The 144179-nt window shown below is 34.4% G+C and overlaps 1 protein-coding gene across 3 annotated transcripts; it reads left to right on the plus strand.

Annotated features, from left to right (window-relative positions):
• The first annotated feature begins 25094 nt into the window (after positions 1–25094).
• On the plus strand, positions 25095–118173 carry LOC129225842 (uncharacterized). 3 transcript variants are annotated; one of them, XM_054860361.1, is made up of 10 exons: positions 25095–25541; positions 51639–52270; positions 64079–64341; positions 65428–65542; positions 69897–69970; positions 73889–73953; positions 79903–80148; positions 81678–81819; positions 99867–99934; positions 118041–118173. In XM_054860361.1, exons 1-10 carry the CDS (start codon positions 25336–25338, stop codon positions 118156–118158), a joined length of 1929 nt encoding a protein of 642 aa, XP_054716336.1. In that variant the 5' UTR covers positions 25095–25335; the 3' UTR covers positions 118159–118173. The 3 variants fall into 3 exon arrangements, with proteins under 3 accessions (XP_054716336.1, XP_054716338.1, XP_054716339.1); XM_054860363.1 differs by having other exon boundaries at positions 64220–64341; XM_054860364.1 differs by lacking the exon at positions 25095–25541 and adding an exon at positions 46818–47103.
• The last annotated feature ends 26006 nt before the right edge of the window (positions 118174–144179 follow it).

Raw genomic sequence — 144179 nt, forward strand, 5'->3', positions numbered from 1 at the left:
AATCATTTCCTGTTAGCAGTCCTCGAAAGCGTTAGAACTTTCTTTTGGTTTTTTTATTTAACTGTTGAAAAACTTTATGTGCAGTTTCTTTTGTTACTCTTGATTAACGTTTATGAAACGATTTTGTTTTTCCGTAATTGTAATATCCCTGAATATTTTTGGCTCATCATTTAAATAATCCATAAGTACAGCTATGCTTCATTTTCGGAATACGTCAAGTTTTAGTAAATGTATAATTTCTCACATGTTTTAAATAATTACTCGTTTTTAAATTATAACGTATTTGTGACAGATCTTTGATACAAGTGAAGGGGTAGATATTTATTGTTTTATTAATTTTTAACATTACTTTTTGTAAAAAAAAAAAAAAACCATCAGAACCCTGAATTTTTTCACATGTTTTTTAACGACCCCAGAGTTATTATTCATATTATTTTTTTTTATGATTCTTTAAGAAAACGATAAAGATTTCACCGGTCCGCAAAGTTTTTCATTTGCTTTTACCGCGCCCGTGGGTCAAAAGAGGTTGAGAAACACTGAGTTAGAGCACGATCAGATGAATTAACGCTATGAGCACTTCTTAACTATGTTGAAAACTCTGAAATATGATCAAATGCTGTAATTACATGTTTTAATCATTTCCAATACCGAGTTCAATGTGAAAAATGTCCAAAACGTAGAATATCATAAATCAAAACAAAACTAAAAAAAAAAAGGTACACAACTGTATTTAAAAACGCACACAATACGGGGAAGGGGGGAGGAGGATCTATAGTAAGGGTGCCATTTCTCTCTCCGAAGGATCCTTTTTTTCACTCCGGCTGTCTAGTTTTTAAAAGGTGCCTGTTTTTCACCCTAGTTAGAGGTGCGATTTCGGCTCCGTATTGGGTGCCGCTGGTGAACAAGCGTTTCTCCCCTGAAAGGTGCCGAATGCATCCTGTAGTTTTAACAGTGTATATATATATTAGAGACGTACCGAGTAGCACTTTGGCCGAGTACCGAGTACTCGGCCTTTTACTACTCGGCCGAGTACCGAGTTACCGAGTAACTCGGCCTTTCACTACTCGGCCGAGTTTCCTAGTACTAATTATGTTGAAAGAAGGACCACCGACACACACCGATGAATTTTGAACTTATTGAAATAGTAGTATAGACCTCCTTGTCCATATAATAGTATTTAAACTAAATTCCTGCTGAAATTTAACTACAAAATTTTGCAAAAATAATATTTTTTAAACTAAAAATGAATAAATAAAAAGTATGACTTATCAAGTTGGAATTAAAACAAATTATACAAATTTATTCATTATAGGTCTAGTTCGCTAAACATAAATAATTTTTAAAAGCAAAAAAACAAATGTGCTGGAACACTGCAGACACGTTTTTCTGTGTTACAGGGATCGTCTTTTCAGTGCATAACATGTGAACTAAAGAATGTAAAGGCATACGACAAAAAATTCGACTTTTGCTGGTTGCCTTTAAATCAACGAGCTCACATTTTGTTCATTGAAAAAGAAATTCCTCGTAACGCCAAAACACGTGTCTGCAGTGATCCTGCACTGTGCTTCTAACGTTGTTTTATTTCCTTTTATTTTTAAAGCTAAGGTATTTTTATATATCTTATAACTAATTTTAGTTTGTGGCAAAAATTCCATATTTGCACAATTTTTAACAAAAAAGTTTTATTAACTTTCGAGACATTCGAGCCAAGATTTACTCCATTGAAGTATTTCAAACTTCATTATTCTCAAAATTTAAATTTGAATTGTAAATGGTTGAAGAAAATTATATATGCTTGAGCTTTTTTGTAAATTTTAATACATTCAATTTTTTGCAACTACTCGGTATTGGCCGAGTATCTGATCAAAATTTGGCCGAGTACCGAGTACTCGGCATATTGGCCGAGTAGGCCGAGTACCGAGTAGTTACCGAGTACTCGGTACGTCTCTAATATATATATATATATATATATATATATATATATATATATATATATATATATATATATATATATATATATATATATATATATATATATATATATATATATATATATATATATATATATATATATATATATATATTAAAATGGAACTTTGATTTTGTATTAGGGAATCTTCTGTGGCCCGCTTTTTGAGTCAGTTTTTCGAATTTTTGAAAGAAGGTCAATCCATTAATAATGCCGTAAAAATTCAGTTGCCCAATTTTTGAAGAAAAAACTTAGCTTTAAGGGTGTGTCACCCACCAAACCTGCCCCCCCCCCGCACCTCTTTTGGTACCCCTCCCACCCCACCCCCATTTTTTGGGGACACCAGCCACCTATGCAAATAGGATTGTTTTGGTGTTTTATAATAATAAATAATAATTAGCAGTTAGAAATAATTACCATGGTCTATAATGAAGTCTGTTTAAATATCAATTTAACGACAAATAGTTATGTGATAGTCTCCTTGATATAAAAACCTGGGCTCCCTCTCAAACAGAACCTTGGCTACGCCACTGCAAACTATTGACAAAAAACTAAGGGTTGCACGAAAAATGTGAGCAATTAAAAGGGTTCCACTGATTAAAGAAATTAAGAAACGCTGGCCTAGTCAATAAAGGTCAAAAATGACCAAATGTCGGAACAAATTAGGGACAAGCTGAATTTTTGTCAGCCGTTAGCACTTAGGACAGGGAGTATTTTCCCAAAAGTCTCCGACTCTCCTCCTTGAGCTTTCCACCCCCTAGCCCCCCGTAAGTATAAATTAGAGATTTTTAAACAAACGCCTTTATCTCCGTTAAATATTATTAAAATCTTTTAAACTAAACATATTTTTAATCGTTATAACATGGCAAATGAGAAATTACCGCTAAATGTTCTATAAAATTAATACTTTTTTTGTAATTTGAGCAGTTACGTCATTTTTCATCATTTTTTGTTTTTAATGATGTAATCTTGGGGACTTCTCGCGTCTTATATTCATTATTTGAAAAAATATATTCATCGTAGTTTTTAGAGCAGTTTCTAAGCTTTTCAAAGATATATAAAGATATAGAATTATACAGTCAACTTTACGCATAGAACGCAAGCACCATGTTTCTAACGCACTAGAAGCTTTCTTCTTAACCAGTCAATCAAAGATTTCTGTCGCAAGAAGTAAGGGGCATTCTGACTTTTTGTTCGTAATTAGTACTAATAAGAGCAGTAGTATCTCAAAACTACCCCTCCCCTCCCTCCTCCCCCAAGTTGGTTTTTCATGCGTTTCTGATTACGAGCATATCTTAGTCACTGTTCACTCGAAATGCATCACACTGTTAAAAAAACCCTGAAAATTCAGGTAGTTTTCTGACTGATTTTAACAGAATATTTCCATAATGCTTCAAAATGTATTTTTTCCTTACAAAAACGTAAACATCCCGACGAAAACGGAATTTTTCCATTTCTAGGGTTGCCGCTGTGCTGTACTTTGCTCCGATTAGTCTTCAAGTCATGATAAACATCACTTATTGATAGTGCTTATTAATCGCACTGTTACATTTTGCTAATTAAAAGCATATTTAGAATAACAACTCAGATGCTGTAGACAAAATAGATAGCTTGCTATTTCATGTCTGGAGAGTAATATACTCGTATGTCGAAATTGTTTATACGCCTTTGAGCTTTGTAGGTTTGGAGAAATGTTCGCGCCATTTTTAGACTGGCAGATGTGTTTTGATCGCCCTGGTGATTTGATGCGTGGTTTTACTGAGTCAGTATTAGAATATTTTTTTGGTTTTAATATTTTGCTCAATACTTCGAACAATTCTATTCGTTAGTCATATTGTGTGCTCTAGCAGTGAGAATAGTTTAAGGATCTCGTGTTATCAATTTAAAATAAAGCCTATTGGATTAGCTGTATCCAGATGCATTTAGCACCACTGGTCATATGTAAGTGTTGTTGAATATCTTTGTACATGTTAATACAAATGTATTTTCCTTCTTAATACGCATTTGATAGAATTCCGATGATAGTTTATTTAGAATTTATACAACTATTACAGAGTTATTTTTTATTGCTCTTACGCATTCTTGAAAGTTAATACACTAAATGCCATTTCGTATCTATACCGGAGATTATCGTGGTGTGCGAGCAAGATAGGAAAAGTCACTCATTTTATTTTTTTTTTTTTTTTTTGGGGGGGGGGGGGGGATTCGCTTCACAGTTTGGAATACTGAAAGTACCTATTTTAAATCTCTAAATTAAGGTGTATTGTTGATCTTTAATATATACAATGAAAGTTTTGGCTACAATAAGTACTTAATTTAATTTATTAAGATCTTATCCAACAACTTATTTGAGATTATTGCAAGTTTCTTGGAAAAACAGTTCGGGTAAAACGAACTGATTGATATATGCTTAAGTAATAATGATTATGTACTAAAAATCTACGTTGCGATTCCAATGAGTGAAAAATTTGGATATCATTGGGGGGGGGGGGGGGGGGGATGTAGCATCTGAACCAAAAATTCTTCACGTGCATGTCAATGATTCTGTTTTTAAACACAATAGATATGCGGTACTCTCTATCAGGTATATTATTATATGATAACGTCAATCTGCTTTTAATAGCATTTCATTTGACATATTCTGCAAATAAAAATATCATATTTTTCATGTATGTTTTTCCATGCCACCCCAGACAATGTACGACGAAGGGAATATCGAACAGTATCAGCAGGGATAATTGGTGTCCTATTCAAATCCATCAATTTTTCTGCTAGTACTATTTGATTAATTTGACTCACCTGAAGTTGATATAAAAAGTTTTGGTCAGCAAATGGATGCTTGGTATGTTAGGTAAGTTCTCTTCCAGATGTTAATTTAAAAAATCTTTGAGTAACAAATGCAAATAAAAAAAAGTCATAATTTTAGAATAGTTAACTATATCTGTATTATATATCATTTTAAAGAACTAAATTTTTAATGAAACGAAAAGTCAATACTTGACATATCTTTTTAAATATTTTTTGAAAATAAAATCTTTTTACATAAATATACGGGAAAGTGAGAAATGGAAAAAATATCGCAATGAAAAAATAAGGAACGTAAATTCTGTTAAAACACAGAAAGATCGTAAATGAACGGAAAAATAAGAAATGGAATTTTCGTTCAGTCACGAGAAATTTATAAACGGAAAACTACAACTACGGAGAAATAAGAAATGGAACTTCTGTTAAATCACGGAAAGTCATTGAACGGAAACGTAATATTTACGGCAACTTTGCTGCCGGTACTTTCTCCGTTATTTTCAGGAATTTTTTTTAACAGTGCAATATTAAATTATTTAATTCCTAAAAATTTATTCTTTTCAACCTGAATTTTTCAACAAAAATAGTATTCGCTCAATGAATCGTTAAATTACGAAAGAGATTTTGTTGAAAATGTGTATATTTGTTTTAGAAAATACCGCCTACATTTTTGATAATATCTCAAAATAGTTGAAAAAAGTAGTAAAACATATTTAAAATTTTTAAACGCTACATAATACTTGTATGTATCAATTTTTTTTTTCGTGCCTCCTAACACCCCCTCCCCCCCCCCCCCCCCCCCGTTGCACTTAAACGTTCGTTTTGAAAGCATTTCTAATAATGACCATGTTTCAGTCACTTTTAATTTTGAACTCATTAACTTTGCATCATTTTATTCTTGAAAATCTGTTCTTTAAAACTAATATATTTAGGACATTGTAGAACACATATTTATTTTAAAGGAAAATCTACTGTTTTGAAAACAATTCAACAGAAGTAGAAGCACTGTTTTTAACCTGTGTAACGGTGATTTTACACATCACTCTTTGAAAGTATCCACGAACTCTAACAGATACGAACTAGAGAATGTGCGATCGTCACTGTGATACTATCATCACAAAACTAGCACTCACCTCCAATTTGTTTAATTAATTTTTTTCCATTTTTTTCATCAACGAAATTCGAAGCAATAAAATTCTTTAAAGCAATAAAAATAGGTAATTTATAGAGTAGTATTACTCATTCATCATAAATTAATTCCTCATCATAGTCCATAATTGATGCGATGTGACAAGAAATGTCCGCTGCAGTTCTCGCGCATCGCTGCGGAACGTAAACCTACCCAGGGCCAATGAGAGACCGTGTCTGTGGTGTCAGCCTAGTCGGAAACTGTGGGGATCCGACCTTTGGGAGGGCTCAACTCGGAATCGGATTAGTTTTTATTTCAAGTTTTATGGAGGGAGGCAGGGAGGTACCCGTCTTGGCTCTCGGCGACCCTGAATCCACCCTCCTATATATAGTACAATGTTTGCCACCATCAGCTTTACATGATCACGACACCAAATCTAATAGTTCATTTGGTGCAAAAGTTTTTACAGAAGTTCAATGGCAGAAGATTTTTTTTTTCCTTTCTGTTTTCGCTAAATTGACTGCAACTTCTATCCACTCAGTTGTTGGTAAATTGTTCCTAAGTCGGTTCTGGACTTGCAGGTAAACTAGTAGTACATGTTGTTGGCATGCCCCGCTGTTGGAGGTAACTTTGATGGATCAAAATTTGATTGCAAGGTTTACTTTTTGGGTAGGCTCATTAACTTATAGTAACGAGCTTCATGCAAGTCCATACCTGCTCATTCCAAAAAGTCCAAGAGTAAAATATTTTCTTCAATTAACAGTTGATCTTTTGAAATATTTTCTAACCAAAATGTTGATGCTTGCCGTTGAGTTTCCGTTGAAGATTTTATCATTTCAATGGCTTCTATCTTTCCCAAACCATAAAAGCATGATGTTGTGTTTCATCCAGTAATTGCAGGAGCTGTGAAGAGACTTCTGATTTCCCTATATTGCTGGATTAAAATGCCAATGTTGTAGCAGACTTCGTTCATCGCCACCTATAATCTAATTAAAAAAATACGTTACTTTCTTTTCTAGAGTAAGAGAGTCACAAATAAAGACAACAATAAGACTTTCGACTCAGAGACAACTTTCGAGCATTCTTGAAACTTCTGAACAGTAAATTTTCCTATATGTACACCAGCATCATCTTCCGCTGTCAATTCTGGTATTCTTCTTTTGCCTATTGTTTGCAGCAGCCCTTTTTTTTTTCTCGTGTCTTCTAAAAAAAAAAAAAAAAAAAATACCTTTCATGTCGTGCATACTGTGATGTCCTCAAAATGCAAAACACGTGAATTTTTCTTTGGGGCTCTTCTACTTAACTCTTTGTTTTTAGTAGTTGTATCCTTCAAAGATTACAGTAACGTTTTATCCATAATTATAAACAATATAGTTGCAATAGGTATTCACAACTGCTATGTAAGTGATGCTATGTGGCTACATACATAATGGATTAAAGATCCTACGTTAAGCACAAAAGCTAAATAATATAATGTAGAACGTCAAAATAAATTATGATCAAGGCAAGCGTGAATTTGACAATTTTATCGATATTCCTGCAAAAAAGTATTTTTGACAGTGTCAGCAACACTCTTAATTATCAATAAAAAAAAGACCAGTTCTCATATTCCCCTGTATGAATCTTAAGTTTTAAACAAGCAAAGTTTCTAATGAAAATTAGTCGCATTTAAGTGGACATTGCACTGCATTCTGAACTCCCCAAAAGGTATAACCAAAGATTTGTTCTAACCAAAAGATTAAAACATGTGTAACTACTTTTCTTCAACTGTTTTGAGATAGTATCAAAAATTTTGGCCTTGTTTTCTAAAACCGATAGAAAATACACATTTGAAATAAAAACTGTTTCATAATTTGACAATTTATTTCACTAACTTGAGGAGGAGGGGCTGGTTGGGGGACCAAAAGGGGAGGGGGACTTTTGAGATAATACTCCTCTCATTTGGTACTAATTACGAACAAAAATACAGCCTGCTTCTAACTTCTTCGCGCGTTCTATGCGTAAATTTGACTGTATAATTCTATATATGTTTATATCTTTCGAAAACTTTATAGCTGCTCCAAAAACTACGCTGCATGTTTTTTTTCCCTTCAAATTATAAATATCAAACGTGAAAAGCATCCAATACTACATCTTTAACGAGCTGATGTGTGCATCACATGACTTCCTTTTACTCCAATTTAATGTCATTTCCCCATTATTCGCTATTTTAATGTGATTCAATATTTATTCTCTAAATATCACCAACAATGGCCAAATTGAAACCAAAAAAAAAAAAAACTCCGCCAAATTTGTCGCCAAGTTGGCGACAAAACTTGGCGACCAAAAGACTGGCGATATATCGCCAAGTGTCCGACAAATTATAACGCCACTTGAGTTTACATCGAAATTAACAATGATTTCCCCCCAAAAAGGTGCAAAAGACCCCCTTAGGAACATCCGAAAGCAACCAAAAGGGGAGGTGCACAACTAGACCCCACTACGAGTCTATGTACCAAATTTCAACTTTCTAGGACATACCATTTTTGAGTTATGCGAGATACATACGCACATACGCACATACGCACATACACACATACGCACATACATACAGACGTCACGAGAAAAGTCGTTGTAATTACCTCGGTGATGGTCAAAATGGATATTTCGCGTGTCTATACATTCTTAGGCACTTTTCCGCATGTGGTCGAATCGAAAAAAAAACTCAACATTCATTTGGGGGTGAGCAAAATGGAAATTAAGGGCGATTTTTGAGTGAAAATTTTTTCGCGAATACAATACTTCCTTTTTTGTAAAAGGAAGTAAAAAAGAAAAATGACGTAATTGCTCAAATTATAAAAAAAGTGTTAATTTTATAAAACATTTAAAGGTTATTTCTTATTTATCATGTTATAAGTTTTCAAAATATGTTAAGTTTAAGAAATTCGAATACTATTTAACGGAGAAATATAGGCGTTTGTTTAAAAACCTATAATTTTATACTTAAAAGGGGCTAGGGGGGAAATATCAAGGGGGAGAAGTGGGGACTTTTGGGAAAATATACTCCCTTCCCTAGGTGCTAACATCTGTCAAGAAATCAGCATGTCCCTAATTTCTTCCGACAAAAACCTCTGATTGACTGGTGTAAGAAAGAAAGATTCTAGTGCGTTAGCAAGTTGGTGCTTGCCATCTTGTCGCGCGTTCTATGCGTAAAGTTGACTGTACAATTCTATATATTTATATACTTTGGAAAGCTTAGAAGCTGCTCTAAAAACTGCGCTGCATATTTTTTTTATTATTATTTTTTAATAATGAATATTAGAGGGGAGAAGTCTTCAAGTTTACATCATTAAAAACGAAAAATGATGAAAAATGACGTAATTGCTCAGATTACAAAAAACAGTATCCATTGTATAAAAATTTTAAAGGTAATTTCTCGTTTTCCATGTTATAGCGATTAAAAATATGTTAAGTTTAAAAGATTTGAATAGTATTTAACGGAGATATAGCCGTTTGTTTAAAAACCTGTAATTTTATACTTAAGGGGTTCTAGGGGAAAGCTCAAGGGGGAGAGGCGGGGACTTTTGGGAAAATACTACCCTCTATGGGTACTAATAACTGCCAAAAATTCAGCTTGTCCCTAATTTGTTCCGACATATAAGGGAGACTGGGGTTAGTATGCGAAAGGGTAAGTGTGTGAATGTTAAATAATTTTCTCGTTTTTGGTTTGACAGCTCTGAGTGAGCTGTCACGTGACCACGTATAGATGCCTCGCTACTGTTAGTGTATTTTCAGTGAACTCTGCCAAACCAAACGTGTTGCACGAGAGAAAGTTGTTTTTTCGCAGTGCTAAGTAAATTTTTTCATTCTTAGTTATTTTCTTATAAAACATATAATTGTAGAATAATTTACCAAAACTTATTAATATTAAATAGACCATGCGTGTATGCAATAAATGACGTCTTATTCGGATTATTTTATGAAACCATTTTTAAACCAGTGTAACTTGATTTCAATACCGCGAGTTGGGGCAGAGATAGTAAGACGAACTTTTTTCGGGGTAGGTGTGCGAATTCGCATACTTGCCCCCAAGTTAAGTTTTTAGAGTCAAAACATTAAAAATTGACATTTAAATTCTGCAAATTGTCAATTTAATGAAATAATTGCATTAGTTACATTATTCCCGAGCTTATCATTTCTTATAGACATGCGTATATAATTGCCAAAGTACGTGCTCTTCTTTCCGGAAATGAGAAAATACAAGAGAAAAAACAACGACGGGAAAACCGCACCAGATATAATGCTGCATGTATGGTACATTACCCAGTGGGTAGATGACAGCTGAAATGTTTCCAGATTTCTTAAAGGATTTTGCTAAAAACATTAGATGTTACCAGAAAAACCTCTGGTTCTCTTACTAGACATTTACGACTCCCACGTCAACAGAAGGGCTTGATTTTTGTAAAGAAACTACTACACTACTAAAAATAATAATAATAACACCACTCTCTTTCCCACAACATTATAGCCATAAGTTACTGCCTCTTAATAATAGTCTACATGGCCCACCCATTGAAAAATTATGTTAATTACGCCTGTAATTCTTGGAAGGTGAATAATCCGGGAAAGCCAATGACGATTTACGACGTACTAACGATGGTAACAGTTGCTTTTCCACAAGAAGCAAGCCCCATTAATATTATGAATGGTTTTAAAAGTACTGGTGTGTTTCCCTGCAATTCAATCATTTTTCAGGACTGTGACTTCATGCCAAGTTATATCACTGATCGGTCCTTCGTCTAAGAGTGAATCTGTTTGTCCCAGCAGGCAATCATGTTGGAAGAAAGTAATAAAACTGGGTGTACCTGTCCTACAGCAAATTCAGTTGTTACTTCATTCAATAATTCAGATTTACAGATTCTTCTAAACCCACACACGTCTCTGAGCGTTACTCCAGATCACATACGACCTTATCCTAAAGCTGGAGAAGGTCAGATAAAAAAAAAAGGATGGAAACGAAAGAGGTATACAGCAATACTCTTTAATGCTCCAGTCAAAAAGGCTGTTCAGGAAGAAATAATCTTAGCAGAAAAACGCAAATCATCACCAAAAGTCCCCAAAACATACAAGAAATCACTGAATCCAAGAAAAAGGGAATGTAACCCCAAAAGAAACATTAAAAAGAAGAACGGAGGCAAATAAAAGAGTTCATTTCAAATAATGTTTGCATTTTTCAGCATTTACTTCTAAAATCAGTTGGACCTTTTATAAGGTGTAACGTACCAAATTTTAAAGCAATTACAATACTAATTTCGCTTTATTTCATTCATTGGTAAGTTTTACTTGCTTATTTAAAGCATCATTGAGGCTGTATGTGAAATTTTCTGTGTCTATTAATGAGTTTTTCTCAATTCGCTAACTTACCCCATACAGCTCGCCAACTTACCCCGTGACGGAGCAAGTGTGAGAACTCTGTGAAGGTTCACAAAAAATTGTGCAAAAAATAGACAAAACATAGTACTGTCAAAACAAAAATACGACTTTATTGATGATGCCATACAGATTATCCAAGCAATAAAAGAAAATTTTTCTATACTTTATCTACAACCTTTAAAAAAATAAATTTTAAAAAGTTCGCCAACTATCCCCGGTCTCCAATACCCTTTATTGACTGGGGTAAGATCCGGACAGAAAGACTTTCAGCTTTATTATTAGTAAAGAAGATAAAGAGAAAAGAGAGATAAAACTTTAATTTTGTGAATATGAAGAGGGGTTTCTTTCTACTTAAAGAATAACTAAAATATTTTGATGTAATAAATTCTTTTATTTGACAAACTAGCCGCCTGCGGCGACCAGCTGGTTCGCCTTCTTACGCCATTCGACTTTTATGCAAGCAGCCACCTACGGCGACTGTTTGGCTAACTTTACCTTTTTACTTAGCATTTGCCGCCTTCGGCGGCTGTTTAAATAAATTTGGCAGCAGTATCAATCAATCCTTCTCTATCTTTTTTTTGTGCCATTCACATTTTTATGCCAAGATTGCCCGCCTTCGACGGCTATCTACCTTTACGATCCACCTCTATTTATTTTAACCTCCCCGCCCATTTCATAATAAAAACAAAAATCACTCAAAAAACCGCTTTTTTTTATTTAAGTTGAGCAAAAAAAAGTTATCTCCAAAATTCCCCGTAGTGTGCAAAAAGTAGCGTTTGACAAAGAAAAGAAAATCTCGCTGTTTTTATTGAATTAAATGCGCACAACCATGAAATATTTCGTTTTATAGATACAGCAAAACGTCCAGCTTGGGGGTGGGGGGGGGGGGATGGAAAAAGAAATAAATGAAATCCCTAAATAAAAAAAGGAAAGAAAAAAAGCAAGCACTGCCGGAAAAACACGTGGTCATGACGTCATAAAATGTAGAAGTAAGCTATATAGTAAAAAAAAAAAAAAAAAGATTAACATTTTTTGCGATTAAGAACCTTTTTTCGACCGATGCGTGGAAAAACATGATGTGTTCAGCTTAAAAAAATTGTAAAAAAAAACTATTGCTTATTCTTAAGAACTTTTTTCTTTTGAAGAGGGCGAAATGTTTTTACTATTACCAACGTAAATTTTAGAAATGAGGCTTTGATACTTCTCGCAGGATGATATTAGAAAAAAATATAACCCGGGAAAAACTGCAAATTAAAGGTTTTTATAAAAATTCGTAAAAAATACAAAAATTGCTCTGTCTTCAAATTTTTTTCATTCATCATATTTAAAATTAAACTTCCTACACTACAGTACAAAAAATATTTGTGTGGTGCGATTGGTTCGGGTTCTGTGAGGTAAAAAGTACTAAAAAGTGCAAAAAAACACATAAAACATTAAATAACTTTTTTTCTAATTAAAATATCAAAAATCGAAGCGCGAGGTGCACATCTTCGGCAAAAACAGCGTCTGTATACCAAATTTCATCTTTCTAGGCCTTGCCGTTTTCCCGGGAAGCGCGCCACACACAAACATCTTATTTTATTATATGTATAGATAACTAAAATACTAATGATCTTTAAGCCCGATGATTAGTTTCTTAGTAAAATAACTGAAATATCGTTTAGGTCTTGACTGATTAAGTTTTCAATTAGATCTCTGCTTTTCTGCTGATGTGCAATAAGATTAATTTTTAAAAAATCTGTAACACTTCACCTAAGGAGTGAGCATTTGTTCATTCACTTCAAGTAACACTTATTAAAGCAAAAAACACCATCAAATCTGCATATTTGGTTTCAATATCAATGAGTCTTCTTACATTCATTGGTGTTGGGTTGAAGCTCCCTATCTCCCAGGGACACTTGACCCATTTGCAGGCGTGATGAATGTATTTTTTTTTTCTTTCCATTTCTTCTTAGAATTATGCTGTTATTTTTAGCCATAAAAACGTCCAATTTGGCAAATTATTTATGTATATTTTTATTTCGTTTTAACTATTCTACAAAAAAAGAGGATATTAAAAAAAACACCAAAAATTAGGTCGTCTCTTTAGTTTCCCTATTTAAAAAAGAAAAAAAAAACGGGGGGTGGGGGAGAAAAATCATGATTTTTTGTTTTAAGATTTTGGAAAGTGTTATTACTACATAAAATCCTCTAAAAACGAAAATGGGAGGGGGTTATAGCCCAAACACCTTTCTTAGGTACACTGAATAATGAGATATATTTTCATCTCTATAACAACTGTTATAGTTTTATTTCTCTGATTTAATAACGTAGCTATCAGGCCCGTCATTTCGAAATTTTACAGGGAGGCGGAAGGCAAAGGGTGCGTTCTTAATGCATTTTATAGGAATAAGATATCAAAATGTGTGCGAAAGTATATAATTTCATTATGTTTCTGATATTCAGGGGTCTCAACTGCCCCCCCCCCGATCACCCAAAAGACAGACCTGCTGGTTGTTACATGGGGGCTGTTTGTTCCGCAGTGCAGGGTTGCCAATCACCTTTAGGGCAAGGGCGCACACCCCCAAATAAATCGTGGTGACCCCCCAAAAGAAAGAGCCCCCCCCCTGGGAGAAAATACCCCTGAAAGCACCCCTCCTAAAAATTTCAATCGCGTAGTCTGCGCCATGACGCCCCTCCCCCTTCCTAGATGGGCACCTCTGCTGTTCCTGGTGTCATCGGACCGTGCGGGGGTAATATTCGGACACGATGTCCCAAAAGAGAAAGTCTCAAAGAATAGCTGAAAAACGAATTTTTCTATCACTTTTGTCTTAGCTATTGCCAGCTGAGCGATGTCCCCCCCCCCCCCCACAGAAAGATTTCGCGCGTGTTTTAACAGTCAAAATAATTAGAAATTCGGAGTTTTGAAGAAGAAATGGAAATGGGGCGCTTTCGGATCCATGGCTCTCACTTTCTGAATGAAATAAAATAAAAAGACCGGGGAAAAAAAAGAATTAGCAAGCTACCTTAATATTTTGCGCTAGCGGTGCTTTTCATGCGCAAGCAACATGCTTTTCGAAGTGATGGTGCTTGAGATGTTTAAGAGTCATTTTTTTTAAAGTTGGACAAAGTGAATGGGGGCCTGATAGTTGACATCTTCAATTTTCCCGAATTTTCAGGATACTTTACTAGTATGGTGATAAGAAAAAGTGAAGCTTCTCTCCTCTCTAATTTGACTAGTTGGCCCTCAAGTGGAGGTTAAAGTTTGGGGTCGTGAGAAAAAAGAGCTAAATATATGATTGCTTTGCTTCAAAAGCAATGAGTATGAACCAATCCAATTCTTTTAAATAAAGATAATACTTGATACTATGAACTAAAAGAGAATGTTTAAGCTTCTGTACATGCAAAATAGAGTAACATTGGGCAAATGCACCACATACTAAACTATAAACAATAAACAAGAGCTCAAACCTAATTGGTTTTGGATTGTTAATAATAGTGTAGAAGTGATCAATTTACTGAATATGCTTAATATAAATTATTTGGAAACATTTGATTTTGAAAACCTCTTCACCAATATCCCACTCATTGAACTTTTTTCCTCTGTTTCAGAACTTTTTAATTTGGTCAAGGATTCCCTTGATTTTAATGAATTGTTTTTTCTTAGTCTTTTTAAATTTTGTATTTTGAATAATTTTTTCAAAAATGGTAATTCATGTTTTTTACAAATTAATGGCATTGCAATGGGAGCTAATTTTAGCTCTACATTAGCCAACCTTTTTCTTTTATATTATGAGAGAAAATATTTAATTGACAATCCTTCTTCTGCACCTCTTTGTTGCAGGTACATCAATGACCTATTGTGTATAAATTTTCCGAATTTTTTTGAACTTAGCAAAACTATTTATCATTGTTCATTAACGATAAAAAGACCAGTTTTAATCAAAATAACTTCAATTTCCTGGATATTAACATACAAATTGATTCAAATTGTTACACTACAATCTATGATAAAAGGCGCAAATTTAATTTCACAGTTAACAGCTTGCAAGATTTTTCCTCCTGCTTAAGTAAAAAGGTTTTTATTGGCATCATTGTTTCGCAAGCTATCAGAATCAGAGCATTTTTTAAGGAATTTTTACTAGGCGACACAAGTTCATCATAAGAGTAAAAATTATTGAGAAGGTTACAGCCTTTTTCTCAACAAATGTATGCATAATCGTCGCCTCAAAGTGGTATTTCTGTAAGTACTGTTTGTTCTGTGGCGGCTGTATAGATCTTCTGATTTAAAAGGAAGCCGATATGAACCAAACCTTAAGAATAATATTAACTCCGAAGTAAAGGGGGGTCCGAGGGTTTCTCCCTCGGAAATTTTTCGAAATTTTTAGTCTTGAAAACGCATTTTAGACGATCTTTGGTAATGTTAGGATTGAAGAGGTTCGGTGTCACTCACCTGTCTATTTTTCGAACTTCTAGCTCGGAGAATGCAGTTTTAGACGATCTTTTTGATGATGTTAGAGTGAGGGGAGATTTGAGTGCCCATATCAAAGGAAAATTTTCTTTATTTGTAATTCTAACTGACTTTCGTAATATGATGCGCTCCGGTGCGACTCCCTCCCCACGCCCGTTTTTTGAAATTGAAACGTTCAAAACGCAAACATTATGTCCAATAATGTTCAGAAGAGGGTGGTTCGGGGTTGTCAGGCGGATTTTTTTCTGCAATTGTAGTGCTAAAAACGGAGTTCAATACGCTCTTTTTGTGATATGACGTGGAGGAGTGATTCAAGGGCCCGCCACAAGAAATTTTTCTAATTTGCATTCTTAAAAATGCATTCTACTTGTCTTTGATAATGGTAGGGGAGAAGAGGTTTGGAGCACTCCCTCGGAAATTGTAGCTCTAAAAAATAAAAGATGAAAAAACTGAAACCCGACTACGGCAAAAAAAAAAAAAAAACCTAAAAGATAAGAAACAAGGTAGGTGCTGTTTAATATCATCGTCCTATTGAGTAAAACCAGTAATTTGATAGGTTAGATACTCCTGTTTATTTAGTTCTATTGAAATCCTCTGCCACTTTCGCATTAATAACATTATAATTCAATTCAAATGCCGTTGTCGTGCGTTCTCAACTACAGTTCTACTATACCGCACGACTACGGTATTTGAATTGAATTACGTTATTAATGCGAAAGTGGCAGAGGATTTCAATAGAACTAAATAAACAGGAATATCTAACCTATCAAATTACTGGTTTTACTCAATAGGACGATGGTATTAAACAGCACTTACCTTGTTTCTTATCTTTTAGTTTTTTTTTTTTTTTTTTGAGCAATCACGATTGCTTATTGACTGTTTTTGACGTTCCTTTGATTTCCCCCCCCCCCCCCCCGCCACCCTCCGCACCATCACCGTCGACGGGCTCCTCACGATGCTGCTCCTATAGCGAAAGCCGTCTCCAGGTTGCATCCATGTCCTACACACACGCGCATACATACACATCTACACACACACCTACACACACATACACAAACATACACACACGCATACATACAGACACCCACACATACACACACAAAAAACATACACACACATACACACAACTACCCACACATTCATGCCTGCACACAGACACAAACACATATGCCTACACACACATACACATACCCCCTCCCACACACACACATTCATACACACAACTACCCACACACTTATGCCAGCACACAGACACAAACACATATGCCCACATACACAAAACCCGTACACACAAACACATACCCCCACACACAAACACACACACATACACACACTCGTGATTGCGAAAAACATAATTTGAATTCAAGATGTCAAAATTCAAATAATTTTTTTTTTTTTTGCCGTAGTCGGTTTTCAGTTTTTTATTCTTTTATTTTATTTAAATATTTTCCGTTTTAATCTAAGATGGACAAAAAATAATAGCGTGAGTAATTTACGGTAAGCATTTTAGTTTGATATACAAGAATATCATTAACTTAAAACTTAAAAGGTAAACTTAATTTATTGCTATTACATGAAGCTGATAGAAAATTTAAACAATAAAAGATTGATTTAACTTAATAAGACTATAATAGTAATCAACACCAAACTTGTTTCTTACCCTTTGTTCACTTAGTCGGGTTATTAATAAATTTATTTAAAACCCGCGCTAAAAAAAATCATTTAAAATCGAGTTTTGCAAGGTGAAATCAACTCCTCCTATTGTTGAAGTCGATTGATAGCGTACGTTACTTGAGCCATAATAACGGATCAATTGACACTTATTCATGAAAGTCGGATAAATAGTTTAGGTGCTACAATAGAACATACGCAAATACAAAGACTGCTATATTTTTTAAAAAAGCAAATTATTAATGATTTTTTTTTTTTTTTTGCTCTATATTTGTTTTTTCCCCTGAGACACATAAAGTTATGCTCTTTTCTTTCTTCCTTTCTTTCTTTTTTTTTTTTTTTTTGTTTTGTGTGTTTTTTCGATGTGTATTTGCCTGCCTTTTTGGATTTCCCTTAAGAAGGGGAATAGCATTAAGAGAATGATGCAGGGATCCCAATTTAGGGGTACCGGGGGTTCACCCAGAGGGAATTTTGAAAAAAAAAAATCTAGTAAAATTCTGCAGTTTGAAGCCATATAAAGGAAGATTGGAATCGAAAATATTCGGGGAAAAATAGACAAACAAAACTTTTTTTAAATTATGTACTTTGCAAGTTGAGATAGTACACAGTAACATTTTTTTAGGGGTCGACACATCAATGAGGCAGTCGACAGAGAGATAGAGCGAGGGAGAAGAAAGTATGATGCATTGTTACTTGCTCTCATGGACTTTCGATGCAGTTAGTTTTTAATCACCTCTGAAACCCATCTACAAAGTGCTTTAAAAGAAATAGGGTACACACTTAGAAAATAGGTAGCAAGAGAGTAACATACTGCCCATTTGAACAATTCATAATTTATACGCTTAGTAAGAAATAAAATTGAAGCATACTTCTTTTTATGAATATACTTTAATCCAATGTTAGTAGCAACCCCCCCCCCCCTCGCGCGCGCACACACACACACACAAGGGAATAGAGTTCGATGGAATAATGAACGATGCTAAGAGTCAGTGGCGCACACAAGGGAGGGGTCCAGGGGGTCCGGACCCCTCCCATAGCTCTTGCATTTTTCTTATTTCAACTGATTATGATTCGATGTACTTTATACACAAAATATTTCCAAACAAAGAAAACAAGAATTTCAGTTCTCATAATAGGGAAAAAAATCCTCTTGTTAAAAGATGTTTTAGAAAATGTGTACATTTCTTGTAATGAATTGCACAAGCGAGAGATGTTTCTCGACTTTGAGAAGGCTAAAAACATACTTAAATAGTACTATGTATAATGTGCGTTTAATGCGTTCTTGTACTGCTGAATTCAAGCAATGTCACCATCACACACTGATGAAGTTATTAATAAAATCGAAAAATGAACTAGAAAACTAAATTTTATTCTACGATGTTTTGTAAACCTATAGAGGCAGACTATGGGTGACTGTAAATGAAAACAGAGTAATAATAATGTTTTTAGTTTTGTAATTACAGGTTAAAAAGAGATTTTTCTTGTTCTTCAGATCTGATGCTTCTTATACTTGAATTTGGGCATCTGTTTTCATTTATGAACAATGATAAAAGTATATACATTGCATAAATTCGTTTGCTTTCTGGTAATTTAAGTACCTGTTATTAATATTTTTTATTAATTAGTGCTAATTATTTATTCAATAATTTATTTTTTACTGTTTTTCTTCTCAAAAATCAATAAAATCAAGTCAATATGTTTGACGGCATATTGGGATATGATATGAAAATGGGACTTTTAACTATGGACCCTCCCCTTGCAAAATTTCTGTGTGCGCCACTGCTAAGAGTATAATTTCCATGAAACCTATTGTTCAGTGGCAAATCATGTAATTAATTGAGAAGTTCAAGAAATAAACTTCTAAAACTGGAGGTTATGTCCTAGCTGGGTCCAAAAATGTGAAAGTTCTGTCTTTGGACCTACTGTCCGTCGGACATTGTGTCCGTTGGACGTTATGTCCGCTGGACGTTATGTCCGCTGGACGTTATGTCCGTCGGACGTGCTGTCCCTCGGATGTTTTGGAACTGGACGTTATGTCCATGGACGTTTTGGATCTGGACCTTATGTGATGTCCGGCATTCCATTGAAGCACACACTGAATTTAACATATTTTGGCACTCCTCCTTATCAACTCCAATTTCATAGAAATTTTAAAATTCAAGGCTTGTAGCCACATTTTTGTAAAATTTCAAGCATTTGAAAATGAAATTGATTTTTTTTTCAAGTATTTTCATTTTTTTAGGAACGACAACTCACGCAACTTTTCGTGATAAGCAATAGGTTTTAACTAAAATGTAAATCCGGGCCCTGGAAATGATAGTATAAATAACAAATGTCTCAAAAACATTTTTACAAATGAAAAGCGGTAATGGATAATTAAAGTAAAAGTTTTTGAAATAAGTAAATTTTCTTACGAACCAAACTTACCCTTAAAAATCCATTGTTTGAATCATCAAAATGAGTTTCAATTTCATTATAACTTCAAAAGGATTTTTAATTACAGCTAAAACGTGTTACAAATGACTCCATCATTCTTCAGTCCTGTTGCCTCGAAACTGGAGAAAAAATAAATAGATTGCCAGTGCCTACAAGTTTCAACGCGCGAATCCCTTTTATTCGAAAAGCCATAAAAAAGGAAGTGGTAGGTGTGGTATAATCCTCAGTTACCCTAAAGCAAAAATTACTGAAAAGAATTCCAGGAAACAACCCCGACCCTTCAGCCTTCGGCTTTTCTTTCGAAAAAATACCTCTCTCTCTTTGCATCTTTGAATGAAAAACAGCTGTTTTCGTTCCGCAAACTGCTTTTATTGCCGTCCCGTCCCAACAAGTAGTGTCCCTGCAGGGTCCTGTACCCTGTACACAGATAGACGTGAAATGGTTATCGGCTATCATCAATGAAAGAACTAATGAGGTGGGGTGCTAATCGATTGCTTAATCTGGCGCCGAGTGCGTGGTGGGCCGGTCCCCCAAGGGTAGAAAAAGAAGGCTTTCGTCATGTACGAGTCGACGGTTTATTTATTTTTTTTTTTTAAGAAGGCAAGGGTCTTCCTAAGATTTTTACAAAGATTTGAAATCTGTTTACAAAAATGAGTGTACCAATTATAGATTTTCCAGTGTCGCCCAGTGGTTTGATTTCGCATCTTCTAGGCGACAGATTTTTTTCACTAGGCGACATTGGTGTCGCGCAGTTCCTATGTTAAAAAATGCTCTGATCAGAATAAAAAGAATTTGCAATACCATTTCCGCATTTAATCAAGAAAATTCAGTACTCAAAAATATACTTTTTAATAATAACTTCCCTAAAAATCTGGTTGAAAACATTTGCTTAAGTATAGCCTTCGATGAGCATTTCTCTTCTTTTGAGACTGTTTAACTGTGTAAATGTATAATACAATCATGACAAACCATTTTTTATGGATCACCGGGGTGGATGAATTTTGCACGTGGGAAACGGACGACTGGCATGTTTCTGGAGTGATCTCTTTGGATATGGATTTGTTGTTTTACTTTTACGTTGACAGCTGGAAAGAATTCTGTCATGTTGAACAATGGAATAGTTTTTTTATAAATGGATCTCAAGGCAAGATAATTTTGTTATTGGCAGGTACTGTCCCGTGGATGGCTAATTATCGGAACTTGTTTTCCTAATTAGTCGAGGCGAAACTCCCTGCTTTTTGTTTCAGGTTTGAGCTCTTGTTTATTGTTTATAGTTTAGCATGTGGCGCATTTGCCCAATGTTACTCTATTTTGCATGTACAGAAGCTTAAACATTCTCTTTTAGTTCATAGTTAAAAAATTTTCGTCTTTTGACCATATTTAATGAATCCTCCACGGCTGATGAGCTCTAGATTCATACTTTATCTTTTCCTATTTAATAGCTATTTGCAATTTTTCTTTTTATCATCATTATTTTTATATAATTTGTTAAGTGTTTGGAATTTGGCTTGCTTATTTTATATTTACTTGGCTTTTTAGTTTTGCTGCGTTGCGCATCTATGGGCTTTTGGTGTGGTCTTTTCAATTTTTTCACTTTTATTATATTATATTATATTATATATATATATATATATATATATATATATATATATATATATATATATATATATATATATATATATATATATATATATATATATATATATATATATATGTATGTATATATATGCCTTGTTCAGGCCCCGGAAATTCTGGCAAAGCCGTAACCCTCGGAAATAAGTATATGATTAACTACTCACCACAGTATATAGTACTAAGAAAAAATATGAAATAGCTTTCGTTTCTCTTGGCTTTAGTAGTTCACGGTCTCAAAGTCGATGATTTTTTTTAAAAAACGGTCAAGTTTAGAGGTTAATAACTTTGTTCGCGACGGGTCAACAACTTTGGGACACAGCTGTAGTTATAGTCTGAGTGTTGTAGTTTAAGGTCCAGGTTAGAAACCCATGGCAACTAATCAACTTTTTTAATTACGCGATCTCAAAGTTGATAATTTGAAACAAAAAGAATCACAGTTTTAGGTCAATTACTCTAAAACTCCTGAGTTAGTAACTTTGAGCAAGAGCTGTAATTATACTCTATGGTGTAGTTTTAGACTCATGTCAGAAAACCATGAGATATTATCTTCTTACTTAATTAAACGGTTTTTAAAATGATGATTTCAGTATAAAAGAGCGTTTTTCCACGAGTTAATATGCATGCTACTCAAAATCTTATGAACTCAAACTCACATAAATACCAGAACGAATCAACAGCCAAATGTACAAAAAGCGCCTTAAATTCATGCTTACAGTGTTATAAAATTTTCTGTAACCTTGATCACAACATGTCAATTCTCCTCGCAAAGCTGATTCGCCATTTTAAAGCAGTATATTTTGGAGATCCTAGATACTCTAGATTCGGATCTCGAAAGCTGAAAATTTGCGTAGGTTAGTTTCAAAGACATCTCTACACCTCTATAAAATTTCATCCCATTCGGGGATGATCGAGCAGGGGCAGTTTGAGAAATTTAAGTCACTTGACGTGGAATCATCCTGATATAACATTGTGACAATTTACATGCGTCTTTTGTTATTTTTGACTTTATAATGACCATAAATCAATGCTATATTTTAGGAAGAGGATTGCAATTGGGTAAGAGATTGAGTCCATAGTTACAGTAGAATTTGCATATACACCACTTAGTAACAAACTTTTATAAATGAACAAATTTATTAAATAGGGCTCAAAAGTAAAATTCCAAGTCAACTGACATGATTTTTCAAACTGTCCCCGCTCGACCATCCCCGAATGGGATGAAATTTTATAGAGGCGTCTTTGAAACTAACCTGATGCTAATTTTCAGCTTCCGAGAGCCGAATCCTGAGGATCTAGGATCTCCAAAATTATAGTGCTCCAAAATGGCGGATCAGATTTGTGAGAAAAATTGCCATGTTGTGACCAAGGTTACAAAAAATTTTATTACACTGGAAGCATGAAATTTTGGGAGCTTAAAGTACATTAGACTATTGATTCGTTCTAGTATTTATGAGAGTTTGAACTCATAAGATATGTTGAGTAGCACGTATATAAACCTTTGAAAAAGCGCTCTTTTATACTGAAATCATCATTTTTGAGACCGTTTAATTAAGTAACATGATTAGAAGACGCCCGGATTACCCAGTAGGCCAACCTAGGCCCTGGCCTAAGGGCGCAAGAAGAAAAGAGCGCACGTCGCAGAGGGAAAAAAATAAACAGCTTGCTGGGAAAACAAAAGCGACGGGTTAGTATACGGAGAAGCAAAGTGTATCTAGAAAAGATTACAACCAGCGCGATAGTCATAAAAACAGCAATTGGAGGGGCAAGGGGGTGTTTGAGTCGAGGTCCTTTTCTGGTCAAAGCATATAAATTTCAACATCTTTGATTTGAACAACAATTTCTTAAAAATATATAGCTTTGACCGACCAGTGGCGTATGGAGTCCTCCAAGAGGGCGCCAAACTTGACCCTAAAAGGCGCACAGGTTCAAGGGAAGAAAAAAAAAAACGAAGTCGCACAGGATTGAGGGCACCAAAATAAAGAAAAAAAAACAAGAAAAAACTCCCAGAGTTTCACAGGTTTGAGGGCAAAAAAAAAACTGGCGCACAGGGTCGAGGGCGCACTGGCCCCCTGGCCGATGCTCCGGGCGCGGGTTAGTTCGCCCCTAAAAGTAAAACTTATTACAGGTAAGTCACACGCAGGAAAATAAGTAAAAATCCCGACCTAGAAACTGTTCAGTTATAAAACTTGTTATACTGAAACTATTTTGATTCTTCAAATTGCGTCAGAATATGTTTTATATAACTAATTTATTAATTCGTGTTTATTTATGACTGCCAATCATCAGAGGCACCAGAATAATTATTTTTGGAGGGGGGGGGGAATAGTAAATTTACCGAATGAAACTTCAAATCTTGCCAATGACAAAATACGAGCATGCACGTACTTATATCTAACGAAAAGAGAAATCTGAAATTAGACATCCTTACAAACAAAAATACTATTATGTTGTCTCCGAATTTTCTGAACTGTCGGATATTGAAAGTTTGGATATAACAGTGACCTCCCGTGACCCCCCAACGGGGCGCCTCTGGCAATCATATCACCTATTTTGCACAAAATTTTTACCATAGACTACCTGGAAAGTCCCCGAACTCAACCCGTCACCTAACACTATCATATGCATTAAAGCTAGTACAAATGCACATTAAGTTTTTATTTCGATTTTTTTTCCAGGGGAAAGATTTCTAACGCCCCACTTTCGCATCATAACAGACCGTCTAAAATTTCGTTTTTATACTAACTTCAGTTTAAAAACTCGGGGCATCAAGTTCGAAATACCATTACTTCTCATTAAATCGACTTAGATGGCCGGAAATTACATTTCCAACACTTCAATTTCTGAAAATTCCCGGAGGAAACTCATTTGGGCCGGGAGGGGGGGGGGTGCGATTTCAATAGAGTTTGAATATGTGAGGTGAGGCGCAATCTCTAAATTTGGCCTTAGGGGCTTAAATAGATGTTAATCTGGCCATGTGATTAGATCCTATGGTTTTCTGACATGAGTCTAAAACTACACCACGTGGAGCATAATTACAGCTCTAACTCAAAGTAATTGACTCATGCATTTCATGAGCTAAAACTGTTTTTTTTTTTTTTTTTTGTTTTGTTTCGAATTTATTAACCTTGAGACCGCGTAATTAAAAAAGTTGATTAGTTGCCATGGGTTTCTAACCTGAACCTTAAACTACACCACTCGGACTATAACTACAGATGTGTCCCAAAGTTGACCCGTCAAGAACAAAGTTATTGACCCCTAAACTTGGACATTTAAAAAAAAATATCGACTTTGATACCGTTTAACTACTAAAGCCAAGAGAAACGAAAGCTATTTTATGTTTTTCTTAGTACTATTCTGTGGTTAGTAGTTAATCATATACTTATTTTCGAGGATTACTCACGGCTGTAGCAGATATCCGGGCCCAAACAAGGCAAAAAAAGTTTTAAAATTTGCATTTTCAACTGACCTTTGCCCTCAAAGCCATGAGTGAGGTTCATGGTTTTTGGAGCGGAAGAACTTATAGCCGGTACTTCTCACCGTTTTTTCGTGCATGACGTTTACGCTGAATGTGCTGTAATGTAAGAACAGGTTTTGTAAATTATGGGGTTCCGTTTTCAATCATTTTCGCTGGTGTTTTGTTTGTAGTGATCTCGTTCTTATTTTGCATGATGCCTCTCTCGTTTAGTTTTCTCGCTATTTCCTCTGCAAGATGCAATTTGAGCATAGTTCTCGTCAAAAGTTTATAAAATGTTGCTTATAAGATATTCAAAACTTGTGTTCAGTGCTTTGTGGTCTGGAGTTTAGAAGCGTATTGTCGTTGACATTAATGCCATGCCTCCAAAAAAAATTTTCAAATCCTCCCGTTCTCTACGAAGTAGTTCCAATTCTAAACCAGATGATGTTTGTTGTGATCTTTACTTTGATCTTCTGCCAAATGAAATTTTAGCAGAAATTGTTAAATTTTTGACGCCTCAGGACATTTATCATTTTTTACAAGTTTGTTCTCCAAGATGCGCGGAACTAGCTCATGACCTTAAGTAAGTTCGACAAGAGTTTTAAAAAGGTTTATTCTGTATCTTACCTGATGCTCGAAATGTAATTTAATAATACTTCTTATCCCTTAAGAGGGGAGGTGCAGTCTCACAGACCGCTCAAAAGTTCATCCGATCACCCCTATTTCATTTTCAGTTGGATTGAATGGTTTTTCCCAATAGCTGTTTGTTTTGTGACTTAAAACACCCCCCTTGCTCATCAGTATCTTTAGGCAATACGGCTAAGAGGTGGGGTGTGTGCGGAGAAAAGTATCTTCAGGCAAGTGCGTCTGGTTTACATTTCATTGCATTCTTTAGAAGCAATCTGTGAGACCGCTCCTCCCCCTCAGTGTAACTATTTTCGGCAGTAGTAGACATTAGGCTCTTAACATTAGAACTGCGAATGTAGGTAGGGGAGATTAGGGATGGATGGGACAGTCCTCACAAAAATATTTCTTATAAATTATTTTCTACTGATATAACACTGAAAGTTTCAGAATAACAAATTGAAACATTTTAATATATTTAAAAAATATAAATTTCATGGTAATTATTAAAATGGTCATTTCTGAAGACAATTACAATAGCAGTAAAAATGTCCCATCCCTCCCTCATGTAAGGGAGGGATGGGACATTTTTGGAAGTTAAAATGCATATACATAGTTTTCAAAAATATTATGAAAAATGACAAAGACAGCATGTCATTTATTTATGTAAGGTTTATTGAACATTGGGAACATCTATTTTATCTAACATTATACTTTAATGAATCAGCATCAAATGAAAAATTTCTGTGCTCGACTAGTTCCACCAACCATATTTGGTGGGGGCAACTTGGCAATAATGTCTGTTTTATCAATCACAGAACTATCTGTTGTTTGTGGAAAGATAAAGTTTCCTTTTTCATTTTTCCTCATAAAGAGTACTTGAAAGGTCTCATCATTATTTAGTTTTGGAGGCCCAGTTAGCATTAGGGTGTAAGCCAGTTGTAGAGGGTATAAATGTTCCAGAGATTCAGGGGGAAGTTTCAAATGAGGAGTTAGATTGGGAAACTAAGGGTGTAATTTTGGGGGACTCTATGGTAAGGGAGGTGGGTAACACAGTTGGGAGAGTAAAGCGTAAGGTGGCTAGGTGTTGTTTACCAGGGGCTCGGGTAAAAGACATTAATATGGTTGCTGAAAAGAAGGGAGTATTGAATAAGGAGGACATGGTTACTTTGTGGGTGGGAACAAATGATGTAGGCCACAGTAAAAATGAGGAGTTTTCTAGGGAATGGGAATCCCTGTTGGATAAAGCAACCAGCTTTTCGACGAATGTCCAAGTGGTTGGTTTGCTTCCCAGGTATGGAGTGCATAGGAGCTGGCTAAATCAACGTGCGAGGTGTATGAACTTGCTACTGAAGTCAATTTGCGAAAAGCGCAGTATCAGGTTCATTGATGTATGGAGTCACTGTAAACGGGATTGGATTGCTAGGGATGGCCTGCATCTGAGCTCTACTGGGGTCAAAATGGTTAGTGGATTAATTTTAAGTGCTGCGGAGTCAAAAAACTAAGTTGGAATGGGGGGCATGGTTCAAGCACCAGGTATCGAGAGAATGAAATGTTTTTGGGTATTGCTAGAAATGGAAATAAAGTGACAAACAAGAGTAGTAATGTTAACAATTGTAATTTAGGAAATTTCAGGGTGTTAAATAAAAGCAACTTAGGCATGCTTAAAGTTTTCTATACCAATGCTCGCAGTATTAGGAACAAGATGGATGAATTGAAAAGCATAGTTATGGATGAGAAGTTGGATGTTATCGGAATTACAGAGACATGGGCTACCGAATCTGATGCAGAGTTATTACATATTGCTGGGTATAATTTATTCAGACAGGATAGAGTAGGTAAAAGAGGTGGTGGGGTTTTATTTTATGTTAGAGACAATTTTATTTGCAATGAATTGGTCATAAATGATAAGCCTACTGATATTGATATGGTTTGGCTGGAGTTGATGAGCAGTAAGGGCATAAAGCTACGCTTTGGAAACATTTATAGGCCACCTAATTCAAACCAGGGACAAGATGAACAGATGTACCGTATTATTAGTGACATGTCTAGTAAGGGATCCGTTATCATAATGGGGGATTTCAATTTTCCGGGTATTGATTGGAATAATTTTTATCCTGGTAATGGCAAAGAAGAGGAATTTTTAAAAGTAATTGGTGACTGTTTCTTAGATCAAGTTGTAACTCAGGGAACTCGAGAGGAGGCCATTTTGGATCTAGTTTTTTGTGACATAGGTAGTTTTGTTCAGGGGTTGAGTGTAGGGGAGCATATTGGAGATAGTGATCATAACAGCATTAGGTTCCGGGTTAAATTTGAAGTGTGCAAAGATGATAATTTTAGGTTTGTGCCCAATTTCAGAAATACCAATTTTGTTGCACTTAGGCAGAGCTTGAAAGAGGTTTTTTCGTCAGGGTTGGAAAATAACGACGTAGATCAGCAGTGGACGGAATTTAAGGATAAACTTGCTAAAACCGTTGGGGACTATGTTCCATTTAGGAGAAAAGGTGTTAGTACCAAAATTTGGCCCATGTGGTTCTCCAGGGAGACTAAAGAAGCTCTTAATTATAAGCAAGCCACTTTTCGTAAGTTTAAAGAAACTGGTCAGAGTGCGGAGAGGCTCCAGTATGGTAAGGCAAGGCGAAATTTTAAGTATTTGGTACGGATTCAGAAAAGGGAATTGGAGCAAAGGCTGGCAGATGACATTGATGGGAACCCTAAGAGGTTTTTTGCTTACGCTAATTCTGGGAAAGCTCGAAACAGTCAAATTGGGCCTTTGGTTGATGAGCATGGAAATTTATTCCAAAACGATAGGGATATTGCAAATGTTCTAAATAACTTTTTTTCCAGTGTGTTTAACGATAACTGTATCTCAACAGTTGACACTAACAAGACACAAGCTATTATACAGCTTGAGGATTTTGTATTTTCCAGGGAGGAGGTTTTATTTCATTTGAAAAAGATTAAAGCAACTAAAGCTCCGGGACCAGATAATATTTATCCAAAAATTTTAGTTGAATGTGCAGAGGAATTAGTGGATGTTATTTTGAATATTTTCAATGCTTCTTATAACTCGGGGACGGTGCCAGAGGACTGGAAGCTGGCTAACATAACGCCACTCTTCAAGAAGGGGTCTAAAGGTATTGCTGGGAATTATAGACCTGTAAGTTTGACTTCGGTGATTTGTAAGATTTTCGAAACTTTGATCAAAATTAAGATCATGATGTTCTTAGAGACTAATAGTATGTTGACTAGTTTGCAGTATGGTTTCAGGAAAGGTAAATCCTGTACTACTAATTTATTGCATTTCTACGACAAGGTTACCTCAGCTTTAGATAACAAAAAATGTGTGGATGTTGTTTATATTGATTTTCAAAAAGCTTTTGACAAGGTACCGCATGTTGCTCTTCTCAGCAAGTTAGCTGACATTGGAATAGGAGGAAAAATTTTACTTTGGGTTAGAAATTGGCTTACTGGTAGGAAGCAAAGAGTAGTTGTGAGAGGAAATCATTCTAATTGGAGTGATGTTTTAAGTGGGGTTCCTCAGGGATCAGTTTTAGGGCCTCTTTTGTTTATTATATTTATGAATGACATCAATGAAAATATTTCTGGAAGCATGAATTGTTTTGCTGACGATGTAAAAGTTATGGGGATTGTCGAAAATGAAGAACAAGTAAAACAGCTGCAAGAGGATTTAGATCATATTACTAAGTGGGCAGATAAATGGGGTATGGCAGTTAATGTAGGGAAATGTCAAGTGCTACACTTAGGTCATGGAAATAAGCGTATGAGATATCGTTTACAGGGTTCAGTCATAAATCAGGCAGAAAATGTTATGGATCTGGGTGTCTTTATAAATCAAGACTTCAAGTTTAGTCAACAGTGCAGTATTGCTAGTAACAAAGCCAACAAAATGCTTGGGTTCATCAATAGGTCTATTTCAAACAAATCTAAGAAAGTTCTTCTGCCTTTATATAGGAGTTTAGTAAGACCTCATTTGGAGTATGCTGTTCAGTTTTGGTCGCCTTATCTGAAGAAAGATATTTTTGTATTGGAAAGGGTTCAAAGAAGGGTAACTAAATTAGTAAGGGGACTCTCAGATTTAGATTATGATACCAGACTTAATAGGCTTAACATGTATAGCCTGGAGCAAAGGAGAGTCAGAGGGGACATGATTCAGTTATTTAAATTTATCAAAATGAAAGATGTAAATGGATTAAATTTTTGCGGGGAAAGCAGGACAAGGGGTCATTGTTTTAAGCTATTTAAATCTCAGGCTAACTTGGAAATCAGGAAAAACTACTACTTTAGCAGGGTCGTGGGCACTTGGAATAGCTTACCGGAAGAGGCGGTAATGAGCAAGGGAGTGGATAGCTTTAAGAGGGCCATTGATCTTCATTGGGGACTAATTAATTGACTAGGACCAGCCTAGCTGGGCCCAGTGCCTGTTGCTGGTCGTCACATTTGTATTTGTATATTATCCTTGCTTTCAACTCTTCCAACATAATTGAAATTCTTAGAGTTCTATTATCAGGGCCCGATTCAATTCATAAAATACATTTATCAATTATTTTTATTTATTAATGTTTTAAAATGTCTAATCAGAAAAACAAAATTAATTAGTCTGAAACTTTAACACGAGTCATTAAAAAGGTTACCTATTTTATGGTTTATATTTGAGTAACTGGATGTTATTTTCCAATATAAAATTTCATTTTACAAAAACATACTACATTTTCGTAAACAATATGTTTTTCTTCACATAATGTGCTTCATGAGAAAACAACCTGTAATGAAACCACTGTTATACCTCTTACAAAGAAGTACAGCTAACCAATTGATTGAAAGTATATTATATAGTACATAAAAGTAATAATTACATTGATAAATATTACAGGAGTAAGGAAAACTTAGTCATACTGCTGTAAACTTTCAATGTAAAGAAATTAGTTTCGAAAAAAATCATAGAAGTTGATACAATTGGTATACATCAAGTTGATAACTTCAATGGCTTTTTATTCTGCAATTCAATTACAAAACAAGATAGTATGCCAAAAATAAAATATTAAAAAATTTGGACAATCAGTATAATTATTTAGCTGCAGATATTAAAAGGGAGGGATGGGACATGTCCGATCCCTCCCTAAATCATACTGTCCCATCCCTCCCTTTACACAACATTTCAGTAAAATAGCTTGTTACTAGAAGCATGCTACTTTTAGGTTTAACTTAACTATTACTTTATAAAAGCTGTATTATTAGGTGTATAAAACAGCAAAAAGAATTATGTTAACATCAATAAATAAGATTGAAAACTTACCTTGAAAACAAAGTAGTTATTTACTTTTGGTGTTGTAAAATAGCTTTTTTCTGGTATACATTCATAGAACTCTGCAACTAAAATGATTTATAGCAACAAACATTGTTTTATGGTTTGCTCCACTTAGTGGAAGAGTCAGAAATTGAAAACCATGTTTATTTTAAGAATAATTGAAGGAGTCCCATCCATCCCAGTGTCCCATCCATCCCTAATCTCCCTATATTTTTCCGACTTGCGTTATGCGGAAGAGATGCAAAATATTCTAGCTGAGGTTGAGAGTTGTTTGAAATGTTCACAAACGTTACACAATGATGTTCTAGGGAAAAGAAAAAAAATGTACAAAAAAAGAAAGAAAATGTACAATTCCATGCATAAAAACTAGGTTTTCAATTTTTTGCTCATTGTTCATGCATTTGGCCAATGGTGCGTTTACGCACCATTAAATTTGAATAACAATTTATAAGTTTTTTAAGACATTATTTTTATTTTTATTTTATCGATAGAATTTACAACTTTAACCCATTATAAGAACGTGTGATTAATCTCAAGTGGATTAATTATACAATTTCAAAAAGTCAAATTTTACAGTCCACGTTTCAAGGTAAAAAACAAGCATATTTTGAAATTTTCTCTAAAGAAAGTGCTTGCTTCAAATGAATTACTATTATTTTATAGATGCCTTCAAAACCTTTTAAAATGGTATAAAAATTATATTTGTAAAAAATATACGAAACAGCGTTTATTAAAAATTCTTTACTGAAATGGTGCATATACGCACCTTTGGCCGAAAATGGGTTAATAAATAATAGATTCATTTTTATTACAAGTAGTTAGTTATTTACTGCAGCATATGATTTCCTCAAAAAATCTTATGACTCTAGCAAACTTTCCCCGGCAAAGGTATATTTTGATTCAAAATTCAAAAATATTTTCCCCCCGTGCTAATAAAAGTTCAAAGAACATCTGAGGGAAATTACAGGAGTGTATCTTTCTTAATTGCACAATTTTTAGGAATTTTTTAAATAGAGCTGTCTCCGAGACCTCACGTCCCCTGTTACGTCCTACTTTTTCACCTCCCCTGTTACAGGTTATCCAATTTTGCAGTTTGGTTTTCTCCACTTAAATCACTGTTTCTCTTCATAATTTCAAAAAAAAAAAAAATGTGACAAATACCAGGAGAGTTTTTATTATTTTTACTTCCTTTTACAAAAAAGGAAGTATTGTAAAAAAAATTTCAGTCAAAAATCGGCCTTAATTTCCATTTTTCTCATCCCCGAATGAATGTGTAGTTTTTTTTCGACCCGACTACACGTGGATATACACTGGTGTGCAAAAATTAAGGACGAGATGGTTTTTTCAATATAGCTTTGTACAAAAGCTTTCCAAATCAACACATTTAATACCGTAAGATCCCCAATATGTAAGGACATGTGTAATCAGGGTTGCCATGCCACAGGGAAACCTGAAGAAACAGAGAAAACACAGAGAATTCAAAAATCAACAAAAAAAACGGAAAATCCAGGGAATTTCGAAAATTTCCTCAAAAACCTGGAAAATACAGGGAATTTTTTTTCCTTCTTAAATTAAAGTTACAAAAATCAATTCTCAAATATATAAACTACCAAAAATTAAATAAATAGTAATAATTATAATGAGAATATTCATAAAGTTCAGAAATAAAGTAAAATAAAAAATGGTAATTTTGCTTGAAAGTTTTTTTTAAAGTAAATATTAAAATATTTATCATAAAAATAGAATCTTGAATTTCATGATAATTTAGAGTGTATGAAATTAGTCGTCAATAATCATTGTTCTGGGTCACTTATACACTTTTAGGTCAATGGCTAAGAGAAGTTTTTTTTTTTTTTTTTGAATAAAAAGTTGAATATATTCAACCACCATGCTATTATTTCAGTTATTATGAATTCTTACTTATTTTTCCTTATTTATTTAGAAATTTGTGTTTCGTTTTTTTACCCTGTGGTGAAATTATCAAGATATTAATGTTCTTTTCCAAATAATCGGTGCTTGCTCGTTTGTAATGTTTTATTTTCATACAGGGAAAACACAGGGAATTTTTTTTCCAAAATTGAGTGGCAACCCTGGTAATGTAAGCAACACTTACTAAAAGAGAAATCAGAGGGATAAAAAGAAGCTTTATTGAAAAAGTAGCATGGAGCGCAATACGACTGAAGGCCGAAACATCCCTGTGATGGATGTCCAGCAAGAAACATCCGGTCTTTAGTAAGGGATATGATCTCCTCCGACTGCTAGACAGGTTTCACAGCGTCTGCCCATGCTGAGAATGAGGGTGTCAATGAGTTGTTCAGGCATTGCTGCCCATTCGTCTTGCAGCGCCATTCGAAGCTCTCGAATCGTTACTGGTGGTAAGGTACGAGCTGCCAAGCGTCTACCTAGAAAATCCCATACATGCTCGATGGGATTGAGATCCGGAGATCGTGCCGGCCAATCCATACGTTCAATATCCTCACTCTAAAAGCTGTTCGGCAGCTACTGTGCGATGACATGGTGCATTGTCGTCCATGAAAAGGAACTGCGGACCCATAACGCCTCTAAAAAGACGCACATATGGAAGAAGAATCTCGTTACAATAACGGGTCCTGTTGACTGAACCTGCGTCGAAGATGTGAAGGTCTGTACGACTACGAAGCATGATGCCTCCCCAAACGAGAACACCGCGACCTCCATACCTGTCCCTTTCAATGATGTTCGAGGGATGATTGCGGCTTCCCCGCTCTCTCCAGATGAGTATGCGATGAGAATCGCTACTCAAACTGAATCTGCTCTCATCTGTAAAGAGTACTCGTCCCCATTCATTGTCTCTTCAATTCCGGTGTTCCCGGCACCACAGAGAACGCCGTCTCCGATGGGCAGGCGTTAGAGGTACACACCGTATAGGGCATCGTGCAAACAGACCACCACCATGCAGTCTTCTGGCCACGGTAAAACGTGATATGGGTCGTCCAGTCGCCTTTGTCGTGTGTCTAGTGATTTCTCCCGCTGTCTGCCACCTGTTTCTTTTTGCCTGTAAGACAATATACCGGTCATCTGCGGGTGTGGTTCCTCGTGGACGACCACTACAGGGCTGTTCCTGTAGTTTGAAATTGTCTCCAATGTCGTGAAACGATGCTGTGAGCAATTCCGAACTCTGCAGCCACACTTGTCACACTGCGGCCCTCCTCCAACTTCCCAATGATTCGACCTCGGGTAAAAGCATCCAGATGTCGTCTAACAGATTGATTATTCACCATTTCTCGCTGAGGCAGCAACTCGATGTGATTTTAACTGCTATACGGCGTGCAATCTCTTTGCCAGAAATACTGATCTTACACCGACAACATGCTTTATACTACCCAGACACTCCCCCATTACGTCTGCCTGCATTTCTGCGCATGTGCTACTGTACATCACCTTACTTAATCTCCTGATTGGTCTTTCTGTCCGCTCTGCCTCTTCGTTCAGCTGATATGCTAATTTTTCGACTTCGTCCTTAATTTTTGCACACCAGTGTATGCCTAAGAACCTACAGACACCTGAAATATCCATTTTGACGACCCCCGAGTTAATTACCACGAATTTTCTCGCAACGTCCGTATGTACGTATGTTTGTGCGTATGTGTGTATGTATCTCGCATAACTCAAAAACGGTATGTCCAAGAAAGTTGAAATATGGTACATAGACTCCCAGTGCGACCTAGTTGTGCACCTTCTCATTTGGTTGCATTTGGATGTTTCTAAGGGGGTCTTTTGTCCCTTTTTTTGGGGGGGGGGGTTAAATCATTGTTAAATTTCGATGTCAATTCAAGTGGTGTTATAATTTGTCGGACACTTCGCAATATATCGCCAATCTTTTGGTCGCCAAATTTACATGGCGACAAATTGGAGTCGGACTGATTTTGAGGTAAAACGGTCGGAGTTGTTTGAAAACATGCCAACTCGGACTCCGGGTTTTTAATTTCTTTAATTTTCACTGATTCTCCTTGCATTTTTAAAAAAACTGACTACCTATTAGTTTGATTACATGCTTCTAATAAGAAAATGCTTGTTGTTGTGGCAACCAGCTGGCTTGATAGTTTATTGAGCTTTCTGTAACAACTACCTGCGCCATCTCCTAGTTAGCTTATTTTTTAACCCATTACCCGCTGGTGTTGCATTGACGCAATGGTTATAATAAATATCCATAGAAACTAAACTAGAAATCCAATTTTTTTGTCGATTGCTAATTTGAATTTAAGAATATTAGTAGAAATATGTTAAATAAAAAAATTGTTTTAATTTTCTTTTTTTATGTATGATAAAAATTGTTGCTCTCACATGGTTTTTTTTGACTAAATTTGTGATCCAGTTTTCTGTCAGAAAAAATAAAAATAAAAAAAAGTTTTGGTTTAGATATGAAATACTTTAATCAAGGTCACTTTTTATCAGATTATTCCTCAAAGAAACTGCTTCTGCTGGGGAGGAGGGGGAAGTAAAAACTGGCGTTGCGTTGACGCAACGTCAGCGAAAAAGGGGTAGATTGACTGTCTGTCTCAATTGCTTTAGGGTAGAACTATATTTCATTTTTATTCTGCACGTCTTGACTGTAGAAGCTTTTTTTTTGGTCTCTGCCTTTCGAAATGCCCAGAACAAGATATCTAACTTTGAAAGAAGCATTGGAACAGATTTTCGAACAAAATTCAGATGACGATGATAATGAAAATGAAGAAATATATATGATATTGTTGTTGTACCACCAGAAATAACAGAAGCTAGTGATGAAGAAGAAGGCAATGACGACATTTTAAATAATGATAATGAAGTTTTACCGGGCGATACTGCAGGCGAAGTTGAAGTCCAGATAAAAAAAAGTTCAATTGTTCCAAATCCCGTAATAAAAAAACTAAAAAACGAAAAACAGAAGATTGGCGGTGGACAAAACAGGAACCAATTGATAAGTATCAACCAAAAAATGAAGAACAGGTCCCCATTGAAGCTGTAAGACACACTCTAGAAGGTAAAGCTAGTGTTGATATTTTTAATCTTTTTTTTTGATTCCGATGTTTTATCGCATCTTGTAGAACAAACAAATTTGTATGCCCAGCAAAAACGATGGAATGACAATGCTGTTGTGACTCTGGGTTCAACCTATGGTAAAATTGAGCCTGTCAAAAACGTTTCTCGCTATTCCAGACACCAGAAGAAGAAGATTTCTGTTCCTCAACCTTGTATAATTGAGCAATAAAACATGAAAATTGAGGGGGGGGGGTGTTTATTTGTGTGACAATTTAGTTTCAAATTACAGAATTAGAGTCCGAGGGAAAAAATGGTGGTGGCCAATATTCTCCAATTATATTGGTGTTGCATTAACCAATGCTTGGAAACTTTCAAGACTATCGAAAGAAGAAAATAGAAAGTCACTATTGGATTTTAGGCGAGAGGTTGCACTTCATCTTTTACAGACCCCTTATAATAGTGACATGAAAAAGAAAAGTCCAGCTACACTTGACACTTGACACCCTCAGAGACCACCCGCACCTACCAATTACTTGGTTTATCGGTTTTAAATGCTCAGATAAATCTGAGCAAGTGGGTCTCTGAGGAACTTTATTTAATTACATAAAAATACAGGAAAAATACATTGTTATCTGTTACAATTTTGATTTGCTTTTGACAAAAATTTTGGTAATTTAACATTATTATATGTAATAAAGTAGACAAAACCAATGCATAAAAGCTTTACAATGATAAATTAAACATAAACAGCATTAGAGAGTTGTTGCGTTACAGATGATAACGTGTTAAAGTGTAGAAAAAACTCTGAATTTAAACGGTATTAACTATTGAAGAAAGAAAAAATATGTGTATTAATCAACGCCTTGAAACATGAAGCCTTCATTAGACAATAGACTGAAAATTGAGTTAAGTTTGATGCGGATATGATGTTGTGAACAGGCAATTAATATGTTTTTATTGAGTGATAGTCCAGTTGCATACTTAAGGAAAAAGACCCTCCGTGGGAAATTTCGTGAGGAAATTGTAAGACCAATTCTAATACATTCCTTATGACCTATATAACTATGCCTCACCGGGTGTTTTGCTTGAACTTGTGTCAGATGGCCTGTGTGACATCATTAATCCAAGATGGCGGCTGCACTAGATATTGATGAAAATCTTCCAATTTTAACTGATTTTAGGGGCATATTATGATGTTTTTTCAACTTATCTTACATATTTAATATTTTAATACTATTATATTTCAAATTTGAAAACTAATTGCCAATTTAAAATAAGTTATTCATTTAGTTTTTTTTTCTTTCTTTTTTTTAAATGCAAATTTTTAGTAACCAATAACAGTTAAAAAATATTTTGGAAAGCTTGTCGATAAAATCAAATTTATTATTCCAAAAAAACTGCAAAATAATTTGCATACACGCGTTTCGGGGTTATAAGACGCATTTTTTTTTCAATGCAGAAACAAATTACAACTTCCGTTACTTAATATTAGATATAATGATAATTTTATTTATGTACTCAAGTAATGAATGATTGATTTCATTATTTAAACTCTGATTTTGATTCAAAATATAGATTTAAAGGTAAACAGTTTTTACTTAAAGATCTTCATCTGAAGCGTTATCAATATCGCTTTGTTGGCTATGATTTTCACATAAGTCCTCATTATCTTCAGACACAAAGTTCAGTGCGTGAAATATTTTGAGATTTGTATTTACATGAAACAATGCATTTTCCCTTTACGCAGCTGCATCGAACCAGTTTAAAAATGGACTCAGAAGCACAAAAAAGTGTACACATAACTGAAACATAGAAGTTGTCTTTCTCTTCCCATCCGAAGTCTGACGGTGATGTTAAATTCGGGTGCTGCTGAGATCAGCAAGATGCCGTTCCAATACCTGATAATGCGCTCTTAAAATGTAAGGGGACAAAGATGCTCTTGCAGGAGGCAAATTTTCATTTTGAGTCTCCTGCTTGGAAAACATGAACCAAAGAAATTCTCCAATATCAGAAATCTTTGTCAGCGGCAAATATACAAAACAAATAAAGCCTTCTTTCAATAACAATTTTATCATTTGTAACGAATTCTTCAGTTGACCCCCAGATGAGTCAGAGCGTCGAGAGTATCTTTGTCAGCCATCTTATAAATTTTCCAAAAAGAAGGTTTTCCCTTCTAAGCAAGTGAGCTTGTTATATTACTTCCTAACAGAGCATAGAGTCATAACATTCCTCTTGTTTTATCTAGTCCTAATGCGATCATAATGCTGGTCATTCTTCGGTTGCTACCTACCCCAGTCAAAGATGTGCATGGACAGTGAAATGATTTTAACCAGAACAATGCTAGCAAAAATACATCGGTGTCAGGCGAATATAGTATATGAGTACTGGTTGCTCTTTCTCTTAGAAGCATGAAGATAGTCCAGTACTATTTTAACACCCGCCTTTCAATGACTGCTTTGCAGTACAGTCACATCAACTTTTAATGATGATTTAGCTTCATTTCTCCAGCTTACGATTAGGTTTTTTTTTCAATGCTGCGTGCGTATATTAATGCTTTATTTACCTGATAAGCTGTTAAGTTATCCTTTGTTTTTACATGAGAAAGTAGGGTCTTCATGTGTACGTTTTTAATATTAGTACAATAGGTTATTTTGAACTCAGTGGCTGTTAATGTACTTCTTTTTTCCACATGGCAGATTGGCAGATTTTAGCGAGTTTCAATGTATGTGTCAAACACAAAGTGTGTTTCATCATAATTTAAAAGAATTTCCTTGATTTTATTATTAAATTCTGCAGCTAAATCATTACATGTTTTCACTTGCTTTTTTTCTTCTGTGATTGTAGCTGCGCCATTCCATTAAGAACAGCAACATTGTATGATTCTGTGTTCATTTGCTTCGATATGCTTAAGTCTTTCATGGGGTTCGGCAAAGAATCTTCGATGCTGCTGTCTACTTTTTCTAAGCCACATTCTTCTAAAACCTTCATTAACTTTGATTTGTTTTATGACAATTTTATCTACCCATCCAGATTAAACGTAGACTGTGGAACAGCCTAAAATTCATATAATGTTTTTAAATCAATATCTGCTCGACTCCTTGATACAACTAGCAGAAGTTTAAATAATGATCGGCTTTTAACTGTAGAACAGTGTCAGCTATATTTGTTGCAACTTTCTTCGTGCTATTTTTACATAGATTTAGCTTTTCTTTTCTCATTGTGGCCCAGAAATTCGTGTTTTCAGTTTTAATTCTCAATTAGTTTTAATTGCCTTAAATACATCTGTTTGTATGGCTTCATTATGTTCAGACTTTGTTGTGTTAATAAGTTCACTTCCTTCATATATTATAGGGCTTGTTGATACTCTGATGGCACTATATATACATTGCACATCTTCATGTATAGTCGCTTTCCTCTTGAACCTGTCAAATGATAATGTTTACTCTTTAACGCTAAACTATTTTTTTTTCCTATTGAGTTATGTATTTACTATTCCACCAATTACTTTCATACTCTTTTTCTCTTGCTCCAAAGCTTCGTCTGACTCTAAAGCACAAAACGGTACAAAAGACTTTTTAACAGCCCAATTGCCTTCCATGAATTCATTCCGAAGATTTTGTTGCTTTACTTTAAGACGCTTCATATTAGTCAAGTACCATGATATCACACTTGCATAATTTGTTAAATTCAAAGCAAAGAAATGGGGAACGGAACCTTCGAATGAAGAAATGTGTAATTCCCAATTTCCTGATCTAACAGACCGTATAAAAGTAACATTGTATCCATCATATGCATGTATAACAAAGCAAGTTTAAATGTTGGTCTTCCTATTGATTCTGTGTCTTCAAATATTTAATTTTTTCATGTATTTTAGAATCTAGTAATACTGCACTATATTCGAGGAAAGTTCTTTTGTTTCATCATACTTTTTTTCTTAAAAGCAATTTTTGCACCCTTCTTTGCATTGAAATTTCATTTCTTCATTGTGTATATAAAAAGCATCGAGGTAAAATTAAAATAGTGCAACCCTTAATGTAGAATGCTTCTGTAGCCCGTTTAACACACTTTCCTGCAAGAATTTTTGACACTACAGATTCACTGTATAACTCAGCCAAATTGTCGTCAAGACCTGTACAAGTTTTTGTTTGACAGGGCAAGTTTTAAAACTGGTTTTTATAATCCAATATCCAATATCAATCCCTGTTGATAAATTTTCCCCTAAAATATGTTTAGTTACATGTACCAGTTTCTGCATGAACGTAAGCTACGTTGATGAAATGAAACGAGCATTCTAAAAAATGCAAGAAAAGCTCCTAAGGCGTAATTATACAGGTTATAAGGAATTCTGTTAAACGATTATACAGTTGAAGCTTGTTAAAACGAACTCAAATGGACTTGAAAAGTGAATTTGTCTCTACTGTAGCTCGTTTTATTTGAAAAAAATAGTTTAAGTGTAAGTACAGTAGGACGGAGATCGCAAATATAGTTCGCTTTAGCAGTAATTCGTTATAAGCGTGTCTGAATTAACGAGGTTCGATTGTACTAATGTTTAATGATTTTATCCTGAAAATTAACAGTATTTTTTAATTGCAAAAACTAAGCCGAGGTACTTTTAAACTAGCTTATTCTGAATGCCAAACTCAAAAATGAAGACTTTAGAATTTTTTTTTTAAATGAGTTAACAAACAAATAAATTAAGTATTTTACTTTCAACTTATAATAAGAAAAGTAATAGAATATTAGTCAAGCAAATTCACCAGAAAATTATCACAAAATACCCAAAAATTGAGTCATAACTGCAAAAACTCGTTACAGCCGCCATCTTGGATTGATGACGTCATACAGGCCGTCTGACACAAATTCAAGCAAAACACCCGGTGAGGCATAGTTACACAGGCCATAAGGAACATAATAGAATTGGTCTCACAATTTCCTCACGAAATTTCCCACGGAATGTAGTATGCCCCCCTACTATGAAAGACTATGATTACGTCTGATATGCAAATGCGATGTTAGTGGACAGAAAAAAATGTAATGTTCCGGAGAACCTAATTCGCCGCAAGAGCAATTAGCAGAATCAGAAAGGTTAAATCTGTGAAGATATTGTGGGAATGGTCCATGGCCAGAAAAGAAAATTGTCTCAAACCTACTTTTAATGCGGGGAGAAAAACGAACGGTGGGGAAGAATTCGAAGACTCTACGTCCAGTATCCGCTTCATTCCACCTAAATTGCCAGTCATCTAATGTTTGTTTTTTAATGTATGAAATTAGTGAAGATTTTGGAAGAAGAATAGATGAAGAAGGAAACTGCGGGTCGTCAGCTGCAGTTCTTGCTAAGCGATCAGCCAGATCGTTGCCGACGTCCCCAGAATGCCCTTTTACCCAATGAATTGAGACAGAAGAATTACCTAATAATGACTGTTGAATATCAGATACTGATTTATTCCGTTGAAGAGGATTTTTAATTGCTAAGAGAGAAGACTGACTATCCGAAAAAATTTGAATGGAATCAGCGTTAAGTGAATCCGAGAACTTTAATGCTTGATGAATAGCAAATAATTCAGCTTGAAAAATACTATTATCGGGATGAAGTCGGATACTCCAAGACGATGAAAGAGTTTCGCCCTCAAAATAAGCATATGCTGATGCTGTACCGGTGGAAGTGCGAGAACCATCTGTGTATAAGCGATGAAAAGAAAGATTTGTAGAATTGGAATTTATTGAGATTGGATATTCTTTGATTTGTAAATGTGAATTGGAAAACCATTTAGGTGCAGGAGTTTCAAAATCTGAAGGTGAATAAGTAGTTCCATCTAGAATAATCTTTGCTGATTCTATTCCCATTTTCCAAATCCATACTTTTTCCCTTACTGTTAGTTCTATTGGAGGAATACCAGTCAAGGTTTGCAAAGCGGTGTGCGAGCAAGTTCTGTATGCTCCGGTTATAGTGAGAAGTGCCCTGCGTTGAAGAGTTAGTAATTGCTTTTCTAATTTAACTGGTAAACATCTACCCCACAATCCTGCTGCATAAAGTATTGTACTTTCAAAAATTTGAGTGTAAATCAGTCTTCTTTCTGCCATTCGAATCCCCCAGTTTCTACCTGCTAGGCGTTGCAGACAGCTTTGCTTATAGAAAGTTTTGTGCTTAATCCAATCTATGTGGGCATTCCACGTTAGATATTGATTAAAATGTAGGCCAAGATACTTTAAAACTTTTGTTCGTTTAATAAACTTGTCACCCAGATGTAAAATGGGGGGACGAACCAGATTGCGAGGAACTTTAAAAGGAAGAGCCATAGTTTTGCTTTCGGAAGCTTTGAGATTATGTTCTAGGAGCCAATTATGGAAGATTTTGAGAGAAAAATTGGCATTAGCTTGAAGAAGTTCCCTAGTGCGTCCGTAGACTAAAAGGAGAAAGTCATCAGCGAAGGCTTGCACCTTAGTGTGTTCCGGCCATGGAGCTGATAACAGCGAGGCTGCCACTAAATTCCATAGCTCAGGACCGCTACAAGAACCCTGTGGACAACCTTTTGTTTGTGGAATTTTAAGAAAACCATTTGTGGAATTTATGAAAATGAACCTATTTGAGAGAAAGCTAGAAAAAAGATTATAAATTGATGATTCACAGTTAGTTTGAAGCAGATAGAATAAAATTTTGGCCCAGGGCAGGTTGTCGAATGCTGATACAATATCAACTGATATTGCAACCATTAATTCCCCGGAACGAATACCATTTTGAATGTTAGAGTAAAAATTAGCTAAAGCATGTTCAGTGGATCTTCTTGGTACAAAACCATACTGATCTGGATGATGATATCCGTTAAGGGTTAAATAACTTTGGAGCCGAAAAAGCATGACTTTCTCCAAGACTTTCGAGATAGTGGGTAATAGTATAATAGGGCGAAAAGAAGATAATTCTTTTGGGTCTTTTCCATCTTTAAGGAACAAAATGAGTACGCCTTCTTTGAATAAAGTTGGAAAATGACCTAGATTATAACAGGTGTTAAATAAATTGCTAATAAAATATGGAAAAGTCTCATGAAAGGTAGTCCAAATAATTCCGTCAAGTCCATCTTTACCCGGCGCTTTCTTTTTGGGAATAATTTTAAATGCATAATCAATTTCTTGTATTGTGAAGGGAGTTGATAATCCATGTGAAATATTTCTATGATTATTTATTGGGATAGCTGAAGAATCTTGAGAGGCTGGATAAAAATGATTTAAAAGATCTTGAAGAAAAGAGTTTTCTGTCTCATATTGAGGGAATCTTTCTTGCATCTGAACAGGAGTAAAATATTTGCCGAAAGCTATTTCGTATGGTTTCCCAAAAGATTTATTGCTGTTTGTGCAGAAATTTTGCCAAGATTTTCTTTTGGAAAGACGGATTTCTTTTTTATATTTTGCTAATATTTTTTTATAAATATTTTTATAGTAAATGAGCATATTTGGGTCATTGCAGTGTTGAAATCTTCTTCTTGCTGCTCTAGTTTGATTTTTTAGTTGAGAAAGGCCTTCGTGCCACCATGTTGCTGGACTTGCGATTGTAAAATATTTCTTTTTAAAAGAGTCATTTGCACATTCTTGTATTATTTGTACTAAAGTAGATACGTAACTATCAAGTTCAGTGGTATTCTGAATTGTTGGTAAGATTGGAATTATTGGTGGTATTTTTTGTTTTAAGCATCTTCTAAATTTAGTTGTGTTGTATGAAGTTTTATACCTAATGAAGCGAGATTTTGAAAAAGCAGCTTGGATTTCAACTATTATATATTTATGATCACTTAGAGAAACTTCTTGACTTATTGACCATAAGATAGGGAGGCGAAAGTTTCTTCCGAACGTTAAATCAGGCCAACCTTTTCCATGTGGAGTCTCAAAAGTCGGAGGAAAATTTCTATTGTTGAATATGTCCAAGTTATGGGTTGCTATGAAATCTAATAATAATTCACCTCTTGATTCGTTATGTGGATACCCCCAAGATCTTGATCTAGCATTAAAGTCACCTGAAAGAATTAAAGGTGTTGGAGAAGTTGAAGTCAAGAAATCATCAAGTTCAATCAGAAGTTCTTCAAGAGGTTCCAAAGGAGAGCAATAAGCGGAAATTAAAATTATAGTAGAGTTATTTAGTGAAATTTTTGCTGAAACAAAATCGTAAGAAACAAATGTTACATACGGAGTAATTTGATTAGTTGCAAAGACAATCGCTGCCCTGCCACTATTGGAAAGAATACTTCCCCAAGATAATGGGATACCCGAAATTTTTGAATTGTGCAAATATGGCTCTTGGACCAGAAAAATATGAATTTTTTCTTCATTTGCGAACATAGTTAAATTGGAAGTAGGTGCATATGCTCTTTGTAAATTGATTTGAACCAATTTAATTGATGTTTGAGTTGTAGTGTTAAGAAGCGTTGAAGGAACATGAGAAAATGATGTAAAATCTCTAAAAGTCAAAGGGTTAGAGGAACAATTTGATATCTCACTAGACATAGCAAATATTTTTACGATAGAGAACAACAGCCCTTTGGTAACAAGGGCAATCAGTGGAAGAAGGTGGGTGTTCAATATTGTTATTAGTTTTGTTCCTCTTATTATAAATATGGCAGTTAATACAGCTAGCGTTGTGTGAATCACAATCGTTTACATTATGGGATTCTGAGCAAAATCCACAGTATATGCCCTCTAAAAAGCATTTTGAGGCAATATGGCCATAACCTTGGCACTTGTAACAACGTTTTATTCCAATAAATTCTTTTAAAGAATGAACTCTCCACGAAATGTTGATTTTTGGAGATGACATTATAATATTAAATGCTTGAGGAGTGACTTCTAAGACCCAATTCTCCCTATTTCTTTTTCCACTAAGTTTAAATGAGAATTGAAAATCATCTTCCGTTTCTAGACCATAAGTACGCGAAAAGGCTAAGGCAATTTCCTGCCATTCAGAATCTTTGGACAAATCATAAATGATTATTTTAGGTTTGCGTTTTGATGGAATACGTACTGTAATTTCTTGAGAAAGTTTTGGATGTTCCACGATTTTTTGCTTTAGAAAATTCAAATCACGAATCGACGGAACATCAATGGCAAGTCCTCCTTTACCAATAAACCTGACTCGATTGATAGAAATTCCATCTTTTGAGGGGTTGTAGCTGGATTCTAAAGTATTTCTCAAATCAGTAGATCGTGGGTTTTGTTTCGTACTCGCAGGATATAATAGCAGTGTGTGTTCTTCTACGTGAGTTACCTGTGCGTAGCTTGGCTTTTGCATCGGGACTGTAATATCGTGATTCAGATTAGAATGCACATTAGTGTGTTCAAGTATAGGGAAATCAGTTTTAGAACGTGGGAATGATCTTGGATCTTGATTCCCTTCTGGTTCTGTTTGCACTGAAACTGGAGAGTTCAACAGAGGTTCGATATTATCATTCAATCCTACTCGAGACTTTTCTTGTTCATGAAGCCTTTTTTCTATTAATTCAACAACTAAGAGGGATGTTTTCTGTAGCTCTTGGCTCATAAAAAACCTATTTCTCCGGTCTTTTCCAGTTATTAATTCTCTTAGAAACTGGATTAAATCGTCGTTAGGACTATCGGGCGACAGATAATTCTCAGTAGGACGGCAATCTTTGTGAAAGTATTCTGAAAATGGACCAATCAAATCGTTAGCATTCTGTGATTCCAGGACCTCTATCACTTGGTCCGATGAAGTAATTGACGAAAAGCTAGTATTTCTAAGATTATACCTCTTTGTTGGAGTATTCATAATTTTAGCTTTGCCATTCACTTTTCCCAAAGATTGAGGTACTGATTCAATATCTGAAATAACTTGCCCTGGATCAAGAGGAGTTTTGACGCGATTATTTTCATCCATTATTAGCACTAGTTATTATAAATCGAGTATAAATTGTGTTATTTACTGGTTAAGCCTAATATCAATTAACAGTTATTTATTATTATTGTTTTTTGAAATATTGTTGTAAAATAAAATGGCAGCGAAAATTAGTCATAACACTTAGCACTGGTCACGTGGTATTAAAAGTAATAACTATGCCAAGTAAAATATTTTAACAATGTAACTAGTTCAGAAATTGGCGTTTGAAATACCGAGAGCTAAATCACTCTAGACTTATTATAAAGCAACAGTATCGCCAACAATATGGCGTTCTAAAGATATTTAAATTGAAGTTCAAAACCAAACGCTGAGTTTTTAACGGAGAAACAAGTTTAATAAATGAAAATATATATAATTTTTACTCCTTTACTCCGTGAGGGTCCAAGAGCGTTGAAGGCGATGATCGGGAATCACTGAAAGGAGAAATGCATCTTGAGATGAAATCAGTGATGGCGCAATCGTTTACCAAAGTTGACAACATTTCTTTTTGATGTAAGATGTTTCCCGATTTCCCTTGGGTTGTCCAGTAATTCTTCGTATCTTCAAAAAGCTACAGTTCAGGCTCCCTTTAATGCAATTCGTTTGATGATTTGCTGAAAAGAGACGATTATATGGCTTCTTTGATGCTCCAATGCTTATGAAGCGACACTACTATGTCATTTTCGTATTGATAAATTAGCAAAAATCTAGAACTTGAATTGGTTAATTGAGCTAGGCATATGAACACTCAAATTAAAGCTCTAATTAAGCACTTTAAGAGGAAAAAATAACCAGCTCTCTAGTTGGATTATTTCCGGCTTTGTGGTAAAATGAAGTCGGAGCAATACATTGAGCGTCCAACACATACGGATTCAAAATGGCGTCCCTAAGTCCAGCTACAGGACGGCCAAGCAAATTCAGCTTACTAATGCCTGTATCTGGGGGACATTTTATCGTAAGGTCGACAGACAATAAAAGACTACACTGCAAGAATTGCCACAGCCAAACTATTTATCTCTGCAATGTGTGTAAGGTTGCACTTCATCACGATTGCAGCGAAGCTTTTCATGTGTAACTATAAAAAATCGATGTTTCCTCAAAATTTAAATTTTCTAAAATGCATTTATGTGCTTATTTTATATAAATTTCAGTTTCTTCTAAAGTGCTCGGCATGGTTAAGAACCATAACTAAGATTATAAAAATTTCCTGTGTATAAAAAGCATTGAAACTGCTGAAGAATTTCTGATAAAACTACTTAGCATTAATACTCCTTTTCTGCTGACGTTGTGTCAATGCAACACCCTATATTTGTAAAAGTAAGTGCATTTTTGTTCTTTTTTAACCATATTACTATTATATTGGTTAAAAATGATAACTTTTATGATTTTTATCCAAAAAAAAATAACGATTTCGAGTTTCGGCGGTTAATGGGTTAACTTTAATTAAGTTATAGCAACTGTCAACAAAGTTTTGTTGCCTAACATTTCTTAAGTAATCACTTTCAAATAAAAATAGTAATATATTTTTTATCTCAATCTCAGTCATATAATAGTAAAAGGAATGTATGAATCGCTTGAGCAAGTCGGGGAAACTTCTGAGGGTGCTTGGTAAATTCAAATAACTGTTGGCTTGGCCCCAAAGTGCAAATCGAAAAGATCCGATAAAATATAAATATTTTTTTTTTAAACCTAAAGACTTTATCTAAGAAAGCTTGGTTATCACTAAACAGTTCAAAATAAAATCAGTACATGATTTCTTGGTTACAACACAACGCTCAATAATTGTAGTTAATCCTAAAATTTTCTTATTAAGGTTAAATCTAAAACTGCCAATAAAACTAAAATTAAAAATTGAGCCAAGAAATGTAGCTAAGGTAAAAACTATTCGTACAAAGCTGTATACTGCCACATTTTGGGCCAAATTTGCTCCAGACGTGCATGTACCCGACCTCTCCCCCCAATATAGTGCAATATTTTCGTTTAAATTTTTAAGATGAAATTTAAGATTTAGGGGGATATTATTGGGGAAATGTTTCAGAATTAAAGTATTTCTCTATTTGTAAACTCTGAGATTAAGTTGAGGTGGTACCCAACGGATGGGTGTGACCCAGGAGGGGGGAGGACCGCCCCCTAGCACAAATTTTTTTGACTAAACAAAAAAAAAAAAAACCTCAAGTTGCAACTTTCAAAAATTTAAAGCACAGGATTGGATCAACATTTGTTAGTTAAACACTAAAGGGGAGCAAATAATTCCTATTCATTTTTTTAAATAGGATTTTTAAGTAATCTCATTTTAGAAATCGCAACTATTGGATAATTTGATTTTCCGATTGAATTTCCAACGTTGTATACATCTTATGTTTACAATAAAATACAACAGAAAAATTTCATAAAAAGGAATTAATATTTCAATCTCTGTTTAGGGGTTCCCCCCCCCTCCCTCCTTTCCATTAGGAAGGGGGATTTGTAAAAAAAATAAAAATAAAAAAGCCGGAGTTGGAGTCGGACGTTTCATAATCCATGAGTCGGGAGTCTGCACTTTTTCTTCCGCATCCGCAGCCCTGAATACAGTTCCAAAAATTCACCCCCACAAAAAATAAGTTCTTTCTTTTGCATGATTGTGTTATTACATTCCCTTTAATAAATTCTGAATATAAAGCTTGAATTCAGAAACAATGTTTCCAACAGGCTTGTTATTTAATCATTTTCTGGTTGGGGGAGGGGGGACGGGACAATTGACCCCCTCTTGATTGCTTGAATGACAGAACTGCACCCTAGAGTGGGTCAAAAATTACTTTTTTATTCAAATCAATTTCTAGTAGAGCGGAAAACTTGCGCATTAGCATCTTGATATTGAGAAAAATAATTTAAAAAATTATAAAATAACTTTGAAATCGCGCAAGAGCCCTCAAGTTCAGAAAAAAAAAGAAAAAATCGGCAATTTTTAAAGACTTATATTTTTCTTCAAAAAATAATTTACTTCATTTCTAAACAACTTCTTCACTACAAAATATATTTTGTAGTTACCGAAATGTATAGAAAAAACTTAGGTGCACATTGTCCATCATTTGAATTCGAGCAGAAAGCCTTAAAATACCATTTTTAAAGTTACATTATTTAAAAAATTCTTAAGCTGTCCTAATACTATACAAATATACTGTTAAACATCCCTTTTAATGTTTTACATACATTTCTCTTATACCCGCTTGTTTTATCTATGGCTGATTAGCTAGAATTGTGCAGTTCGTTTTTGTTACAGTTTAATAATAGTATAATTTAAAAATGCCTTATTAAAACCACTAAAGGCGACATCTGGTGAGCTGTAAAGTAGGTAAATGAATTAAGTTCTATAGGGAAAAGAAGGAACATTTTTTTTCATTTCAAAAGTTCACAAAAAATATTATTGATTTCTCAAAACAAAAGTATCCCCATGATTGAATAGTCAGATTTTTTCAGATTTAAGGAAAAATGATCTCTATACTTTATGCAATTTTTATAAAATGTCTTCAATGTTCACATGTGACCCTATAGGGGGTACATGTGAACAAGCTCAGGGCACATATGAACATGATAGAAAATGCAGTACAAACATCATATTTCAACAAAAAACTCTTTAGTATGAATTACATTGAAGGGTAACTGTGTCAGTTAAAATTGTAATATAGCTTTTAATAAAAAAATATTTTTTTTACGAACTGTATAACTCTGCTCACTGTCAAATTTTGAAGTCTCGTTGCATAATCTAATCACTGTATCGACAAAAAAAAAAAAAAAAAAGAAACAACTAATCAACTCAGGACTCTCCACGTGCAAGATCGTCATTTCAAATTTTCCCGAGGAAGCAGGGGGGTCAAAGGGTGCAAATTCAATGGAAATTTCAATTGGAAACAGCCAAATCACACACACCCAAATGTAAGCACATTTATTTCTCAAAGCTGTGGTGAGTGTGTTATCAAATATTCGAGTTGTGGCAGGACATTGGCTTTCAAAGAATATTAAACATCTGTTTCAATGCTTTACTTATTTTTCCATAATGTTTAAGTGACGGAGGACTCACCACATGTAGGAAACAATAAGTCGAGTTCTCTCCCACCTCCAACACCTACCCGATTTGTGTGTAATTTTTCTGTAGAAGGAAATTTCACTTTTTCGTTGAAATTTCCATACCCAGAACACAGAAAATTTTCAACAAGTAATCCAGTATTAGCTGTTAAAAATATCCCTGATCTCTCAGTTATTCCCAATGGTTAATTGTGCTAACTGGGTGTTAGAACTTCATGTTTCCCAAATTAGTCCAACAAGCAATACAATACTGGAAAATTATAGCTGGAAAAATTATAGCTCCTGTTTGGTTTGGTATTAAGATGCATTACACCGTGAAAGACGGTCCGAAGCTTGTACTTAAGGTCATACAAGCAACAAGATATTTTTTGAACAACATTAAAAGAAATCCTTGATCCCTTCATTTATAGAAACTCCTTCTTTTATCATCCAGAGAATATGATGTGGTGATTATATTGGACTACACACAGCGTAGTCGAGAATTAGGCTACAGGAGAATACTGAAAGTCTGAAATGAGCTAACAGTAGTACTTCATGTTAGATTCTTCAAGCTTTCATCAATTAATTTTCAAGCCGCAGATTATCCTGAACTTATTAATTGACTCTAGTGTAAGCTGATACCACTACCATTGTTGTCAAATATGGCAATAGAAAACTTTGAACTTCATTGAAAGTCAAAGCCCTGCCATAGCTTGGATATTTGATATTGAATATTTGATGTTGGTTGATTGGGTAGGGTGGAATTGGACTCGACTTGCTGCCACCGCCATCTGATTAGGTCCGTCATTTAGAGGGTTGGGGGAGGGGGGTCCATTGCCCCCCACCACAGCTTTGAGAAATAAATATGTATTTACAGTCGGGTAGGCATGATTTTTGCTGTTTTTCATTGAAACTTCCATTGAATTTGCATCCTCTGACCCCCCCCCCCCCCTCCCGAAAAAATTTGAAATTACGTTCGTGCACATGGTGAGTCCCGAGTGATTTCAGCATAAAAAAAAGTATCTAAAACATTAAAATGGATGTTTAATAGTATATTTTTATAACTTTTTATTAGCTTAAAATTTTTTGAAATAATAAAACTCTTTTACTTTAAAAATGGTATTTTAAGGCTTTAATGCACAAATTCAAATGATCGACAATGTGCCCCCTAAGTTTTTTTCTATACATTTCAGAAACTATAAAGTGGTTTTTTACACCATTAGAAATGAAGTATATTATTTTTTGAAAAATATATATGTAGTTTAAAATTGCCGATTTTTTTTTATTTATTTTTTTCAATTTTCTCTCAACTTGAGGACTTTTGCTCGATTTCAAATTTTTAAAAAGAATTATAAATTATTTTCTCCATTATTAGGATGCTAATGCGCAAGTTTTCCGCTCTATTAGAAATTGATTAGAAAACAAAGTGTTTTTCGACCCACCCTACTGCACCCCCTTTACATTTTGAGCTGGATACGCCCTTTCCTGTGCGTGAATACATTTGCTGCTGTGCATATATTTTTCCTCTGGATGTGTTAATTAAAATCAATACTAGGCGTTGATCATCTTCAAAATATGTGGATAAATTGTTGAAATAATTTCATGTCTTGCTTTCATACATGATTAAATTAGCAAAATGCATTATCTTTTAAAAAATTTATCTACCAACTGTAATTGTTTTTTATGTCTCCAAAAGAATTTGGTTTTTGTAAGATTTATATTTAATATTTTTATATTACTATGCCCATAACAAGTAAAGTTTTTATTATTTGATTCATGTAGAATTGTAATTTTACCCTCTTTTTTTGTAGGTCAGTTTCGTATGATACATGCCGAAGAGTGGAGTCAGATCATGTGCTTGTTTTATTCAAATCAGTTCGAACCACCAACATTGTTGAGATAAATTTTAACAACGTATGCCACACTAATGTATCTGTTTTAGTGTCAGCAATAGTGAAGTGCAAGCAATTGATTACATTATCAATCATTAATTGTGGCATATCAATTATCAATGTTGTTAGAGTTTTGCAAGAATGTAAAAAAATTGAAAATTTTTCATGGGATGCTCATGTGCCTACCAACATGGAAAAGGCGAGGGATTGCGTCACAGGGTTTCATGCCCCTCAACTGAAAAATGTGTTTCTGTCACTAAATATAATATCCAGAAATATAGAGATACATTATGTTCAATGGTTTTTGAATGTAATGTTAAATTTATCTCCTACGGATGTTAATATGTATCTCAACTATTCCAGTGTGCCTATCTTCCGTCCAGTTCGCTTGTGTAAATCATTTCAGCTCAATTTGCCATCAAAGGTTAAGCCTGTCTCTTTTTTTTCTGATTTATATTCAACCAATATTTGTATGGAGCATTATAAATCTGTTCTGCGTTCCATCATGAGGAGTTCTTTTGGTTGTTCGCTGCGTTTCGAGTCAATAGTTGGTGAGTATTATTACTGTTTCGAATAACTTTGTCAATATTTTTTCTTAAACGGCGAAATCCTGTTACAACAAATACCATATACTCGCTACGGTGAGCCGAAAATGCACTTTTACACAAACTTTCGAAATCGATGAGGCTTGGGGGCGGAAAAGTTGTGTATTGGGTTGCTCAATAACCATGTAAAATTTTTTGAAATCGAACAATATCTTCAGGTGGCACCGGCGCCTTAAAAATTTGAAATTTTGACTAAAACAGACCTTTTTCATCTAAAAACACGATTTTTTGCATTTTCGAAAAAGATTACGCTCTAGTGCGGAAAGTTGTGTATTGGGTTGCTCAGTAAACATGTAAAATTTTTTTGAAATCGAACAATATCTTCAGGTGGCGCCGGTGCCTTAAAAATTTGAAATTTTGACTAAAACAGACCTTTTTTTTCTAAAAACACGATTTTTTACATTTTTGAAATAGATTACGCTCTAGTGTGGAAAAGTTGTGTATTTGGTTGCTCAGTAAACATGTAAAATTTTTTTGAAATCGAACAATATCTTCAGGTGGCGCCGGCGCCTTAAAATCGGAGATTTTATTCAAAACAGACATATATTTTCATGAAAAGAGAATTCCTTATCAGTTTTCTATTTCACCCCCCTTCTTCTACTAAATGAAATGCTCTCGCACCTGCAGTCCACATGACAGTCAGTGTGATAATATGCAACACAGTTATCGTTTAGTTCAGTCTAGTACAGAAGCAATCAACTAATAAGCTTACTTTATGTCGTTTGGTCATCAAAGAGCAGTCTCTTTAGATATTTAAATGTCATTAACTAGTTAGTTATAGTTATACTTTTGTCACAATGGCCGGTTGTCATTCAACTAGAAAAGTTACAGATTGCTTTGTTTTTGGTTTGCCAGAAGAGCTGAAACCTAACGTCTTACCAACTTACAGTCAAGTTATGAAATTTTACTTCCTTATAAGAGAACAAGTGAAATCTTCAAATCACGGCAAAGATCCAGCTTTTACTGACATTGCCAATGTTGTTGCTGAGAGGGTAGCTGATTTGTGGAAGAAGTCCTCGATTCCTACTATTTCTCATTGCAGAATTGTGCGCATCCTTAAATCATATCATGCTAAGTATAAAAATATCCTGAAAAGTAAAAACAAGTCTACGGAATCCTATAGGAACAAAGTAAAGGAATTTTTGGAAGACGCCGAGAAAACTCTCTTTGACATTGCCACATGCAAATGTCATTCCTTTAAAGCATGCTCCTGTGAAAAGGATAGAAAAGTGCCACATTTAGAACAACCATTTTTGATTGATCAACGAACCGTCAGAAAAATGATTATCGGGGGCATTGATTTAAAAGTAACAGAGAAGCTGCTCCGAAAGCAAAATAGGCAATCCAAGACAGTGGTGAAAGCTGCTACAAGTGAACAGCAGTTCCAAACACCAAAGTCTATGTTCGAGTCGCCTGAGTTCGAGGATTGTGAGAACGAAGAATTTGAATATGAAACGCGTAATGATGAAGAATATACTCCTCCTAGATCCAGAGAGAACCATTCCAGAAAAACGAAAAGAGAGACCAAGGTAATCAGACAGATGAGGATAAAACTGCCAACCACAGCACTCGCCTGCGATAGTGCAGGGATTGGAGACAGGCCTGCAGCGAAAATTATTTCTGCAGTTCTTGAAGATGTCGGAATGATTTCTGATAATAATCGTTCCAAAGTTATAGATAAAAATAAAATAAGAAGAGAGAGAAAGAGAAAACGAAAGGAACTACAATGTAAAGGAAAACCAGAAGAGCTTCAAGCCCTCTTTTTTGACGGACGAAAAGATAAAACTTTAGCAGATCAAATCAAGGGAAACAAAAAGCACAGGACAACGGTTGTTGAAGAACATGTAGTTTTAATACAAGAACCTGGATCTGAATATATCGGCCATGTTTCTCCAGCTAGTGGTTCTGCAAAATCTATTAAGAGCAGCATCGCTGAATATCTTTTACAGAATGATATCAACACTGAAACTCTTTTGGCAGTTGGCTGCGATGGGACACCCGTTAACACAGGTTGCAAGACTGGAGTTATACGTCTCATAGAAGAAGATGTTGGTAGACCTCTTCAATGGTTCATATGCATGTTACACGCAAATGAGTTACCGTTGCGGCATCTTCTAAAAAAGCTAGACGGTCAAACAAGTGGTCCTGAAACCTTTTCTGGTCCAATAGGAAAAGATCTCGAAACCTGTGAGCTGAAACCGGTAGTCAATTTCAAAAAGGTTGATGTCGTAGAGTTAGTAGCAATATCAGAAGAGCTTCGAAAAGATCTGAGTACAGATCAACAATATATACTGCAAATTTATGAAGCTGTAACATCAGGTTACTGCTCTGTTGCCCTAGCAGAGAAAAAACCAGGAAAGCTAGTGCACTCCCGTTGGCTAACGACAGCATGTCGAGTTTTGCGCCTGTACATTTCAGTTACAAATGTTTCAGCAGAACTGAAAACCTTAGTAGAGTTTATAATTAAAGTGTATGTGCCGATGTGGTTTGATATAAAATCCAAAGTTCAGTTCAAGTATTTCAGTTACTAATAAGGATTGAAGACACAAATGAAGAACAAGTCATAGAAGAAATGAAAACTTTAGTTGGATTTTATGATCTAGGAGAAAACATTACAGGAGAATTTGTTTTGTGGCACCAATTTTTAAAAACTGGCAAGGAAAAACCTCTAAATGCCATCGAGGTTCTTGGAATTTGCAACAAAACTCTTTTCCCAGGCATACATCTCCTGTTAACTATAATGGCGACTCTTCCAGTAATGTCTTGCAGTAATGAACGTTCGTTTTTGACATTAAGAATTTTGAAATCATATTTGCGAAATTCTATTTCGGAAGAAAGGTTCAACGGGTTAGCTTTAATGTATATCCACAAAAACATCGATCAGGGCCGATCCTAGGGTGTCGGCCGCCCGTGTGCAAAGACCTAATGTGCCGCCCCTCAAGAGTAATTTGCATATTTTGACTAATCTTTAACGTCTATATAAATCTTTCTTTAAATTTCTATGCCAAGTTCGAATTTAAAAAAGGGGGAGGGGGAAACAGAAGAATGATCTTATAAAAAGGAAGAAATTTTTTATAGTAAGAAACTCCTTAGGTACAATTAATATCTTTGAAGAAAGTAATAGATACCAAAATTTACTAGTCGTAAAAACGCATTTTATAATCTTTCTTCGGTGACATCAGAGAAGGGACGGAGGAAGGGGAAGCATGGGGGGAGGTGTCAGAGGTTCAGGGGAGGAGGATTCCTCCAAGAAAATTATCGAAATTGGCGTATGAAAAATATTTTTAGTTAATCTTTAGGACAAAAGAGTCAAGTATATTCAAGGTGCATGGAGAAATTTTCGAAATTGACGTCAAATATCGCAATTGTAGGAACTTTTTCGAGACTTTAGGTGAAAGTAATGTTGCAGTTCTTTCCTAAAATTCTTTCAAAATTGAATTCAATTTGAAGCTATTTTTTAAGACCATAGCTTAGGAAGGATCGGCGTTCTTCCCGAAAAATCTCCGAAACTGAAATTTTAAACCCGCAATTTTGGGTTACCTTTGTTGACGTTGCAAGAGGGAGGGAGATTCAATCGTCTCCCATCGGAAGATTTCGAAATATAAGTTTAAAACGCAAATTTAGGCCGTCTTTGGTGACGGTAGGGGATCTGGCGGCTATCCTCCGACAATTTCCAGGCACTATTTTTTCAAAAACCCGTTTTTGACTAGATTTGAAAACAATAGGGGAAACGTGAAAATATTCCGAACCAAAATATTTTTCGGAACTGAAATCCATTACAGGCTATTTTTGGGGAGGAAGGATTTTGGGGCACTTAAGCGGATATTTCTAAAATCGCAATTTTATATTATCTTTGGTGACGTTAACAAAACTGGGTAGCTTCTACGGATCTTTCGGATATTTTTCAACATTAATACCTGAAAAATATAACTATAGACTTTTGTCCACCTCACCTCGACGATTGATGGATATGCCCTAGCGCCGTGAAAAGTTACATAAACCTAGCAGTTCTCCTCCGGAATTCTTTAGAAATATAAGTCTCAAAATCGTATTTTAAGCATCGTTTGATAACGATGGGACTAAGAGCGGGCGGGGGTTCAGTGTGCCCTCACGAACTGTGTTTTTGAAACTGAAGTCAATTTCAGGCTAGTTTAGGCAGGAAGCTGTGGCTCCACGGAACCGTCTAAAAACGAAATTTTCAGGTATAGTGATTGCGTTGGAGAAAAGGGGGATCCGGGGTCTTTCCCCAAAAGTTCTTGAAACTGATGTTTGTAAAACGCAATTTTAGTTTGTTTTTCAATACGTTAAGTGAAAGGGGGTGGAATTAGGGGCTTATCTAAAGACGCTAATTGAGACTGTCTTTGGTAGTAATGTTTGTGAATGGATTTCAGGGTCCTCCACTGCAAATATTTCGAAAATGCCAAAGCAATTTTATATGACGTTTGATGATAGGATGGGCTGTCGTCTGAAAACACGTTTTGGATTTTGGCGTCAACAATTTTAGGCTATGTTTGATTAAGTTAAGGTGGAAGAGGTGAATCAGAGACTTAATTGGGTCCTTAAGATAGATGGTTCAACCAGCGAAATTTTCCGAAATTAAAGTCCTAGAAACGCAATTTTAAGCCTTCTTTAGTTTCGTCAAGGAGGTCGTGGCATCCTTTTGGATCTTCGTTTTGGAGCTACATTTAAATTTGCTTCCCGGGGCAAGGACGCTGTCCTACCTGATCTGAAACCTGGCAGTTCAATCAACATTTTAATCGGAAAAATTGTCGTAAAGGGAGAAGAGTACAACAATTTAGTTCATCATTCATATATGTTATTCTCAAGGGAGTCCTAATTGTCCACTTTTTCTCCACGCATCCACGATTGTTAACCACAGAGTTTGTTACATAGTTTGTTTGAAATGCTCGCGAGAGTATCTAATCAGTATAGCTTTTTTTTAATAAATAAAATATGTCTTCATTGTTTAGGTCTATAAAAGCTTGGGGGGGGTAAACATTAGTGGCCGTCCTCGGAACTCCTTTCAGACGGCACCATTTCATGCTTCAGAAGGGGGCCTTTCCCCTCCCCTGCATCCATGCCTGATTACCGGTTCTGTCACAAACTTTGCAACCAACACAATGTTCCCTAACTTTCTATTTTTCTTAAACTATGCTATGCTGTCGGGAAATCGACACATACTTTGACAATAGAACATTTAAAAATCAGTATATTTATTCTACTTATTATAAGTTATCTTGTGAGAAATTCTAGAGGAATTTTGCTTGATTATAAGAACTATGTGATGCGACCTGCGGCCGCCCCTTGCTTTGGCCGCCCTTGTGCGGCGCACACTCTGCACACCTGCTAGGATCGGCCCTGACATCGATATATCTAAAGAGGAGCTTGAATGATCTTGCAAAAAAAAACCGAAAAGTGAACGTAAGATTAAAGTGAAGGTAAATATAATTTTAAAAATTTTATTTGTGCTTTTCTTTTTCATTCCTCCCCTTTTCTTCACTTTAAACCCATTGTTAGAGCAATACTAATTATTAATTATTTTAAGCAAATGAATAATTACACTTTGTTACTAAGTTAATTGATTAAATATATTGAATAATAATTTCTTTTTACATTAGAAATGAATGAAAAATAATGCAAGAATTTTCGATTTTGAACCCCCCCCCCCCCCGAACTTTTTTTTTCTGTCTGCGCCACTGGTTAGCTTTTATTGTACTTGCTCTGTAATTGGTTGGTCAGACAAGCTTTTTTAACATTGCCAAAAACAAAAATTAATAATAGTAGTTAATGTCTATCATTTGGGCAACCATGGGGTCAATTGACCCCTTCCACTCCTATTATTTTTAGAAACATGATGAAATTAGGCATTTTTGTACATATTTTATTGTTTATTCTGTGTAAAGTGTATCGAACACAAACCACCACCACCCCTCCACCCCCCCCCCCCCCAAAAAAAAAGAATGGCGGGACTGCCTATGAAGTTAATTTTGTTGATAAAATTAACAAAATAATTTCAAGGCTGAGCTTAGGCAAGCATGGATTTGTGGATTTTTGTCTGTTGAAACTTTTTAAATATTACAGGTTTAAGAAGCTTTCCTTAATTCAGGTCAAGTCATCATCAGTTTAAAAGTATTTTTCATCATATACTTATTAGTTGTTTCATTTTGCACTTTACAGTCAAAAAAAAAAATCCCCTTTTTTTTTGAACCACTATCTTTGCTGATTCTTATGTCATTTTTTAAAAAGTATTTTAAACTACAACCTTTAAATAGTTAACGGGTTATGTCATGTTAAACAGCCTTCTTAATTCCATACATTGCCCTAATCCCCCCCTACCCCATCATAAACCGTTTTCAAGTATGTTCATTCGAAGTCAATAATTGAAATTTAGAATAGCGACACTTATGATTGGACCACTTTTGCTTGGGCAATTCTATACCATCAGTTTCGTAATATTTTTACCTACATTTTTAAAATATAGGGTTGATTGGTGGAAGAGTGGGTCACCCCTCTAAAACTGAAACATGGATAAAGGTTTTTTTTTTCTTTTTTTTTTTTTTTTTTTGCACTGATCATGTTAAATTTCATCAGAGTGATTGGTTTTGCATATATTTGGGCTTTGTGGAATTTTTTTCTAAGTCATAGGACTTAGTGAAAAAAAAATTCTGATTTATTTATTTTTTTGGTCAGTTCAAGCATCATTTTTCGAAGAAGTGTTTCCAGGTTAGATTTTATTATTTTTTCATGATAATTATTTTTTCACATATAGTTTAACTTGAAGTTCATACAGCAACAAGAATTTTTGCATAAAATATTATTAATAAGTGTTTAAGAGGAATGGTCCCACTTACCTGGTAAATTTTTGCTATAAGGGGTAAGTGGGTCCCCCTGTAATAATGGGGATTTCAAAATCAAAAACAACTCTGATTAAATATTCGTATTAGTGAAATACAAGACAACTATGATGACCTAGTAAGAATTGATAGTTCAGCTACAAAAACTGCTAAAGCTGGTGATTATGTATTTGTGAAACTTACATCAAAGTAAACTATAAAGTAGGTCTAATGTTGGAAGTTGATGATACAAATTAAAAAATACTGTTGAATTTGCAAGAATGAATAGAAATAGTGACTCTTTATTGGCGTGGTGCAGATGATGTTGGAATAATTACTGAGGGTGAAGTAATAATGGTTTTTCCTTAGCCAACTTTGCATAGACACAGTCATTTAATGTTTCCAATTTCTTTTTCAACTTATAGTTTTGGCTAATTTATGAAAATTGATCTTAATCTATTGTATTACGTCCATTAAATACTTCTTTATATGTAAAAGTAAAATATATACCCATAGGCTTTCAATAAATTTTACAAATGAAATTTTTCTGTTTTTAAATTTTTCGTGATACAGATCTAAAAGACAGTAAATATCTCATGAATGGATGCATTTAAAAAAAATAATTCACACTAAAAATTTACATACTTTATCATGTAAGAACCCCTTATACCTTTTGTAGATATGCTTTATTTAAATTTAAATAAAAGGGCGTGACCCATTTACCCCTTAATATGGGGTAAGTGGGACACCAACCCATTTTTTTTTTAAATACATAATTGATAAGAATAGTTAAAGCAATATTTTAGTAAATGATGATGAACTTTTTATTGATGATGTCTGAGATAAAACAAGACAATAAGTTTAAATTTTTTTGTTTCAAAACTTTTTTGTAAGGTTTCAAAAACAAACTATTCTCAAAATAGGTTCCCACTTACCCCAACCAACCCTAACTTGTGTGGAAACTCAATGAGGGTAAGTTATTCATTTTTTTGGGCACCTTTTAGCCACAACCCTAATTAGGAACCGGAAAAAGGTAGACACCCTTACTTTAAAGTTTTCTTTACAGCTTTTACTAGGGACGTACCAAGTAGCACTTTGGCCGAGTACCGAGCACCATTTGTGTTTAAAGAAGAACCGCCGACATACACATGATGAATTTTGAACTCATTGTAATTGTGTTATAGACCTCCATGTTCATATAATAGTTTTTAAAACAAAATTCCAGCTGAAATTTAACTACGCATTATTTAAAAGATTTTGTTTGCGTCAAAAATTTTACCAAAAAGCTATTTTTAAAATAAAAATAAATAAATAAAAGGTCTGAATAATCAAGTTAAAACTAAAACAAATTATATCAATCTTTTATAGTTCTAGTCCGCCAAACATAAATAATTTTTAAAAGCAAATAAAACAACGTCAAAATTACAAATGTTCTGGAACACTGCAGACACGTGTTTCTACGTAACAAGGAACATCTTTTTCAGTGCATAAAATTTGAGCTAATGAATGTAAAGACATATGACAAAAAAATACAACTTTTGTCGAATGTCTTTAAATACATAAGCTTACATTTTGTTCATTAAAAAAGGCATTCTTTGTAATGCCGAAATACGTGTCTAAGTGTTCCTGCACATTTGTGCTTTTAACGTTGATTTATTTGCTTTTATTTTTTAAGCAAAGGTATTTTTATATTTCTTATAAATAATTTTTGTTTGTTGAAAAAAATCCTTTTAAAAATATAAAATTTTCATATTTTCTATGTCAACCATTTTTGCCCCATTTTTAATAAATAAATTTTATTAACTTTGGGGACATTAAAATAAAGATTTACTTCATTGAAGCATAACAAATTTCATTATTCTCAAAATTTAAATTTGACTAAAAATTTGATCTGTAAATGATTGCAGTATATTATATGCTTCCAATTTTTTATTAATTGTAAAATCTGTCTTAAACAATATTCAATTTTTTTACAACTACTTGGTATTGGCCGAGTATCTGATCAAAATTTGGCCGAGTAGGCCGAGTACCAAGTAGTTACTGAGTACTCAGTATGTCTCTAGCTTTTACTCTTCATTTATGACAATAATTTTTAGAAACTTGATTTTTAGCCCCTGGCAGTCTTGTTTAGTTCACACACAATAGGTAGGCAACCTTACTCTAGTGTTTCGTTTACAACTTTTACTCTTTATTTATGATAACAATTTTTGGAAACTCATTGAGGGTAAATTACTCATTCTTGGGCACTTTTTAGCCTCTGGCAACCTTGCTTAGGGACCGGAAAAACAGGTAGACAGCATTTTTTAAAAGCAAAGTTACTTAAACGTTTTATTTCCATCTTTTACTCTTCATTTATGTCCACTGTACTAGATAACTCAAACAGCCATATCATGCACTGAAAATATGCTACCTTGCATCCAAGTCATGCTAGCAGCTAAAGCCAGAGTTACTGAATATTAAATAATTATTCTTTTTAACTATTTCTAGTATCAGAAGGTACTTTACGTTTAATATGGTTGATTTATAGTTTAAATAAACTTTAAAATGTGTTCAAATATTAAAACTATGTAACGCCAATAAAAAAAACATTAAAAATACAGAAAAGTTTGTTTGAGTATAATAAATTGGCCACCCTCTGTAGATGGACAGCTTCATAGCAGCACTCACTGACTGCCATTGAAAGCACAAACCTTGAAGTAAGCAGGCAAAAACATGGCCTATGAGGATGCAACCCACTGATCTACAGTGGATACTATGGCAAAGGTTATTTGCATGCCTGCGCGAAGCCACATGCATGTGCTTTTCAGATGCTTGCCTGTCGACTACTTGACCCATGGAACCGGTTTCTCGTTGTGTATCTAGTTATTACTACATCTTTGTTTCAAACTGCCAACTAACATGGAATATTATTGCACCTACTAAAAAATAACCCATCATAGTATGAGCGAGGCAAATTACCTTTCTACCAGTGGCGTGCCGCCCATGTACCAGAGGGACTAAGCTGGTCCCTTAAAAATTTGCCCCTTCAAAAAAAATTACCTTGCAGAATAATTTATTAAGAAAAAACGTGAGCAGAAAAACAAGTTTATTAGAAAGCGGTACTTCTTTTACTGCCCCTCCCTCCCTTTCTCCCCTGTGTGCGACGTCTTAAATGGACTTGTCCGAGGGACTAGCTCTTAAGAACCTCTTCCCCAGATTTCATATAGCTTTGTTAGATCCTTGCCGTTCGCTCGAAAGCTTATTTGATTATTTCATGCATTTTTTAAACCAACGGATAAATTTTTGTTTCCTTACCTAGTGTACAGGTTTCTATGTGAGCTTCAGGAAACAACAAATTCACTAGTCAAAGTTATTTTCCTGCGGCCATTGTGTTTTCTTTTGTAATGGAAGGGGACTCGGTCGAAAAAACAAGTCCCCAACTGGACGTAGTTGAGGAGCATGCGCAACAGCACAGACTGCCAGGGAGCTCGGAAGAGAATTGCTGCCTACTGGACGTTCTCGCAAACCGTTCGTTCGAAGCTTTGACTTGGCGAAGAGAAAGCTCAAATAATTTCACAGAGCAGGCCTACTTCTGACCTAGCAATATCTGCGAAGCTAAAAAATTACAATCGGCATTTTAAGAAAGATTACTTTGAGACTGTTAAATGGCTGACTGCTTGTAAGTCAAGAAAAAAATTATTTTGCTGACCCTGCGTCCTTTTTGAGAAGGAAAAAGGCGTCTGGAATGCCAATGGATTTTCAGATATGAGCAATTTCCACAAGGCAACGATTCGTCACGAGAAAATCCAAGGACACTACCAAGCCATTACTCAGTAGAAAACTTTTGGTAAAACTCGAATAGATTTTCATCTTAGTGAGCAATGTTGCTCATCAACTTTGAAGCATAATACTGAAGTTGATAATAATAGGGAAGATAATATATCTATAAATCTTTTTACTTTTGTGTATCGTAATTTACCGTAACCAACTAGTCCCCTAAAAAATATTGATATGCACGCCACTGCTTTCTACCACCCTTCAAACTTGAAGTGTTCCAATAAATATCTGTACCTCAAAGCCAGACTAACGTAAGTCACATTTTCACTACTTTTCAGGAGGGCGTAAGAACGTTTATTTACTGCATACGGAGGTTGGGACTCGTGTTCTTTTAAAACTGGTTAATAAATATAAAAGTTTTTTTTTAATTACGTTGTTGTAGTAGAAATCCATTCATATAATCTGATTGCCAATGAGATAGAAAGGCTAGCATCCATTTTACAGGCGGAAATGGAAGCATCTATTAGTTTTCAGGGATACTACCTTTTCAAAGCGAAATTACCGAGTTTTAGGTGCTCCAATAATGAAATAATGCCCTTACTCTAATCATTTATAATAACCTGTGGTTTCATACTAAGGTAGAGATTGATGGACTTAAGTACACATTTTATCACAAGTTTCATTGTGAGGGAGATCAGAGCGTTACATGATCAGTGATTTTGACTATTATGTATATGACGATGCTTACCAATCGCCTGACTATAATAACAAACAAAACATATTTTCTAAAAATGCATCATAGCTGTGGAGAAGTGGCCCCTTTAACTTAAATCATATAGGGATTTTTTTGTTTATTTTCAGTACATAAATGAAACGGAAGGAAAAGAAAATATTCAGAAACTATAAAGAACTAATTTGATGGATATGACTCAGAGGGAGTTGCTGCCAAAATGTCTAGCGCCTATCGAGAAAGAATTTTCTCGGCTGTTTTGAAAAGTTTTAAAAAAGCATAATATTTCATTCATTTGTTTATTTATGATGGAGGAACAGGAATTTCATTGAAATGGATATTTTGTTGTAATGGGATTTCACTGTAGTTTTTTGAATTGGTTTCTATGATATGAGTTGTTAACATTTTAATACCTTTTTTTTTTTCTTCATCCAGGATTTTTCATTGAATGCTTGTCATACTTGCAGTTCTCATATGATGAGTCAAAAATATTATGTTTGGAAGATTATCCTATTAGTGATATTCAGTCATTGTCTATTCTTCTGGACTTTAAATGTCCTCCTTTTTATCCAACAGCTGTTAAAGAGTATCTAAAATCTTTAAAGTGGCCTAAGTTGAAAAACCTCTCAGTTCAAGAATGCACTGACTCAAATAATGAGTTAGCAATGCTAGAAAATGTTAATCGTACAAGACTTCAAGTAAGTGCTTCATAAATTAAAGTGTGTGGTCTTATTTCTTCATCAAACAAATGTAGATTTGCATATTATTTAAAGTCCTGAAACTTTTATTAATCACATAGAAATCCTTAAATTTCTCCAACTGTTCTCAAATTATATATTTCAGCAAGGGGAAAAAAAAAAAAGAGATGCTGAAAATTTTATCGAACAGAATTCCTTGGGCAGAAAAAAGTGTTTCATTTTGGGGGGTGGGGAGAAGCAGCTAAACAATATTCTCAAAATAGCTAAAATAGCAAGTTATTTAAAATGTAACTTTTACCATTTTAACCTGAATTCTAGAAATAAAGTAAGCCTCGCTCATCTGAAGAAATAGATGCGTAAAAAAAATAAAATAAATGAACAAATAAAGTAGCGGCCCCTTTAAACAAAGCAGCTAATATATTTTTTCCATTGAAAAACATCTTTAATTGCTTTCAAAAAGAAAAAAAAGAATCAAAATTAATAACCTCATTAAAATAAATACACTGTCAAAAATAAAAAATCGTTTGTTTCTTTGTACTTTAAAAGTACCATTAATAAATCTAGGGTTTATTGGGTTAAGTGAACTTTGTTTAAAAAATAAAATTGCAACTATCAAATATTTCTTTACTAAATTTTTACTGATATTTGATCTACTTTTTATTTATGGATTGCTACAAAGTTTAGCTCTGTTTCATCTATGCGTTTTTAAAGAAGAGACCGAGGGGACATGATTCAGCTGTTTAAATTTATTAAAACGAAAGATGTTACGGGGCTGAAGTTCAGCACTGAAAACAGGACAAGGGGTCATTGTTTTGAGCTATTTAAATCTCAGGCTAACATGGATATTAGGAAAAATTATTATTTTAGCAGGGTAGTGGAACCTTGGAACAGCTTACCGGAAGAGGTGGTAATGAGCAATGGAGTAGACAGTTTTAAGAGGGCCATTGATCTTCACTGGGGATTGTAAATTGATTAGGACCAGTCTAGCTGGGCCCAGAGCCTGTTGCTGGTCGTCACTTTTGTATTTGTATTTGTATTTAAATAATGTTTAAAGCAAAATTAGCATTTTTTTTTTTTCATTTATAGGTTTCTCCCTTAATTAGTCTATTTATGCTTAATGCACCTAACATTACAACTTTAAACTTTGCTGGGATTCATGTTGGGCATGATCTTCCAATTAATGACATAAGCTGTTTAAAATGTAAGTATGAGCTAATATTTATCAATGCTTTAATTTTTGTAATCCAGTTATTCTATTTTGTCAAAAATGCACTATTACAGACTGATACAACTTTTCATTGCATCACCTTCTGTGTAATCATTCATATTAATGGTTGCTTAATTTATGTTCTAGACCTAAAGGATGCAGAGGAAAGGGACTTCAGTTTCTCTGTCATGAGCTTTCGTAAAATACTTTTTTTTTTTTTTTTTGTAGGGGAGTGGAGGGAGGAATGGGACAGTGGGAGGTGTGGGACAGCTAAAATTATGGCAAAATAAATCACCTTATTTTATTGTCAGTTTGACCAGTAGAGGACCTGTTTATAGCTTTGTTTTGTTTCATACTTGCAGTTTATCCAGCAGGAAGTTTCAGTTAATAGTTGGAAAAAGTTAAATTTCTCACCTCCAAAGTAATTTTTTAAACTATTTTTAGTTTTATTTCTTTATTTATGTAATTTGTAAAACTAACATAATATATTATCATTTTAATCTTAAGGATTTAATGTGTGCTTATCTGCAATTTAATTAAGCCTAAAACCAGCATGGTTTATGCGACAAGTTATTTTTTAGAAGCAATGTGTAGTGGGAGGAATGGGACACTCCGAAGAGGGAGGAATGGGACATACGCCATAAATATGTCCCTTCTGTAAAGGGGCTGTTCAAATATTACATAAGCATGTTTTTATCAATTTTTGACCTCTCCTCCCCCTTGTGAGCAGAAATCTTTTCAAAGGCACTGGGCCATATAATTCACCAAACCAACAGTTCAAAAGATAATCCAATTTTGTTAACACTGGACAACCATGACAGCCATGTTACAGTTGAAATAATCAACAAGGCAAGAGAACAATGGTGTTTTTATGTTAACGTTTCCGCCTCATTGCAGTCATAGTCTTCAATCACTAGATATATCAGTATATTTCTCATTTAAAAGCCGGTATAATGCAACTTGCAATGACTGGTTGATAAACAATCCGAGAAAAACTGTCAACTTCTACCACACAGCAAAGCTTGTTGGGATTTCCTACCATGCATCATTCACACCAAAAAAATATTACTTCTGGGTTTAAAAAACCTGGAATATATCCATTTAACAGCAAGCCATTTGGAGATGAAGAGTTTTTGACATCGTATGTTACAGACCATCCCTTGCCGGTAAATAATGATAATAACTAGTTGTTTTCCTTCACCATCTAACCCACCTGACAATCCTGTTAATATCGTTGTTAGCATGCCATCCTCATCTCATATTTTGTTGCTTAGTCCTGCAGACGTACGGCCATTTCCCAAAGCATAACCCAGGAATCCCCTGAAGAAAAATAAAGGAAAGAAGAAAGGACGAACAAAGATATTGACAGATACCCCAGAGAAGATAGAAATTGAAGAAGCAGAAGCTGCCAGAAAAAAAAAGCATCAACAAAAACCTGTATGCAAAAAAAATAAAAGTTAAAAAAACATTTGAGTTTAAAGATGAATCTAGTGATAGTGAAGGGTCACTTTCTTTACACGACACTTCAGATGAAGAAATATTTTATCCTCATATGCATGATGACGTGGAAATAGCACAAGAGATTAACTGGATGGAGGACAAACCAAACATAGGAGAAAATGAATTTGTGCTTGTCACCTTACCAAACGGTCAATTGTTTACTATGTTGCAAGGGTGGAGAGCATTTATGATACTGAAAGCTGCAATGCAAAAATTTATGAGAAAGGACATGAAAATAAATTTTAATTTTCCTCAAGAGGATGACTAGCGTTATAGATAAAACAGATATTATCATGAAATTGCCGCCACCACAATTGGTTGGTGGGACCAGTAGAGCACAGTCTTGCTTTTCTTTTAATGTGGACCTTTCTAATTATGACATTCGCTAATTTTTCTATAATTTTCAAATGTGTCCCACTCCTCCCACCCAGGAGGGAGGAATGGGACAAAATTCTTGAAATTTGTAATTAGTCAAGTGTGAAAATAATAAAATGTTTAAACATTGTGTATATTTTTAAAATGTAGTTATAATATGCAAGTTTATTGTGTGAGCTTTTGCATTTATGAATAAGTAGAGGATTATGAATAAGAATCATTTATGTGAAAAGTGTTCCAATCCTCCCTCCTCTCCCCTACATCTAAAATTAACATTTTTTTTTTAGTGCACTAAAAGCTATTCTGCCATGGTAAGGTTAAGCGCAATATCTGCAAACTTTTCATTCTTCACTTTCTTGCATTTTTGTCATTTATTGTACTTTAATTTTTAGTGCACTTTGTAGGTATAGATGCCAAAATGTAGTTTTAAGCTATATTCGGTCATGAAAGATGGAGGGGGGGGGGAGTCCTTTAGGGTGGTTACAAAAAAAAAAATTCAGCTATAGTCCAGGACACCCCATATTTTTTGTAGAATACATAAAGTACTATGCTGTAAAAATTTTAGCTTCTTCCTCAAATTTTAAGAGGGTGCTCAATGACCCCTTAATTTAACATCAGCCATAGCATGAAAAATGATACAAATTTCGAAATATTTAATTTCTTCAGCTGTTTTTTTTTTTTTTTTTTTGTAAATAATTATTTTATTACAATGTATATGCATATTACTAGTGTATATTATAATATGTAGCATTATTTTTTCAGTTCAATATATTTTTACCTCCCCCCCCATATTTATGAAGTTTGGGGGTAGGTATTTGAGCACCCTCTTTCAGTTGAAATAGGAAGCTAAAATAGTTCTAGTATATTACTATCTACAAGTCTAAAAATATTGAGGGGTGTCCCGTTATCTAGGAGAAACTTTTTTTTACATATATTTTTGAACCGCCTTATGGTCCCTAGATCCTTGCCTAGCTCCAAATGGAAAATAAAATTTCCGAAGAATGTGATCTAGTAGTGTCATTTTTTGATTGTTTGTTAACTATCAAGTGGATTTAACAACTGTTTCTGTAGTTTTGAGCAATCAAACTCCAATGACGAATTATTCTGTAAAAGCCACTGTAGCAACTAGTTTGCTTATGTGGAAGCTGAGTTTCTTCCCTCTTTGAAAACTAATCCCTTGTTATGTTTTCTTAGGTTAGAAAGAAGTGAAGGGAAACTTATAATTTAATTGCACAAATCTTTGTGTTTTGATTTTTGTGTGCAAATTAAATACTTTCACAATTTCTTTTGCTGGCTAAAGGGTGCAGGGAGATACATCCCCACCCCCCTCCTGGCCATCACATGCCTGAGGATGGCACATATTATCTACCAAATTTTATCAAAATCAAAAATGATGTGGCCCTAAAATTACTTAAAATTTGTTGATTTTAAATAAACTACCCAGTAGTACATAAATATGTAATTGAAAAAAAAAAAAATCAAGTACTGTCTGCATATGTATATGAGGAAAAAGCTCAGTGCATTTTATGGAAAATAACCATATTAATTGATAAATCTTCAAAAACAAATATACTTGTTCAGCAATATGAAGTATTTGCATTAATGGCATTAATGGCTTGAAAACCCAATGTTAAGAGGCATTATTATTTTGATTATAGTTAATTTTTTATCATGAAGTGCCAATAATATAAATGTTTATATAAGAATTTTTCGGTGTTTTATTTCATGGAAAACGGGGTTCGCCCATATATATCAGTTGATATATATCAGTCAATATAGATCTTAATATATATCCGATATTTATTTTGAAAATATCATGATAATTTAATATTTTCGATACTTATTTTTTCAATTACGGTATTTTCAATATAAAAAGTATAATAATCATAGTAATATTGTTATTTATTCTTAAAATAACCAAAATGTTATGTGTTATATTGTTATGGTGTATTAATGCATCAATCATATAACAAAGTAATACAATGTTCCTATTTTACTTGTTTTTTATATTCCTAAAATTATTGGTAATATAACAATTTGAATTCATATTAAAAGTGCCTAGTTTAATATTAATCACTCCTCAGAAAAAAAGAAAATGTCTTATTACTATGCACCGACTATTGCATATTATTTATTTCTGATGAACCATATAACTGTAAAAGTAGCTAACAGAAGAAAAATGAGTAAAACAGCTAATGCTAAATTAACTCCATTAAAATTGATAGAAATGTAAAATGAAATATTAGACATAAATAATGAAAGAAACCTTAATTTTAAGTCTACATATTGTAATTATAATACAAGAAAATAAAGAGTGATTTAAGGATGCATTTACAATTTTCAAGACTTTAGTTTATGCTAATTGAAAATATCGTATATATATCAAAATATCGGATATTTTTGAAAATATCATGATATTTTCAATCCCGATGGAAAATGTTAATTTTGTCTTTTCATTTAAATCTTTTCATAGCTCTTGCAGATATCAGTATACCAACATGTGGCATGCAACTTGAACCATCTAGTGGTGAAAAATTGACTGAGAGAGTAAGATATATTTTTCTTATGAAATTTAACAAAAACTAAGCTGTCAATACATTTCTTTCTTTCTTCTTCTTTGGAGAGGGGGAGTTGGAAACTTTGAAAAATGTGTTACAATCTTCTTATATGTGAATGACCACATTTGTATTAAACAAAATGTTCAATTTTGCCTGACGCGAGTTTTAAAACCTCTTTGACTTTGAAGGATTACCTTTAAACTGCTGAAAAGGTGAACTTAGTGAATACATAGATTGTTTTTTCTTCCATTCTTTCTTTCTTCTCTTTTTCCTCATGAAAAATATGAAGACAATTTTTGAGGATCTTAATTCCTTAAATGTGTGAGAACACAGCATAAAATTAATAAATTTACTACTTAACTTTGTTTGCATTTTTAAAAGATTTTCAACTTTCATTAAGTGCAGTGATGTTATTTGGTACTGCAAGAAGAAAGCACATATGAAGCTGCACCCAATACATGTCAACACATGCCCAGTCAGTAATTTCTCTCAGGGAGAAGGTTACATAATAGCTTGAGCGTTGACAAGGTGCACCCGCTTGCACCCCCCACTTGCACCCGCCTGGCATTTGAAAGCAAAAAATTAATTAAAGACATGTTAATTTGACTTTTTTAGATTTTATTTTTTATAAAAATAATTACTTACACTAAATAAATTAAATTAAATTCATTTCAAACAAAGGAGAAACTTGGAAACACATCAGAAAATATTAAAAGTCATGTTTATGTCTACAAGTTCTGGCTAGGACGTGCAAGTCTGTGTCGTTTCATTCCCTGGCTTTAAAAAATAAAATGGAACTACAAAATACATCACAAAAATTATTTATTTCATATTTATGCAATTCAGCACCAGTATGGGGTGCATTTTTACATTTTTCAGCTTTAAAAAATAAAATTTAGTTATTTTTTTTAAATAATATTATTTTAACATTTATAAAAGTATTTTTTTAAATAATAATTTAGATTAAATAAGTAAAATTAAATTTATTTTAATCATAAGACAAATTACAAAAACTGAAACCACAAAGTATATCAGGAAAAATATGAATTGAATCATGTTTGGTCAAAGGTTCTAACATTTCAGGATTAAAAGCCAGAGTTGATCATTTTCCCTGTTACTCTGCATTTCTACTTATTCCAAAGCAAATAATCTTGTATATTTCTTTGAAAAAAAAAAAAAAGTGAAGTATTTTGCAAAGAAAATTGACTGTAGGTTTTCTTAGCAACAGATTTGATACTTGATGATTAAACTGACAAGACTGGATCAGTGGATAATACTTACAATCCCAAATGTTCATCTGTAAGTCTAGTTTTGTAACTTTTTTTTACCTAGCAACGTTTGTGTTTGAAAATAAAGTCAAGTGAAACAAATAAAGTATCTACACAAATTGTGCAAGATCAGCCAGCATTGAATACTTTTCTTGTACACTTAATCTTTTTTAAACATTTTTGGTCATCTATAATCAAATTCATCTTTTACTGGGGCCGTAAAGTGAACTGACCATGACACCAAAATTTTATTTGAAACCAGGGATGTCTGGCAAGCATAATTTTTGAGAATACCCTAAAAAAGTGGTGTTGCTGTCTTAAGTTGGTGAGTAAAGCACCAGTTATAACCTTCAACACTTGAAATGTGACAATGGGTGGATTTAAGGGGGGGGTGAGGAGAGGCAGTGCCCCCCCCCCAGTCTTGGACGGACTTTATACATAGTAACAACACACCTCCTAAAATCTGAAAAGAAAAAAAAATCCTATATATTGGGTGAGTGCGAAAGTTCGTGCAGAGTTTGTGAAAGAAGGTCATATAGTGATTAGGCAAGCAAAACTCTTTATTCAATCAATGATATATTCTCCATCGTTGTCTATAATCTTCTTCCAACGTTCTGGCAGCATACGGATGCCCCGATCATAAAAACTGCGTGGTTTAGATTCGAAGAACGAAGACACAACGTTTTGTAAGGCATTCAAAGAGTCAAGTTTTTTTCCATTTAAATGATTTTGCAATGACCGGAATAAGTGATAATTCGATGGTGCGATATCAGGAGAATATGGTGGATGAGTTAGGACATCCCATTTCAGGCTGTTCAGTTTGCGTAGCGTCTGTCTTGAAACGTGTGGTCTGTGAAAGACTACGCCTTTGCGATTTGACAAACTTGGACGTTTCTGTTTGATTTCTCGGTTCAGATTAGTTAATTGACGACAGTACTTGTTCGAATCAATCGTTTGGTCGGCGGGGAGAAACTCAAAACAAATTATACCCTTGCAATCCCACCAAACACAGAGCATCACCTTCATTGGGTGCAAACTGGCCTTTGCCATTGTGTCACCATGTTCACCTGCCTGTTTCCATGTGCGTTTGCGCTGAACGTTGTTGTACAGGACCCATTTTTCATTGCCCGTCACTAATCGATCCAAAAACGGCCCGTTTTTGAGCCGCCCGAGTAAAGATACAGCAGCAGAAATTCGCTGGATTTTGTTGCTCTCTGTCAACAAATGGGACACCCATATATCGAGCTTTAAATCAAATCGATTTTTTTTAAACGCCGAAAAGCGGTTGATTGGTCAGCGTTAAGTGCTGTAGCAACTTCCTCTGTTGAAATTCGCGGAGTATTCTGAACTAAAGAACGCAAAACGTCGTCATCAATATCGAAAGGTCGACCTTAACGTGGCTCGTCTTTCAGCTTAAAATCTCCGCAACGAAATTTTGCAAACCATTTTTCCACAGTTCGTTTAGCTGGTGCTTGATCTTGATAAACGTCTTGAATGTTTTTTGTGGCTGCTGCAACGTTTATTCCCTTCCGAAACTCGTAAAGCATAACATGCCGTAAATGCACTTTATGAATACTCATTTTAAAAGTAATCTTTCTCGAAGCAGTTTGTATCTGCACAAATTATTTTGATTGGAATGAAAGCTGCACATGTCACCTTTCCAACGATCTGACTTACGTAGATAGTGGTATTAATGACAACACGTTACGCCCGTTCTAACGCCATCTATTGCAACTCCGCACGAACTTTTGCACTCACCCAATATATATATATATATATATATATATATATATATATATATATTTGAATAGTTCAGATGTGAAAATTAAGAGAATAGCGAATCTCCGTGGGGGGGGGGCAACAAACACTGTATGACAAGTAGTAAGGCTCTCACTGTGTTGCTGAAATGTGTTAAAAATGACTATTTTGAGCTGAAAACTTCTGATCGAGCTATTCGTTCAGCTGCAATACTTGAAACAATCAACGATTATGTCTGAATTAGAAGCTAAAACACAGATTTAAACAAACCAGATTTACCTATAAACTAAACAAGCTATAGCTTAGGGCACCCACTTTGTTAAAGGCTCTCAACTCCCACAAATTTCATGATTTGTTCCAAAAAAGAAAAGTTCTTAAAAAAATTAATTTCGTTTTGAAGTGCTTGAAAACCGTGAAAATTAGGACAAGTGTGGGTATAAATTATAAGTTTTTAAGTTTATAACAAATGTGAGGGGGGTAGGGCGACTCACGTGTTTTATATCTTGCTTGCTGTTTATTTAATCTTGAATGCTGTATTTTGGAAATTCTTTTGTAGTGCTTGTTTTCATCTTACTTCTTCTGTATATTGTTAATGTGTTTAGCCCGAAACAAATTACACTACTTCTATTCCTTTTCGTTTTCTCACTACTTGTAATTGAAAAAAGTTGGTGTATTGGGAAATCTTTTTTCTTTTAAACTTAAAATACTTGCTCTTACAAAGTTAGAACAATACATTAAAACTGTACAATCTAATCTAAACTGTACAATTTGCTTTTATGAATTTTTGTTCAACAATTCGATTATCTTATAAGAGAATTCTTACGCTACATTTTATGTAAACGTAAATTATATGGATATTTTAGTCTTGAAATAAATTGCAGGAATTTGCATTTCTGGAAGTAATCACTACCTGTACTGAAGTTAAGCGTTTTTCACTAGAAAAATGGTAAGTATGTCTTAACTGTTTCAACAGTAAAAAAAAAAAAGTTAAATGCTTGATAATTGAAAAAGGGCCTTTTTTTTAATATCTGATGTAGATGACTTAAAACTTTTTTTTGTTGTTGTTTAAAGTGTTATTTTTAGCCAGTTTAACTTTTTGAGAAATGACACCAAATATTTTTTTTTCCATCTCTTACCATCTGCTGAATGTTGCCTCAGTACCTTAAATTGTCTTTTACCAATATAATAAATTGATTTTTTACTCTTTTCTTTCATAATGGATTGTAAAAATAGTGGCAAAATTTTCTAAATAGCACTTTGATATTGATCTGTTCTATATGCGTCCAGAGGGAGGCAAAGAAAGGCAGCTGGACCGCCTTCCAAAATGAAAGAAATATTTAAATTTTTTTTAAAAATCCAAAGAAATTTTTAAAAATAGATAAATTGACAGTTGCTTCTCAATTTCTAACTTTGTCGATGAGTTTAGCTCCAGTAACGTTGTCTCTGATTTACTGAGAAGGTATACATTTCTTCTTTAGGAACTCATTAAAAGGAGAAGGTTATTGCTGTTTAGTTGGGTGAATACCGTTATGAAAATAACACTAGGTAAAATAGAGTGTCAAAAACACTTCCATTTTATACAATCTCTCCACAAAGAAAGTTTTCTTTCTTTTGAAAAAGTATATTACTACACATGACTCCCTCCCAATACACCAAGGAGAAATTTCAATTTAGAAAAGTATCTCCATCAGTTCTGTCATTAAAAATTTTTTCAGGGGGAGGGGGCAAAGAAAATATATACTCAATACATTTTTTAAGAAAAACAACAAAATACGTACCCAAATGTATATCTGTTTCTACAATCTGGGAGGGGGGGGAGGGGGTCAATGGACCAATTACCCAAATTGGGCACCCTGATTGCTAAGTGATGCTGTTTCTTATTGTTAGCTAAGGTATTGAACATTGTATTTTACTTTTAAATCATGAGGATAGTATAGTTGCTTCATTTTAGCTCAGCAGTGTGAAAATGGTACTGTGCTACTTTTATGACTTCAGTTTTTTTTTTTTAAATATTTTATATGTTTTTTTGTTTTAATATTTAGGGGAGACCGGGGACAGTTAGAAACTTTTTAAACTTTATTTTTTTTTAAGTTGTAAACAAAGTAGAAAATTTTTCTTTTATTGCTTGGATAATCTGTATGGTATCAGCAACAAAATCATATTTTTGTTTTGACAGTACTATGGTTTGTTTGTTTTTTTACATAATTTTTTGTGAACCTGCGCAGAGTTTGTGCACTTGCCCCGTCACAGAATAAGTTGGAGAGCTGTATGGGGTAAGTTAGCGAATTGAGAGAAACTTAAGATAGACAGAGAAAATTTCACCTAAAGCCTCAATGATGCTTTAAATAAAGAAGTGAAACTTACCAATGAATGAAATAAAGCGAAATTAGTATTGTAATTGCTTTAAAATCTGTTATGTTAGACCATATAAAAGGTTTAACTGATTTTAGAAGTAAATGCTGAAAAATGCAAACATTATTCGAAATGAACTATTTATTTGCCTTTGTTCTCCTTTTTTATGTTTCTTTTGGGTTTACATTCTTTTTTTTCTTGGATTCAGAGATTTCTTGTATGTTTTAGGGACTTTTTGTGATCATTTTTGTTTTTCTGCTAAGATTATTTCTTCTTGAACAGCCTTTTTGACTGGAGTGTTAAAGAGTATTGCTGTAGACCTCTTTCGTTTCCATCCTTTTTTGATCTGACCCTCTCCAGCTTTAGAATGAGGTCGTATATGATCTGGAGTAATGCTCAGAGACGTATGTGGATTTAGTTGAAGTATAGCGCTATCTTTTGTAAGAAACTCTAAATCTGACTTATTGAAAAAAGTGACAACTGAATCTGCTGTAGGACAGGTACATCCAGTTTTATTATTTTCTTCCAACATGATTGCCTGCTGGGACAAACAGATTCACTCACAGATCCAGGAGATTGGGAGTCTGAGCGATCAGTGATATAACTTGGCATAAAGTCAGTCCTGGAAAATGTTTGGATTGCAGGGAAACACACCAGTTCTCTTGAAACCATTCATAATATTTATGGGGCTTGCTCCTTGTGGAAAAGCAACTGTTACAACCGTTGGTACGTCGTAAATCATCATTGGCTTTCTCGGGTTATTCACGATATCAAGAACCAGAGGCAAAATTAACATACTTTTTCAATGGGCTCTTATCAAAAGGCAGCAACTTATGGTTACAATGTGATGGGAAAGAGAGTAGTGTTATTATTATTTTTAGTAGTGTAGTAATTTCCTTACAATAATCAAGCCCACCAAATTGATGTGGGAGTCTTAAATGTCTAGTAAGGGAATCAGAGGTTTTTCTTTAAGTTTCTAGTGTTTTTAGCAAAATCCTTTAAGAAACCTGAAAACATTTCAGCTGTTATGTACCCACTAGGGAATGCACCACGCACGCAGCATTACATCTGGTGCGGTTTTCCTGTTGTTGTTTTTTCTCTTGTATTTTCTCATTTTCAGAAAGAAGAGCATGTACGTTGGCAATTGTATAAGCATGTCTATAAGTAATGACAAACTCAAGAATAGTGTAACTAATGCAATTATTTCATTAAATTGACAATTTACAGAATTTAAAGTTCAATTGTTTAATGTTTTGACTTTAAAAATTTAACTTGGGGCAATTATGCAAATTCACACACTTACCCCGAAAAAAGTTTGCCTACTAGCCCCAACTCGCTGTACTAAAATCAAGCTACATTTGTTTAAAAATGGTTTCATAAAATAATCCAAATAAGACGTCATTTGTTGCGTAGAAGCATGTGCTATTCAATATTTATAAGTTTTGGTAAATTACTCTACTATTATATGCTTTATAAGGAAATAACTAAGGATGAAAAAAATTACTTAACACTGCAAAAAAACAACTTTATCTTGTGCATCACGTTTGGTTTGGCAGATTTCACTGAAAAGTAGCGAAGCATCAACTTTGTTGCATGACAATTCACTCATAACTGTCACACCAAAAATGAGAAAAATTATTTTTCATTCGCTCTCTTACCCCTTCGCATACTAGCCCCGGTCTCCCCTATTATGAATTTTTTATTTTCCCAAAAAGAATTTATTGTTAACGTTGTTAATTGAAGCAGTAATAACTTTTAAATATGTTTATCTGATTAAGCTTTAGACTTTATAATAGAAGAAAGCTTTATCTTTGTTCTTGAAGCATTTCATTCTTTAATTAACAGCAAAAAACAAAATTAATTACAATTCAGTAGCTTATCCTTTGAGTTATTTTCAGGTTTTGCTCTGTTTCTTTAATGCCTTTATTGTGGCATGTTTAAATAACTAACTATAACTGGATTCCTCATGGTATTAAATCTACTGAGTTATACAAATCTACTAGAATTGTCTCATTTTTTTAATGTATGGTTTTAGTTTTTAGTTTATCTGATTTTTTATCTGAAGTAAATTTCTTTCAACATTGCAGTTAATGATTTTGATTTATTTTAATTCTTTTTTTTTTTTCATTTTTATTTTGATAAGGTTTTTTCCAATAAATTATGTATCCATACATAAACAAATTTATACCTGGGGCAAACCTAACCTGGCAGCACTGTGAAGGCAATGACAGCATCCTAGTCATAGCATTACAATGCTGCTGGGTTAGGTTTGCTCCAACTATAATCTTAGTTTTGTACCAAAAAATATCAGAATGCAGCAATTTGATTTCTAGCATCTGAGGATAAAAAATCGCATGATAATAATGCTCCCATAAGGCTTGAAGTTCATGCTTGGATTTTCAGATTTAATACAACGTGATCAAATAATCACAAAAACATATACTACTTTGCTGCGGTTTAACTTTGATTTTTTACTTACTAGTGGTACCCGTACGGCTTTGCCCGTAATAGAAAAATTAAAAGGTCTTTTGGTTCGCCTGTATATTTACAAATAATGTATGGTGAATTTTCTCGCCAATTGGCTTGTACCCATGTTACGGTTCCACGTTATGATAATTTCGTAATTTACTCGTCCATCTTATGATGATTTTGTTCTTAAAATTGGAATAGAAAAAGAATCACATCAAATTTTTGAAAAATCGCTTCGAGGTGCACACCCCCATGCTACAAACTAACTTTGTGCCAAATTTCATGAAAATCGGCCGAACGGTCTAAGCGCTATGCAGGTCACAGAGATCCAGACATCCTCCTGACATCCAGACAGAGAGACCTTCAGCTTTATTATTAGTAAAGATATATTAAATAGGAATGCTCCGATTTATCGGCGGTAATCGGTAATTAGCAATAATCTGCCAAATTTTAGCAATCCATCAATGGGAAAATATTTAAAAAATACTTTTTGGTATTTTTTCATCCATAAAGTATTTTTTGAACAAGAAATCTAAAATAATAAATTTATTAACAATAAACAAACAACTTTCTGCAACACAAATATAATATTTAGTATGAAAGTGTACAGCCTGTAGTAAAGACAAACAATACAAAATTTGTGTAAAACTGAATGGAATATTGAAATAAATCCTCACAGCTGACTTTCACTTAATACTATCTTGAAGTAATAAGTCCAAGTGCTTTTAAATTGTAATGCAAAAACATGAGTATTTCAGGGTTGCCAGGACATAAACTATTTCTTGTTGGTTCGCATATATTTCCTCCTGCACCAAATAATCCTACACTTTATTTCATTTTGCAGTAAGTTAGTGCCCTAAGCCAGGGCTAAGGCAGAAATGCATAAAATACACCACCAGCTCAGTTATTTCATCCGAGGACTGCAGTTTCGTGCTTTTTAGCACTCATCAGCCTGGAATAGGAACTAAATGAGCTGGAGGCAAAAACCTTTGCCTCCAGCTCATTTAGTTCCTAACCTAACAAAACCTAAAAAACCTAAAGGAACCAAAAGAGCCAAACAAACTGGTAGCTAATGTAGAATTAGCACACCAGACGAGTGACCGCAGCAATAGTGCGGTTCAGCTCAAAGATTGAAGGCAAAGCAGATTGAGGTTTTCCGCCCCCAGCTCAGTTACTTTCTATTCCGAGCTGATGAGTGCTAAAAAGCATGAAACTGCAGTCCTCGGATGAAATAACTGAGCTGGTGGTGTATTTTATGCACTTTATTTCATTATTTAATTTTTCATTTAATTAAAAAAAACATGCTATAATTTTTTTTTTTTTTTTTTTTTTTTTTGTTACAAAAATTGATGGTTGAAGTAATGTTAATTTTGTTGATTTAGTTTTTCTGTTTTGAGAAAATATACATATTTTCAATGTTGCTCCCTAGCTTCAGCTTGGTGCTTTCAGATTGCCTTATAATTTTCATAAAGAACAAAAATCTTGGATTAAGTGGTTAATAATAAAAGTAGCTGCTAGAATTAAAGTCATCTGCTAAATACAAGCAATTAACTAAACATTTGAATTTTCATGCCTAGTTAGCATATGATGGAACTTTATTACCAGTAACATGAAAATTTGTTCACAGAAATTGTATGAAATTTTGAAATATTATTTTGAAAAAAAAAAGAAAAGAGAGAAACAGTAACAGAGAAATAGTAGTATAAAAAATCATTTATCGACTTATTATCAACTGCCAATTAATTGGTGGTTAGCCAGTTTGCTTATTTTTGCATTCGTAATATTGACCATTTTCTAGACTTAAATGATATTTTTTGACTAAATCTATGGAGCAATGTTTTTAGTTCTAGCTAACTTTACCAGAACTTACTACATCTTATTCCATTGGTATCAAGTTTTAAATTGTAAGGTAATGCAAATATTTGTGCGGTCATTTGATTACATGCATAAGTGAATCTGAAATTTTCTAAAAACTTCTCCAAATTTTTGATTGCATACTTGAATTTTGTTTTAGAAATTTTGTTGGTAAGAAATGATGATTGGAATTTTAATAGTTATTGTATGTTTTTCTTAGTCTTGTTTGTTCAGAGGCACCAAATGAAGAGCAGCTGATGCATTTAAAACATTGGAGAAAGATGATGGACTTGAGCATATCTAATGTGCCGGCCTTAAGAGTTTGTAGATTTTTGAGAGCAGTTGCTGACTCATGTCCTGATTTAAGGGTTATACAGCTCACCAGTCTTGGCCATGGAAGTGTCTGCCACTATATTCCAAATGTCATCTATGTTTTGAAAACTTCTAAGCGCTTGCAACTTCTGAGGTATATTACACCATGATTAGTAATTTAATTTGGATGAGTGACTGCATTTTTTAAATTGGATAGAATTCAACAAACATCTCCTGTAAAAGCACTCATTTTTGCAAGGTTTCAAACCCATCGTAATTGCAAAAATTTAAACCTCAGATTTTTTTTTTTTGGTCTTAAATAATAAAAAAACATAAGGCATTTTTCACCTGTCAAAAACTTAATGATTTACTGCACAGTTGATTAAGTAAAAAATAAGTACAAAAATGTATTGAATATACAACTATTTCCATAATACTCTACCGGGTTTGCTCATCCCCCCTACAAGAATAAGGGCGTACCCCACTAAATACCTTAAAGACCCCCAAGAGCGAGACTCCCTCCAAAAAAAGAGAAAAATACTCCTCAAATTTCAATGGTACAGTCTGCATCATGACCCTTTCTGTGTGGGCCACCCCTGACTATACAACAAATACTTTGACCATGGTATTGCACCAAAGTGAAAGTTGATGTGCACCACAGGGTTTTTTTAAGTGATGAGGTTTTCGGGGGAGAGTTTTTTGGACAGAAGAAAATTTCTTAAAATGATTTATTAAAAAGGAGTTCCATTTAAGTGCTTCTACGATTTTTCTACTTTCGAATCTGTTCCTGTATAATTCACAAAATTTTCAACTCACAAAAGCACTGATATCTTGATTTTTGTAACTTAACTCCAAAAACTGACTCCAAAAAATAGGTACTTTTACAGTATCTGTGTATTCAAAAGAAAAAAATGGAAACTCTAGTTTGGGACCATTCCATGCGAGAATTAGTGTGAAAAAGAAAGGGAATGAATTTAAAATTGTTAAAATTTCATTTAATTCAGCCAAGTAATGCTGATACATTAAAAAAAAAGTGTGTAATCTATGAGTATGGAGTTCTGTTGGAAATAGTTTTCAATAGTACCTTTGTTTGCCTTTCATTGATTAAGCTTTTTTTTTTTTTTTTTGCATGGTTCACTTGTCTCTATTAGGTCCCTTTCCAAAACTATGTAAGTACCATACATTTAAAAGATTTTTATTGTTCATTATGAGAAAACCTACTCACATTCTTCAGAATTTTAATTTCATACTCATCATGAGGAAATGAATTTATTGATTAATCTTCCAAGAAAATAATAAAGCAGGAATTCAATTTTTCTAATGATATATTGTTTTCATGATATGCATATGTGGTAACAAATACCTTTTTGTACATTACTACTCACTTTTCCTCATTCCACAGAAAATGTTAAAGTGACAAGCTTGACTCGTTTAAATTTTGACCTATATTTCTTTATTTTATTCAGAATTTTTTTTTTTTATAATTTTTCTGCCATTAATATTAGGCCAAATGATAACAAAACTGCAGTGTTTGTTTTTAAAAGGTATATTTAGAATGTAGTGTTGCTGATCAAAACATAAACTGATTCTGCTTTAAAATTTTTCAATATGCATCTACTATCTTTTTTTTGCCCTAGTTTCCAAGTTTATTGTTACATTTAAACCTTTGATTATTTCTTAAAGGCTTTATCAAGAAGCATTTTACCTTGGAAATACTCTTTTTTGGAATGCCATTAAATCAGCTAGTAATCTTGAAGGTTTATGTATTTCATCAAAGTTCAATTCCTATCCACCAGTGCAGCAGATGATTTCTGCTCTTTCGGAGGTAATGTATTTAAAAGAATTACTTTTTTTTGTAAGTCCTTACTTCTGTGTGTGTTTTGGTGTTAAAATTTCAATTCCAAATATGCTTGCAAAAATCACTGATCAGAATTCTGTAAAATTTTACAAGTTTAATTCAATCTGTTAATTACACACTAAATTTGCATAAATATTCCTTACTTTATTTTTTACATTTGAAAAAATCAAATTTCCAAACTACGTCTCAGGAAAACCTGCCTATCTTGAAGTTCACATGAATATCTCCCTGTATTTTTACCATTACTTCCCTGTCAGTGTTAACTGTGACTGAGTGACAATAAAGATGCTCATAGCCACTAAGTCCTCCAAGTGAAGTGATAACCTTGGGGGTGCTGGATCAGGGATTGCTCAGTTTCTGGTCTGGATCAAAAAATCAAAGCTGTCTTCGGGTTCCCATCCAACAGGTTAAACCATAAATACTGGTAGGTACAGGGACCCTGGAGTGAAAAGGGAAAAGTGTCGGTGTTAACTCAAGAGAATGGCAACTATAACACGTACATCTTAAGTCAAAATTTAGAATATCTGGAAGTTTTATGTCTTCTGTTTTTCTCAATTGGGCAGAGGGGAAGTTAAAAGATGCAACAAAAAAACTAGCTATAGTTTTAAACATTTTAATGACTACATAGCAACCTAATAACAAAGCAACCTAAAATTAAAATAAAAGACAATGGCTAATTGACGCAGTAGCAGATTTTTAAATGGGATAACTTGAAGCAGAATTTTTTTGAGGCCAATGACTAAATACTTGGGGTATCAGCTTTGTTGATTTTCTTTTATTTTTGTTAGAAAAATACCATGAGCAGCGGTTTAATTCAACTTATAGGCACCACATTCATAATTCTGCCTCTGAAATAACTATATGACACTTAATCCCAAGGAATGAGTTTGTAACATGCTTTGTATTCCACAATTTGTATTCTACTAACGCTTTTTGTTTTTATCGAAAGTGAACGCTGTTGCTACACTATATAACCAGAAGTATTGGGACACTTTTGAAAATCCACATTTTACAGATTTCAAGAGAATAGGAGACCAATTGAGTCAGTAGGAAGCAAAGGGATGTAAGTGGCAAAATTAAAAATTTGGAGATAACCAGTACACATGATAGGTGAACCTCTGCTCTGTCTTCGGGCAAGAGATGGTACTAGTATCCCTGGTAATTGCTGCTATACAGCACGATTTAGAAAGAAATTTCAGTGAAAGCCTACCTAGAATGTTATCTTTAAACATGTTTTACTCAAAACTTGAAAATGTCCACTTATATCTCTTTGCTTCTCACTGCCTCAATTGCTCTGTAACTTTTGTACATAAGAGGTATGCTTCAGCTGTTATTTTTTAGTAAAAATTAAATCACCCATCTATTTAACGGATCAGCAACAAACTGAGGTAAACAGAAATGTTTTTTTGATCATTCTTCATCATAAATAGCTTTGGATAGCTGGAAATTTTAGAAATTAATTTAATTACTATGTACAATTGTTTTACATATTTTTGTGAAAGTATTATTTATATTCACAAAAACATAAGTATTTCAAAAGCCCAAATTTTTTTTGAAGCTTTTTGGTTCAATACAATCAGATGTTTTTGTCACCAATTATCAAACTTTCAGAAAATTTAACAGCATATAAGAGAAATATAATAATAAAATTTGAAATTAAAATATTCAAAATTTAATTCAACATGAATGATTAAAACAATTAAATTTTCACTCAGCAAGCATGTAAGATAACAATTTGTAGCTTTCATAACTTAAACCTAAATAGGTCTCCCAACTCATAATCAAATTCCAGTTCAATATCTTAAAAATTTAGAAAGATATTGGTGATCTAATGAGCCAAATTTCAATAATTCTTGGTTAGGTGACAAATCGTAAGGGGTTGTTCATGTATTTGCAACACTTGCCTCCAATTGTTCAGTGTGAGGATGAAGTATGAAGTGAAAAGGGGGGCGATTGAAACCAGCGCGAGCACTGAGACCACAGGTCTATTGTACTATCCCTGCTTAGACTACTAAAGGCGCCCAGTAACAAAAATAAATCTCAGCAGTTGCCTAACCGAAATTCTAGGCAATTCCCAGGGATCTACATAGTGGTGTCCCAAGTGCTCAAATCTTTGTGCAGAGTAGAAGTCACATTCACATAGCACATGAATTGAGCTTTCATCAGCCATATGACATCTTCTACGCAAAGGATTGTCAGTAACACCCAGCGCCGTGTCCAAGGGGAGGGTTTTAGGGGTTAAACCCCTCCCTTGGGGAAAAAATAAGCAAAATGAAGAAAATGTATATTTGACTTAAATTTACTTTAATGAAAAAGTTTGAGTTCAGCGTTTTTATTTTATTTTAATTTTCTCTCTGTTTTTTTGCGATTTACAACTGCTAAAGCCTTACAAACTGATGTAATATTTCGTAAAAAGTATGGCGGACGAACCGCTGAATGATCTACCAATGCAAAGAAAGAATATTGCTTATTGTAAGGAGCTTATGGTGAATTTGGCATATGTTACATCTATGAAAAGATGCATTAGTGATTGTGCTTGGCTATGTAATTTGCATCTGCAAAGAGCTCTTTCTTGTTTAGTTTATTAAGCACTAGCCGCCTGCGGCGACCAGCTGGTCCGCCTTTTTACGCCATTCGCCTTTTTGCGCCAGAGTTGCCGCCTTCGGCGGCTGCTTAGACAATTTAGCGACGGTATTAATCAACGTTTTTCTCTTTTTTCTCAATATTATCATTCGCCTTTTTACACCGATGTTGCCGCCTTCGGCGGCTGCTTAAACAAATTTCGTGGCGGTATCAATCAATCTATATCTATGTATATCATTAGTAGTTTGAATAAAATATTTTCTAGCTCTATCTCCAGTTCCGTCGTTTGGAATATTTTTAAAGGAGGGGGTACGACGTACTCTTCGTGCAAATTTTGTCGAAAAATAACAAAAAGCACTTCCACTTTTATGTGAAAGCATTGTTTTTTCAAAGTCATGGTGTGTGTGGGGAGGGGGGCACTGACACCCCGTTGAAATTCCTTAAATGACGGACATGCCTCTTTCTTGCTGTCCATCTGCTATATCGAACTCTATATTTGTCTATCTATCAATCTATACGATCTGCGCATATCTACCTCCTGACAGTACAATCTTTTTTTATTTATATAAGTATTAATTCGAAAACAAAAACATTTTTTGTCCACTCAACCTCTATCTATCTCTGTATCTACCTAACCTAACCGCTAATTCGTAACAGAAACGAAGATCATGCAAAAAATCGCGGACTTTATTTATTTAATCAAAATAGCCCTCAAAAATAAAAGCTCTTTGTTCCCCGTAGTGTTCAAAAAGTAGCGCTTGCAAAAAAAAAAAGAAAGGTGAAGAGAAGGCAAACGATTTCAGTTGGATCACGTGATGAGGTAAACTCGGAACTCAGCCGGCAAGCGAACAGCGCGCGTTGTGTTCTGCCATTAAAAAAATTGTAAAAAAAAACTATTGCGTATTTTTCAAAACTTTTTTCTTCTGAAGAGGGCGGAATGTTTTTACTATTACCAACTAAAATTTTAGAATTGAGGGTTCAATACTTGTCGCAGGATGGGTTTCGAAAAAAACTAAACCCAGAAAAAAATGCAAAATAAAGGTTTTTTCAAAAATCAATGAAAAATACAAAAATTGCTCTATCTTCAAAATTTTTTCAATCATCATATTTAAAACTAAATTTCCTACATTATAGTACAAAAAATATTTGTGTGGTGCGATTGGTTCGGGGTCTGTGAGGTAAAAAGTACAAAAAAGTGCAAAAAACGCATAAAACATTAAATAACTTTTTTTCTAATAAAAATATCAAAAATCGAAGCCCGAGGTGCACTTTTTCAGTAAAAACTGCACCAGTATACCAAATTTCATCTTTCTAGGCCTTACCGTTTTCCAGGGATGCGCGCCACAAACACACACACACACACACACACACAAACATCTTATTTTATTATATGTATAGATTATTTCAGAACATAACAACCTGATATACATGCTACATTATAAAAGAATTTGTGAAGAGTTTTTAATACTCATTGCAATATGCTATATAGTAAACAGATTTAATTAAAAAGAAGCAAGCAAAGTTTGATCAAAGCGAATCTGTGAAACGAAGGAATACTTTGGTAACTTGTACAGCTAGAGGTATCCTTCAAGAATACAGCAGTCCTTACATGTGAATAAACGCCATACTGGGATCAGTAATTTGTCTTAAAACTAAAAGCTGTAAGGGGGTTGAATTCTCCCCCCCCCCTACTGGTAAGATTAAAACCCCTCCCTTTATGAAAATCTGGACACGGGCCTGGTAACACCCATCAGATTAAGATGCCTATTAAGAGAGCAGTGTCTAGTTAGTAACTCAACAGACTTCTTGATCTCATTCCTACTCAAGCAGTTCCTTGGACCTGAGCCAGGGAGGCTGCTGGTTCAAAGTCTTGACCTGTCTTTGAGATTCGGACTGAAGCCACAGGCCATATGATTCATCCATAAGAAGGTTCTTTGCAGTACTCCTTACTGCATTGTAGGACAGGCTTGGGTCCCATAAATGGTACATTGGAGCCTTCTTAGCTAACTGATCTGCCAATGCATTACCCACAATGTCACGGTGACCAGGAACCCAGTAAAGGGAAACCCTATTACTGCCAGGTGACTTTCCAGTGCATTATGGCACTCCCAAACGTTTTGATAGTGAAACAGTTTCGATTGAGAGCTTTCAACACAACTTGGCTATCAGAGAATATTCTGATAACCTTCCCGCTTATGCCTCGTTCTAGGCAGTTATTTACACAAGCCAATATGGCTAAAGTTTCTGCCTGGTAGACAGTAGCAAGCTTCCCTAATGAGAAGCACAGATTAGTGTTATTGCTGCTGCAGTATGAACCAGAACCAGTTCCAGATGCAGTCTTGGAACCATCTGTAAACCAGATTTTGTGTGCATTGCCATTGATATCCTGTACATCCTTCCATTGCTCCCTGGACGGAAACACAATGTTGTAATTGGCATTGAAGCTGAATTGTTTTAACATCCAGTCAGAAGGCATCATAAAGTAAGGATGCTTAATAGTCTTTGCACACAGTTTATCGTACAGAGACAGGTAATGGGGGGACTTCCAGAGACCCATGAGCTTGAAGCGGTACGCACACAGAATCGCCTCCATTTCCACTTATGCAATGGAAGAAGGTTAAGAAGGAGCTCAAGGCTATGGGAAGGAGTAGTTCTCATGGCACTAGTGATTGCAATAGTAGCCATCCTTTGTACTTTGTTGAGGTAACCCTCAGCCGTTATGGTACAGGTTTTACCCCACCAGGCAATTGCCCCATACGTAACCGTAGGTACAATTACTCTAGTATAAACCCAATGAGCGATTTTTGAAGAAAAACCCCAATTATTACCAATGGCACGTCTACAAGACCAAAAGATTCTCTTGGCCTTATCGGTAATTTGCTTAAGGTGAGAATTCCATGTCAAAATTTTGTCAAAGATCACACCCAGGTACTTGACCTCACTTGAGTAGGCAAGAGGAGAACCAAAGAACTTAATTATTTGCAAGTCTTTGTGAGGTTTACGAGTGAAGGAAATCAAATAAGTCTTATTCAGATTGACCATAAGACCTGCCTCCAAACACCACTTTTCAATTTTCTTAAAGGCAGACCTCATGATATTTAACAGTATCATGGAACCTACCCCTTATAACCATGGGCAAATTTATGGGGGTCAGAGGGGTGCAATGCCCCCCCCCCCAGTTTTGGGAGGACTTTATATAGTAACAACACATCTTCCAAAAATTAAAAAAAAAATCATTATTTTTTCGTTTTTGAATAGTTTAGAAGAGCATGGGTGGATTTAAAGGGGGGGGGGGGCAAAGGGGACAATGCTCCCCAGTTTTGAGAGGAGTTTATATAGTAGCAACTTATCTTACAAAATCTTATAAAAAAATCAAGATTTTTTCTTTTTTGAATAGGAAATTAAAGTTTATTTTTTCTTTTAAACTTAAAATAGCCGTTTTTTACAAAGTTTGAACAATACTGTACAAGTGTATAATCTACTACTCAATTTCAGAGGCTGGAAAGTGCAAATTATTGATAGAATCTAAAATCTCTGAAAAGATTGGCGCAGTATAGCCTACAAGGGCTCTTGAACCAAAAACCTAATCTAACCAAACAAACCTTGAAAATAATTAGACAAGTCTTTGAAATTCCTAAGCAAAAAGTGTGCTTCAATTTTATTTCTTATCAAGTGTATAAATTAAGAATTGTTCAAATGGGTAGTATGTTACTCTCTTGATACCTATTCTCTAAATCTGTGCACCATTTCTTTTAAAGTATTAACTTGCATTGCAAAGCACTTTTAAAGCGTAAAATTAAAAAAAAAAAAAATTATTTCCAATTAACCCTTATAAGACTTCAAAATGCAGAATTCTATATCCATTTTAGATAATTTCCTCCAGGGGAGTAATTCCCAATCCTCTAAAACTGCAGATATTCTATATCCCACTTAAAAGGGAGCATTGCGTCACTCTCTTAATACCAGCCCCCTCTCTTTTAAGGTCAATTTAAAAAGGACAGCATGATTACACACAGTAATGAAAACGACACATAAAAAAGTAAAGAATGGCCTTACGCATCACAGAAAACAGACAAAAACATGGGAGGGGGAAGGGCAATTAAAAATGTTGCTCAAAAAAAAAAAAAAAAGAAAATCCTGCCCCCCCAGGAACTCAGTCCTAAATCCACCTATTCTTATAACAAGGGTTATGTTGTCCGCATAGCCAATGCAGTGCAGACCTTTGTGACGAATTCTTTCCAGAAGTTCATCAACCACCAGGCACCAAAGCAGAGGTGAGAGAACACCCCCTTGTGGGCAGCCACGGCAGTTACCCACCATCATAGTTTTGCCCAGCATGCAAGCTTTTGCCATACGGGTTGTTAGTAGACTATTAACCCAGGTACATATCATGGAATCAATTCCCTTGTGTGCGAGAGAGTTATTAATAGTCTCAGTAGGGACCTTATCAAAAGCTCCCTCAATGTCAAGGAAAGCAGGGAGAGCTACTTCTTGTCCATTTACTGCACTATCCAGAGCTGTTGTCTGCTCATAGAGTGCAGTCTCAGTGGACCTTCCAGGCTGATAAGCATGCTGGCACTTAGAAAGAAAATTGGTTTTCAAAACACAATCCCTGATGTGCCTATCAATCAGTTTCTCCAGAGTTTTTAGGAGAAAAGAGAGGAGTAAGACTGATGGGTCTAAAGGCTTTCGCCACATTGTAGTTTGGCTTACCTGGCTTGGGTATGAAAATTACTTTGCAAGTTCTCCAAGCATAAGGCACATAGCCAAAAACAAGACAGGACCTGTAGATCCTACAAAGATATGGTGTGATAATATCAACACCCTTCTGCAGGAGAGCAGGTATAATATCATCTGGTCCAGTAGATTTAAAAGGCTTGAATGAATTAATGGCCCACTCAATCTTACCAGGGGTCAGAATTTCACCCGCTAGTTTCCACCTTTCCTTACTACCACGTGAGGAGTGTAGCGGAATATCAGGATGACTTTCATCATCTTTAATTATAGAGCCAGGAAAGTGTACCCTAAACATCTCTGTTAAAGTGCTTTCCCTATCTTCAGTAAAGGAACCATCTTCCTTTTCAATGGAACCCAGTTGACAAAATTTGTCTCTAGAGAGTATTTTCGTGAGTTGAGAGCAACACAAGAAACGCTGTCCTAATGGCTACATAACTATCTCCAGTTATCCTGTTTACTGGTTCTTATAGCCTTATTGTAATTATTGCGAGCTTCATGGTATGAAGACCAATCACCCATTTTCTTGGCCTTATTAAAAAGTCTTCGGCAATTCTTTCTTAATCCACTAAGATTTTTACACCACCAAGAAACTAGTCTTGGTAAACTAGTGGAGATTGCATTGCAATTATGTTGATAAGATTGGAGTATAAATTGTTGAAGTGAATCAATAGCTAGTTCCAAGTCTATCAACGAAGTAAGTTTAAAATTCTTACCTGTTAGGGAGACCCTTAGATCTTCCCGATAGGAGTCCCAAGATGTTCGTTTGGGATTCCGTTCCTCCTGCAGTATGCTTAGTGCAAGACCTGAAAAGTCATTAGGATTAGTCTATGATCAGATAGGGTAATCCGGTCTGACACCTGCCAATCACTTACGCAGTTCAGTGCTCTGTCATTACATATCCTTAGTAAAAAATAAGTAAAAAATAATGTCACATATTTTATACTAGCATCTCTCTCTCTATCCTCCCCCTCCCCCCTTTTCTTTCTTTTGTAATAATTAGAAACTGCCTATAAGTATGTTTTTAAAGGTTTTTCCCCTCTTTAGTTTTGAATGTAATGAATATACAAAAGGTATTTTTTAATTTTAATATTATAGTTGTTGTTTGTGTCACATAATCTATATAGATTTTTAAAAAAATGAGGTCAAAAATATTGTGAAAGGAAGTCTGTAGCGTGCCTGCATCCAAAAAACCCTAGAGCCTTAAAATTTGGTATTAAATTACTTCAAGTGCTGGGAGGTTGCAACTGGGGTTTTTTTATTTTTAGTTTTGAATTAGTTTTTTTTTTTAAATTTATTTTTTAAGCTAAAATTTCACATAAATTGCCTATTAAAGGGATGAAAGATTTGAACACCCCTAAACATTCTGCGCTGTTTGAAAGAAATTTTCTTTCTGCATCAAATAAACTTGTTTCAACTCTTTCAATTAATTGGAACAGCATATTCTATGAGTTTCTATTTTAATGGAAAATCCTAGGTTCAACTGAATTCAAGTCCTTACCTAAACAGCAAAATATATTACTAGAGACCATGAATTTCAAAGTGGCTTTTCAAATGTTTAAAACTGCCGCTTTGCAATGCTCAGGAACCCCATAGCCTCTATAGCTCTGTAAGTTGTTATAAGTTAGTTTAAAGCTCATTTTGAAAGGATTGTTTTCATGAAAGGGGGGCTTTTTGTTCCAAGCGGAACTCGTAATGTGTTTTTTATGCTGATTCTTTCTAATTGACGATTTAAATCTTTGAGAATCAACAAATGCTATGAAACAACTAAATTAAGATTCTAGTTAGGTATGTATTATGATTAACCTTGTAGGGGAAGGTTTCCGGCTATGAACCACATAAGTTTTCAATTTTTTTAGAAAGGAATTTCAACTCTAATTTCATGTTAATTATAGGAACAATTTCTCAGTTTATTTCTCTTTTAAAAATAATATTTTCTTTCATGATAAATATGCACAGTAAAGAATGAAAATTAAAAATAAATATTTTAGCATGCGGTCCATTCATGGCTATCAGTTGCTATGGGTGAACCATCGAGTTTCCATCGATGGACCACATTCTCAAATTAAAAAATCAATGCTTAACTTACAAATATTTATAACAGGTGATCAGTAAAGACTACAAATAACAATAAGTTAAAGAAAAATAGATTTATTTTCTAAAATGTTTTATTTTCAAATGAAAGGAACATAAAAAAACCCTAGCATTCACACAACACATAGCTGTTGTCATCACACCTCGTTCACCACTTGATATTTTCCCAACCTGCACGACACTGTTCTTAGCTAATATCTTTTGAACCGTTGAGATTTTTGTCAAATCGATTTTGAAAATTTTCGTTTGACGCAAGATTGTGCTCTCTAAAATGTCAGAGAACATTTTCGACCATATTATTACTGAATGCAGAAGCTTAAGTCTCAAACTACCAGAGACTATAGTACTAACAGACTTTTTGTCTTAATTAAATCTGTGGGACATGTTATTTTCTCAGTCTCTTGAAATGCCAATTCCCCCAATTTTTCGGAAGTAATTCCAAAAACTTATTCTCTAGTTTCAAAATAAGATTCACTTATCATATTCCTATTTTGGAGGGGTTATCTCCTAAATTTTTAATAAGTGATTAAGGTAACAACAAACCGGTTTTATTTTCCATGCGACTGGTTAAAGTTGGTTTTAAGACTCTATATTGTAGGCAGACTTCACTAAGGCTAATACCACCATTTCTATAAGCTACTGTAGCATGTTACATGTTCTTACTTGTCCACTAGATTTTACTAACTTTGGAATTTTCTTTTTGGAACAGCAAAAGTATTTGAAACTGTATTATTATGATTTACATTTTTAATCAATTTTATTAAAAAAATTGCCTTGAAATTATAATTAAGTATAAGAATTTTCATGAATTACTGAGATTATTATTATTATTATTGTTTTTTTTTTTTTTTTTTTTTTTTTTTGCATGTCATATTTATTTTCAAACAATTGAGCAATTTTCAAAGGTAATTGAGCTGAAATTACAACAATATTTGTGATTTTCCATGAATAAACCACTTTGTCAGGTGGTCCATTCGTGGAAACACCTAGTGGTCCAATGATAGCAACTGCGTCATTTTGAATCTTATTGGTGTTACTGCTGTGACTAATCATGATGAAACATAAAGTATGGGGAATTGTAATTGAAAAGACACTCTTTTAATTCAATGTTCACGTTTAGATGATCGGTGATATTCAAAACATGTTATAACTAAATGAAAATCTCAATAATTTGTAAGACAATGGTAGAAATCTTTTCTGACAGATCAACAATATGATTGAATAATTTTAGCTACTTGACAACTCTGCAGTAGATCGTTTTCAGACAAAGGAAGGTACTAAAACTGATTACGCGCCTGCGCAAACTCTGGTACGTGAAATATCTTCGCGGTCTAGTCATGAAACCGGTTCATCGATGGCAACCTACCCCTACATATACCAAAAGTAGGTCTTGCACACTTTTTTTTTTTAGAATGGCAATATTGCTACCAAATTGGATTTTAAAAATTATTTATGTACTTTTTTGCCACAAATGTTTTGTATTTGCTTCAAAGTGTGTAGTGATCTTGCCCAAAATTAAAGATTCTGTTTCAAAACCGTGAGTTTACCTGATACAAAACTGTTCGTTCTGATACAAAATTGACATTTTTGCTGATACAAAGCTCATACAGAAATGAATTTTTGATTTTACACCCTTGAGCTTATTCCCTTTATTTTAGATCAGCATTTCTTAAATTGTGTCCCGCGGAACCCCAGGGTTCCATGAAGCTCTCTTCAGGGTTCCATGAGACTTGCATGTTTTTATTCCACATCTTTCAAATTTGTCACTTAAAAAATCGATAAAAACGCTTTCCCACAATTAAAAATAAATTTACTTTGACTTCGTATACTTATTTGAGCTTTATTACTCATCAGGGTTAGCCACTATAGGAATAATTCTATTTGTCGCCTGAAATTGTGCCTATAAGATTCAACTTCGAAATTTTTCCCAAGATCAGTCACAAAGCACCTCTTTCTCACTTTTCAACACGTCAATTTCGAAAAATTTTTTGAAGAAGCTACTGACCCCCTAATATCACCGAAAATAGTTTAAAAGTGACTTCAGTGTTGAAAAACTGAGGTACCGAAGGCGCCAAAAATACCGAAAGTGCCGGTATTTTACCTCAACAGTTACGGGTATTATGAAATTGCAAAATTGCTTGAAATACCGGTATTCAGTATACCGGTATTACAATCACTAATGGCAGCAGTTGAAAGCACAATTTTAACATTTAATGAGTGAGGACCAATTTAAGTCAACATTACATACTGAGACATCAAAGTCTCTGATTTAAAAAAAAAAAAATCTTTAAAAATTGTTGTAAAATAAGAGACATTTTAGTTTTTAAGTTTTTTAAAACTTTTTCTTTGTAAATTTTAGTGAATTATTAACACTATTGTAGGGAAAATACATCAGTATTTCTTTTACTAACTAAGAAAATATTTTAATTATGTAACTCATACATAAATTTTGAGGTTATTTATCCCTTTTAAAAATGCTCAGAATCACAAATAGGCATAGGTGGCTCGTACAAGGGGACAAGTGGAGCAATTGCCCATATGCCCTCTTACTTTCAACAGTAAAGGGACTTTGCCTTTCCACTTTTCTGGGTTCAAAACTAGAAATCAAACGAAAAATGATCGTGATTATCTATTCACGTGTTTAAAGAAAGAACTGATTTAATAAGTGCTGGTTTTATGCTTTTTTCATGTTATTATTCCGTAAAAATTAAAATGGAACTTTAATTTTGGGGCAGGAGGAAATCTTCTGTGGCCATCTGGTCAAACTTTTTGAGTCCGTCTCTCGAAAAAGACCAATTCATTAATAATGACGTAAAAATTCAATTGCCCAATTTTTGAAGAAAAAATTTAGCTTTAAGTGTGTCACTCACCAAACCTGTTCCCCCCTTCAACCGCACCTCCTTTGACTTTCCACTTTTTTGGGGCGCCTATACAAATATGAGTGTTTTTCTGTTTTATAATTACAAATAAAAATTAGCTGTTTGCAATAATTACTGTGTTCCATAATGATGTTTATTTAATTATCAATTTAGCGACAAACAGTTAATGTGATAGTCTCTTTGAGATAAGAATCTGGGATACCTCTTAAACGGAATCTTGGCTACGATACTGCAAACTATTGACAAAAACTAAGGGTTCCACGAAAAAAATGAGCATTTAAAAGGGTTCCACTGATCAAAGAAATTAAGAAACACTGTTTTAGATGAAAGATGATAAAAAAACTTCTGTTGTTTTCCCAATTTGTTGCAAGTCCTCTAAGTGCATGGGTGATTTATTTTTTATTGGAAAATGATGGCTCGAGCATACTTTTTATGTGACAAAAGAATGTGTCTCTCATTTCTCGAAAAATCGATAAAAAATGTGAGAAAGGGTCCAAATACAATTGGTGATATACTGTATGTTCATTACAAAAAAATCCTTTTAAAAAAAAATACATATGCAAATTTAGATGATGGGTAACATGTTACTGCACATTACTCTTTAGCTAAAAGTCACAAAAAACTCCGTAATATTTTTGATGAACCCTGTTAAAAGCACTTTTTTTTTCAAATCTCACTCATTCCCTTATTTGAAACTAAGGGTACCCGCACGGCTTTGCCCGTAGTAGAAAATTAAAAAAGCTCATTTGGTTAGCTTGTATATTTACAAATGATGGATGATGAATTTCTCGCCGATTTGTTAGTTTATTTGCTCGCCCATGTTCCACATTATGGTAATTTATCCGTCCACGTTATGGTAATTCGTTCGTCCACATTATGATAATTTGTTTGGTGAAATGTTCTTAAAATTGGAATAGAAAAGGAACAAAATCAAATTTTCAAAAAATCGCTTCAAGGTACTCACTTGCATGCTAAAAACTAATTTTGTGCCAAATTTCATGCAAATCGGCTGAACTGTTTAGACCCTATGCATGTACCAGACATACTGAGATCCAGACATACAGACTTTCAGCTTTACTAGCTGCATCGCCCGGCTTTGCACGGTCCACCTCGAAAATAAAAGTTATGACGCGAGTTCAACACTCAGCCTTAAACCAAAAAAAAGTCAGTGAAATTTTGCAGCAGATTGCGGAAAACCCCCAAAAAGTAAATATTTTAAATCCCCTGATTACAGGAAAAGCCTCAAAACAAAAACAAGAATTTTACCTGTTCATATTCGAGAAAAAAAATGGCAACAGATCTTTCATCTCAACAGGCCGAGGAGTCAGTCACCTTTCTCACCTTTAGTCACCTTTTGAAAATTTGGTTACTTTTAGTCACCTTTTGCAACTTTTGTCACATTTCTCACCTTTTTTGAAATGCGTCTTAGGGATTTTTTTTTTAAATAATTAAATCTCTGAAAAGTATCTGAATGGTAGCTTTAACAGAGAAATTAATTTAAAAAATAGCCTTAAATAGCCCCCCCCCCCCCCACCTTGTTGTTGTTTAAGAAAAATAGCTATGCTATCGGGAAATCGGGGAATTTTTTTATCGCTTGCAATTGCACCCTATGAGCAGAACCAGTCTTTCTATCCCTTCTACAGATGGACTTGCTCCTTATTTTCGGGAATGTATGTTAAAAGAAGTATGTTTATCCTATTATACTTTGAGCTTTGATGAAACTACCCATGTCAAAGACAAAAAAGAACTGCAACGAACAACAAAATATTGGTCTGAAAGCCAATGTTGCATCACAACAAGGCATCTCAAAACTTTCTTCTTGGGCAAGGCAGTTGGTGAAATTTCGATTGAGAAGCTATGTGAAGCACTTACCGAGAGTAATTATCCATGAATAAATGTCTCATGCTTTCCTTTGAATGGTCCTGATGTTAATAAAAAGGTTTTTAGGTTGTTTGACACTATTATCCTTGAGACACGAGAAAAAAGCCTAATAAATATTGGTACTTGCAGTATTCATACAATGCATAATCTAATGCATATGTCAAAGCATTGCAGTATTTAGGTGAAGAAGCATCTGAACTTCTTCTTCGTACTGATAGCTATTTTGATGGTTGGCCTTCCCGTTAGGAGGACTTTGAAGAAGTGCAAGCTCAACTAAATACACCTCATCACAAGTTCCTGAAACACACAACTACCCATTGGCTTACTCTTGGACCTGCAGCAAACAGACTACTGGAACAGTGGGATGCTCTTCAGTATTATTTTTTTAAACATGTGTCTTTGAAAAAGAATTCAGCTATGCAATGCAGGTCATATAAAGCTGTTGCAAATGTTTTAAAAAGACCTTCTATAAAAGCTGAGCTGCATTTTATCTTTTCATCTGCTGATTTATTTAGGCAGTTCACGAAATGCTTTCAATGCCAAGCGCCTATGATACACAAATTGTACCAAGAAATAGAGACCATTGTTCAAACTTTTATGGCTCAAGTTATAAAAGCCTCTGTCATAAAGAAAGTTGATTTTTCAAACCAAGACACGGATAAACTGTTTGCAGTTGGTAACAGACTACCTCTTGAAGATCTCGTTGTTAGTGAATAGGTGACAGATGAACTGTCAAAACTGAAAGAAAATGAAAAGGTTATGTTTTTAAGAGGTGTTAAAAAGCATTGTGTGACTGCATGCAAGTATGTAATAGAAAAAAGTTGCATATCAAACGGGTTACTGAAAAGTTTCAAATTTTTGGATCCAAAAGAAAGAAGTAAATCTAGAAGCTGTAAGGATTTGATAAAGATTACCAAAATCATGCCTTTCAATGTTCCACTCGATAGGTTGCAAGATGAATGGAAACTTTTGCAGCTGGAAAAAGATGAAGCATCCAAAAACAAAATTATTGATATCTCAGGGTGGCGACAGACCAGGGAAATCAGGGAGATCAGGGAAAAGTCAGGGAACTTTATCACTCAGGGAAAAATCAGGGAAATATCAGGGAATTTTGAAAAAATAACAAATAATCAGGGAAAATTGATCAAATGAAGAAAAAAAAATTTTTTTCCTTGCAAAATGAAGTACTTTGATTCCATGCGAATTTTCAGCCTATTATTCGTTTTAAAAAAGTAAAATTAATAAGGTGCGATTACACATTGCCGAATATTTGTGCATCTTTTTTCCTCAAGGTCAAAGTATTCAATCTTAGGATGAGCTTCCTAAGATTGATTCTGTGTCTGTAAAGTTGTTTATTTTACTTAGCTTGAACTTTTCTTCACCCATTCCATGCTATGTAAAATAAATAACCCTACAGGCAAAGAGGAAGCCATCATTAATGACTTTGCTCCCTTGCTTTTACTCATTGTCTTGAAGTAATTAGCATACTGTTATATCACAATTTCAAGAAAAGATCTTTGTTTTCTCAAATTAATTTAATTGCTAAAATTAATTTGACTTAAATTAAATTTGTTTTTTTGCCATGTTATTATTCCCTGTTACTTCAGATTACTCGAAGGGTTTTTTTTTCCAGACTTTAAAAACTCTTTTATTTTAAAACCATATACATATATATTTTGAAATTAATAATTGTTTTTGAAATGTTTTGTGATGTTGTTTGTAACTAAAGTAATCTAAGATTTTTTTGCGACAACTAATGAAATCATTTGAAACCGAGTTGTGTACATAAGTAAATATTTTTCTTCTTTTTTAATAGTTAAAATACTGTATTCATTCATTAAAAACTAAGTTCTTAATTAGAGAATAGCTCAATATGACTGGTTGTTGAAAGATTTCAATTTGTTTTACATAAATATGTCTATTCTGCCGTGTGCAGGTAAAGGGCAGAAACTGCAAAGTATTCTTTTTTATTTTTGCATTTTTGTCATCTATGGTATGTTACCTTTATTGTACAAGCTCGTTTATTTGGTTTCCGCTGAAAAAAAAGGCGAGAAAAAAACCTCTAATTCCAACATTTCCCCATTGTTAGTACTGAATCCACTACACATTTCTTCAAATATCTCGAAAACTAATTTATGCAGATACTGCTGTTTACCTGCACACGGTTCAGTATTTTTTACTTAAGTAGAACTACATTGCTTCTTTACTTTAACTATCACTTGTTACTCTTGCAGTAACAATTATACTGCTTAAAAGCTCAGTTAAAGATTATTTCCATTTAAAATTTTTAGTTTCATCTTGATTAGATATGCCTTTAAGAATGGTTTTAATAATTTCTCAGAATTCTTATTTTAACTGGTTCCTGGAAGTTAAGTTTTTGTTTTAGATTTCCTATAATATTTCTCTGTCAATAATTTAATAACTATTTTTACTAAAAAAAGGAGCTTCTTTTCAAAATATATTTTTAATTAACAGCTTAAACCATTTTAAACACTGCATTTTATTTAATATGCAATGCTTTTCAGGTAGGGTTTAGAAATTAAACCATTATCATTTGTAACGTAAATCAGGGAAATTTGGTGAACTTAATCAGGGAAATCAGGAAAAGTCAGGGAACTTTTTTTTCCAGTTCCTGTCGCCACCCTGTATCTACTGGCAGCAGCACATTTCAAAAAAGGACTCAACTTCCAATGTTCTAAAGTTTCCCAATGTTTCTAAGGTGATAAAAGCTTCACTTGCATTATCACATGGTAATGCTGACATTGAAAGACTATTTTCCATTTCAAAGCATCTTTTTGGTGAAAATAAGACAGCAAGGACTGAAAGATTTTTAAACAGCATACTTATAGTTAAAGATGCTGTAAAAAGAATATCCTCATTTGCTTTTTTTACCAATTGGTCCAGAAATGATTAAATGTGCACAACAAGCACACGCAAATTACACAACATACATGGAGGAATGTAAAAGGAAAAAGGATTTGGAATTGAAACAGCAGCAAAAAGAAGAGCAAAAAAGAAAGGATTGTGAAGAAGAAACTAAGAAAATGGAAAAAAATTAAAACATCTATTGAAAGTGAAACGGTAGAAATCTTTACAAAAAGCATATAGGCTATTTTGGTAAAAGTCAGTAAAAAGAGATAATCCTTTTCTGTTTTTTGAGTTCTTAACAAATTGCTTTTGGTCACCTTTTAGTTACCTTTTTTGTTACCTTTTAGTCACCTTTATTTTCAAATTTGTCACCTTTCTCACTTTTTTCAAAGGCCATCAGCAGTCCTCGGCCTGGTCTCAATGATTTTCTTCACCGCTATACATTTTAATAAAAGCGTTGTTGCAGAAAGTTGAGATGAAGCACTGAATAATAATTTGAAAGGAGGAAAGCGAAGGAAGGAGGAATTCGAAAAATAGGGATTTTATGTCGAAATCCAAGCTTCATAACTAATAGTTTTTAATTGATATCTCCGCTAATTATTTTTGGAGGATTATGTTAAATAGCCAAACATGAAGACGGGAAGATTACGAATCCATCGATACCTGGTTCGATGGTCAGTTCACTGTCGTTCGGGAGAAGAAGCTTGAACATACATAGATACGCTCAGTTTTTAATTATATAAGAGATTATTAGTAAAAAAAAAATTACTACCTATCTATTTCAACTAGTGCATCTCAATATACACCATAAAATTTTTTTTAACATTTTCAAACTACTTGAAAGTGTTGCAGAAAAGGAGAAGAAACCCTCACCCCTTCTTAGTATAGCTTTCTTAGAGTGTCTAAATGTTTTCTACAGTTGTTAATTGTTCTAAGAACTTTGACTTCCATCTGAAATTTCATTTAATTTTTCAGCTGAAGTTCTTTTATATGCTTCATTTGAAAGTGAAACACCTCCCTCTAAATTTTGAATATCGTTTCAGGTATGTATCTAAAAGCTGGAACTTATTATTTACTCGAATAATTAGTCCAGTCAATGAGTGCTGAAAACAGGGATGTAGCGTGCATGGAATATGCATAATTTTTGACTTCAGAATACTGTTAAAGGTAGTTAGTAAGCAGTGGCGTACTGGGTCGCCGGGATACCGGGAAAATTCCCGGTGCGCCGGTGGCTTAGGGCGCCAGCGCCTTTCTTTTTTTTAATTATTATTATTTATGAATATTGTACCGGATATTGCGGCGCTTGGTACCATAAGATTTATCGTATGAGCTGAACAAATGAGACGACTTAACATCATAAAACTACGTACCATCCCTTTTTAAAATCAAAGTAACCTCCATCCATCAGTTTAATCAAAATCGTTCATGTAAAATGCTTTTTTCATTCCCATCCGAATCTACACTGTAACAAATTTCGGAAACGTTTCTGGATATATCAGAAACGTTTCCGAAATAGTAGGAATCCTTCACCCAATAGCGAACGCCTCAATATTCAGAAAGCTTTTTGTTATTTCAAAAAAAACTAGAAGCGGAAGCGATGACGCAACGCTTCGAAACCTATTTCATCCTTTCAACTCGGGCGCCAATGAGTCGGAAATAACGAGAACTTATTTTTTTCTTATCTATGGTTGCTGCAGTCAGCAACTGTTTAGCATTGGATTGCTTGTTATTTCATGTCTAGAGAGTAGTAAAATGTGTCGAAACTAATTTTACGCCTTTGCATTTTGGACTGCCCTTGATTTTTTAGACGATGTACGCAGCTATTAAGTTAGTTAATAACCATTTGCTTCTTCACAATTTCCAATGCGACCGTAATTAGATATCTATTGTGTGTTCAAGTGTGAATAGTTTCAACACCCGTGTTTATACTTAATGAAACGAAACCCTTTGGATTACTTATTCAGTTGTACTGGAGGTACTTAGATTTTCTTCCGCTCATGTTCACTTGTAAGTATTAATGAATATTTTAAAACATGTTGTTATATACATTTATATTTTTCTTGATTTGCATTTGATGAGGCTCCAATTGTAACTGTTTTTGGGTTTATCGAATTAATTTAAAGTTATCCTACATACCTATGTGCGCGGTGTACTATTTGTTGTAACCAACTGAAACTGATTAATTACGCAAAAGAAAAAAAAAATCAATTGTTTAATTCATTAAAAATATGGTAATGCAAATATTTTCTAGTATTGTAATATGCTTCACAAAAAATGTGCCAGTATTATCTTTTTTTATTATAATTTATTCATTCATTTAAAAATATTTATACCATTAGAAAATGACCATGTTATCTATTAGTAAGAACATAGTTATGCAATTAATTCATCTGCTTATTCATTTTGTTAAATGTGGTTAACAATAAAAAAATTCCTTGACATTAGTTGTTCCGAAAATAACATTTCCTTCGTGGATATACTAGTTTAATGTAGGACAGTCAGGAGGAATGAGTCAGTGGCAAAAATGGAACAGCTGCATTTACATGCTGAAATAAAAAGTAATATTATTTCATGTCATCGTTTTAAAAGTGATCATTTTTTAAATACTATGTTATTAGTATGCAATGCACATATGGGGAGAAGACGAGGGGCGTTCACCACGCAGACTGTACCATTGACATTTTCAAGGGGTTGCTTTTTTAAGGGGGGGGGGGCGATTTATATCATTTTATGGGTGCAACATCACTCTTATGGTGTGGGGGGGGGGGACTCTCGTATATATGAAATGGAATAATCATGAAATAGAGTTCAATGTTTTAATAAATAAAATATATAATGCATTTTGCGCACACTCTAAAAATAAAATCAGTAACCTTTTTTGATTAAGTATCTATATTTGTGATAAACTGGAAAAGGGCAAGAACAGAAGAATAAACCCGAATCTTTCCAGCAGGGGGACTTTGGTGTCATATTTAAATTCATCAATTTCTCTGTTGGTACTTTTCGGTACACTTTGTTCGTCAAAGAAATTGACTTGACGTGAACGAATTTCGGAACGCAAAGTGTAGGTAAGTTCTGTCAAATTTTATCCGAAAATAAAAGCTATCAAGTTTGATGCAAGATATGTTTTGAAGTTCTGCATTGAAAATACAATATGTTGATAATTTTGTCTTGAAAATATTGAGAGAAAAACTGAAGTTTAATATTGTTTAACAAACAATCCCACTTTTGAGAAAGTACTCCCCTTCCCTCCCCCGACGATTTTGTGATTATGAATGAAACTACTATATTATTTCATAAATTTTCAAAAATTTATAACTGTGCATATGTTATGCTGTTAACCATGCTATTTGTCATTAGAAATTCAGAAAAAAAAAATCCACGAATGATTCTAAAATTGCTCGTTTCATTGCTCTTAGATATGAAAGAATTGAAACTGATATGGCATGCAATACTATAGTAAAGAATTATTTTTTAGAAAAAATCACGGAAAAAGGATTCCGAAATTCTCAGAAACGTTTTAGAAATTTTTTTGGCGAATTCCGAAATACTCGGAAACGTTTTCGAAACTTTCATGAACCACAGCTGCACAGAATACTCAGAAACATTTCTGGAAATTACGGAAAGAGGATTCCGAAATGCTCAGAAACGTTTCTGAAAATTACAGAAAGAGGATTCCAAAATACTCAGAAACATTTCTGGAAATTATAGAAAGAGGATTCCGAAATACTCAGACACGTTTCTGGACATTACAGAAAGAGGATTCCGAAATACTCAGAAACGTTTTTGAAAATTTCATGAACCGCAGCTGCACGATATACTCAGAAACGTTTCCGAATTTTTTTTACAGTGTACCTCCTTCACCCTAGGAATAAAATGGCTGCAGAGTTTTCCCCTCCTTTTTTTTTTTTTTTTAAATAAAAATGACCTCAGAGGATTTTTTTTTTTTAATTTGAAGTATCAATTCGCGAATCTAACAATAAGTAGCCATTCAGCGCCGACTTGAACTCAGTTGAAACTATTAATCTTTCCCCTAAAAATTTTGAATAATGCCGTGGCTTCCAGATATTTTTGAACCAAGGCGCCTATCTCGGACATCTAACTTTCGTACGGCGTCCATCTCTCTATAACTCGGTGACAAAGCCAGGGTTTTTAGTCCTGATGGGGGAAAGGGAGGGGCTAAGGTAAAATTTTTTATGTTGTCTTGATGACGCTTCCAACAAAGCAAAAGAAAGGCAAAAACTTCGGTTTCGCTAAGTGCGGACGGGGATTCAGGCTGCAGCCTCATACACATACACACGCACATAGTTCCTTTGGATACCAGAGATATAACTCAACGCCTTAACCCAGCATTATTAAAGATCGCCAAAATTTCCATTTAAAGTACTTCAATTTCGAAAATTTTCAGGGGATAGCACCTAGATGACCCACATCATAAAAGATCGTTTGAAATTTAGCATATTGGACTTCAATTTCAGAAACTTACTAGAGGAGCCACCCTACCTTCAGCGAAATTATAATTCCCGAAATTATAATTAATTGTCTACAATTTCGTTTTAGCTGTTCAATTTCGAAAACTTTCCAGAAGAGAGTCCCCGAACACCATCCCGTCCTCTAAAGTTATCAAAGACAGCATACAGTTATATCATTTAAGACTTCAAATGCGAAAAATTTCCACAGAAAAGTTTTGAAACGCATGCCTTTCTCTAGAGTCAGCAAAAATGGCCTTCAAATACGATGTTTGAACTTTAAATTTCGAAAGCTTTCCGGGGACGATTCACCGTATTCACTTTATTAAAGATGATCTAATGTTTTGTAAAGACCTCAATTTCGAAACTTTTTTGAAGAAGCGCTTAGGGCCGTCGCCAACATCCACCATTTTTTCGGAAAGGGAGCCGCCAATTTCTGAAGGTGATTAAAAACAGCAAAAGAAAAAGAAAAAAGAAGAAAATCTTCGCAATCTTTAAGAATTGAAATTGTAATGATCAATGAACTAAAGGAATAAAAGTGACAAAAAGTATTTTTTCTGCCAAATTTAAAATGAAAATGAAATATTCGCATATTATTGAGAAACATCCAAGTTCCTGCATAATAATTTACCTAACTGAAGTCCGCTGAAATTATACGTTTCAAACACTTTTGATTGAAAAAAAAAATAGCGTATCGTTACAAACCTATTACGACATTTAGTTCAATAAAAAAATGAATAGATAAATAACATAATAGCATTATGTAGGCCGCTGTAATATATTTTAAAAAGAAAACAAGTTAAAATAAAATAACAAAACAAGTATAAAAAAAGTAGTGAACGAGATTTAAATAATGCAATGAATTAATAATAAGTTCTTAGTGTTTGAATGTTTTAACGTGAAGGTAAACCAAAACTTTATCCCGAGTTTTAGGAGGCATGATGTTTAAATTAAAATAAAGTGGAGGGGAAAAAAGACTCTAGAGACATCACTCCAAAATGTGAAAAGTTTTCTCTTTGGAGTCGCAAACTCTTGTATTTCAAATAAATGAAAATATCAGGCTGGAAATTTAAAATTTCATTTTCGAAAAACTAAAGCACTCAAATGGGTTTAGAAAAGAAAACTGGGGGAGCGTTTTCCACTACATTTTTACCAATAATAAAAACAAATACGTAAAAAGAGAGAAGAAAGCGGAAGAGTGGGAAGAAACCGAACCTTATATTCCTTCGTTTTTGGTCGCCAAAGGTAGCCGAGAAGCGTGTTTTTTTAATTTTGATTTTGAAAGAATTCCGAGGAAGAGTTCCCTAACCACATCGCCTACAGTCACCAAAGACGGCCTAAAATTACTTATTTAGGTTTTCAATTTCAAAAAGCTTCTAGGAGAGCGCCCCACTCAAATATTCCAGAAACGCAACCACCCCATCATATTAATTCGTTTAAAATTTCGGTTTTAGGACTGAAATTTCTAAAAATTTCTAAAAATTCCAGAAATCCCTGAACCTTCCTTCCCCCTAATATCACCAAAGATAGTCGTTTTTAGGGCTTAAATTTCTAAAAATTCCAGAGGTTCCCGAACCTCCTTTCCCTTCTAATATCATCAAAGACGGTCTAAAAATATGGTCGTTTTTAGGGCTTCAATTCTGAAAAGATTTCCGAGAGGAGCTCCCAAACTGCCTAATACATCGTCGAAGATAGTCTGTAATTTTTTCCTGGAATTTCAATTTTAAAAAATTTCCGAAGGAAATCCTCCGAACCTCTCTGCCCACTGATATTACCAATGCTCGTCTAAAAACTGTGTTTTAGGAGCTAACCTTGAAACCTTTCTTGGGGAACGATCCTATCACTAGCTCTAAAATCATTAAAGATCGTCTTAAATTTTGTTTAAGGGTTTGAATTTCGAAAGGGTTCGGGGGAGAGCTCTCAGGAACTCCTCTCCCTTACATCACTGAAAGTCAACTGAAATAAAGTTTTTAGAGCCTCAAACTCGGAAAAAAGGCCCGTCCTCTTAGCATTACCAAAGATGGCCTACAATCGTGGTTTTAAGATTTCACCTGCGAAAAATTGCCGTTTTTACGTCGAAAAACGCGTTACGTTCGAAAAATTCTCGAGAGTGGGTGACCGAAACTATCCTCCCCTAATATCACCGCAAATAGTCTAATTGCCTTTTTACCGCTTCAACTTCGGGGAAGATCCAACCACCCTTTCTTAAATAATTGGATATAATCCACAATTGCGTTTTCAAAGTTTCAATTTCGAAATATGTCTGGGAGCATCATCGAACCTTTTCAGCCCGTAACATTACCAAAGATAATCTAGAGATAATCTTTAGATATCGCAGTTTTAGAATAATATTTAGAGATCATCTAAAACTGCGTTTTAGGGACTACAATCTCGAAAAATTTCCCGGGGAGAGCCCCGGACTCCCCCCCCCCTTCTTTATTAGGATGATTGTAGATAACAATTTAACTTTAACTTTTCGATCCCGAAAAATAGACGAGGGAGCGCTCTCTATCCTCTTCCCCTTCAAATTCCTCTTTTTACTCGTTTCTTATTTATAAAAAAACTCGCCCAAAGTTTAATTTTAGAAGTTCTAACTTCGAAACCACCCCTCCCTCTAAAACACTCCTCTTTCTACCATCACCGAAGGAAGTAAAAAACTTTCTCTCATTTCGACAAAAAAAAAAGGAGGGGGGGCGCAAAAGTTTCAGTTGTCTTGGGGCGTTGAAGATTATCTACTCCTCGGATGGGAAGTTCATCAAGTTTAATTTTTTAGTTGAACTTGGTGAATGGGAGGGGGGGGGGGGAGTGCGAAAATAGAACAAGGCGCCGGTCAAGTGTTTTTCCCGGTACACATTTTTGACCCAGTACGCCACTGTTAGTAAGTAAACATACTAAAAGTCCCCGCCCTTAAAGATGGGAAGGAGGGGAAAAGAAAATTTTGGGTTCTTCAAGAAAATGTCAGAAACGGTGGAAAAAAATGTGTTTAAAATAAAAGTTCAAGCCAAATAAACTTACTATGAAATTGTTTCTACATATATTTGTCAAATTTCCAATAATTATCTGGGTATATGTTATGAAAAATCGATGATTTTAGGAAAAATTCTCTCTTTTTGTCAAACATTTGCTCTTAGTGCCTCCCAGGGTCAATATTCATGAAAATTGTAAATGACAAAATTTTAGAACTTTAAATTTCCTTCAATTTGATATGCTATTTTATTATATTTTATTCAACCGATCAAAAGTTACAGAATTTCAAACACGACTTTCATGGCAAAAAATGGAACACTTGCCATTCACAAAGTTCAAACTGACTCGAAAGGATCGCGGGTTTCCTCTTTCCTCAGTGAATTTGACAATCCTAATCGACAATGAAGAAGTATTAGTGGATTACTACAACACAAATAGTGTCACGCTTCCAGGGAGAAGGAGGTTTGTGAAATAGGGACTTTGTGACAAGGGGGAAGAGTAAAACGATGTGTGACATCAAGCATTTTTTAATAAGAATATGTTTATGTATGAAAAGTACCTTTTGAAAAATACTTCGTGACAAAGGGGGAGGAGGTTAAAAAATGTTGAAAAAAAGTGTAACATCATTAATGGACATCCCCTTACCAAGAAATTGGACAAAGATTTGAAGAACTACGTATATATGCAGTATGAATTAGCTCCATACCCATGGCATTGTTTAATGAAAGCAAACTGGGGAAGTGCAGAATGTCAGCACTTCCTCCGTAAGAAATTTGTTAGAAGTAATTAATAAGTAAACATACTGAAAGTCCCCAACCCTAGGGGGGTGTTAAAGGTGGGAAGCGAGAGCCAAATTTTGTGGTTTTCGATTATATCTCAGAAACGGCAGGAAAAATGTGTTCCGAATAAAAGGGAAAGTTAACTAAATTTATTATTTATTGTGTTTTACTTCATATTGTCACATTTCCAGTGGTTTTTTAGGGATACTTTCTTGAAAACTATTGCTTTTCAAAGAAAAAAAAATCTTGTTCTTCTTGTCTCAGAGTCTCTGTGCCAAGCAGGCACTTAAGAGATCTTGTGCAGCGATCATGTGACACGAACCCTGACGGTTTTCTGTGTCTTGAAAATCTACCGGCTGAACACTTGAACTGCAGATTCAAAGCTGATACCAAAGAAATACGAAGTGTATGCCCAATAACCGCAACACCCAGCTGACAAGCAACCAAAAACTATGAAGTTCTAGCATGTACTCAATTTCTTTATTCTTATAGAAATGAATATTCGATGCTATAGCATAATAAGAAAAATTTTAATAATAGAAATAGGGTAAACGTAATTGACACGCAGTACCTTCTTGTAATTTTAGTTTCATTACATTATTACTAATCAATATTTTGAAAGTGTTTATGTGGAATATGAACTGACAGTAATTAGAAAATGAAAATATCATCTTTAAGGTGACATCTTGGTTTTATTCTGAGGCGGAAGGGTCAAGTCACCAGCAGTGGAAATGTTGTTCTAAGAAATTGGTAATGTATTGATGTGATCGTCATCCCCTTCGTCATGTATTTTGATTTCATTGTAGCAACTGCCCTTGCAATGCAATCTTACAACAGATAGTTTAACAATGATTTTCTACAAGTGACCTTCCGGTCACTTAACAGCGTATTAATTTAAATCGTAAACAGCGTATTATCCTCGATTATATACTGTTTAAGATTTGACACCTTTAGTTTATTTTACACGGTTGAGTTTCAGTTTTACGCGGATGCGGCAATGCAAACAAATAACATTTTCCTCTCTTTCAAAATCTAAACTCCTAAAGATTGCAGATTACACGTAATAAATTGCATTTTGCCGTGCTAATAACCGAACTTTGGCCCCTGGAGACATTTTATGAGATTGGTTCCAGAGCTCTTTCCAGAAATTAAGTTATTAAACTCACATAGTTCAGAACTCACTGGAAGAAGAGCTTTTAGGAGTGACAAAGGAGGCTAAAACCAACGAGGATACCGACTTCGGTGACACACAACCAAAAACTTTCATATTGAAAATTTTGAGCCATTCCTAGACAATAGAAATGATTGTTCTGATTTGTTAATGAAGGAAGATTCTATCATGGCAGTGAAGCAAGTGATCGTGGATGCGTTAATACTTCGCAAAGAATTACAGAGAAAAATCCTTAATGACTGCTATAAAACAATATCTTTTTTATAAACAGAACACGAAATTAGTTTATGTTTTCTTTATGCATGTTTTGCATAAAAATCGATATAAGTACACATTAAACTTATTATACAATTAATCATCACTAGAATGAAGTGTTCTTTTTATCTACGGAACCTGACCCCTATTTTAACACTACTATTAGGTCTCAATTTACGCAGTTTCGATTTACATGGCATTTCCGTGGAACGTAACCCCCGCGTAAAATGAGGGTCTATTGTACTTTGATAACTGATCTGTAACGGAACTCATTGAGGGACTTTTCTGTGGCTAGAGCACCGTATCATGAGAGTTACATATGACCCCAGCAGTGTTAATGGATTCAGGGGAAAAAGAACTGTTGATATATACCTTAGATACATGTTGTATGATTTTAGATTTCAGGTACATTTTGAGAGCAGAATGTGGTGATCAGTTGGGGATTTGGCTATTAAGAGAACAACCAGTACTTCCTCTTAAATGATAGCTACAGAAGAATTTTGCCATCTGATGATAGCCGTCTTTAAAATATCAACGTCAACATCACCTAAAGCTCGGAACGTATTTGTCTGGTTTTTCAACAGCTTCATCATTAGTGGATTTATTAGCTGACGTATTATGAAAGTTGGACAGAAACCTTCCTGTTTGACCATCGTTTCAACTTTCTAACTGACATTGATGTCCATATGCTTTATACAGTCATCTATTTTTCCTAACAGTTTTGCAGTCTAGGTATCTTCAGTAACAACAAATTCAAATTAAATTAAATCCATGTCGTTATCAATTTTCTTAAACAGTATATATAGCGCTAACTTTCTGCACATCCTTAGTCCACCGATTCATACTGCATGTACGTAGTTTTGCAAATTTTCGTCCGATTCCTTGGTAAAGGGCTGTCCATACATAATGTCACATTTTTTTATAACATTTTTACCCCCCCCCCCCCCCCCCGTGTCACAAAGTTTGCTTTACAAGCTACTTTTCATAAATGTATTTGTATTAAAAAATGCTTGATCTGCTTCTTACTCTTTCCTTCCCCCTTGTCACAATTTCACGACCTCCCCCCCCCCCACTTAAACATTTGTGTTGTAGTAATCCACAAATACTTTTTTATTGTCCATCAAAATTGTCAAATTCATTGAGGAAAGAGGAAGTGCGCGATCCTTTCGAGTCAGTTTGAAATTTGTGAATGGCAAGTGTTCCATTTTTTGCCATGAGGTGCGTGTTTGAAATTCTGTAACTTTTGATTGATTGAGTAAAATATAACAAAATAGCATATCAAATTGAAGGAAATTGAAAGTTCTACAACTTTGTCATTGACAATTTTCATATATACTGATCCTGGGAGGCACTAGGACAGACAGAGGCACTTTGACAAACAGAAATTTTCCAAAAATCATCGATTTTTCATAATATATACTCGGAAAATTATTGGAAATTTAACAATAATGTGTAGAAACAATTTCGTAGGAAGTTTATTTAGCTTGAATTTCCATTTTAAATGCATCTTCCCCACAGTTTCCGACATTTTCTTGAAAAACCCAAAATTTTCTTCCCCCCCCCCCCCTCCACCTTTAGCTCACCCCCTAGGGGCGGGGACTTTTAGTATGTTTACTTACTAACTAACCCTAACAATATTCTGAAGTCAAAAATTATCGCATATTCCTTGCACGCTACAATGTGTTCATTGGCTTGACTAAATGAGCCTTTTCTGTGTGTGTGCCATTGTATTGTAAATTTTTATTTTCTTGAACTTTGATTATATGAAATTCAAACATTACCAGATATTTTTATTTTTTATTTTTAAATGCAAAGGATTATTAAACTTTGATTACAGTGATTAATTTTAACTAGGTTTTTAAATAAAAATGTTTCATAACATTAACACTTTAGCAAAAATTAAAATACTACAGAATTTTATATCCAAATGTTTTCCTCTTTTTTTTAGCTAAGTTTTTTTTTATCTAAAAGACTAGTGGTACCTGCATGGCTTTACCCATAGTAGGATATTGAAAAGTCATTTACTTCGCCTGTATACATACAGTTAAAGTCTACTATGTGTTTTTTTTTTTTTTTTTTTTCAAAATCTCTCCATATTTTTGGCAGTTTTGAGAATTTAGCATGTAGCTCAACAAAACCAGCAGAAGCCTTAGTAATATTTTAAAAGAGGAAAGAAGTTTCTCTTCCTTGCTTAAAATGCAAAATAAGACATTTTTCCAAAATTAAAGAAGGTTTTAGAAAGAAGGTTGTAATAGCAATATTTTAATAATTTACTGAACATAATACTGCAAGAGCTAAGAAAATAAAAGCAGACATTTTTTTAAACAGATAAAATCTTTAAATTTAAATCCTTTTTAACAAAAGAAAAGAAATTGGATCATGAAAAAAAAAGTATGTTTTTAAAAATGTTTAAAACAAAGTGAAAAAAAATAATGAAACAATCAAAGGGAGTAAAATATGTAATTATGGTAACATGCAAAAGTTAATTTCTACTTCGAAAATAATTTTCATTTATCTTTAATTTTTGATTTTATTCTCGAGCATTTAGAATCATTTGGCTTGCTGGAAGTTAGCCTTGGACTCTGGTTTTCTTTAAATGATTCCTACAGCTCTCCTAACACTCGTAGAAACTTCAAACAAACTTCTTCTTATGTAGAAAATCCCAAACTTTCAAATGACCTAAAACTTTAAAATGTGAATGAAATATTTCTCCCCTATATTATTAAATTTTTGTGAAAAATGAGCTTCAAATTGGAATAGAGAAAAGCAAAATCAAATTTTTGAAAAATCGCTTTGAGGTGCATACCCATATACTACAAATTAATTTTGTGCCAAAATTTCAAATGAAAATCGACCAAACGGGCTAGGCCCTATGCGGGTAACAGACATCCAGATTTTCAGCATATTTATTAGTAGAGATTAGCATTTAAACTTAAGTAGAAAAAAAAGGACTTTAAATATACATTAATACTTAACCTTATGATGTTGTTTCTGGTTAATGTGTCATATTTAAAGTACTTTGTAATAGTGGGCTGAGGTTCTGTGTCATAAGAAAAATTGAAAAGCAGCAAAATTTAAATTTACTATCCGAGTTTTCTTTTACATTAAAATTGCTTTAAATGTGATACAATTTATAAGTAACAATTGGAATTAATGTCTTATTGTGGTACTATGTTGTAACTTTCATTCAATATATTAAAAATGTAAGAGTGATTTTTCTCAATTCGTTAACTTTCGTGTCCTAATGCTATATCTTTTAACTAAACATTTATTTTCAATATTTAATAACATATTTCACTTAAAGTACTCACAAAGAGTATTAACAATGTGGATCAGCCACATTTTGTGTTTAAATTTTATTTTAAACAATAAAATGTAGGAGAAATGTCATTCTGTCCCATCCTCAACACACATTTGTCAATTTTTGAAAAAATTTATTGTGTAATGAAAGAGTTAAAAAAATAAATACATATGCAGTATGATATAGTACAGGGTTTCGCAACCGGTGTGCCGCGACAAGGAACCAGGTGTGCCGCGGTAATTTCGTAGTCATGAAGAGAAAGACCCTCAATCTATTTTATTTTAAAGTTACGACCGAATAGCATTTGTATCGGTCTGTAACTTTGCAATTTGTTACATCATGTGCAATAAGACGTACCCAACAATTGAGAGAAGCGGGATTTGCTGCCCCACCTCTTTTAAACTTCTTGTGATCCTATCACTTTCAGCTTTTGAAAACGGATTCTAATTTTCACGATATCAATTTACTATACAGAATTTTTTCTAAATATTTTGCAAACAGGAGTATCGCCTCCCCCAGGCAGGGATCGTGCGCTCCCTTCCAGAGTTTTAGTCCCAACTTTAGCTTTTGGTTTCCTCTTTTCCAGTTCCAATACTAATTTCATTTTATCGTAGTTTCTCAAAGCTCGATTCTGAGACTTAGCAAAGTAGAAATTAAGAGAAAAAAAAAATCAAACTGCAAAACAAAATCTAGGACGAATGACTATTTTCGGTTATTGCTGTTTGAACAATTCTGAGAAAAATTAAGAGTGCATCTGTCTTTACTTTTACTTTTATCTATTGCATACGTTGGCGCAAACGATCAGACATGTATTGCTTTTTTGTTGATCTATAAAAAGCAAATTTGCAAAAAAAGTTCAGTTTTTCGTGGATCAGAGATGTAAAATCACCAAGACCTGAGTGTCTCCTTTGCAGGGAGAAACTTTCAAATGAAGAAATGAAGCGATGGTCCCTAGCAAATTTAAACGTCACCTGTTTTTAAACATCCTTCTTACCTAGGCAAAGACATCGGTTACTTCAAGCGATTGCAGGAAGATAATTTGAAGCAAAGTTCGTTCATGAAAGCCGGCGCAAAAACTTTTGAAAGGGCTCAAGAGGTTAGTTATAATGTTTCACGGTTAATTGCAAAAGCGAAAACTCCACACACTGTCGGTGAAACATTTATTTCACCAGCGTGCAAAGGAATTGTACGGGGAATGCTAGGACTTGAAGCAGAGAAGGAAGTGGTCCAAGTGCCACTTTGTGACGACACTATCAGGAGACGAATGGATGACATTTTGGGTGACATAGAAGCAACATTGGTAGAGAAATTAAGAGTAGCTGGAAAATTTGCATTTCAAGTTGATGAATCAACAGACATCGGAAGCTGTGCACAACTCATAGCCATTGTGCGCATTGTTGATGAGAGACGCATTAAAGATCATTATCTTTTCTGCAAAGAACTTCCTCAAGGCGCAATTGGTGATGAGATATTCCGCATTACAGATGGATATCTGAAAAGCAAAGGGATCCAGTGGTAAAATTGCACTAGTGTTTGCACCGACGGAGCTGCTGCAATGACAGGACCTATCATAGGGTTCCTGTTGAATGTGAAAAATCATAACCCAAGTGTTCAAACCATTCACTATTTCCACCATCGTGAAGCTCTCATGGCAAAGAACTTACCAGATGAGCTGAAGTCAGCTTTGGCTGAAGTTGTAAAAATCGTGAATTTCTTAAAATCGAGGTTGCTTAGTTCTCACCTTTTCTCCGTACTTTGTGAAGAAATGAGAACAGATTACCACTCCCCTACTTCTTCATACAGAGATTTGCTGGTTTTCACGTGATAAGGTACTATCAAGAATTCTTGAATTGAGGGACGAAGTACGACAGTTTTTGATTTTAAAAAACGAAATGCACTACGCCAGTTTGTTGCAAGACAACTATCGGCTGGCAAAACTAGCGTACACTGCTGACATTTTTAAACACCTTAACGAATTGAATTGGAAAACGCAAGGACAAAGAGAGAATTTGATTACATGTATGGACAAGCTGAACAGGTTCAAATCAAAAATTCAGCTGTTTAGAGAAGAAGTAGATCGTCGCTCATTGGACATGCTCAAACGGACCATCAACATGGTATATGAAGGAAATGGCATGGAATAAAAGCTGCTGAATGTGGTGGGTGCGATCCATTCTCTTCATCTGCGGATGCATCAGTTCAAGACCTTTCTTTGAAGGCGCGAGTAGAATCTATGGACCTCAAGAGTGACCGTACTCATAAACTTAAGTTGAGCGAAGCGCCTCTGGACGAATTTTGTTTGTGGGTTTAAAATGAGTATTCCACCATCTCTTGTCTTGCTATTGATCTGCTGCTACCATTTTCAACTACATATCTTTGCGAATTCAGCTTCTCAGCCTTCACACTTATAAAAAACTGCAAAAAACATCTCTAAAGAGCCTGGATCAAGAACTTCGTGTAGCTCTATCCAGCATAGATCCGAACATCAAACGTCTCTGCTCCTCAAGGCAGGTGGTGCTTTGTTTTAATTTCTTGCTTGCTTCTTTCTTGAAACATGTTTTGATAAATCATTTAACTGCAGTGTGCACCTTAATGACATGTTTGGCAGAAATGCTTTGAAACATATTGAGCATAATTTTCTGTTAAGTCTGATATAGGTAGTTTTGTTGTTTATTATCAACCTCAATACATTCAAAATATTTCTACTTTCTAAATAAATTTAAATACACTACGTTAGTTAGTTTTATTCATATGAAAAAAATCTATTCCCCCCCCCCCCCCAGGTTCTTAACCAGTGAATGATAAAAACATTTCTCATTACCATTGTGAAATTATGTTCAGTGTGACCCGTAGATCTAGAAATTTCTTAAGTGTGCCGCAAACTAAAAAAGGTTGAGAAGCACTGATATAGTATACAGTCCACTTGAAAGTGCCATAGCAATATTCTTCAATTTTTTCATTCGTTTGGAAGACCACTTCATTTTGTGTGTGTCCCCAGGTTTTGTATTAATACTACCCAAATAGAAAAACGGGTGAAAAAGTTCTATAGGTGGCACTAGTTGGCTAAAAAATAACTTCCAGAATACAAAGAATGCTCTTCTCTGCAGAAAAACAAAATTTGAATGATGTAACACATCTTTAGGTGTCTGTGAGCCTTGTTTTTTCTTGAAAAATCCATGTGTGACTTTATTCAATGTCACCTCAGTCCCCCTATCCTCAGTCCCCTCAGTCACCTATCTTTTGAGAAATTGAAAATAAGTTTTAAAAAAATGGTTTGCTGAAAATGTAATTATGTACATTTATAAGCTATGAATAGTTAAATTAAAGTAATGAAAAAGTTTTTTACCTGTAGGGTCAAAACTCCTGTTTTGTCACCTCTGTCCCCCATTCATAGGCAGTTTCAGATGACAGTAATCACCTAGTGTCTAGTGGTTTAGAAAGCTTTTAGAACGCTTTATTTCTTTGGTTTTGTCATTTTTAAATTCTTTTTTTCAAATTTCAAATAGTAACAAATTAAGAATGTTGATCATATTACTTAAGATTTAATGATATTTAGTTGCATCTAAAGTTGTTGTTTTATTAGTTAGAGTTACACTAGCGGCGTTGCCCGGCTTTGCACAATCTACCTCAAAAATAAAAGTTATGTCAAGTAACGCCTGTTAAACAATTACGCTTTAATAATGTAGAAAAAAAATATTGTAAAATATCCCGTCAAGGTAAGGATTTTTAAATATCGCCCCACCTGGAAAATCTGGAAATGTTGGGGAAATTTATTTTTGTGTGCAGTAAATCTGGAATTTTTTTTATAAATTATAGCCAGTTTCAAAAGATTTGTTTTTCTTTTTTGGAGTTTAGTAAAATAAATTTGGTCGGAAATTTATGCAACTTGGAACTACCTAAAGAAAATATTTCTTATATAATACCTATATTAAACCAGTTCTTCAATCCCACCTTTTGTTCTCTAGTTTTGCACATTCCAGTTTCCCTTTGGGGTTGAGAAGTTTACACCCCCTAACAATGGTAGTAAGTTTGCTTCTGCAACTACCAATAAAAAACTTTAGTTTTTCCCTGCCAGTTATAGATAAGCTATTCGTAGTAACTAAGATAAGGGGGTAAACTAAGTTTATAGATTATAGTTCAATTTCAGTATTACTTAGGTGTTTGTATAGTTCTTTATCTCTGTAGAGATGTGTTTGTTAATTTATGTTAAACTGCTTTGAAACAATTCCTCTCGAATCAGAGCCAAACAAACTAAAAATGTTTTTCCACTGAAATTTTGTTTGATTTGGGGGGTAGAGAGCTCAGCTGTCGCACAAAGGGCTTTAGACATTTTGAAACTCTTAAAAGTCTTTGTTCAAAAGGTAGTGGTTGCAAATGTTGAGCGGAATACAAATTCCTATGACACAGTAAAATCAATGTTGAAGTGCAGTGTAATTTTGGAAGCAAAGTTAGGTTTCTTTATTTCGGTGGCATCAGAATTGCAAGGTTTTTGATAAGATTCCAGGCTGGTAGATCAGTGGTTCCTTTCCTGCATGAAGGTTGGTCCCATGTGTTTGATGTTTAACAATTTAATGAAGTAATTTCTTAAAAGTTCTCAAAGGTTCCCAAAAATTAAAAGCTTAAAAATTTCCCAAAAAATAAAGCCTATTTTAGGGATGGGATGGATGTAATAATTTGAAATATAAACATAAAGTACATAAAATGTCACATAAGCACAGCCAATCAATAAAAAAAAACCGAAAGTAGCTAAACTAACCTCTAAAAAAGCGTCTGGAAACATTTTGTTTGGGGTATGGAAAACCTGGAAAAGTCAAGGAAGTCGAAATTTTTCTTTTCTTTTTTTTGTGTAGACACCCTGAATCGGTAACGGCAAATCTTAAAGTCCGATACCTAAACGCAACCCTCCATAATTACAACTAAAATCCTTGATTATAATCTGCTAGCAGTTCCCAAAACAAAAGCCAAAAAATAATTAAAATGGGAAATTTTTGAAAATTTATTTGTTCGTAGTTGAGAAAAAAAAATTGCAACATATGAAAAATTATTTTATTCACGTAAATTTAAACTCAGCTCGTTGGCAAGCAACAAGTTTAAGAATTGATATGCGGTTGTTCCATTAGGCTTAAAAATGCTTAAAACTTTTCTTCTGATGATTTTACAGCTTTTTTTTTAAATTCAAATGAAGACATACCTATAGTGGTATTTTTCATGGGTTTTCAAATGACACTAAAATCGAACTAGTCGGATAATTATTTCGGGTAGAAAGAGCCATTTAATGCCATTTTAAGTCCTAAAATTAAAATTCAAACAGTTCAATATTTTTTTGGCGTTCTGACCCCTCTCCCGTTCTTTCTCGGGTGCCCAAGTACCTCCCTGCCATATTTGGTCAAGATCCGACTAAACTGTGGATTTGTATAGGGAAAATGCATAAACATGGTAAATATACATATATGTTCTCTGTTTTATTTTTATAGATGATACATTTTAAAAATATAATTACTATTCTTAATGTGAAATTGAAATTTTCTAATCAATATTTTTTTTAAGTTGTTTAAAATATTTAGTGCTCGAAAATATTTTTCATTTACAGAATAGAGCAAAATAAAACAGTAAAAAAAATTTTTTTTCAAAAGTTAACTGCATTTTTAGTGCTGTGAAATTGTTTCATTGTATGTTTAACAACTTAGTTTTCCTCTTTTATTCTTAGAATAATTTTGAACCTTTGTAAATGTTTATGGTTTAAAACAGATGCATAATATGAGTTTTTGATTTCATATTTGGATTTTGTTTGACCTTTATTTTTAAAAAATGTTATTTTTGTCCCTGTATCCTAAAATTGACTTTTAATTTACAAATATTATTTTCACTTAAAGATATTACATGTGCATTTTTAATGATGCAATAATGTTTATAATATAAAAAAGTAAATAATCTTCTGAAAATGGAAAACAACTATCAAATAGTTTCAAGATGAATTTTTACTACTTGTCACTGACAAAAGTTAACATGTTGAGAAAATTACCCATACGTTTGTTAACCAATTATCGAACATTTCAATTTGTTTGCTATTTAGTTGCCAGATATTGAATTATTTGGCCGAACCGATTATTCGATTTATCTGCCAAATATGAAGTATACTGAATACCAACCGAATCTTCTGTGCATCTCTAAATTACATGCTATTTTTAATAAACTGTTGTTTTTTAGGAAAGTTTTACGTGACCAAAAAGTGAAAGCTCCTCAACTAAATGTGTCAAGTGTAGATACTTTTCTATGCAGTTTGTACCATTTTGGGTATCCATGTTTTCATGATATTGCAGCATAAAGTTTTGTATCAGAGAATAAATATTTTTTTAATCTCTTATGCTTGACTGCTCTGTTTTCATATTCTTTAAGTCTGTTTTAAGTTTTTAGTGTTGTATGCAAGTGCTTTTTGTATTTAGTTCATCACAATTAATTTTTTTTTTTTTAATTTTCCATTAGCCTTTATAGTCATTCCATGTCAACTGACCTAATTTTTCAAATCGTCCCCACTCGACCATTTCCGATTTGAATGAAATTTTATAGAGGCGTAGAGATCCCTTTGAAACTAGCCTATGCAAATTTTCAGCTTCCTAGATCCAAATCCTGAGGATCTAGGATCTCCGAAAAATGTAATACAAGATGGCGGATAAGCTTTTTGTGTTAAAAGTTAAGTTTACACCACGTTTACAGGAAATTTTATTACACTGGAAGCCTGAAATTTTAGGAGTTTAAGTACTTTAGGTTGTCAACAGGTTCTAGTATTTTTGTGAATTTGAGTTCATTAACTTTTGTGTAGCACGTATGCAAAGTTTGGACAAAACGCAGCAGAGAAACGTTTTCCTGGATTTTAGAATGTCATCAATTCTAAACAAAAATTATTCAAATGCTGGAACTTTGTAATTATATTGTCAATAAGCATGTTTTTGATGAGTTCTAGTTGCAGAGCTTAAATATTGATTTTCTAAGAGACATTGGCATTCAAAGTGGCTATCAAAATAGTTCACATGAAGAATAGCCAGTTTTTAATGCCCTGTAGCTCAAGTTTGTCACCTTGCATCTTCTTTTTGTTGGTACCATGAGATAGAACATATTTCTTCCTTTGGGCAGTTCTCAAAAGGTGGGAGCAAACACAGACTTCAACTTTGAAGCTTCAACACCAAATAACTTTTATTTTAATTAACTCTAAAATTTTTGAGGTAAATTATAATGCTGTATAGAGACAAGAATTGACATAAATTATGGAAAAAAAGCTCTTTAAATGCCCTTAAAAAATATTTTCTTTGCTAAGTGGCACAATTTTGGACATACCAAAACGTTAACTGAGCAAATGTACCATTAAAAAAAATTTTTTTTTAATTATTTCCATACGTTTCAAAAAAAAAATTAAAGGCATGAATCTTACACTGAATAATTTTTTGTTAATATTTTACACAAATAACAAAAGTAAAGACAGATTATTTACTTTGTAAACGATTTTAGAAAAAAGTAAGTTTGAAATTTGATGCATGTCCAAAAGTTACGATCTTTACAATGCTATTATTTGAGAACTAAGTATATGATGTTTTCGTTTTAAAGATATTTATCAATCCTCAGAATCAGTTTTTAATTGTTTAAAAGTGTTTTCATAAGCTTTTATGCAGTATCTTAGAAGATAAATAATTTTTCTTAAACATACATGTGAGATGTCCAAATGGCGTTACGATCTTGACGCCGATAATTCTGTCCGTTTATTTATAATTTTTTTATAATCCACTGTCTTCTAACATCAATAAAAAAGATTATTATGATGTTATCTTCTTTAATCCATTGGTATTTTGCATAATTAATACGTTACACATTGAACAATACATAAATTACAGTAGAAACACTGCTGGTTATGATCGAACGAAAGCCATTTTGCGCGAAAATCGCCAAGCAAACCTCCGTTGGCGACAACACAGTATACGATAAGCTAAAGGTTACCAGAGGGGGATTCCAGTTTGACAAATGTAGTTAATCGTCAGGTGCACCAGTTTTGGCGACTTTATCACCTGCGCTAGCAATTTTTTTTCCCCGCCGCTTTTATTATTTTAGAATTTTTTTTTCTCTTCTTTCTTTTGGAAACATAATTTAACGATCTCCAAATAGAAATACGAATTTCTTTTTTCAATAATTTTTTTTTAGACATCGTTTTAATTCTAATGACATTAGAAAAAATATTCATTATTAAAACTGATGATGTCACTTTTTACATTTGTATTATTTTTAATTTGAAGCATTTTTTTACCTTTCATCAACTTCTTCAAAATCATTCCAAAACTTTATTATATGTAAAGAGCAGTATGTATAGTCATTCAAGTACTTCATTAATATCATCTTTATTATTAAATTGCAAAATTCAAAAAGTAGTAAATAAAATTTTCATTGGAAAAGTTAAAAATCAGATTAACAGTTGTCAAAAATGGTGAAACTTACATTATGATGATGTCCAAAATCCGTTACCTACAGGATAACAATGTCCAAAATCTGTTACCTACAGACTGCTAATTTAATTTGCTAATTAACAATTTTTACAAATACCTGCTGTCTTTTCATGTTCATATATTGTGTTCTAGGTAAGCATACTATAGAATAAAAGCAAAATTGATATCAAATTCGAAAATTTTTGAAATTGCTCAAAGTTAACTTTTTTGTTCCCACCTTTTGAGAACTGCCCCTTTAATAATAATTTTTCTTTTCGATGGTGTTCTTTCAGATAAGCGGGAAAAAATGTGCCTGAAATACTATTTGTTGTTAGCGAGAAAATCTCGTTCTAGAGAATGGTGAATGCCGTGGACAACTGACTTATAGGGATTTTGCAACTGTTATAAGTCATAAATAATTTTTTATTAATCATTTAAAAAGATACTTTGCAAATGAAATGTGATAAAAAAAGAAAATTGTATCAGCTTCCTGAACAAAATATTTTTCTGATTCTAACATATTTAATTTACAAAAGAAGTTTTGATATGATTAATAAAAAACTATTTCTGACTTATAACAGCTGCAAAATCCCTATAAGTCGGTTGTCACGGCATTCACCATTCTTTATTTCTTGTAGTACGAGATTTTCTCACTAACGACAAATAACATTTCAGGCTCATTTTTTCCCGCTTATCGAAAAGAAAATTTATTTTTATAGGAAAATATATGTTTTTTCTCATGGTACCAAGGAAAAGAAGATGCAAGGTGACAAACTTGAGCTACAGGGCATTAAAAACATGCTATTTTTCATGTGAACTATTTTGATAGTCACTTTGGATGCCGATATCTCTTAGAAAATCAATAGTTACGCTCTGCAACTATTACCCATTAAAAACATGCATATTGACAATAGAATTACAAAGTTCGAGCCTTTGAATCATTTTTGTTTAGAATTGATGACATTCTAAAATCCATGAAAAAAGTTCTCTGCTGCGTTTTATCAAGACTTTGCATACGTGCTACACAAAAGTTAATGAACTCAAATTCTCAAAAATACTAGAACCTGTTGACAACCAAAAGTACTTAAAGCTCCTAAAATTTCAGGCTTCCAGTGTTATAAAATGTCACATAATCTGAGCTGTAACAAGGCAATTTGTTACGACAGATATAAGTTCAAGCTCGTTTTTTTATCCTTATATTGAAAGAACACCATCGAAAAAAGAACTTATTTTGAAAGGAAAAAATGTGTTTCTAATGGTATAAACGAAAAGAAGATGCAACTTGAGCTATAGCGCTTTGAAAATGGGCTATTTTTTACTTGAACGGTTTTGGTAGCCACTTTGAATCACAATATCTTCTAGAAAATAGATATTTAAGCTCTGTAACTGTAACCCATTAAAAACAGGCACTTTTAAAATGGAATCACGCAGTACGAGCTTTTGAATTATTTTTGTTAAGATTTTATGACAACCTAAAATTCAGGAAAAAGAAAATTCCCATCACACTTTTTTGTAAGTTCACGCGCATGCTACACAAAATCTAACAAGCTCGAATTCACAAAAATACTTGAATATACTAACGGTCAAACGGTCAAACATACTTTAAGCGCCTAAAATTTCAGGCTTCCAGTGTAATAAAATTTCCTGTAAACTTGGCAATTTGGCACCAAAAGCTAATCCGCCATCTTGGATCACATTTTTCGGACATCCTAATCTTCAGGATTTTTATCTAGGAAGCTGAAAATTTGCATAGATTAATTTCAGAGGCATTTCTACTCCGCTATGAAATCGGAGATGGTCGAGTGGGGACCCCCTAGGTCACTTGACATGGAATGACTCTTTTGGGTAAAATTTGTAATTTCACAGAATTTTTTATCTTTGAACAACAATGAATCGGTTTCAATCTCTAAAATATTCTAAAGAGCTGAAGAAGTTTTACTCACTGTAAAATTACATGAATTCATTTAATTTTCTGAGATTCTTTTAAAAAGCCTTACACATGTTCCTTTTTTTCTCTGAATGTCTTTGGTTTAATCACAAATTCAAAGCATTCTTGTTTTTTTAAAAATACCTTATTTATTTCCTTGCTCGCAAAAGTTTTCCTGTATTTTGGTTTTTGCTTTGCCATTGGAAGAGAGCTAGTCCCTGAATCACTACCATTAAAAGAATTATTTTTGAAAGTTAGCTTAGGCTGTAATCGACCTTAATTGTAATTGGCTTTGGTTAACTCAACTTGTACTGGAAGTCAAGTTAGAAATGTTCTTAAAACAATATTAGTATTAGTATTTCATAATTATAGCTAGGTAATTGTCCACAGGTTTGTTTGGCCTATGTAACGTGAACTATTGTTGTAGATACAGATGAAAGACATCATTGTACAACATAGTTTGTTTTTGTTTTATTTTTATTCTTTCTATTTACAGTCAACTCTTGATAACTCGGAAGTCTTATACAGTAGAATACCTTTATAACGCCGACCTGTATAACCAGAGGCGTAGGAACTTTGTAGAAGTAGGGGGAGCTGGGACAAATTATGAGAAGTGTCTGGTATGCAAGGGGCAGAAGCAGTGGCCCCTTAAAATAATTGGTGGCAAGGCCGTATCCAGAAATTTTTTTCGGGAGGGGCCCGGATTAGCACATTGCCCAACACACACACCATATAGTATATATAGACACACCAAACGCATAAAAATGTTAACATAGAAGACTTTTTGTCTCGATTTTTAACTATTCGACTATTTGGACTTGTTATTTTATTTTAATTTCTTATTATTTTTCTAATTCACCTTGTAGTGGTAAGGATAACACGAGGGTGTCCCTTTAAGTCGGATGTAGAACATCCATAATTTCAGGGGGTCCGGGGGTTTCTCCCCCCGAGAAATTTTTGAAAAAAAAAAATCTGTATTTTTAGGCCTTATATTAGGTAATTGAAAGAACGAAAATATGAAAAAAAAAATAGGCAAACAAAGTTTTTTAAAAGTTATACATTCTTTTTCCAATCAAGATCAAACAAAATAAAAATTGCTTGCTCGACAAATCATGGAAATTAATGGACAGAGAGGAAAAACGAGAGAGGAGAAAATAGAAGCACCCCGTCATCTGCTCATATCGACTTTTAGTGAAGTTTGTTTTTGATCACTCCCCCTACCCCCACTTTTTTTCATTAACTGCCCTACAGTATGAAAATTGTACAAAATAGCTTAAAAGAAATAGTGTAGACATGCAGAAAATAAGAACGGAAGGGTAATATTCTAGTCATTTGGATAATTCATACTTTATTTTCTTGATGAGATACAAAATTGAAGAACTTTTCAAGGAATTTCAAAAACTTAAATAATTTTCAGACTCTCGAGCAGTTGAAATTTTTTGAAGCTCTCATAACTTTGTAAGACACTCCCGTTTTAAGTTAATAAATGCAACGAAATATTTCTCGAAACAAACTTTTTTTTTTCAATCACAAGTAGTGTAGAAAATGAAAAAGAGTAGGGTAAGTGTTTTTTTTTTTTTTTTCTCATACTTAAGGTATTAACAGTATGCCGTAGAAGTAAGAAAAAAAATTAAAAAAAAACAAGCAATAACAAAATAACTTCCATGATACTGAATTCGGCATTAAATAAATGCAAGACATGAAACATATCAGTCACAAAAATGATCTTGAAAATTATGCTACAAAAACGCGAAAATGGTGATTTTTGCATTTTTTACGCAGGATGTATCAAGGAGCTGAATTTGGCACATCTTGTTAACAAGATACTCGCCTAATTGGAAACTAGGGGCCCAGCCTTTGGGGAGTCCCCGGCTCGAAATCAGTACAGTGTAAGTTTTATAAGAGTTTTAGGGGGAGGAGGGCAGGGTCGTGTACAGAGGGGAGAAGGGACACCTGTTAGTCCGGGCCCGAGCTTAAATGGGGCCCAATGTCTTTAAACCTAGGGTTCAAAATATAGGTTAACAATATGGAGGGGGCCCAAAAAAGGTATTTGTAACAGCCCCAAAATTTCTGTGCACGCCCCTGGAGGAGGAAGTGCACAGAAGTCAGTTCGGCAGACTTGAAAAGTCTGCCGAACCAGACTTTACCAAAACTGACAAAGGGCCTCTGCCTTGACCCTGGACTGCTCAGAATTGAATTGGGAAAGAGAGCAGGAAGTCCTAATTAAAGGTCTAAATTTCAAGTGTGCCTTGCGGCTAATGAGAAATAGAATGGCTTCTTCTGTATTTCTTCAAAATATTATAAATCTTGAATAGTAGCAAAATTAAGAATAAAAAAAACTTCGTTATTCTCCTTTTCTGACATTAGGAATTTAAAAAAAAAAAACCTTCTTCTGTTTTACGGTACAAAACATTTCGGGTTTCGGGGGGGGCGGGCCAGTCAGCCCCCCCCCCTCTCGATACGGCCCTGATTGGTGGGGGGGGGACTTTAATTTTTTTTTCTACATATGAAATTAGCTTCGAAGCTTCCATCTTTTTTTTTTTATCTTGTATTAATTGTTTGTGGAGAGAATGAGGTGATAAAACTTCTGGTTTTGAAAGAAGGTCAGTTAGTACTCGATGATGAGCACGTAGAAATAGAGGAGTTTCGGGGATCCTCCCCCGGAATTTTTTTAGAATTCCTGTTCCAAAAAAGAATTTTTAGGCGATCTTTGGTAATGTTAAGGGGAGAAAAGTTTTGAATACCTTCCCTGAAAATTTTTCGAAATTAATGTCTAAAAAACGCGATTGTATACCATATTTGTTGACTTTAGTGAACATATGACTCGAAGGATTGTCCTCGATCGAATTTTCGAATCGATTTACATCTCCCGCCCAATATTTCGATTTTGAAGTCTTAAACGTAATTGTAGACAACCTTCAATGATATCAGAGAAAAAGACTGCACTAGGGACTTTAAAAACTTTTAAACTTGAAGTCCTACTAGAGAGCGTTTTTCAATGATGTTATCATAAAAGGTTCAGAGGTTCCTTCTCGTTAATTTTTTCGAAATTGTAGTCGCTAAAACACGCGACTTTGGATAATATTTGTTGGCATTAGGGGCCCAGAAATTTTTTTAAATTGAAGTCCCAAAAACGGAACATTACGTAATCTCCCATGTTATTGGAGGGCAAGGTATCCAGGGACTATCTTCCGGTAATTTTCAGGGAATCAGAGAATTGAAAACAAAATTAGAGGTGCTCTGTAATAATTTTGGAGGAAAGGGGAGGCTTCGACAGCGTAGCATTTAGAAGAATTTCTTATTTTCTGAGAACTAGAAAAAGGCGAATAGATGAAACAGGAGGGCGGAGAAACAGAACATTGGAAATATATTACAATGAAGTGTTCGTTATATATTATATTGTTCAGAAAAGTTTTTGTAAAAGTCTTTGATAGAAACTATAAAATATTAATATAATAATACTGTTGGGGTTTTTTTTCTGCAATAGTAGATGAAAAGTAACAATTTTGTCGTGAAAATATATCTGTAAGTGACGAAAAAAACCGTAATTTAGAAAGCAAAAAAACAAGCATAATTGTAACTTCGTAAAGTGTAATCTGAAAGGTCAGATAACTTAAAATGAGATAAGTTTTTGGAAAGTTGAAATTATTTGAACAAGTACAAACAACCTTAGCAATCTTTTTTAGTTATGTCTGGAGCACCTATGCTATTCATATTTAAATGCCAAACTGACTCATCACCCCCAGCTTGCTAGACACTGAATCTTTTGTTCCAGAATTATAAAGAAATTACACCAAAAATCAAAAATAGGATGTTTTTTCTAATTTGTGTGGTCTTAAAAATGTATTCTAGATTATCTTTGTTAATGCTGTAAAAAAGTGGCCTGGGAGCGTTTTCCTCGGCATTTTTCGAAATTGAAACTTGAAAAATTTTATAATTTTTCTCTAATTACGTTAAGGAGGTTGGTATTTTAGGGTTCTTCCTGGAAATTTTTCAAAATTGTTGTTCTGAAAACGCAGTTTTAGACATTATTCGGAGATGTTAATTAGAGGAGAAATCCGGGGCCCCCCTCCAAGAAATTTGTCGAAAATGAACAATCTAAGAAACGCAGCTGTGTGCCATCTTTGATATCGTTATGAAGACTGGAAATTTTTCCAAATTGGAGCTCCAAAAACAATTTTATTTGACTTTTAATGATGTTAGGGGTGAGTTTTCGGGTGCTTTACCCCAGTAATTATTTGAAAGGTAAGACCTTAAACAAAATTTAAGATTATTTTAAATTATATTGGCGGAAGTGGAGGGGGGGGGGGCTGAAGCTCATTAATAAAATTTTCGAAGTTAGTTGTCAAAACGCAATTTTAGATGATAGTTGGCGATGTTACTGGGAGGAGAGGTTCGGGATCCGTCTTCAGCAATTTTCCGATAGTGAAATTCCAGAAACGCAATTTTAGATGACTAGTTGACCCACGCGAAGCATTCGAGTTCAAAGAAGGAACTTTCTGATTTCAATGCAACCTCGAGATGCTGTAGACCAAAGCAATGTGTAGTAAAGCAGCAAAATAAATTGAAATTTATCCTTCTGCAAAGTCAAACTTCGATTTACCCTCTTAAAATCAATGTTTTGTTTCCTGATTTTAACAACAACAGAAATACAGCTTAGAATTTTGCATATTAGTGGAAACTTGGATTAAAATTCTGCTGAAAAACAAAAACCCATTAAAACGATATTTTTCGGCCCAGATTTGAACTCCCATCCTCTCCCTCATTAGCACGCTGCTTTATCCAACCAAGCCAATGTGTGTCTTCGCTCTCAGCTACTATTCATTTCCAAAATTATTTGAGTGGTTTGGTTTTTCCATAATGAAATTTTCAATTTCTAGCCTTATATTTTTAAATAATACAAGCGTTTGCGGACCCCGTCAAAAAAAAAAAAATTAACATTTTGAATTTTTTGGTAGTTACACTTTCTTTTGTTTTAGATGTCATGTATCCAGAACATCGCTATAAAATTTTCGTTTAATTTCGCCTTTTCTATTTAAACACTTAGAACTAGCACACTAGCAGTGGTGTGACTGGTCATGACATTTTTAAATCTCGCCTTACTCTGTTTCAACTTCTTCTCTAATTAAAATGTATTTTGGTGGCATATATTTTTCTCTCCTTAATCACTATTTTTATGATAATGTTTTTACAAAAAAAAAAGAAAAGAAAAGAAAAAGAAAAAAAAGAAATTTAAAAATGCCGGCAGCCCCTATGAAGTTATGTTTATTTACGTATTCATTTTTAACTTGACTGACGCTTGTCATAGATTTGTACACTTTGTCACTGAATACTTTCTTTTAGTTAAAAAATGTTCGAAACGTTCGTTTCAGGGATATCCTCAGAGGTAAATCATAATGCATAACCTTGCTTGGATATTCCTAAATAATATTCAGAGATTGCATTTGCTTTCAAATTTTGCAGAAAAAACTCTTTTTGACACTTTTATTCTATTTGTTCACTTATCATTTCTATTACATGTTCTTAAGATTTCTGCTTCTTTTTTCATTACTAATATGAAATTGATGACGCCATTTCTGAAAAACTGGGCGGGGGAGGGTAGCAAAACCCTTCTTGGTGATGGCTCTGGTGCCCCCCTCCCCAAAAAAAAAAAAAAGTTTGTTTATGCTACGCCTCTGACTGGGTACTGATTTTCGCAGGTCGCGGAGTAGAGTCCACTTTCCCGCATTTCGGCAATCAAGAGTGTTTAAACAGTGAAAAAAAAGGTGAAGGTGAATTCAAGTGCACTGACCATCACTCCGTCTGCTCACTGCTTTTGTTGCTCATTGGGTAGAAATTCCGAAATTCCCAAAAAAGGCAGATCACATTTTTGAAATCAGGTTGAGGTAAACAATGTACGGCAAAAAGCAGCAGTGCAAGAATTTTCCGGGGGAGCTAAGCCGGTCTGAAATATTTCAGGGGAAGCTCAAGCTCCCTCAGCTCCCCCGGTTCCGACGCCTACGTGTATAACGCAATTCTCTATAAACCGCACAACTTTTCAGAAGTAAACAATAAGATTTGAAGTTTAAAATATCCCTCTGTTTTGCCTTGAAAATATAAAAATTGTTAGAAAAATTAGATTTTGAATCAGTTTTTCATCTGAATTCAAAGCTTTTAAATGAAAATTAGCATTCACAGTAAAATGAAAATACCAGATGGTTCTTGAAAATGCAGCTGTTATGCAAACCATGAAGCTTTCAGAAGTGCAGGATATTTCACTTTCTTGTAATAAAGAAACATATTTATTTGTGAATGACTCATTGTATAATAAGTGAATACTCACTACAGATAAAACTCATTCTGAAGTCTTAATATATAGATATATTTTGAATATTAGTTTAAAAATTTTGAAAATTAGTTTTGAAATGACCTATATAACGCCAAAACCTGTATAACGCAAAAACTCTGGTCCCAAGGTGTGCATTATAATGGTCTACTGTAATTCGAATTTACCTTTAACTCAAAGTTTTCATTTAGTCCCGAAATGATCAGTGTTTTCCATTGCTAAGTTGTCTTTATATCTCGAAGGTAACAACTTTTAAGTCAAAGCTCTTATGAAAGTTTTGTTTTCCTTTTATTCTCGAAAATCCAGCAAAAAACATAAGAAAAAATAATTTCTTTTTTCTTTTAAACACAGTGCTTTTTGCTTTGGCTGCATAGGTTGAAAATACGGATTTGAGTAGGTAGATTGTAGCAAATGGAGAAACACGCTTTGCTCTTACAACAAGTGGTTGATATATTTTGCTTTCCAGTCAAAACCACAAATGAGAAAGTATCCTGGTAAGTAACTATACGGGAAGGTATGTAGATTTCAAGGTGCAGTCATATGCTATGTGGATTAAACATTCATATTTACGTGATACATAGTTTTGTTGAAGCAGAAAACGGTTTCATCACTTATGTATGATTTTTCAGCATTGTATCTCAATATGTCGGGAAGTAATACTCAAAGCAGGCAGGGCCGACGCCCCCCCCCCCCCCCCGTTTTTCAGGAATGTGGCCGCCATTTTCCTTTTAGCGTTGCAACAAACGAAGAAAATGGAAAACCATGCATTGTTTTTTAAAAAAATAAAATAGTAAATATGAATGAACAATTGAAATAATAGTGACAAAAAGTTTTTTCTGTAAAATTTGAATGGAAATCTTAAAATACAATTTAGGAACATCCATGATTTTCTTTTAAGTAAGGACCGCAGAAATGTACGCTTGAAAAAAATTTTAATGCAAAAAAAAAGTATTCAGAGCACTATTCACAAGGCCGCAGAGTGGGTATGTCTGCCTGTTCGGAAACTATGGGCCCGGCTCAAATTAAAGTATTGTGCATAGAGTAAAATTAGCATAATGGGATGGAGGACCGACGACAAAACCTGCACGCCTTGTCTCTTGGTGGGCCTGGTTATACAAAACCATTCTTCACGGTTCTTCAGTTTACAAAAAAAAAAAAAAAAGATAAATAAATAGGATGACTTCATAGGGGCCGCCGAAAAGGTTCCCATACCTAATTTTTTTTATGAAAAATATTGTCCTGAAAATCGTTGCTAAGTGGAAAAAAATGCATGGGTCGCCGTAATATATTTAAAACAGAGAGAGAGAAAAGAAAAAAAACAGTTTAATGCTAAGAGAGATTCGAAGTATTGTGATAAAAACTCACACTAGAAGTTCTAAATGTTTGGACGTGAAAATCGTACGTAAATCAAAGCTTAATCAAAAGATGCAGGAGGAACATTTAAAATAAAATGAATGCAATAGGAGCATTTAAAATAAAATAAAGTGGAATAAATAGGACCTAAGGTATCACAGAAAATTACCACATCCGTTCAAAATGTTAAAAGTTCTTTTTCTGGGGCCGCAGATGCTTGTATTTCAAGAAAACAAAAATATTAGGCTGGAAATTGAGAATTTTATTATGAAAAATCCAAGCAAATAATCGTGTTTGGCAAAGGAAATTTGGAAGAAAGTATTACCACAGTATTTTTATCAATAATTAAAGTTTATAAAAAAATTTTGAAAAAAAAAAAAAGGAGAACCGACTTCAAATTTGCTCTAAAAAGTGAAAAATAATTTTATTCTTTAAACACCATCGATAATGCTTTTAAACATAATTTTTGAAGTTGGCGCAAAAACAAAACGTAAAATCCAGTGTAACCATGCTTCGTTCATATTTTTTTCAGAAAAGCATCCAAAGTTACGAACGAAACATTTATATCGTTATTCAAATATGTTGTCATCAATGCATACTTTATGTGATAGTGAAGAAACTAGGCCTGGTTAAATTTATAGTTGTAGTTGAGTTATGGCTGTGAATGATTTTATCTATCGTTTTTGCGCCAACTTCAAAAATTATGTTTAAAAGCATTATCGATGGTGTTTAAAGAATAAAAATTTTTCACTTTTTAAAGAAAATTTAAAGTCGGTTCTATTTTTTTTTTTTTTTTTTTTTTTTTCAAAATTTTTTTATTTCATTCTTTTTAGTGTAAATGTAGGTATTTCAGAAATAGTAAGAAGTTACCATTACGAAACTTCACCATATTTTTTTCATAAAAATGCTCCATACTAAAAAAAAAAAAAAAAAACTATAAACACGCGTTAAACTTTAAGCGATTGGCACTAAAAACTTATCTTTGTTCCTCTTTGGAATTAATGTGTAGTTAATTTAATTATAACCATTTAAGTATTACGTTTTTCCTAAATAATTTACATTTCACAGCATTTAAGTTGCTCATGATGGAATTCTGTATTTTCTTACTTAGCCCCCATCATTTGTTATTGGCATAGATGATAACGAAAAAAATACTACTGTAGTTGAGGCAAACCTAATGGTAGCATTGTGAAGGCTAAGCAGATCCTAATCACTGCATCACCTCGCTTCCAGGTTAGGTTTACCCCCACTATGGAGCAATAGCACTGAAGAAGTCAAGATTTCGATAATTCACATAGGGTTACTATAAATCAGCAAGGTTACCAAAATAAAATTCTTTACGCCAAAAATGAGACGGCAGCGCCAGATTCCCGATTATTATCGAAATATCCCCTCGAAGAAACTTGATGCTTGCTTCAGAGAAGCCTTCATTCAAAATTATCATTACAATTACTATTAATGTTACTGTCGTATGGCACCAAACTTTCATAACAGTGGGTTTTAAATTTAATCATTTAATAGGGAATTGTATGAAATTTATGGTTTTTTTTGCCCATAACTTATTTTGTAAAGGACAAATATGGTCAAGCAAAGTAATGGGACCTAAGTTGAACCATCCCCTATCCATTAAAAAAAGAATCATCAAAATCAGTTCACTAGGTGAGACGTTGTGAGTTAAAAAAAAAAAAAAAAAAAACATACATATGGTATGAACTGATAACCGCCTCCTTTTTGAAGTCGGTTAAAAATGAAGATTGGGACGTAGCCAAACTGAAGGTAGAGTGGAGAACTCCAATTCCTTCTTTTTATGTCCCCAAATCTGGTCTGGAATTGTGTTTTTAAAACTTAAATTTTGAAAAAATTCTGGGAAACGTTCTCAAACCCCATCTCTTGCCCTAACCTCATTAAAGGTGGCCTGCACATAAGTATTTAGGACTGCAATTTCGAAAACCATGAGAGTGCTTTCAACATAATCCCCAAAAAACGCCCTCTCAATTAATCATTCATCATCATTCAGGGTCGAATAAATTTTGTCTTCTGGCCTTTATTTAAAAAAACTCCCTGAGGTCTCTTGAACCTGTCCTCCTCTTAATATTATCGAAGATCCTCAAAAATTTCATTGTTAGGGCTTCAGAAAATTTTTTGGTGAGATCTCCCAAACCCGCACCCCTCTAGCAGTATTGATATTCACCTAAAGATTGCGTTAATTGAATGTTAATTTTGAAAATTTGCCTAGGGGAGGACTCCCAATCTCTCCACCCATTAACATTACCAAAATTCTTCTAAAACTGCTTTCTACAGATCGGAAATTTTTCGAGAGAATGCTCCCCCCCCCCCTCTCTCTCTCTCGCCAACATCATCGAAAAACGTCTTAAATCTTGTTTTTAGTGCTTCGATTACGAAGCATTTCTGTACTCGAGCCCCCCCGTGTCCGTTTACCTTGTCGTGGTGGGGGGGGGGGGGGCTTGCGGTGTGGTGAGTTCGGGGCGAGCTCTTGGGAGGAGTAGTGACCCCCCAGTTGCTCAAACAGAATATCGGCGGGAGGGGATCTTCTTCCCTTCCTTCCCTCATCACACTTACCAAATTCGGACGAAAACCCCTAAGCTAAGGTGTGTCAACCGTGCCGATGGCTGCGTGGTACCGGGGGTAGTCGGTGCCTCAAACGGGAGGCTTCAGGGATAGCAGGCGAACCCTGTCGTACGCAGCCTTACCTCTGTGTAGGGGGGCTACACAGGGGCTAGACCCCACTTTTCCCCCTAGTTCCCAGGTTTATTTATGGAAGATAACGTAAATAACCATTCTCCCCCTTGTGGGGAGCGTCAGAATGTTTTGCCTAGCACTGCTAAGTTTTTCATAATGAAGCGCAATGATCCAAATTTAAATTTAACTAAAGTTTCTCCATTTTTAATAAACAAAGCCCAAACACATTTAATTGGTGAATATCAATCTGTCAAAAAATTACGCAACGGCGAACTTTTAGTAGAAATAAAAGACAGCAAACAAATAAAACAAATAATGGCTATAAAACAAATAGGCTCATATCTTGTCAATGTAACAGAACACAAAACTCTAAATTTTTCGAAGGGGATAATTTCGGAACCTGACCTTCTCTTTACACCCGAGGAGGAAATCTTGGAGGGAATGAAGGAACAAAACGTGTGCGCAGTAAAAAGGATCACCATAAAACGCAATGGCGAAATGACTAACACCAAACATGTCATTCTGACATTTAACACACCTGTCCTCCCGCCACGTGTTAAAGCTGGCTATCTCTCTTGCCCAGTTCGCCCTTATATTCCAAATCCGCTCCGGTGTTTCAAATGCCAGCGGTTTGGACATTCGAAATTTGCGTGCCGTGGTACTGACACCTGTGCCAGGTGTGCAGAACCCGGTCACGACAGTAATACATGTAACAAGACCTACAAATGCGTAAACTGCAAAGGGGACCATCCTTCATACTCCAGATCATGCTCAAAATGGCTCACAGAAAAAGAAATTCAGATAATTAAAACAACACAAAAAATATCTTATCCAGATGCAAGAAAACTAGTTGAATCCCGCACACCAACAACAGGTCTTTCATATGCTTCAGCCGTTAAAAAGGCACTGAAATCTGTAAGCACACAAACAGATACCCAAACCGATGCTTTTACTAATGCCAAAACTGTAAACACAACCAAATCAAATAAACAGAATAATAGCCCCAAATCTTTTCAGAAAAGTAATCAACAACAAATACAAAAAACAAATTCTGCTACTGTTAATGAAATCAAACCAATCACTCAAAATTCGAAAAAACTTATTGAAAAAAAGAAAATTATCCAAACGCGCGCAAAAATTGGGGTAGCCTCTAAACAGAGGCCCCCAAAACTTTATAACTTTAAAAAAGAGGACTTTTTACTTTCTAGCAAGAAAGTAAAATTGAACAAATCACAAATAGAAAAATTCCAACAACCTCCTCCCCAGGAGGAGGACGAGGATGTTGATTTTGAAGATCTACCGCCATCCGACGATGAAGGGTGGACGGACCATCCTCCTTCATGAGCTGCTCCCTCTTCTTCCGGCCGTTTCTCCTTTCTTTTTTCTCCATGGCCCTGAGCATTCTCTCTTGGAATTGTCAGAGTTACTCGCATAATGTCACAGACATCAAAGATCTTGTCGAATATCACCAACCGGCCATATTCTGTTTGCAAGAAACATTTCTGTCCCCTGTTGATAGACCGAGGTTGAAAGGTTTTGACATATACCGCAAGGACTGCTTGTCAGGTGACCGTCGTTGTGGAGGAGTGGCATTGCTAATCGCTAATGATTATGCATCCAGCCAGCTCAATATCAACACATCCCTGCAGGCAGTAGCTGCGCGCGTTCACCTTCACTCGCTGTTTACAATCTGTTCTATATATATTCCACCTTCTTACGACTTGAGACGCGTGGAATTGCAAACACTTGTTGATCAACTTTCTCCCCATTTTGTCCTCTTGGGGGATTTTAATGGCCATAATCCTCTCTGGGGGAGTTCAGACTCCAACAGCAGAGGTTTAATAATAGAAAACTTTATTGAAGACAACGATCTATGTGTTCTTAACAACGGTGAAAATACCTATTTCCACCTTCCTACGCAAACCTACCATGCAATCGATCTTGCAATATCCTCACCTTCCTTTCTGCCACTTTGGGATTTCCAGGTGCAGGGTGGTCTCTACACCAGTGGCCACTTTCCTATCAAAATAACTTGTTCTGGACGCTGCAGCTATCAGCAGCATCAGCAAGGCCGTCTTCGCATTGATCGAGCTGATTGGGCAGTATTTACCCAGTTGGCAGAAATAACACCGGAAGACGTGACTGATATTGATATTGATGTTGCGGTAAAGCGAGTAACCGACATTATCTTAAACGCAGCGAACGCTGCTATACCAAGAACCTCTAAAGGCAGTATCAAATATCCTAAGCCATGGTGGAACTCTGCTTGCCAAGAAGCTCAGAAGAAACAAAAAAAAGCATGGAACACATTTCGTCGTTATCCAACCGCGCAAAATCTTGTTGCACTTAAACGTGCTCGTGCTGAAGCTCGAAGGATTCGACGGAAAAGCCAGCGGGACTCGTGGAAGACCTATGTCAGCACCATCACGACGTCCACTCCATCAAAGACCGTATGGGGTAAAATTAAAAAAATTTCTGGCAACTACAATACATCTTGTGCTCCCATTCTAGAAGAAAACGGCAATATTTTATCTGATCACAAAGAGGTGGCTAACTGCCTGGCGACTCATTTGGCTGACGTCTCCAGCTCAAACAACTACTGTTCTAAGTTTTTAGCTATCAAATCACATAAAGAACAAAAAGTTCTAGATTTTAATTCGAACATTTTTAATCAATACAACACAAAATTTACCTTTCAAGAACTACATAATGCTTTACAAAAATCAAAAAACACATCACCTGGCCCTGACGAAATTCACAATAGCATGTTAAAAAATCTCAGCAGGTCCTCTTTAGAAAATATTCTGCAACTTTTCAATAGAATTTATTCTGAACACAGATTTCCAAAATTTTGGAGCCAAGCAATAGTAATTCCTATCCTTAAACCAAATAAACAAACTGATAAACCCGAGAGCTATAGACCTATAGCTCTAACAAGCTGCCTATGTAAACTAATGGAGCGGATGGTCAACGCGAGACTCATGTACATTCTTGAGTCAGACCATCTGCTATCTTCCCAACAAAGTGGATTCAGGCGCGGCAGATGCACAGTCGACAACCTGCTGCTTCTTGAGACATCAATAAGGGAAGCATTTCTTAAACGAAAACATCTTGTGAGCGTATTTTTCGACATTGAAAAGGCATATGACCGTACCTGGAGGTATGGGATCCTCAAAACCCTGCACGAGTATGGGTTGCGAGGTAACCTACCAATCTTTCTTTCTAATTTTCTAAGAGATCGAATTTTTCGCGTACGTGTCAAGTCTGTTTTATCGGATACCTTCATCCAAGAAGAAGGAGTTCCCCAGGGAAGTGTGCTAAGCGTAACTCTTTTCATAATCGCAATCAATAGCTTAATTGATCAACTGCCTCCTTCTGTAAAAGGTACCATGTTCGTTGATGATTTTCAAATTTCTTTTTCTTCATCGAGCATGAGTATCATTGAAAGACAACTTCAAATAGCCATCAATAAAGTATCACAATGGGCGGAAGAAAATGGCTTCTCTTTCTCTGCTGAAAAAACCTTTTGCATTCATTTCTGTCGTAAAAGAGGTCTCCATCCTGATCCAAACCTTAATCTTAATAATCAACCAATAGTTGTAAAGGATCAGGGAAAATTCCTGGGTCTCATATTTGATAAAAAACTTAAATTTGTACCGCACATACAAGAACTGAGGAAAAAATGTTTATTGAAACTAAATATCCTGAAAGTCTTAGCAAACACATCTTGGGGTGCTGATAAAGAGTCTCTGTTGAGAATTTACAGGGCTCTTATACGCTCAAAACTTGATTATGGATGTCAAATTTATGGCTCTGCAGCGAAGAGCTATCTGAAAGCCTTGGATCCAATACATAATCAGGCACTGCGCATTTGCACAGGAGCCTTCCGAACCTCACCTATCAACAGTCTTCATATTCTAGCACATGAACAGTCTCTTAACAATAGACGTCTCAAACTTTCTTTAAATTTTTACTTCAAAACAAAACCTTACACTAATCACCCACTACACCTTCATATTTTTAATCCATCAAATGTTCTGTTATTTCTACACCGTCCTTCGATGATCCCAACATTTGGGATCCGAATGCGTCGGATGCTGTCAGACCTGCAGCTATTAGATTTCAAAACCTTCAACACATTAAAACCAATTGAACCATGGTGTGAAGTAAATACATCTACTATCAATGACCTCGCTAAATTCTCTAAAGAGACTACACCAAATACAGCTTACCAGCAAATATTTTATGATACAAAATGCAAATATTCGGAATATAAAGATATTTTTACCGATGGATCAAAAGCAAACGATCACGTCGGCTTTTCTACAATAGTTGATGGTCACGTTATGGCAGAAAAATTAAACCCATCTTGCTCTGTATTTACTTCCCCAGAAATAAAAGCCATATTTATATCTCTTCAGTCAATAGCCCAATCCAACTACAAAAAGTGGGTGCTATACACTGACTCAAAGAGTTCAGTGGAAGCAATCACTCACTGCAATAATAATAGCCACCCTATAGCCATTCAGTCCTATCATTTGTTAAAAAATCTTATGCAAAACAATTTTAAAGTCCTCTTTTGTTGGATCCCTGGTCATGTAGGCATTGTAGGCAATGAGGCAGCCGATTCGGCTGCCAGAACTGCAAGTATTCTGGTTGACGACCGTGTTCCTTACGCTGACATCAAAAACGCCATTTCTGAATCTCTTAATACGCATTGGCAGCGGTCTTGGCATTCAGAAACCCAAAACAAACTGCGTTCAATTCAGCCCTCAACTAAAGGCTTTACATCATTGCCTCTCACCAGGAGAGAACAAGTTTTATTAGATCGACTTCGCATTGGTCATACTAGGTTCACACATAAATACCTTTTATGCCGTGAACCAGCTCCAATGTGCATAACTTGTAATGTCATTCAGACAGTGTTACATATTTTAAATAACTGCCCAAATTTTAATCAAATACGTTTCAAATATTTTAATGATTTTAACCCTACTTTGAAGGAGTTGCTTGGGGACCAACCCCATCGCAATTTACACCCCTTCCTCCGGGAGATTGGTTTCTCCCTTTTAATTTAGTGTTTGTGTCGTCATTATGTGATTTCGTCCTTTTTTATATTTTTCAAGATATTGTTTTATCCATTTTTTCTTAATATGTTTTTAGCATTTATATGTTTTTAAGGTGTTCCTTTTTTAATACTACATCTTGAAGGTTTATGCTTTTACTTCAAAAAATACTTTGTTTTACTTTTTTGATTCATTCTTAAATGAAAACTAAATAAAATATAACAAAAAATCGTTTGGCGCAGTATAGCCCTTAAGGGCTCTTGCGCCATAAAAAATCAACTTACCAACCAACCATCTGTACTCGAGTCCCTTCAAACCCTCCCCCTCCCCCCCCATCAGTGACGGTTGGTTTGAATTAAGTTTTCAGAGTTTAAATTTCAAGAAACTGGTGGTGCATTCAATTTTAACAAAAAAGCCTACAATCTCGTTGTTAAAGCTTCAATTTCAAAAAATTTCGGGATGGCACCCGCATCTCTCTTCTACTAAAATTCACCATAGATCGTCTAAAACTGCATTTTTTGAACTACAATTTTCAAATTGTTCCGGGGGAGAGCCCGGACCCCCTCCCCACTTTTTATCTGTCACAGTCAGAAATAATTCAATTGTGTTCTTGAAGTTTGAAAATTTATCAGGAAATGACCCCGAGTCTCTGCCTCTCTTAGCATTACGTTTGAGAGAAAAACACAGATCATCTAAATCTGTGTTTTTCAACTAACAATCTTGAAATTTTCCCGGGGGAGAGCCGCCCCCGGACCCCCTCTCCTGAACCATATCGCATATAACGTGCGGTGGTGTTTTAGGAACTTAAATTCAGGGGGGAGGAGCTGGACATCCGCTTCCCTTTATCACCAACTTGAAATGTAGTCAAAATCTGCGTTTCGAAAAAATGCCTTCGACACCCCCTTATTTCTGATTGAATATTATCCTTACACTTCTGCACATGACATCACCACAAATGATGAAATACCATTCATTGATGCCATTCGCAGAGCGCAATATTTAATTCACTTCTTGATTATCATAGCGTGAAAACGCGGTAGACAGATGCACCAAAGTGCATCATTTGTGACGTCATAAAGACCACGCCTTATTTTCAAAATCGGACATTTAAAAAAAGCAATTAAAAATTAAGCCTTGGGAAAATATAAGGTTTTTCTCGCTCCATGTTATTTATTATTATTATTATTATTCTATTAATTTCAGTGTCTAAATAAAGTAATACCTTTGACTAAAAGAAACAACCCCAGTGGTGTGTGTAATGAAAAGTACTGGATGAAAATTATCGAATCTTTCTCTCCTTGCTGATGGTGCCAGTACTGTCCCGCTTTTAAATGCAAATAAAACCTGGCAGCTCAGAGAGAGGAACAATTAATAAAGAAAAGAGGTTCAACCAGTTGTACCCAATCTGCATCAAAATTTATTGAGTTTTTAAGAACTTCTTTGATAATGAGTTGGAATTAGTCTTACAAACGATCTTTTTTTTTTTTTCTTTGGTTCAATGGAGTTATTTCCGAAATTTTATAAGTATTTTTTCATGAAATTGCATGCTTAAAAAACATAGGATCTGACCATTTTTTAAATAATTTGATAAAGTTTAATACTTATTAACAATTTTTTTAAACGGTGCTATTGTATTGTTTTCGCTTCTGCACATGACATCACAAATGATGAACTGCCATTCAGAGCGCAATATTTAATTAACTTCTTTTTCACGTATAGTGGCAACGATATGGTTGATAGCAAGCGTTTTTTTTTTTTTTTTTTTTAATGGAAAGTAAGTGCTTCGTTCGGTTTAACTTGAGAAAGAGAAATCATCGTCATGGGAAAAAAAAGAAAAGAATCGTACTTTTTATTTAATTCAAATACGCTCAAATGATTTTATCTATTCTACAACTGTATATTAGGGTGGGTCGAAAAACAATTTTTTTTTAATTTCGCTGACGGGTAGTGCGGAAAAAATGCCATTGGTGGCACATAGTACTCACAAAAAATTTGAAATTTTTTGAACAATTCCTTCATCTGCCGCAATTGCATTAAAGTTTTGGAAAAATGAATTTTTTTTTTATGTTTATTGAAAATTTTGCAAAAAAAAAAAAAAATAATAATTCTTTTAAATGAATGGTGGAGCAGAAAAGGTGCTACTAGTGTGACAAAATTCACATAAAAAAAATTTGGATTTTTTTTTAAAAATATTTCTTGATCTGCCATAAATGTTTAGAAGTTTTAGAAAAATGCTAAATTTTGATGTTTCAGCTTAAAATTGTGGAAATATTTTGTAAAATATTTTTAGCGATGGGGAGGGCAAAAAAAGTTTATTATTCGCCCTAAAGTCGCATTAAAAATTAAATCGTGAATGATATTTATTGAATTTGCCGCAAATACGGGAAAGTTTTGGTATTAAAAATAAATATAATAATAATATTTTTTTAAGGTTTATAAAAACTTCTTCCAAAAGATACGAAACATTTGATAATCTGCAATGAGAAATAGTTTAACAAATTATCTGCATTTTTATTTTTATTACTCAGTGGCCATAAAATTCAGTTTTGGAACCTTAATTGCCTCACTCTTCTGATCTCTTTCTTCTTTGAAAGGCGGCATTCTTTTTTTCCAAGCCATTGTTCTGATTTCTTCGTTTTCGTCAGTCACCATTGCTAATAGTAAATTCTCAGGATGACTATAGTATGCATTCGTTTGAATTGAACATCGGCGTGGAAAAGAATCAAAGAATACCGCCTTTCAAAGAAGAAAGCGATCAGGAGAGTAAGACAATTTAAGGTTCCAAAACTGAATTTTATGGCCAGAGTACTACGACAGCATTGACTGGCTCTCAACCAATCTTTGTGAGCCTCCAATTACAAATAATCTTACATCCGAAGAGATCGAGAGAAATATAGAATCAGGCTCGATTTTAGATGAAGCTTCAGTTCGTTTTCCAAGTCACACGCAAGCTGTGGAAAGAACAATTAAAATAGTGACAGAAGCGGCTATGCACGTTTGTGGGTACAGTGGCGGATCCACAGGGGGGGCGATTGGGGCGATCGCCCCCCCCCCCCCAACAGACTTCGTGGGTTTTTTTTTTTTTTACTATTAGGTTGCATACCAAAATAAATCGTTTTTGTTTGAACACTTTCTGAAGAATAATCTAATTTTTTTTCAAATTCAAAATTTATACATTAAATTTTTTTCATTTATGCTCAAAATTTAAATGATAAATGTTAAAAATTGAAAGCGTATTTCCTTCTCAGCGTTTGTTTTATATCGTTCGAAGGTGTAATCATTCCTGCATATTTATAACTGGTGCCATACATAAGTTTTATTTTTGCTCCAGGGGGGGGGGGGGATTACATATTCCCTTAATTTGCGGTTTTTTAGTTGATTGATATGAAAATACGGGTTTTTTTTTCTCCTTTATCTATTTTTTAAATTTAATTATTTTATATATAAATGTGAGTTTATGAAGTCAGTAGCATTGCTACGGTGGCGCGGATGGGTTTGCCCCAGGTGGCACCCGAAATTGATCTTCAACTTTTTTTGAAAAATTTAAATGCTTCAATTCTAAAAAAAATTCCCCAACATTTCAATTTATATTAAAAATTATTTTGCAGGGCGGGGCTAAGCCGGGTGACACCCCCTAGAGTGTGACACTAAAATGAATATGAGAAATTTCGATGTTTCAATTCTGAATTTTATTTCCAACATGAAAAAAAAATATTTTTTTTCTATCAAACATATTGGTCTCACTAGAAGGGCATTTGAGGCGGCTGGTACTCATATGGAGTGGGGCGGGGGGGGGGGGGGCGGAGACACCCAAAACGCATGTAAGAGTTCCGGAAAAATGTAAATACCAACAGAAATTCGCATATGTTTTATAATCTCTCAAATGCATTGGTATCAATACGAGGGAAACGTTTATTTCGGATGATATCCCTCTCGGGGGGGGGGGGGGACACAATTTCTTTTTGTTTATGAATATTGTATGAACTTCGTTTCTTTCATCGAACATTGAATAAGGTTTTTTTTCGCCTTCGGTTGATGGGGAGGGGTGAGGGGTGATAGCCCAGATTACCATCCCGGTTGACATCCAAGTTTGCTACGCCACTGATTAACTGTAATTTAACAATGCTGTAACAGAATATGGTTTTTTAACAGATCAATTTTTTTTTAATTGTTAAAAGATCTTTTCTGTCTCTTGTATTTCGCATTTCCTAGTAAAATCTTATTCAAACAAAAGTAAACTACACTTAAAACGTTTTATTTTGATCCTAAATTTATTTTAATACTGGTTAAATAGTGGAAAATTATGTTTTGTATAACGAAAATTAACCGCTTTATTTGCTTCTGGTTCTATCATAAAAGCAATTTTTGTTACAAGATTTATTTCGATATATCTTTATTTAAACTTTTGTTTCGCGTTTTTTACTGCCGCTATTTGTAGTTATAGTGAACTTTGGTAGTTGCTTGTTTTCATTTTTTCTGCAATCATTAGACATTATTTTTATTCAAAAATGTATTACCGAGGAGATTCATAGAAATGCCTCATAAATCCATGTCATATCGATCTCTGAAAATCCCACGTTACATTAGAATGGTATTTTTTTTCATTCCGTAATAGGATGAGAGAAAATATATAAAAAATGGCGATATAAGGGAATGTATTTCCTTTATTTGTAAGACTCAATTTAAAAGCTCATGAATGATCTTCGCAACGAAATAGCTTTTGTGCGTCCGATACTTTTGAGCGCATGTGAGAACGGATGGGATGGAATCATAGGCGGCTTGTGGGGGCAACTGCCCCTCCTTTTCAAAAACAAAGGGGCACTGCCCCTCCGTTTTTCTAACTTCAAAGTTATAGATCGACTGGAAAATGCTGGTGCTGATCGATTCACGTGTTTAAAGAAAGAAGAATTGACTTAATAAGGGTACTTTAAATGTTTGTCACGTTTTTTGATGAAGATTAAATTGGAGCTTTGAATCGAAAGAAGGAAGTCTACTGTTGATATTTGTCTCGAGATTTCAGGTCGTGTCCCTAGGGTTTTTTTTTTTTTTTTTTGAGACGATCATTTAACCAACAACAAAAATACCATAGCCCAATTTTATAAAATTTAAAATAAAATAATAAATAAATAAATAAGGGCGCTGCCCACATCCCCCCTCCCGTGACTTCTCCGACCCCCCCCCCCAAATTTTTTTTTGGACCAATCGCCCATGGATAAAATCGCCCCCCCCCCCCAAAACAGGCCTCTGGATCCGCCACTGTGTGGGTATGAAGGCAGAGATACCTTTATCACAGCAAAGATACAATCCAGGGAAAAAAATGCCTATCTTTGATTCGAAGAAGGATTTTGTTGTGTAAAGAATGCAAAACAATGTGAACATAATATTGAGGACGGACGGGCGGAACTCGTTGTACAGCCACCTCCTCGTGGTAAGTAGTGGCGTAGCTAGACCCGACTTTCGGGGGGGGGGGGGGGGGTTACGACATTATAAGCGATTATACATATATATATATATATATATATGTATATATATGTATATATATATGTACATATATATATATATATATATGTATAATATATATATATATATTATACATATATATATATATATATATGTATAATCGCTTATACATATATATATATGTATAAGCGATTATACATATATATATATATATATGTATAATCGCTTGGAATTTTTTCCTTTTCTTCTTTTTTTTTCTCTCTTCTCTCTTCTTTTTCTCTTTTTTTTTTGAGACTAACTTTTTTTTTGGGGGGGGGGGGTTTGTCCCCAAAACCCCCCCCCCTTAGCTACGCCCCTGGTGGTAAGTTCTGAATCGTTGTTGCATGAGATTTGAATACATAACAGGCTGAGAGCTGTGCACTGCAGTGTGCAGCACTTTTAATTAATATATTTTATATTTTTAAATTCAATTGTAATAATTAACTAATTTGTAACACAAACGATCTCTTAAAAATAAAAATGCAAATAATTTGTCAAACTATTTCTCATTGCAGATTATCAAATGTTTCGTATCTTTTGGAAGAAGTTTTTATAAACCTTAAAAAAAATATTATTATTATTTATTTTTAATACCAAAACTTTTCCGTATTTGCGGCAAATTAAATAAATATCATTCACAATTTAATTTTTAATGCGACTTTAGGGCAAATAATAAACTTTTTTCACCCTCTCCATCGCTAAAAATATTTTACAAAATATTTCCACAATTTTTAACTGAAACATCAAAATTTAGCATTTTTCTAAAATTTCTAAGCATTTATGGCTGATCAAGAAATTTTGCAAAAAAATCCAAATTTTTTATGTGAACTTTGTTACACTAGTAGCACCTTTTCTGCTCCACCAATCATGTGAAAGAATTAATTTTCTTTTACAAAATTTTCGAAAAACATAAATTTTTTTATTTTTTCAAAACTTTAATGCATTTGCGGCAGATGAAGGAATTTTCAAAAAAATTCAAATTTTTTGTGAGTACTATGTGCCACCAATGGC

The sequence above is a fragment of the Uloborus diversus genome, chromosome 7 (genome assembly GCF_026930045.1).
Source record: "Uloborus diversus isolate 005 chromosome 7, Udiv.v.3.1, whole genome shotgun sequence".
Taxonomy (NCBI): Eukaryota; Metazoa; Arthropoda; class Arachnida; order Araneae; family Uloboridae; genus Uloborus; species Uloborus diversus.

Excerpts from the sequence above, each read along its gene's own strand:
- LOC129225842 (XM_054860361.1), top strand. The coding sequence starts at position 25,336 with ATGCCTCCAAAAAAAATTTTCAAATCCTCCCGTTCTCTACGAAGTAGT. Across the intron at positions 64,342-65,427 it reads TTAATCGTACAAGACTTCAA|GTTTCTCCCTTAATTAGTCT; the intron begins GTAAGTGCTTCA and ends TTTCATTTATAG. Across the intron at positions 73,954-79,902 it reads CGTTTTTCACTAGAAAAATG|TCTTGTTTGTTCAGAGGCAC; the intron begins GTAAGTATGTCT and ends TGTTTTTCTTAG.